Here is a 144179-nt window from a genome sequence, read left to right as displayed (position 1 = left end):
AAAAAAAAACTATCCCTCTCTCAAATCCTTATTTTCATCGATTATGAGTTGGATGGTGAAGTGCTGTGAGTTCTCCCTTGTTCTGCTGTGCATGTGGAAGCTGCAAGAAGGAGCACAAGCCTGCACCTGTCTTCATTTGCATCCGCAGACACTGATTTGTCAATCATATGTCAGTAAGTTAAACCTGTCTTAGATGTATGTGATATTTATTATGAGTAATTCCTCCCTCAGAAAGCAACTGATGAAACCGTCATGTCGCGATGTATCTTTTTGTATAGTGCGCTGAAACAGCATTTATCTGTTTTTTAAAAACAATATTTTCTGTCTTTCTAGTTATCAAGGCAAAGGTGGTTGCAGAGAAATATGAGGGGGAATATAACAACACCATCAAGTATGACATCGACCAGACCATGGTTGGTTATAAAAAGGCATTTATAGGATTAATTTCATATGTCTCTATGTATTTATGCACATTTTTATTTTGAGCATTTGATTCCCCAGACATTTAAGGGCCCTGAGAGGATCTTTCATACCGTCTACACGCAATCTTCCTCTGCAAGATGTGGAAGGACTCTGACCATAGGAACAGAATATTTTATCGCAGGTAAAATAAATACACACACGACCTGCCAAGACAGATCTGACTTTATATATTATTTCCCAGTGTTTTGTGTTTAGTAAATGTCAGCGCTGCTTCCTCCCTGTTTTTCCACTTCACTTCCTGTGCTGTTGACGCATCTGCCTTCGTATGGTGATTTGGACACAAACCTGTTCAAAATTAGCTTCAGAGTGCTTTAAATGCCAGTGCCGTGTCCTAGATGGGAGTGGTGCATTGTTGTGTGCACACCTTGGTGGGGTGCTATTCATTATCTGTGCAAAAATATGTGCATCTTTTTGTGTTGTCTGCTTTTGTTGTTTTTTTCCGTACTCCGCCTCCTTTCTCTGCATCCCGCGGTGACAACAACTGCAACTATGTGCGCTTGTGACAGAATGCACCAGCCAATAAGCGACCTCGCAGGGAGCACCATCTGCCAGACCAGGCACTTCTTGGAGGAATTGAATGCCAGATTTGTGCAGCTCCAGCCCAAGGCAAACTCACTCCCTTTAAGCCAAGCGCCAGCACCGTCACCCTGACTTCTCAAAGCCCTACTCCTGCTACTACCGGTGCTTCGGCTGCTCAAGAATCAGCCCCCTCCAAGCCCTGTTCCATCCATGTAACCCTGAGGCTTCGACTCCACCCATCCCTGCCCTGCGCAAACTCAAGATTTTGATGGCATCCGCCACAGTACCCTGGATTCAGTTGCTGTTGGAGGACTATGGGGTAACAGTACGGGAGGTGTCAGGCACCCTCCTCTTATCCTCCCTCCGTCCGTCCCTGGCTTCTGTTCCAGCTTCTCTTGCAGACGTTGCCGGTCAACGGCTCTTTTCTCTGGCCAGGAAAGACGTCTAGAATGTCTTTCTATTTCTCGTCTGCGGCTGCAATGGCCATTCTATAAACACTCTTTGCGTCAACAGCAGTACCGTCTGGGACCTGAACGTGGACCTCAATCATTGCTGGAGCAACCATCCAAAACACACGTCTGCCTCCTCTTCGGCCACGGTTGTTGCCATTCCATCGACGCCCTCCACGCAGTTTGACCCTCTACACTCCCTTTTTGAATGTTATTTTGCATCTGGAATTCAGTTCCCGGATGTGGGCAACTGTCATGACCCGCCATGACAGGTCTGGCTTTATATTTCTTCCTAGTCTGTGTTGTTTAGTTAGGTCAGCACTCATTCATCCCTGTTTTTACACTTCCTGTCTGCTTCCCCTGCCTCGTCACAGGGGAGCACTGATTGACACACCTGCCTCCGTTTGAGGATTAAGACATGCACCTGAAGTGCTTTATATGCCAGCAACAGGCACCCATATTTCCCACTAGCCAGGACCCAGCCTGGAGCTGCAACACTTCCAGTCTGCTTAAGAAGGCACATCAGCACCTCTACTTCCTCAGGGGGTTTCAGCATGCTGGATTAGGGAATTCCATCCTTTAGAATTCTACAGATGTGTGGTGGAGAGCACCCCTCAGCGCCAGCGTTATCAGTGTGGCACAGCAGCTGCACAGCTGAAGAGAAGAAGCCATTGCGGAGGATAGTACCAACAATCCTCATGCACACCATCGTTTAATCCCCCCGTCTCAGGAAAGAGGGCTCAAAGCATCCAGAGTAAGACCACCACACCGAGGGACAACTTCTTTCTGGAAGCTCTTAGTTTGGTGCTCTGTAGCAATGAATACCATCCCCCAGACAGTGACATTTTTACTTAATGTTCCAATATTTTATCATCGTTTAACCATTTTAGATAAGTATGTGATCTCATAATTATGTTGCCCCAAATTTAGCATTGATACTGATATTGACACCTAGTCTTTTAGTAAGCCCTACTAAGAACACACTGTTTTGTGCATGTAAATGGTAAATGGGTTATACTTGAATAGCGCTTTTCTACTTTCAAGGTACTCAAAGCGCTTTGACACTAATTCCACATTCACCCATTCACACACACTTTCACACACTGATGGCAGGAGCTGCTATGCAAGGCCCTAACAACGACCCATCAGGAGCAAGGGTGAAGAAAATAAATGACCAAACTTATATAATAGTCCCAGGTTATAAGATGTGTAGCGAAGCCTGCCTATTCACAAAGCTATCCTCTCTGCAGTGAGTGATGTACTCAAGGTGGTGTGTTCCTCAAGCTCGGAATGGGTAACTGTATCTGTATCTCATTTTGTCTCCCGTTGTCTTTCTCCATTGCAGGCCTACTAAACTCTGAGGGCTTGCTGCGCATCTCACTGTGCGACTACGTTGGGCCCTGGGAGGTGGTGAGGGCCGGCCAACTGAGCTTGGTACAGCGCTATATGAGGAACTGTGATTGCGACGTAAGCAAACCTAAAATGGATGAAAAATGTCAATTAATTACATTTTGTTAATTACAGTAAATCCTAAAATTTGCTTTGTTATTCTGCAGATCTCTTACTGCGCTGCCTTCTCGTGCGATATGAGCAACCCAACTGGGTGCTTGTTTGCAGACTGGCTCCCCTTTGATTTAATTTGTACCAAAAGACGTGATGGCTCTTGTGCTTGGTACAAAGCGCCCGTCTTAGCCAAATAGGCTTTCATGGATATTGAATACACCTCAAATATTACAATGCAGAAATGTCAAAATTGCAAGTAAATCATCAATTCAAAGAAAAGTGTTTTTCTTTGTTTAAGTAGTTTTTTTTTAATGATAATCACGGATTTGCACTTTCCAACTCCAAATCACTTCTCTATCAACAGAAATACATAGAATCCTAAAGGGACAGTATTGAGCTCTGCTGCATTTTATTGTGGCAGTCGCATTAATCTATTTGGGGGTGGTGGGTTGATTCCTCTTTTGTATGTACATATTACAGTTTTATTCTGAGAGATACTGTATACAATTAGGGATGGGTGCGCAGTACCTGGTACTCAGTGGTACCAATTTTTGATATACTTCTGTGTGTGTTCATGTGGTAATAAATGTTAATTTGTTAAGTAATTATATCAGTTATACCAGTTATTATATCCAGATTTCTTACACTTCTGATTCTCATTTGTAAGTATAGACTTTGCATGCAGTTATAATTCCAAGAGTAGTAGTGTTGGCAGTAGTGTTAAGACTACGGCGTGTTGCCTAGTCAGGGAGTAGCCTTTGCCATTAATCTGAATCTAGTCTTTTGTGGAGTCCTACAAATCGTTTGTTCTTTAAGTGTTGTATTTATCACACACCAGCTGTTTGATTGACCTTAGTTGTACTTTTCATTATTAAATTTGGAGGTATTGAAATTGCCATGTAAATCGCCAATGCCAATCAGTAGCATGTCTATGGCAAATCCAATGTAAATTAGCATTGACATAGCATATTTTGAAAAGTGGAGCCTATTTGAAATGTTTGGGAGAGAGAGAGAGAGCAACAAATAACTGTTCCAGAACTTTATAGCTTTTGGGAATGAGAGGGGGAGGGACAGGAGAGGTTTGGGTGAAGTGCCTCATCCTGGGAGGGGAGGAAGATGAGCAAAACACATTTTATCTGATTATATGAGTCAAATATTTTGATTACACATTTTAAAAGCAGTTGCTATCACAAAAGAAACCCATTTGAAGAGTAACCTTTGACAAAGGACAAATACAGCATTAACTGTTGATCTTCCAACATTACAGCAAACGTCCTATTCATGGACGAGACATCCCCAGCAAGCCCCAAGAATGTGTAAAAAGTCATAAAACTGTCTCTTTGACTCAAATTGTGGTTTTAGACAAAAGATTACTAAAATATACATTTTGCCATTACAAGCCTTACTGTATACGTTCAAGTGTTTTCTATCATGCATTCTTGCTTTGTATTTGTTTGGCATGGAAATTAGCAACATTAGCAAGAGGCAGTCCAGCTGAGTCTGCTCAGGGTGCTGCTTGAATACTGGTTTGCCCGCCAAGTGTTTGAATCTGCAACTGGAAGTGACGTCCGTTTGATTTTATGTGAAATGATACTTGATAGTACCGACGGAATTTGTCGGTGTCTATAAAACAGAATTTGGTAGCCATCCCTTGGTCTGAATTTCCGGCGCCTGGGAAACAATCCCAAGACGAAATGGTACCAATTTTGTTTTTTTCTTTCAGTGTGTTTTGTGCGTAAAATGTATCATCCATCAATCCATGTATTTTTTTACCGCTAATCCCTCTTGGGGTTGCGGGGGCTGATGGAACCTATCCCAGCTGCATTCGGGCAGAAGGCAAGGTACACCCTGGTAAATTCGCCACCTTATTGCAGGGCCAACACAGATAAATAGACAACATGCACACTCACATTCACACACTAGGGCCACTTTAGTGTTGCCAATCAATCTATTCCCAGGTGCATGTTTTTGGAGATGAGAGGAAGCCGGAGGCCCGCAGGGAACCCACGCAAAACGTGTCAATATATGTTAATTGCTTGATAATATCATGTATTTTTTATTCGATATTTAACAATAAGCTCATGATTATAACTATGCTGTACAGGTGTTTATTTTGTTTTCTTACACTTCTGGGTCTCATTTGCAAGTATAGTGCAGTATTACAGTATTTACAGGCACATGCCCACACATTTTGGAAATGGCACTCATTGCAAAAAATATTCATTAAATTATTATTATTATGACAAAAATCTCAGCAGGATATTTTCAACTTATAAAAATGCAAACTCAAACCATTAAATTGAATAAAAAAATAGATGTGTGCATTTCACACTTGTATTTATTTTTTATTTTACTATTTCTGATAGAGGTAAAGTACAAACCCTGTTTCCATATGAGTTGGGAAATTGTGTTAGATGTAAATATAAACGGAATACAATGATTTGCAAATCATTTTCAACCCATATTCAGTTGAATATGCTACAAAGACAACATATTTGATGTTCAAACTGATAAACTTTTTTTTTTTTTTGCAAATAATCATTAACTTTAGAATTTGATGCCAGCAACACATGAAAAGAAGTTGGGAAAGGTGGCAATAAATACTGATAAAGTTGAGGAATGCTCATAAAACACTTTTTGGAACATCCCACAGGTGAACAGGCAAATAGGGAACAGGTGGGTGCCATGATTGGGTATAAAAGTAGATTCCATGAAATGCTCAGTCATTCACAAACAAGGATGGGGCGAGGGTCACCACTTTGTCAACAAATGCGTGAGCAAATTGTTGAACAGTTTAAAAAAACCTTTCTCAACCAGCTATTGCAAGGAATTTAGGGATTTCACCATCTACGGTCCGTAATATCATCAAAGGGTTCAGAGAATCTGGAGAAATCACTGCACGTAAGCAGCTAAGCCCGTGACCTTCGATACCTCAGGCTGTACTGCATCAACAAGCGACATCAGTGTGTAAAGGATATCACCACACAGGCTTAGGAACACTGCAATAAGTGCAAGTTAAAACTCTCCTATGCAAGGCGAAAACCGTTTATCAACAACACCCAGAAAGGCCGTCGGCTTTGCTGGGCCTGAGCTCATCTAAGATGGACTGATACAAAGTGGAAAAGTGTTCTGTGGTCTGACGAGTCCACATTTCAAATTGTTTTTGGAAACTGTGGACGTCGTGTCCTCCGGACCAAAGAGTAAAAGAACCATCCGGATTGTTATAGGCGCAAAGTTGAAAAGCCAGCATCTGTGATGGTATGGGGGTGTATTAGTGCCCAAGACATGGGTAACTTACACATCTGTGAAGGCACCATTAATGCTGAAAAGTACATACAGGTTTTGGAGCAACATATGTTGCCATCCAAGCAACGTTACCATGGACGCCCCTGCTTATTTCAGCTAGACAATGGGAAGCCACGTGTTACATCAACGTGGCTTCATAGTAATAGAGTGCGGGTACTAGACTGGCCTGCCTGTAGTCCAGACCTGTCTCCCATTAAAAATGTGTGGCGCATTATGAAGCCTAAAATACCACAACGGAGACCCCCGGACTGTTGAACAACTTAAGCTGTACATCAAGCAAGAATGGGAAAGAATTCCACCTGAGAAGCTTAAAAAATGTGTCTCCTCAGTTCCCAAATGTTTACTGAGTGTTGTTAAAAGGAAAGGCCATGTAACACAGTGGTGAACATGCCCTTTCCCAACTACTTTGGCACGTGTTGCAGCCATGAAATTCTAACTTAATTATTATTTGCAAAAAAAAAATAAAGTTTATGAGTTTGAACATCAAATATCTTGTCTTTGTAGTGCATTCAATGGAATATGGGTTGAAAAGGATTTGCAAATCATTGTATTCCGTTTATATTTACATCTAACACAATTTCCCAACTCATATGGAAACGGGGTTTGTATAAGCAGCATCACACACAGCTCAACTTTGGATAAAAACAAATGGATCCTCATTTTATCGAAACATGAACAAAACTATATTTGAAATTTGCTTTAAAATGGTGGCCTTGTGTTTTGTCACGTGAGATCAGCTTTCGTACATGTATTTTGGGCTGGTGCCACATGTACAGTCATGGTCAAAAGTTTACATACACTTGTAAAGAACATAATGTAATGGCTGTGTTGAGTTTCCAATAATTTCTACAACTGTTATTTTTTTGTGACATTTTATGAATTTATTATGAGTCTACTGAAAATGTGACAATATCTGCTGGGTCAAAAGTATACATACAGCAATGTTAATATTTGCTTACATGTCCCTTGTGTTAGGAAGCGGTGAGGTAGATCCCAAGGATGCAGAGACGAATTTGTGTTTATAATTGTTCTTCCTTTTATTGGGCGGAAGCACAAGGTAGCAAAACAAAGGCGATGGTGGAAAACACAAAACACACCATGTAAAAAACTACTAAGAGAAAAAAAACACACAAAACTAAAAGCGCTAGACAAGGCTAGGAAAAATATACTTCATGAAAGAAGTAAATAGGCTAGGTACAAAATAAAACGCTAGACAAGGCTAGGAATAATACGGGCCAACCTGAGATGAAAGGTACGCGATGAACTAGTGAGTTCTCTTGGCACGACCAACAGGTTGCAAGCAATGGCAAAGTTCCGGCGCTCACCGGTTGTCAGCAGCCTGGTTAAATAAGCTGTTTCTAATTACTGTCAGGTGTGTGCTGCTGCCTTGCGTCAGCTGCACTCCATACTGTGAACGAGAGAGAGAGTGAACATGGAGTGCAGACAACAGAAATGAGCAAGGACATTACAGATTACCACAGTACCCCCCCCTCAACGGACGCCTCCTGGCGGCCTACCTGGCTTGTCTGGGAATCGAACGTAAAATTCCTTGATCAAGTCCTTGTCAATTATAAGCGATCTAGAAATCCATGACCGTTCCTCCGGGCCGTACCCCTCCCAGTCCACCAGGTATTGGAAACCCCTGCCCCTTCTTCTCACATCCAAGATGGTGTTTACTGTATATGCTGGGTGACCCTCAACCAGCCTGGGTGGAGGAGGCGGTACCTCAGGAGGACTGAGCGGGCTGGATGAGACAGGCTTGATGCGGGACACGTGAAAAACAGGATGGCACTTGAGAGATCTAGGGAGATGGAGCTTGACTGCAACACGATTGATGATCTTGGCAATGGGGAATGGTCCAATGAACCTGGGAGCCAGTTTCCTAGATTCGGTGGCCAATGGTAGGTCCCGAGACGATAACCAGACCTTCTGTCCCAACCGGTAGTGTGGGGCTGGTGTGCGATGGCGGTTGGCTAAGAGTTGATTCCTGGCCGATGTTCTTCTTAACGCCGCCCTGGTGTTGCGCCAAGCCTGGTGAGCCCGATGCAGGTGTGCAGTAACTGATGGAACGTCGGCACTGGGTAGGGTAGAAGGAAAAACTGGTGGTTGGAACCCATAGGCGACGTGAAATGGAGACAGGCCGGTGGCGGAGCTAATGAGGGAATTGTGAGCGTATTCGATCCATGGGAGATTCTCAGACCAGGTCGAAGGTTGCTGATGACAAGTGCACCGGATGGCTGCCTCCAGGTCTTGGTTGGTCCGCTCGATGTCCCACTGGAGTCCCCCAATGACGTGGGTATGGGGAACAATTGGTTCATGTGAAGAATTCTCAAAGGACGAAGAGTAGACACGGGACAGGGCATCGGGCTTCCCATTCTGAGAACCAGGTCGGAAAGTGATGATAAAGTTAAAACGGGTCAGAAATAGTTGCCACCTGGCCTGGCGGGGGTTCAGTCTCTGTGCGGTCCTTAAGTAGGACAGGTTCTTGTGGTCTGTGTAGATGATGAATGGTTGCTCCGCCCCTTCCAGCCAATGTCTCCACTCCTGAAGGGCCAAAATGACCGCCAGAAGCTCCCTGTTGCCAATGTCATAATTTCTCTCAGCAGGGGATAGGCGACGAGAGAAGAAAGCACAGGGGTGCAACTTCTGGTCGGTGGTAGATTGCTGGGAGAGTACGGCCCCTACACCTGAATCAGAAGCGTCCACCTCAACAAAAAATTGGAGAGAACGGTCAGGGTAACACAGAACAGGAGCCGAAGTAAACAATGTTTTCAGCCTCAAGAACGCGGAATTGGCTTCGGGTGTCCATTCAAACGGAACCTTAGTAGAGGTTAGCCTCGTAAGTGGCTCAGCGACACGACTAAAATTACGAATAAATCGCCTATAAAAATTAGAGAAGCCCAAGAATCTCTGAAGGTGCTTCTTGGAAACCGGAGTGGGCCAATCTACTACTGCTTTTACCTTAGCGGGATCCGGTCTGAGTCTACCCTCCTCTATGATAAAACCTAAGAATGGAATGGAGGATGAGTGAAACTCGCATTTTTCCGCCTTGACGAACAGTTTGTTCTCGAGCAATCGTTGAAGGACTAACCGAACCTGCTGCACATGTTCGTCAAATGTTGATGAATAAATTAATATATCGTCCAAGTAAACAAAGAGAAAACGACCTGTCATGTCCCGAAAAATGTCATTAATGAAGGCCTGAAAAACGCCAGGTGCATTAGTAAGTCCAAAAGGCATGACAAGATACTCAAAATGTCCGAGAGGAGTGTTGAATGCGGTCTTCCATTCATCCCCCTCTCGGATGCGAACTAGATGGTAAGCGTTACATAGATCGAGTTTAGTAAAAAACCTAGCTGATTGTAATGGAGTAAAAGCAGAATCAAGGAGTGGTAGAGGATACTTATTCTTGATAGTAATCTGATTAAGAGTGCGGTAGTCTATACAAGGCCGACAGCTATAGATGTGTTTATGTATTCTTCTAGTGCTTTGAGTTCGGTGTTAGACACCTTGTACAAACGGGTCGATGGTAACGCCGCCCCGGCTAGCAAATCAATGCCACAATCGTAGGGTCGGTGGGGGGGAAGTGAGAGTGCTCTATCCTTGCTAAACACCGCCCTTAAGTCATGGTAGTGCTTGGGCACGTTTGTCAAGTCTATGTTCTCTATAACAGCGGTAGGTGGCGGTGTATGAGATCCTGCAGCGGAACGAAGACAATGTGTGTGGCAGGTTACACTCCAATTAATAATGGCCGAACGAGGCCAGTCTATGTGCGGGTTATGCTTATGTAACCAGGTTAACCCTAGAATGACGGGCGCGGACCGTGATGGCACAACAAGAAAAATTATTTTCTCACAATGATTACCAGACAAGCGCAGGTTGAGTGGGAGTGTCTGGTGGGTTATGCTGGCTAATAGGCGCCCATCAAGAGAATACACCCTCTTGGGCACATACAGTTTGACAACAGGAATCTTATGGAGTCTCATGAACTCAAAATCCAAAAAGTTATCATCTGCTCCTGAGTCAATGAGAGCGCAAATGTCTATTTGTTGGTTAGACCAAGAAAGAGTACCTTTTAGCTGCATTCTGCCTGCGGCCAACGAAGGAGAACGGCGACCTCTGGTGGACGTGTCCTCTGGCGAGTGAGGGCGCACTCGTGGCCGTGCGGCGGGGCGCGGCAGTTCTTTGCAGCGGGAGATGAGATGATCAGCGGCCCCACAGTATAGGCAGAGTTGGAGGCGAACGCGACGTTCCCTCTCGGCGGTGGTGAGTCGGCGGCCTCCCAGTTGCATCGGCTCATCTATCTGCCATGAAGGGGAGGTGTCTTCGAGTTGCTCCGTCTTGCAGATGGCAGGTCTAGCTGGCGCTGATTGGCTGCTAGGTGGGGCTTGTCTCCCTCGTCGATCCCTCCTCTCCTCCAATAGGCGGAAGTCGATTTGCACCGCCAGCTCGATGAGATCATCCAGATTCGTCGGGAGTGACAGCGGGATCATCATGTGACGAATCTCGTCCGCGAGACCCAGGAAGAAAGCGTCCAACAGCGCTGAGGGACCCCAGTCACAATCGGCCGCCATGGTGCGGAACTCGATCGCGTAATCCGCGACCCGTCGTGAACCCTGTTGCAGCCGGAAAAGGGATCTCGCTGCCTCTCTACCTGGGAGTCGTTGTTGGAAGATTTGCTTCAAGGATTTGGAAAAGTTCGCGTATGTGGAGCTGGAGGTGGTCTGGCGGTTCCATTCGGCAGTCGCCCAGGTGCCAGCACGGCCAGACAGGTGAGAGATAACAAACGCTACCTTAGCCCGCTCAGAGGTGAATGCGGAAGCGTTTAGCTCGAAATGAAGTTCACACTGCGTCAGGAATTGTCTTACGTCTTCCCTTTCCCCGGAAAAACGTTCGGGTCGGGATAGCCGTATGTTGCTGGTACTTGCGGGTTGTGTAGGTTGGGTGGATGCCTGGTCAGGCACAGTGGTCGAGGTGGGTACGACGGTGGCTAGCAGCATGTTGACTCGCTCCAACATGGCGTCTTGACGCTCCGACATCCCCTGTAGACCTCGGCTCAGGTGGTCAAGCTGGTCCCCCTGCTGGTTGATCCGTTGAGCATGGCCTTGAAATGCTCTTTTCCAGGAGTCTGTCTCTGCGGGTTCCATGGTATGGCCGGAACTTTCTGTTAGGAAGCGGTGAGGTGGATCCCAAGGATGCAGAGACGAATTTGTGTTTATAATTGTTCTTCCTTTTATTGGGCGGAAGCACAAGGTAGCAAAACAAAGGCGATGGTGGAAAACACAAAACACACCATGTAAAAAACTACTAAGAGAAAAAAAACACACAAAACTAAAAGCGCTAGACAAGGCTAGGAAAAATATACTTCATGAAAGAAGTAAATAGGCTAGGTACAAAATAAAACGCTAGACAAGGCTAGGAATAATACGGGCCAACCTGAGATGAAAGGTACGCGATGAACTAGTGAGTTCTCTTGGCACGACCAACAGGTTGCAAGCAATGGCAAAGTTCCGGCGCTCACCGGTTGTCAGCAGCCTGGTTAAATAAGCTGTTTCTAATTACTGTCAGGTGTGTGCTGCTGCCTTGCGTCAGCTGCACTCCATACTGTGAACGAGAGAGAGAGTGAACATGGAGTGCAGACAACAGAAATGAGCAAGGACATTACAGATTACCACACCTTGGCAAGTTTCGCTGCAATAAGGCGCTTTTGGTAGCCATCCACAAGCTTCTGGCAAGCTTCTGTTACCAAATAGCATTATTTTAGTTTTACTGAGATTCAAAGATAGTCTGTTTTTGTAAAACCATCTTTTTGATATGTTCATTTCTTCTGTTATTATTTGTATTAGCTTCTGTGTGTTTTCTCCTGAACAAAACGCTGTTGTATCATCCGCAAATAATACTAACTTTAAATCTTTTGTAACTTTACAATTGTCATTTATATAGAGATTGAACAATTTTGGTCCTAGTATTGATCCCTGAGGTACACCACAGGATATATTTAGGGTTGTAGACGTGTGGCAGACACATTCATTTAATTCAATTTCATTCCAAGAAATAAAACAATATTTTTGCATCTGACAAAAAACACCCCCAACGCTGGCTTACTCTAATAAAAATGCCATGTTTGTTATAAATACAGTTTAAAAAAAAAAAAAAAAAGGCTCAATACACTTTGTGTGTAGCCGTGGAGGCACCACCTGTGTCTGCCTCACTTCTCGTCTGCCTTGTTTTTTTGATCGGGAAACACGGAATTTCCGCGATTTTGACCATGAAAATGTATCAAAATATACAGGAACCACACCAACATTACATAGAAAGCATAGACCAAAAGAGAAATATTCAAACTTATTTTATTTTATTACTTGGTGGCTGGGGAGAGGGAAGGCTGGGCTTCTCTGCTTAGGCTGCTGCCCCCGCCACCCGACCTCGGATAAGTGGAAGAAAATGGATGGCTGGATGGATACCTGTCTATTATATACAGTATATATATATTATATATCTGTCTATTACTTGACACCTTCTATGTTAGCTATTTATCCATCCATCAATCCATCCATCTTCTTCCGCTTATCCGAGGTCGGGTCGCGGGGGCAGCAGCTTAAGCAGGGAAGCCCAGACTTCCCTCTCCCCAGCAACTTCATCCAGCTCCTCCCGGGGGATCCCGAGGCGTTCCCAGGCTAGCCGGGAGACATAGTCTTCCCAACGTGTCCTGGGTCTTCCCCGTGGCCTCCTACCGGTCGAACGTGCCCTAAACACCTCCCTAGGGAGGCGTTCGGGTGGCATCCTGACCAGATGCCCGAACCACCTCATCTGGCTCCTCTCGATGTGGAGGAGCAGCTATTTATCTTATCTTATTATTTATTTAGCTATTTATCTTTGTTTTTAATGTCTATTTTCTATTTTCTGCTGGATTTACTCTCTATTTTATGCTGTAGCTGTCACATATACTGTAATATTGTCGTCATGTGCGTACATGGTCATTGTTATATTTTGTATATATGATATAGACATAATATAATATAATATAATATATCAGTATATATAATATACTGTACATATATTATGTCAATATTATGTATATGTTATATTTATATCGTTATATTTAGTCTATTTATACCTGCATTGTCCTTTCCATCCTTACACTTTCCATCATTGTAACTGAGCTACTGTGTGGAACAATTTCCCTTGTGGATCATTAAAGTTTGTCTAAGTGTAAGTCTAAGTCTAAGTCTAAGATACACACACGCTATGTGTGGCGAAATTATTCTCTGCATTTGACCCATCACCCTTGACGACCACCCTCTGGGAGGTGAGGGGAGCAGTGAGCATGGGTACTTTAACTTTTTAACCTGGTTTTTGAACATCTCATGGTTAAGCCACCTGGTGGCAAGGTGAGGCACATTAAAATGTGCAGTACTGTACTAGAGGGATTTTTAAATGAACTTGTTGGGGGCCCTCTGGTGTTTACAGTCAATCATTACAAGGTAAACAGCACTGGCCGCAGGTCACGTGTAGCCCTTTCTGACAGAGCAGTGACTAGCCACTCTCTGATTTGCTGCATTTTTCAAAAAAGGCGGGGTTTGTTCTCTGATTGGTCTTTGTTAGGTGCCAATCAATCCTGGGACCGCCCTCTCATAATGCAGCATGGGCGAAAATATCAGCCCGAGACGGAACATCTAAGGAGCGGTTCGCGCTATCGTCCAGGCTTTTGAGCGAAACTAAGGTGAGACTATAGAAGCATGTATACTTGTGTTTGGTCGTGTTCACTTCATGATGAAAATAGTGGGTTTAAAGACAAATTGGACATTGCCGGACTCCCTGGGACGCGAACCACATTGCAGCATCGAAGGAGGACTTTCCTCTCGCCACGTTAAAGTTAGCATGCTGGCTAACCGTGTGCTGCTCTCGACGTCTCAAAATCATCACAAAATGCCCAATTTGAAAATAAATAGCAATTCACAAATAGTTTACGATATTGCAGAGGCGAACGTGGCGCTTTGTCACAGTTCCGACGACAGGTAATGTCGACATTTGTTGGGTATTGACTGTTAGCAACCTAGCATGTTAGCCCCCCCAGTGGCCCAAGATGTCGCGTTCGAATGGCGGGCAAAGACTATTAGGCACGTCCGTGGTGTTGAGAAGGCACCTTGTAAACACCATTTTTTGACACCACGTAACTAAATTGACGTATAACGGCGTAATAACGAGGGAATGTTTGTGTTGGTGACAGCTGGAGAGCTGCCATGAAGGCGCGCCCCCTGCTGGTCCTCACTAAGACCTTGAATGGAGTGACGTGTTGGTGACGTCATTGATTTTAATATTCATTATACAGTACATAATACGGATGTGCTATTTGGGTTTACACTGTATGAAGAAAAAAATGAAAATGAATTTTACCTTTGCAACCTCATTATACTATTGGCTAAGTTTTATATTCATAAATGTAAGTTTGTCAATACTAGGGATGATGTTTGATAAGAAATTATCAAGTTCGAGCCTATTATCGATTCTCTTATCGAGTCCAGATAGGTTGTTGTAAATGGAAATAAACACACATTTGGTTTAACAAATCACTTCACATTCTCTACTGCTCGCTACTATAGTATTACCATATCTGAGTTATTGTGCAGAAATGTGGGGAAATAACTACAAATGTGCGTTACATTCGTTAACCGTGTTACAAAAAAGATAACGGATACCTGTTCTCATAAAGGGATTCGAGTCCGAGGACTCGGTTCTTTTCTTATCGAACAACCGGGAAAACCGGGTTCGAGCATCATCCCTACTCAATTCCCGACCTGTTTTTTGTGCCTTTAAAAAAGAATTATAACTCTACTTCAAAACACTTTCTACCTCTAACAACCAAAAAGCTGTGAAAACTATGATGCTGTGTTACAAATTTGGATTATTTATGGAACTTGGCTTTACATTTTGTTACATATATATATTTTGCATTCTATTTTAGTTACTTTATTGAGTTTACAACCCCCTGGCGCTGTTTTGTGCTGTTTTTGTACTGTTTCTGTACTTGCTTTGATTATTATTATTTCTTTGATTATATGTAAATGTTGAATATTATAAATAAAGGTTTTAAAAATCTGAAAAAAAAAAAAAAGTGTTCAACAAACTGTGTACAGTTTGTTGTCATTTTGTTTTGAAAAAAATTAGTAGCTGTTATTGATGCTGACATCACAGTTTTAAAATTGTATTTTTATATTTAAAACCAACTCATTGTTTTGTTGTTCCCGATCTCCACCTTGACTTAAATGTTACCCATAAGAGAGTGTCCTCTTTATGTTCATAATACGTAATTAAATGTTTTTCCACAGCAACAAATGACGACAGAATTCAGCTAGGGAAAGAAACCTTTTGCATTAAACAGGCCAAGGACTGTTTTCACTGCTGGACTCTAGAAAGAGGTTCCGCAGCCTCCGTAGCAGACCTCCAGGTTCTGTAACAGCTTCTAACCTCAGGCCACAAGACTCTTGAACGCATCATAATAATCCTCTCAATTCCCCCCAAAAACGGATAAACTCGCTGGAATAGAAAGACAATATAACATACATCCGTAAACGTGGATGCATATGCAAAAGTGCAATATATTTATCTGTACAGTAATATATCTATTTATATATGCACCTTATTGCTCTTTTATCCTGCAATGCAACGAGCTAATGCAATGCAATTTCGTTCCTATCTGTACTGTAAAGTTCAAATTTGAATGACAATAAAAGGAAGTCTAAGTCTTTATTGTTCAAACCTTAAAATATTTCTAAACAAACTGAATAAGCCTATGTTTTAGTTATATTGTTTGCAGCAATGCCAGTCTTTAATTATGTACTTGAAGCTGTGGGTTTTGACTTGGTGGATACTTTTGTAGTCCTTCTGTGGATTTTTATTATTAAATGTGACAGTTAAACATATTGAATGAGTAGCCATAACAGCATGTGATGGAAAAGCGGAAAGCTAGGGAAGACACTGCCTTGTAAAGACAACACATTAGTATATACTGTATTTACCAGTATCATCTGTATTGTGTGGATATAGAAAATATATATAGTTTGAGGTTTTCCATGCACTTTCTGGTCCTTGATTGTGTGTAATTTTGTGATGTAATACAGAATACATATAATTAAGCAAGCAGGATGTACTCACATTATTAGTTTTAGTGCATTTATGCATGAGTACTGGCTTCCATAGCCTCTGAGAACATTCATATTTTATGTCCTTACGTCCTTTTACTTCCGTCAATTAAACAAAAATGACTCGTTAAATTGCATAACAACAGTGGTGCAACTCTGTTTCCTGAGGTCAGTATCAATCAACCTTGCAATTGATGGAGCGGATGCATCACTGCGCCGTGTGTCATCCTTCATATTAGTAACGGCAGCACGTGAAGGTCAGTGTGTCCTTGTGCTAATAGTGCACCTTCTTTGTCATACCCCGCCTTCATGACGCCAACGTCCTCTGTGATGTCTTCTGAGCCCTTCGCTCTTCCTATAGAGTGCTGTAGAGCATCTGAATAATCCTATGCTTTTATTTACATTTTGCTCGGAGGTTGTACTAATATTACTTGCCATTTATGTGGCTGACTCTGGACTGTTGTGGTTGTGGTTCAGTGTATGTAGCATTCTAGGCTTTTAAAGTCTTCATTTACATTGTATTTAAAGGGACAGTTGCCTTACTTCAACCCTACAAAATAAAATTTGACACATATTGGAACGTAAGACTAAAACTAGCAGCACAGAGGAATAATTTTCACAGTTTATGTACGTCGTTTTGTTTCTGTTTTTTGTTAACAGTGTCCCACAAAGGAGGTTATGGCCCTGATTATTTGTGCAAAGGACACACGTTGCAATTTAGTTTAGATCATGTTAAATTTCTGTTTTTTTCGTGCACGAGATCTCAACACGGGCCTTACTTTAGGTCAGGGTTGTCTAATGTAAGGTTGTTTCAATCAGGGTTTTATGCTTCTGAGTCCAATTCCAGTCATACCTATCACAACTGTAAAATGTTTTAGTGTATTTATGGTGAGTCCTATTGACAGTTTAACAATATCAACACATTATTTAAACTTGATGCTTATTCTCTTTCTCTGTGTGTAATATGTTCAGCCTAGTCCTCCAGTAATAACGCAATTTGATAATGATACTTAAGATACAAAGAAGCACAGTTCATTTGCTGTAATGCAGGTGATTATTATTGGCTTAGAAGAGCGACTCCACACTGTGTATGGAGACACATAATAGTACAAGAGGCGTATCTAATTGATACTACGATTACATCAATATTTTTTTTACCACAAAATATTTTGTATTTCCTTCACTTCCGTTTTATGTGACATCACGTGAGTTCACTTCCTGTTGAAGACACCTTTATCTTTGTCAACTCTACAATGTTGAGTATAGATCGATCACTTAGCGGTAAAACAGCACAGCATTTATGTTCAATGTGAATATCTTAGCTGTTCAGACAGTAATGTGTTTATATAAGTTTCAGGGTTTCCCTTAGATTGCCAAAGTCTGCCGGCTAAACTTTGTCTAAATCAATTCAAATACTTTTTAAAGCAGCATTGATTTGCAATGCAAGGAAGAAAGGCACAATAACAAACGCACGCGCGCACATACACACACCCACACTCACACACATACACACACCCTCTAAACATTAGGCACCAATACGCCTGCATCATAAGATTAAACATAAATAAAAATGTTAAGAAATGATCAATGCATATGCATTGAGTCTACCGTAATTTCCGGACTATAAGCCGCTACTTTTTCCCCTCGTTCTGGTCCCTGCGGCTTATACAACGGTGCGGCTTATTTACGGCCTGTTCTTCTCCGACACCGACGAAGAGGATTTCGGTGGTTTTAGTACGCAGGAGGAAGACGATGACACAATGATTAAAGACTGACTTTTCATATACCGGTAGGCTGGTTATTTTGATAACGTACAGGCGAGCACTTTGTATTACTTTGCACCGTTGTATTATTTGTACTCTGCACGAATGCTGTTCGCCATGTCAAAGATGTGAAAGTTTGATTGAATGATTGAAAGATTTATTGTTAATAAAGGGGACGCTTTGCGTTCCCAAACAGTCATCTCTGTCCCGACAATCCCCTCCGTGGTAGCAGGAACCCCTATATACTACGGTAATTACACATCAAAACCCTGCGGCTTATAGTCGGGTGCGGCTTATATATGGAGCAATCTGTATTTTCCCCTAAATTTAGCTGGTGCGGCTTATAGTCAGGTGCGGCTTATAGTCCAGAAATTACGGTATTAGAATGCTAAAATGCCATGATTTAATAATGTAACAATGTGCAGCTTTTATAAACACATCATCACAAAATGCGTGTTTCTTTTTTGAGCAAGTCAATTTTGTTGTATTATCGTTTGCTGCTATTTTAATGGTCCTTTTTTTTTTTTTACATAAAAAATATACCTGTTTTATTATAATTTTTCTCGTCCCAACTTTTAAATGGACAACAGTTTAATAGTCATTTAAATGTTTGTAACAGCCTAATAGGCAGCATAGTTGTATACATACATATTTATGAACAATTAGTCATCATTGTTGTTAGTAAGCACATGCCTAGAAATATTTCAAGCTGAATTTAAAAGTTGATGGCTAAATTAGAGCCACTAAATATGAATATGCTTTATAATCCGACTAGTCGATTAAAGTCATCTATCTAAATATTTGTTAGTTGCAGCCCTTGCTTAGAGACACTACTTCTGTCCCTCGATGTTCCCGACGAAAAGCCAGCTGCAGCGAGCATGACATCACACTTGGTTCGCACTGCTGTTCCAGTTGGCCTTTCTCTTTTTGAAAGCCACCACTGTCCTCTTAATATTTGCATATTTTGTACATGGCTGTCAGCGGCTATACCTGGGATACATTAAAGTTACGTCCACATTGCAGACATGCTGCTACGCTCCAGACACTCACATGCATTTTTTTAACATCATTTTTGATGCATTAATAGTGTACAAATAATAGGATATATATATATCAATTTATAATGAAACGACCTGCTGGTGGTAATGTTTGATGTTCATGTGGTTTTTGATTTGATGTTCACCTTTCCCATGATACCAAACACACCCTCCATGCCTGAAAGCGGATTGGTGGAGAAGGAGGAAGTGTTGTTGTGCGTCTGGGGAAGCACAGAGATGAAAGTGTTTGCACCAGAGGTAAAACCTTCTAGAAATGGGTTGGTTGTTGTCATAAGATTGGCGATAAAAGTTTAAAATGGCATCAGACTTTGTGTGACTTCTTTTGGAGGCTACATTATTGTATGAATCAATCAAAGTTAATTTATATAGCCATAAATCACGAGTGTCTCAAAGGGATGCACAAGCCACAACGACATCCTCTGCTTATATTACTTATATTACTTCGATTTGGTTTTACGTAAAAAAAAAACTAGTTTTCAAGCTGTGGCGGCTATGATTTTGCTGTGGCGGTGCGCCATGTTTAGTTACAATTAGGGCTGCAACTAACGATTAATTTGATAATCGATTAATCTGTCGATTATTACTTCGATTAATCGATTAATAATCGGATAAAAGAGACAAACTACATTTCTATCCTTCCCAGTATTTTATTGGAAAAAAACAGCATACTGGCACCATACTTATTTTGATTATTGTTTCTCAGCTGTTTGTACATGTTGCAGTTTATAAATAAAGGTTGAAAAAAAAAAAAAAAATTGCCTCTGCGCATGCGCATAGCATAGATCCAATGAATTGATGACTAAATGAATCGCCAACTATTTTTATAATCGATTTTAATCGATTTAATTGATTAGTTGTTGCAGCCCTAGTTACAATACGGGGAAACTTTGAATTTAGATTGGGGTATAATTTTTCTTAATGGAGAAATACATTAATGTCTGTTGTGTTCATGTTAGTATTTAAGATAACTAGCAAGCTAACTGCCGATGTTTTTGCAAGTGACCCACTTCCGGCCGGAAAAACACGAGGGATGATGTCACGATTATTGTTGACAAATATAATTGTCGGCAACAAACATTATTGTCAACGAATCGTTGCAGCTCTAGTTAGAAATGTGCACTACTTTATATTAGAAATGGCAACAGTGGAGGATGCATGCACCACAACAAGAGGATAGAGAAAAAGAAGGAGTTTAGTGACATTGGTGTGCACTACAATGGCGGACGCGTGCAAATTTTAAGGATTTATACAGATCTCAAATACACAACAACAGGTACTTATAGGTACGTAATGTTGGTTTTGCCTAATATTGAGAAACAAAATGGCAGATAATGTCTCCTAATGCCGCATTTTTCGGACCAAATATTTTATTGTACGCCTCCTCCCCCCAAAAAATTTAAATGTTCCCTTTTGGGATCCTTCCATAATAATAACCGGATGTTGAAGCACGCTACGTCTGACTAGGTAGCCGTAATGCTACGACAATCCATCAAGTAGTGCGGCTTCGTGGCTTACCAAAGCCCTACTAAACCTTTTTGACAGATTTTTAAACGGCGTGTGTAATGTTCTTTATTATCAATGAAACATCAACGTTTTAGTCTTGCTTTGCTAGCGCCATTTATTGAACAGGCGTAAACTTGTAATACACACTTATCTCTTAGGTGTGACTGCCATCTACTGGTCACACTTATCCTTACATCTTGGTCGGTAAGCACAACCAAAATTAAGCCGTACATTAGGCGCACCGGGTTAAAAGGCGCACTGTCGATTTTTGGGGAAATTAATTGATTTTAAGGGCGCTTACAGTTCGAAAAATACGGTAGATGCAATATTTTCAGCAAAATAAATGTAATAGTGCAAAGTAACTTAAGATAAACAAAAATTACTTTTGTGTTGTCTCTGATTTAAATCCTTCGGTTTTTGCCTGTAAAGCCATCCTGTGTCTCCATACTTATTTCCTGAGTTTGTAAACTACAAAAAAGATAAAAAAAGGTGTTTTGTGATAATAACAAATATCAATGGAATCACTGTAATATCGACCATATACCGATACTACACTTGGTATCTTTACTGTCAAGTTTTGCATCGATCTTCTCACCTCAGTTAACATTCAAGAGCTCTAGCTCTAACTGTACCCTCTTTCCTACTGCATGTTTAGGTAGTCTTCGTGCTGTAGTCATCCAGTGATGATACGTGAAAGAAATGTACTCCATGTGCTGCCATTGAGGCGAAAGTTACTGACTTAGAAACTAATTTGCACTGTGGAAGGATGCTACATTGTGTTGAGAACGCGGCTGTGTCATAAACACATGATTGTTGGTCAAATTTATATCATTTATCGTCTATATCGCACGACCCTTTTTTATTTGTTTTTCTTATCAGTGATGTTTCAGCAATGCCGATCGTGGACAAACTCAAGGAGGCGTTAAAACCAGGTCGAAAGGAGTCCGGCGATGATGGCGACCTCAACAAACTGCTGGCCTCCTCCGCCAAGAAAGTTCTTCTGCAAAAGATCGAGTTCGAGCCTGCCACTAAAGGTTTCTCATACCAGTTGGACAGCTTGAAGAACAAGTATGTGATCCTTAATCCTCGGAATGAGGGTGCCACTGGGCAGAAGTCTGCAGAGCCCCCGCAAATAAAGAGGCAAGGTAATTGGACCACATGAATCATTAGCCTTTATATCCTTATAATACCTGTGCTTTCTCAAGTGACAAATTTATGATGGCATTAATCTATGGCGTTTAGTTTCAGAGAACTCTTTCGGGGGTCAGGGTGATGGAATCCCCACGCCACAAAAAATGCTCTTTCCGGTGAATAAGCTGACCCTGAAATGGGAGCGAGTGTACCGGGTAGGGGCTGGCCTCCATAACCTGGGCAACACCTGCTTCCTCAACTCCACCGTGCAGTGTCTCACCTACACGCCGCCGCTCGCCAACTACCTGCTCTCCAAGGAGCACAGCCGCGTGTGTAAGTGCTTAAATCGTCTTCTTTTAAGCTACCTGAGTGCGGTATTTAAGTAAACACATCAGAAGAGCGTTGAATGTGGTGGAAATATGGAAATATAGAATATAATGTTCAGACCACCTACAAACTACAGTTTTAAAAGAGACCTATGATCTTTTCTGACTTTTAAATGTTGTTAGAAAGTTGGTTACTCGTGTTAAACAATGCCAAAGCATCAAATCAGAAGGTTCATTCATTTGTGTGTGAGCTTGAGCGCCGTTAGCAGGGTTTCGCAGTCTGGCTACATTGTGATGTGACAGTGATGTGGACAGATATATCCATTAGAGATGTCCGATAATGGCTTTTTTGCCGATATCCCGATATTGTCCAACTTTTAATTACCGATTCCGATATCAACCGATACCGCTATATACAGTCGTGGAATTAACACATTATTATGCCTAATTTTGTTGTGATGCCCCGCTGGATGCATTAAACAATGAATTTGTCGAAAGGACTAGTTGGTACAATCCCTGGGGACTCTGCATGGCAGGGGCGTCCTCCTCCCTGAGCCAGGCTTGCACCTGACCGCATACCTAATGAGGCTGGGTGACAATGGGGGAGGCTTTTCTACCATTGAGACACATCTTCAGTTGTGTGCCCCAGCGTCACGGGGTGTTTCGGCCCGGCTTACCACAAGACACCCTCTGCCGAGGAAGGGCCCACCCCAGGGTGATCAATTCCCTGGGTGTGTGCGTCCCATTAGGTGTTAGCCTTAGCAGCCCAGCTGGTGTCACTCCTCCTCAACCACAACCAATGGCTCATTCTCTCTGCTGTGTTGGCCAGCTCTTTAATGGCCTGTGTGTGAGCCTGCCCCCTGACTCCAACCTCCCTAAGGAGCTTTGCTGTTGTGCTTGCTACAAAGCCCCTACAGCCCACCTCCACTGGGCGCACCCTTACCCTCCAGCCTCTGTCCTCTGCCTCAGCTGCAAGGTTGGAGTACCGCAGCTTCTTGCGTTCATACACTTCTTCAATGGCATCCTCCCACGGAACTGTCAGTTCAATGATATAGACAATATGGCAGGTTTCAGACCATAGGACGAGGTCTGGACGCAGGGTGGTCGTTGCGATCGCCGGGGGGAAAATGAGCCTCTGATCTAAGTCAACTCGCATCTGCCAGTCCCTGGCTGCATTCAGTGGGCTTAGATCAGGATTTGAAGGTCTCGTCTTCAGCTTTTCCCCCTCCTGAACAAACGCTGGTAGGTGTCGGCACACATCTTGGTTGTTGATGGGTTGGGCGTTGATGGATATCCTCCTGCACTCAAGTTTGTCAGCTAGACATCTGAGGACCTGGTTATGTCTCCACGTATATCTGCCTTGAGTGAGGCTGGTTCTACAGCCAACCATTATGTGCTTGAGTGTTGCTGGGGTTGTACACAGGGGACAGGATGGTTCCTTTCCAAACCATTGTTGTAGGTTTATGGTAACTTTACCATGAATTGATTAACGTGGACCTCGACTTAAACAAGTTGAAAAACTTATTCGGGAGTTACCATTTAGTGGTCAGTTGTACGGAATATGTACTGTACTGTGCAATCTACTAATACAAGTTTCAATCAATCAATCAAAAACAAGGTTTTGCAAAATAAGAGAACAACTTACCATCTAAAAAATCGCTGCCGTTGTGTCCTTGGGCAGGACACTTCACCCTTTGCCCCCGGTGCCGCTCACATCGGTGAAATGAATGATGAATGATAAGTGGTGGTCGGAGGGGCCGTAGGCGCAAATTGCAGCCACGCTTCCGTCAGTCTACCCCAGGGCAGCTGTGGCTACGAAAGTAGCTTACCACCACCAGGTGTGAATGAATGATGCGTTCAGAAAAACATGTAAAGCGACTTTGGGTACTTAGAAAAGCGCTATATAAATCCCAGGTATTATTATTATTATTATTATTATAACTTCAACTCCAGTTATGGAAAAAAGTGCCAACATGGCACTGCCATATTTATTATTGAAATCACAAAGTGCATTATTTTTTTTTAACATGCCTCAAAACAGCAGCTTGGAATTTGGGACATGCTCTCTTAATACCCACTACAACTATGGGAAATACTATACTTTGACTTTCACACAGTGCAGTATTTTTTTATTTATTTAAACATGCCTCAAAACAACAGCTACAAAAACAATGAAGGCATACAGCTTCAGTCCAGAGTATACTAGAGCATACTTGCCAACCTTGAGACCTCCAAATTCGATGGGGGGGGGGGGGGGGGGGGGTGTATATTGTAGCGTCCCGGAAGAGTTAGTACTGCAAGGGGTTCTGGGTATTTGTTCTGTTGTGTTTGTTGTGTTACGGTGCGGATGTTCTCCCGAAATGTGTTTGTCATTCTTGTTTGGTGTGGGTTCACAGTGTGGCGCATATTTGTAACAGTGTTAAAGTTGTTTATACGGCTACCCTCAGTGTGACCTGTATGGCTGTTGATCAAGTATGCCTTGCATTCACTCATGTGTGTGTAAAAGCCGCATATATTATGTGACTGGGCCGGCACGCTGTTTGTATGGAGGAAAAGCGGACGTTGACGACAGGTTGTAGAGGACGCTAAAGGCAGTGCCATAAAAGGTACGCCCCCAATATTGTTGTCCGGGTGGAAACCGGGAGAATGGTTGCCCCGTGAGATTTTCGGGAGGGGCACTGAAATTCGGGAGTCTCCCGGGAAAATCGGGAGGTTAAAACCAATACCGATAATTTCCGATATTACATTTTAAAGCATTTATCGGCAGGCCAATATTATCGGACATCTCTAATATCCATCCATCCATTTTCTACCACTTGTCCCGTTCGGGGTCACGGGTGTTGGAGCCTATCTCAGTTGCATTCGGGCGGAATATTTAAACATTAAAGGGGAACTGTATTTTTAGGAATTTTTTCTATCATTCATAATCCTTATGTAAGCAAGCACATGTTTTATTTTTTATACATTCTAACTCGTAAATAAACGCTAGCAATAGTCCGCTAACAATGGAAGTAATGGGATTCGATCTATTTCACCTATAAGACGCTCTAAAAAACATCCAAAAACCTTGATCGTTTTATGTACTCGCTTTAAGTATATTTGTAATGTAGTTACGATCCCATTGATAACATGTAATATTTACGTATTCTGGTCATTTTAAGCATACGGCGTTGCATTAATTTCACAGACACATGACAACGTTTGCTATTTCCATCAACAAAATTACAACTACTACTAATCATGGCAGACTTCATGGGAGCCAAATGATCATCCAATTGTTGAGTATACGATGGATGAGCTCCAAATTTTCGAAGCTGAATGTTAACCAGATCCAGCAAGTGGCAGTATTGCTAAGTGCTAAAAGAAATACGAACATAATAAAACAATCACTTTCTGTACAATGTCTGCTCTCTCACTGGGATGCCGCCTAATGGGATACCTTCTGTACAATGTCTGCTCTGACTGGGGTGCCACCTAATGGGATGTTTATATCGTCCCTTTTAGATGAAAAATAATTATAACCATCACGCATGTAAAAAATAAATCAAAATTTGACCGCAAACAAGCGTATTTTTGTGTCTTTCTCACCATCTCCAGGTCCAAGTTGAATGTCATAATTGATAAAGCTCTCATGATTTATAATCTAGATTTAACTTTCACCAACTCAGAGGCCATGCAGCAGCCTACTTGCTCGATATGTCAATATAGCTACTTAAGCTAGTTCCCTCTCTGTTATCAAGGCGCCACAAAAGTAGTTATTTGGCGTTAGCGCTTATAATAACAACATTGTTAATGTGCAGGTTACTACATTTAAAAGGAATATAATGTTTTAGAGGGCTTTATGGCCGCAACAGGTGACTATTTTCGACTGTTTGGGACGGTGACGACTTAAAGATATATAAAAAATATATATAAATATAAATTATATACTTTTGGAGAGAGTGGGGCGTTGTTTCATTTGCAGTCGGAACGCCTTCAGAACGAACATATTGCAGACACACCTAAAAAAATCCAGGTTATAATACTGACTATGGGGCTAAATCTATGCAATATTTACACCAAAGCATATCCTGTACATATCTGAACCACAAGGAAGTGTTATATATGTATAACAAAATCACCATAAGTCCCCTTTAAAACGTTCATATTATGATATTTTTTCTACGTTTAAAACACTTCCTTGTGGTCTACATAACATGTATTAGTGGTGCTTTGATCAAAATCGTGCATAGATTTTGATTGACAGACCACCTTCCAACCGCTTTCTGACTGTCTCTTTAGAATGCGGTGTTTTTGTGGGCGGTCTTACTTACCTGCCAAAGCCCTCCTCCACGCCAAGCCCCTTTCGACTGTGTCACCACCCCATCTTCAGCCATGTTGTAGTTTTTGGTGCCTGCATAGCCAGTCTACTAACACGGGGACAAGCGGTAGAAAATAGATCAATGGATGGATGGACTACAACTAGATAAAAATGGTGGGCTGAGATGTCCACCGACGTAACTAAGGCAAAATACGTTATGCAAGTCTCAAATTCCAAATGGCTTGTTTGGAGCAAGTTTGGAAAAACGCAAGAATGTTTTATAACATAACCTTTGTAAAATATCTCCGCCACGCCTCCATGGTTTGATTTCAAATTTGGGGATTTATGGGGATCCCAAATGCACAAAAATTGGTACCAACAGTTGAAAAAAGTTGGCTTTGGGTTATAGGACCCCTTTAAATTTGTGATAGTTTCCATTGTTTTTTTCCTTTGTATATCCCCCAAAATTGAGCTGCAACAATGACATTATCTTGACAATATTTTCACAATACTTGCTGTACTTTTTCAGGCCACCAGTCAGGCTTCTGTATGATCTGCGTCATGCAGAACCACATCATCCAGACGTTTGCCAACACTGGCAATGCCATCAAGCCAGTGTCCTTCATCAGAGACCTGAAAAGTAAGAGCACAAGCTTTATTCCTGCGAGAGAGGTTTTTGCTTGCATGTTGTATTGGAGATACAACATGCAACCAGATGGCCGGTTTTGTTTGTCGCACACTGCTTGTGTTCCGATGATGCCACTCTGTGGGCAGTGTGTTATGTGACGTCAGACTGCAGCGCACAGATACTCTAGTGCAAGCTGTGAATGAATGAACGCCGTATGGTGAGAGGAGTGATTAGTTTTTTTCAAAAGGACACATACCCACTCGAAGATCCCCCTCCCGCCCTCGCCAACCCGAACCTACCCTCCCCCCTCCCGTGCTTGCTGCTGCAGTCATGTCTCCACCTCCTCTTACTCCTCCTCCTCTCCCTCATCTTTCCCTCTCTTGCCCTCTCCGTCTCCTTGTGACTGCAGACTTGGACGCTTTAGCGCAAAAATCGCTGGTCCCTGTAGGTTTTTTTTTATGTTTTCTGAATATGTGCGCTGAGCTGGAAGGGAAAACAAAAACACAAGCACGCCTCAGTGTGATCACAAAAAACAAGTAGTTTTGGATTTCAGCCCCGCCAGATGTGACTCATTGCCGTCGGTGTAAAAGAACGCTTTTGCTGGGAATGCTGCGATGACCGCATTAAATATCGACCGGCCCCCCTTGTGCCTCCAGTAAGAGCTTAAAGGCTTCCCAGTCACATTAGCGCTAATGTGATGGGACACTAGTCTGTGAAAACCTCACTAAGTGACTGTAAATGTTTCATAAGGTCGTGTTTTTTAAGAGGCAGGCGGGATACACATCTGTGGTAATTACCCAGGAAAGGCTGCTCTAAACCTTAAATGCATTGCGATATGTTTTTGTGGCCTTACATTATAAATATTAACTGTGCTCTTTGGCGCAGTTAGAGGCCAGCATCTTCTCTAACACTATAACTTTCATTTGATTAGCGGTACTATTTTTGAAAATATGTTGTTGCCAGAATTAGAATAATTAATTGGTACCGTATTTCTCTGAGTATAAGTCGCTCCGGAGTATAAGTCGCACTGGACGAAAATGCATAATAAAGAAGAAAAAAAACATATATAAATCGCACTGGAGTATAAGTCGCATTTTTGGGGGAAATTTATTTTATAAAACCCAACACCAAGAATAGACACTTGAAAGGCAATTTAAAATAAAGAATAGTGAACAACAGGCTGAATAAGTGTACGTTATATGACGCATAAATAACCAACTGAGAACGTGCCTGGTATGTTAACGTAACATATTATGGTAAGAGTCATTTAAATAACTATAACATATAGAACATGCTATACGTTTACCAAACAATCTGTCACTCCTAATCGCTAAATCCCATGAAATCTTATACGTCTAGTCTCTTACGTGAATGAGCTAAAGAATATTATTTGATATTTTACGGTAATGTGTTAATAATTTCACACAGAAGTCGCTCCTGAGTATAAGTCGCACCCCCGGCCAAACTATGAAAAAAACTGCGACTTATAGTCCGAAAAATACGGTACATAGTAATTTCATTTCATTTTAGTCACTGGGAAGATTTATCCAAATTGACTGTTTTTTGTGTGCAGAAATTGCCCGACATTTCCGTTTCGGTAGCCAGGAAGATGCTCATGAGTTCCTGCGGTACACCATTGACGCAATGCAAAAAGCCTGTCTTAATGGCTACCCAAAGTAAGGCCTTTTTTGTCAGTATTTTATTGTATTTTTTACCAATAATTGTTATCTAAAAAGGTTTGGTTTTTTTGTAGGCTTGACAGGCAGACGCAGGCCACAACGCTGGTTCACCAGATTTTTGGAGGTTACTTGCGATCAAGAGGTATGTAATGTCTTTTACGCTGGTTATGTAGTTATTGCTTGTATGCTTAACTTTATCACTCATTTTCTTTGCAGTGAAATGTTCCATTTGCAAAAGTGTGTCTGACACATACGACCCTTACCTGGACATCGCTGTGGAGATACGGGTATGCTTTTGATATCATACAGTATTCACAAAAGTGAGTAGACTGGTTCCCTGCATTTTCGCGAATCAGCGTTTGCGAGTTAGTTTTCTTTTTTAAAAATGTATTACTCTATCTTTGTGGTAAAACCCACCCATGTGTGCTTTTTCTTTCCAAAAATAGGCTGTTTATTTTGCTGAAAACCCATCTCATTCACTGCTAAGTAGGTAATAATGTATAAATATGTGATAACAAAGCATGACATGTCAGCATTTTACATAACCACACAATAGTACAGCAAAATCAGTTGTACACATGAAAAGAGCAAATTAGTCCCTTTGAGGTTCGTTTTAAAGCATCAGCGCTGTGTTGTTCATGTTCATCATTCATTTAGTCATCATTATTCATTATCACTTAATAATAGTGTGTATCTATACATTTTACACTTAAAAAAGTGAGTGAGGTATACTGTATCTCAGGCCTAAGCTTAGATTGTGCGTTAGCCTCCTTTGTTATGAATGAACAACATTTAAAGAGATAAGGAGGGTTATTGTAGATAATTCTAATCTAATCCAATAATCACAAAATTTGCTTTGATTGCATGTGTTGCGACGAAATCAAAGAAATCAACCTCAAGCTAGCAGGAGGGTTTGGAGGGGGAGGAGCGAGCTGATATAGCGTAAGGTGGCGCCTCGATTCATCAGCATAACCCAGGCGGTTGAGTGTCAAAAATTGACATATTTATGGGGGTCTGTATTACTTGCGATTTTTCTATATTTGCTACTATACGTCCCTCACATTTTTACCCTAAGTTGTTACATCCTCATTATATTACATATTACATTCTCAAGGAACAACACAAATAACTTTGATATACTGTACTTCAAAGCAGGGGTGTTCAAAGTGTGCCCCACCGACCAATCTTGGCATTGAGGAGAACCGGGTCTTACATTCCGATTTTCCCACACCCTTCCACATTTTTAAACATTGATTCCAATTAGGGTTGAGCGATATACAATACAAATGATATACAAACCCCAAAACCAGTGAAGTTGGCACGTTGTGTAATTCATAAATAAAAACAGAATACAATGATTTGCAAATCCTTTTCAACTTATATTCAATTGAATAGACTGCAAAGACAAGATATTTAATGTTCGAACTGAGAAACTTGTTGTTTTTTTTGCAAAAAATCATTAACTTAGAATTTAATGGCAGCAACACATTGCAAAAAAGTTGGCACAAGGGCATTTTTACCACTGTGTTACATGGCCTTTCCTTTTAACAACTCTCAGTAAACGTTTGGGAACTGAGGAGACCAATTTTTGAAGCTTTTCAGGTGGAATTCTTTCCCATTCTTGCTTGATGTACAGCTTAAGTTGTTCAACAGTCCGGGGGTCTCCGTTGTGGTATTTTAGGCTTCATATTGCGTGACACATTTTCAATGGGAGACCGGTCTGGACTACAGGCAGGCCAGTCTAGTACCCGCACTCCTTTACTATGAAGCCACGCTGTTGTAACACGTGGCTTGGCATTGTCTTGCTGAAATACGTTGCTCCAAAACCTGTATATACCTTTCAGCATTAATGGTGCCTTCACAGATGTGTAAGTTACCCATGTCTTGGGCACTAATACACCCCCATACCATCACAGATGCTGGCTTTTGAACTTTGCACCTATAACAATCCGGATGGCTCTTTTCCTCTTTGTTCCTGAGTACACGACGTCCAGTTTCCAAAAACTATTTTAAATGTGGACTCGTCAGACCACAGAACACTTTTCCACTTTGCATCAGTCCATTTTAAATGAGCTCGGCCCAGCGAAGCCAGCTGCGTTTCAGGGTGTTGTTGATAAATCGCTTTCGCTTTGCATAGTAGAGTTTGCTGAAAGCTTCATATATGGTTGCTGCCTATGGTAAAATATTTCTTTTATTTATACTCGCCAAGTTGGTGTTTTACAAAACACTTGTAGCAAAAATGTGTTTTAAGCAGGCGCGTCACTAGACCTAATACTGTACTGGGGCACAAAGAATTCATGAGAGCGTGCACAGTGCGCGAGAAAAAAAACATATTCAGCACTTATTTATCATATAAAAAAAAAATAGTTCTTTAAAATATTCAATCATATCAGACTGTTGTTGTCTAGATCTTTGATTGATCACCTGAAATGTACTGCGGTAATGCATTTGGCCTACTCGTGCACTTTACTCGAGACTTCTAAACGATTACTGATAAAAGCAAAAAGGAAGGGCAATGAATCTTTTTGAAATATTTATTTCAGTAAACATCTGCAAATTGAACATTTATAAAAGTAAAAACATAAAATAAAGCACCCCTACATCTCTGGGTTCTTTTATTTCCATCTCTCCCTCACCTCTTCCAGCACTCTGTTGTTCCACTTTGTCAGGACAGACATGGAAATATATTTTAAAAAATCTAATTGGGGCAACAAAACCCGATATTTTTAGCCATCTTTCTGGTGACAGTTACCGTATTTTCCGCACCATAAGCCGCCCCGTGTTATTAGCCGCACTTTCAATGAATGGCATATTTCAAAACTTTGTTTACCTATTAGCCGCCCCGTGTTATTAGCCGCACCTACGCTGCGCTAAAGGGAATGTCAAAAAAACAGTCAGTTAGGTCAGTCAAACTTTAAAGGCCTACTGAAATGAATTTTTTTTATTTAAACGGGGATAGCAGATCTATTCTATGTGTCATACTTGATCATTTCGCGATATTGCCATATTTTTGCTGAAAAGATTTAGTATAGAACAACGACGATAAAGATTGCAACTTTTGGTATCTGATAAAAAAAAGGCTTGCACCTACCGGAAGTAGCGTGACGTAGTCAGTTGAACATATACGCAAAGTTCCCTATTGTTTACAATGATGGCCGCATGAAGTGAGAGAGATTCGGACCGAGAAAGCGACAATTTCCCCATTAATTGAGCGAGGATGAAAGATTTGTGGATGAGTAAAGTGCAAGTGAAGGACTAGTGGGGAGTTGAAGCTATTCAGATAGGGAAGATGCTGTGAGAGCCGGGGGTGACCTGATATTCAGCTGGGAATGACTACAACAGTAAATAAACACAAGATATATATATACTCTATTAGCCACAACACAACCAGGCTTATATTTAATATGCCACAAATTAATCCTGCATAAAAACACCTGCGTGTTTGTTATGCTAGCTCCTAGCTCCTCTGCTAGCTCCTAGCTCCATAGAACACGCCAATACAATTCAAACACCTGATCAACACACACAATCACTCAGCCCAAAAGACCGTTTACCTAACCCAAGGTTCATAAAGCTTATATATTTTTAAAAAGTTACGTACGTGACGCGCACATACGGTCAAGTTATCGAATGTTTAGCAGCCAAGGCTGCATACTCACGGTACCTGATATTCAGCTGGGAATGACTACAACAGTAAATAAACACAAGACATATATATACTCTATTAGCCACAACACAACCAGGCTTATATTTAATATGCCACAAATTAATCCTGCATAATAACACCTGCGTGTTTGTTATGCTAGCTCCTAGCTCCTCTGCTAGCTCCTAGCTCCATAGAACACGCCAATACAATTCAAACACCTGATCAACACACACAATCACTCAGCCCAAAAGACCGTTCACCTAACCCAAGGTTCATAAAGCTTATATATTTTTAAAAAGTTACGTACGTGACGCGCACGTACGGTACGGTACGTGTTATGCTAGCTCCTAGCTCCTCTGCTAGCTCCTAGCTCCATAGAACACGCCAATACAATTCAAACACATGATCAACACACACAATCACTCAGCCCAAAAGACCGTTCACCTAACCCAAGGTTCATAAAGCTTATATATTTTAAAAAAGTTACGTACATACGCAAAAAAAAGCCAAAGCTGCATACTCACAGTAGCACGTCTGCGTCTTTGTCATCCAAATCAAAGTAATCCTGGTAAGAGTCTGTGTTGTCCCAGTTCTCTACAGGCGTCTGTGTATCGAAGTCAAAAGTCCTCCTGGTTAGAGTCTCTGTTATCCGAGTTCTTCCATCTTGACTGCATCTTTCGGGAATGTAAACAAAGAAGCGTCGGCTGTGTACTGTTGTGGCTGACTACGTTCGAAAAATACGTCCATTTCGCACCGACAACTTTCTTCTTTGCTTGCTCGGCTTCCTTCTCCATAATGCAATGAACATGATTGAAACAGATTTACGAACACAGATGTCCAGAATACTGTGGAATTATGAAATGAAAACAGAGCTTTTTCGTATTGGCTTCAATGTGGAAGGCATACCCGTGTTCGCCGGTTTACGTCACGCGCATACGTCATCCTCAGAGGCGTTTCGAACCGGAAGTTTAGCGGCAAATTTAAAATGTCACTTTATAAGTTAACCCGGCCGTATTGGCATGTGTTATAATGTTAAGATTTCATCATTGATATATAAACTATCAGACTGCGTGGTCAGTAGTAGTGGGTTTCAGTAGGCCTTTAATAATATATTACAAACCAGCGTTCTAACAACTCTGTTCACTCCCAAAATGTAATGTGCAAATGTGCAATCACAAAAATAGTAACACTCAAAATAGTGCAGAGCAATAGCAACATCGATAACTCAACGTTGCTCGAACGTTAATGTCACACAACACACAAAATAAACATTTAAAGCTCACGTTCTGAAGTTATTACTCATCCACAAATCCCTCGAATTCTTCTTCTTCTTCTGTGTGCTTCACTTGTTTTTTGACACCATCTGTGATGTGGACGCCCATGCAGTCGTAGATCAACAGGGATGGAGCTGCGTGAAAAAAGTCACCCGGTCTCTTTGCTCATCTTTTCTTCATGCATCCATCCCTTCGAGTTAGCTTTTATGATGACGCCGGCTGGAAAGTTCTCTTTTGGCAAGGTCTTCCTTTTGAATATCACCATGGGTGGAAGTTTCTGGCCGTTAGCATGGCAAGCTAACGGATATTCACCGTACGTGCTCCCGTTGTATCCACAGTGCGGTTCACAGGAATATCAAAAGTCAGTGGAACCTTGTACGCGTGTCTCTTAGTAGGAGCCATTTTGTGGTCTTTACAGAAACACACAAATGAAATGAAATATCCGCGCGCTTCTTCTTCTACGGGGGCGGGTGCTCACCTTGGCGGTTGCTTACAGTAGAAGAAGAAGCGCTTCGTCTTCTATGGGGGCGGTTGCTTACCGTAGAAGAAGAAGCGCTTCCTCTTCTACGGGGAAAAAAGATGGCGGCTGTTTACCGTAGTTGCGAGACCTAAACTTTATGAAAATAAATATTAATATTAATCCATATATAAAGAGCACCGGGTTATAAGCCGCACTGTCAGCTTTTGAGAAAATTTGTGGTTTTTAGGTGCGGCTTATGGTGCGGAAAATACGGTACATAAATGTTACTATGTTTTTTGGCAACAAAACCAGATGCTTTAGCTGTAGCCATTTTTCTGGTCACAAAACAAGATTATTTTAGTCCAAGACAAACCGATTAACAAGACAGGTCTACTGTGCTATTTTTCTGTGAAATAAACTTGAATGATTTAAAAGGTTGGCTCACGACTTGATGATAGGGAAAAAAAGTTTTCTTCCTGAAGATAGACCATTTGAGAACCACTGCACCATCCATAGGCTGCATCTATCAACTCACACAAGCTTACTCAAAATCATCATTAATGCAGAGGTCCTGAGCAGAACCAGCAGACCATAACCAGCATTATGTTTCATGCTCACTGGAAATTCCCCCCACACCTCATACAGCAAATTAATATGGTTGTCTTGATACAAGGAATAACGTTAGCGAACTTAGCATTAACTTAAGACAAGACTTATGTTAGGACTTCACTTACCCCTCTCATTCCTTGCTGCTTTATCCCTGCTGTGGGCGAATAACTTTCTGATATACATCTAGGAGTTACAGTTTGAGTCAAATCAAAATAATATAATTAACAAGTTGTTGTCGGCTAACGTTACCTACCTCACGCAGTGATTCTCATCGCCTGCCTCTCTCTCTCTCGCTTGCTCGCTCTATCGCTCGACTTCAGTTGACACTAAAGTCAGCTGAAGTCGCTACATGTGAATAAATTACCATATTAATTAGCCATGTGCGCATTGTTTATGTGGAATGAATACAGTCGCAATCAATTACCATACTAAGTAGTATGTGCGCTGTAGTCTATGCTATGTAGACTTAAAACTCTGAAGTGATTTTTTTTTTTTTTGTGAAATGTTTACTTGGGCACGTTCCCCAGTATTGATCTGTCTGGCGACGCGGCTGGTTTTAAGAAATTAAAATAATATTAAGATAATACTTCTATGGGAAATACTAAACGTTAAAAGTATGTTAAACAAACCTTAATTGAAGTGATCACTGCAAACTTGTGCATTATCAGGCTCTGTTCCCTTTTCTCATAGTTTTTCGTGAAATATTGCACTTTTCTGCCCTTCTTGGTAACGTTGCGAGGAACTTCCGAAGAAATGTTTATCCTTTCCACGATTTGAACGGTTCATACAGCCGAAAACAACACAAGCATATGGCATTTCTCTTCGATAAAGGCTAAATGGCGCCTAGTACCCATTGGGAACAGACGCTGGCTTGACCACCACACATAATAAATGAGCCGGACATGACGTTATGTAAATCCAAGCAATTGACATTGAACATTACACTACAATTGCTGGGTTGCAATCACGTGACTTCGAGGCACTTCCAGATTTCAGGCAATGGTCTAGAGCAGGGGTGGGCAATTAGTTTTTACCGGGAGCCGCATGAGCAACCTGAGCACTGCTGGAGGGCCACACCGACAATATTTCAATTAAATTTTGCTTGAATTATTTTTGATATAGCGTAAGATAAAAAATAATAATATTTTCATTTAACCTAACTTATCTTTATACAAAAGCAGATGGCTTTTGATGGTTTTATTTTTAACACTTTCTTACACAACACTTCCTGATGTATAATACCATGCAAAAATTTCAATTTCTGTCACTTTATCCTGCATCCTCTTTGTTGTGAACGTAGCACGCTTGTAGGGTGATTGGCGAAGAAGGAGGAAGCGTTGCTGTTGCGGAAATGAGGAGTGAGGATAGCTGTGCGTGTGGAAAGAACGAGATAAGTTGAGCTGTGTTAGTATAGCTTGCTCAATAAAAGTTTAAAAAGAGCGTCAGACTTGGTGTGTACTTCTTCTGGACTCTACAATTGATGTCAGAAGTGGGATGAAATGCCTCCCAGTTCGCCTTGCCATCAAACCTGGGAGTCTTCATTGAGGGCGGAATTCCCCATGGCAAGCAGCGTGTGCTGCACCTGTACACACTGCCTCTCTCCTTCCCCTCTCTCTCTCTCTCTCTCTCTCTCTCTCTCTCTCTCTCTCTCTCTCTCTCTCTCTCTCTCTCTCTCTCTCTCTCTCTCTCTCTCTCTCTCTCTCTCTCTCTCTCTCTCTCTCTCTCTCTCTCTGTAGACACTGCTCTCTCTCTCTCTCTCTCTCTCTCTCTCTCTCTCTCTCTCTGCGGCGAGCTCCTCACGTGGCACGTACCTCTCGATGACGTAGCAGGCTGCGCACACAATTAAGCAGTGCAGTATGCGCAAAGTTTTACTTCTGCCACAAATTGTAGCGTCCAGAAGAAGTGCACACCAAGTCTGACGCTCTTTTTAACTTTTATTGAGCAAGCTATACTAACACAGCTCAACTTATCTCGTTCCTTCCACACGCACATATCCTCACTCCTCATTTACGCAACTCAAGAAGACAACAACTTCAGCAGGTCGTTACACTATATTCTTTAAACACAGCAACATCCATCCATCCACACGGCTTTACTTTTACTTGGCAGTCCATGTCTTGTTGAAAACACGCCATTCGTCATCACCTTTTCTTTTTTTAGCGTCTCGGGGATAACCGGGCGGACCGCCCATAAATAACACTTTTCAAAATAAAAGCAGCACAGTTGTATTGCACGCACGACATAGATGTTTTTTTAAATTTATTTTGTAATTTGTGATTGCCGCTGCGCGCACGAGCATACGTCCACACGGAAGTCATACAAATAACGCTTTTCAAAACAAAAGCAGCACCGTTGTATTGCACACTCGAGATAGATACTTTTTTAAATTTTTTTTGTAATTTATGATTGGCCGGACAGGGACGTACAAAGGGCCGGATGCGGCCCGCGGGCCGCAGAATGCCCCTTTCACAGAAAGTTTCTCAAACAAATCAAATGTTTAAACATTTTACAAAGTGATCCCTGCAGACATGAGCATGGTCCGATTGTAATACACAAGATGATGAAAGTAATATTTTTGAGGACCATTTCCTTCGAAGCACTTTTGTTTTTCCCCTGACTTTAGTACTTTTATGAACCACTTCTTTCAGGACTTAATGAAAGCTCTTTCCTATCTCTCTATTTGAACAATTGGAACACCCAAGAACAGAACAGCAATACAGTATTTTCTGTTTAAACTCTACACTCACCCCCACTTGTTCTAATGCTCTGCTCAAACTGCTTGACTATCGTGTTAATTAAGCCGCAAGAAGGAAAACTGATGTGACATCATATGCAACCCAGCAATTTAAAGCAGCCCTTTTTGCTGAAGACCAATTTGCTTTTATAATTCATATAGAATAAAAATGACTCTTTTAATATGTTGCAATATGTGACAGGGCATTTATTTGAGTTCTTGTGAGAATGTATTCCCAGTCTGCTGAGCTGCTTTCGCCACATGGCCATTTTCCCCTTTCCCATTCTTGCGGGTAAATCCAGTTGTTGTGTTTCCATCCCAGCATCCTACCGGTCCCGTTTTGTTTTTTTGCTACAGTAGAGATGGAGTCTGCTTGACAAGCTTCAAAAGCACTCGGCGCGTGGGCCTATTAAAGGATCTTGATTAATAGGAGACTTATTATATTAAAGTAATGAAAAGTAGGCAGCAGCTCACACATCCTCATACTGTCTATAACATGGGTGTCAAACTCTGGCCCGTGGGCCTAATTTGGCCCTCCGTGTAATTTCACTTGGCCCTTGAGGTGATATCAAATTAACACAGGAACTGGCCCGCCGATTACATACAGCGGCGGTGCCGCGGTAACACCTCATTCACCGCTAATTCTCATACTGGCCAACCCTCCTGGGAGACTCCCAATTTCACTACCCTTCCCAATATAGTCACGTCTGCTTTTCATCCAGTCCAACGAGTGCTGGCCCAGTCACATGATATGTGGGCTTCTGCACACACACACACAAGTGAATGCAATGCATACTTAATCAACAGCGATACAGGTTACACTGAGGGTGCCCGTATAAACAACTTTTACACTGTTAGAAATATACGCCACACTGTTAACCCACACCAAACAAGAATGACAAACACATTGTGGGAGAACATCCGCACCGTAACACAACATAAACACAACAGAACAAATACCCAGAACCCTTTGCAGCACTAACTCTTCCGGGACGCTACAAGGTGTGTGTGTGTGTGGGGGGGGGGGGGGAGTCCCGGAAGAGTTAGTGCTGCAAAGGGTTCTGGATATTTGTTCTGTTGTGTTACGGTGCGGTTGTTCTCCCAAAATTTGTTTGTCATTCTTGTTTGGTGTGGGTTCACACAGTGTGGCGTATATTTCTAACAGTGTAAAAGTTGTTTATACTGGCACCCTCAGTGTAACCTGTATCGCTGTTGATTAAGTATGCTTTGAATCAACATGTTTGTGCATACAGGCGCCGCACATATTTTGTGATCGGACCGGCACGTTGTTAGAATGGATGAAAGGCAGACGTGACGACAGCTCGTAGTCGACATTAAAGGCAGTGCCTTTAAGGTACGCCCCCAAGACTGTGGTCCCGGCGGACTACGAGATGAACATCTTCGTTCGATAATGAAGGTTGCCTCAGCTCAAAGCCTGAGCCCCGACATTAATGAACTAGCATCCAAGAAAAGATGGCAGGTATCTGGCTTGGGCACATCAGATTAGATCAGTGTGTTGCAAACTGAGCAGTTTAAAGTCCTGAATGGTTGGTTTATTCATTGTGATTTTATTTTCAAATTTATTAGCCTGTGGAAAAAGTTAATGTTGATATTTACCTCAGAAGGCTGCAAATAGAAAAGAGGCCTTCAATTTTTATTTAAATTGTATTTGATATGCCATTGATATTTTTTAATTATTATTATTATTTGAAACTCGATTTTGCATGTCACTATAAAGTTATATAAGCCTTGCTTGTTCAATATTCAATGCAAAACTTGTTTGGGTCCCTATTAAAAGGTCAATTTGTTCAACCTTGGCCCAAGGCTTTGTTCAGTTTTAAATTTTGGCCCACTCTGTATTTGAGTTTGACACCCCTGGTCTATAACATCCAGGAAGAAGTGACAGCCATCTTGAAAAAACTATCAGCTACATGAAGGAGCCAGAATTGTTTTTATTTACATTTTTGCAATATTTTAGGGTTCCTTATGAGGAAAGCTTACACTGTATTAAAATCCATAAACTGCTCTGAAATTGTGGATGGCGAGTTCTTGTGATCTAGTGAACCTTTGTTCAAGTCCAGGCCATTAAATATATTTTTTTTTATTGATTTGAAAAAAACAAACACATTTTTGCTAATTTTCTCCAGAGATTTCCCATATTTTGAAATGCGAATACTGATGCTCCTCTGACCGGCAGCATTCGACACATGTAATAAAGGTGTTTCTGAAATACCCTGATGTTTTTTAGTGCATAAAACATTATGTCGCTACTGGTCCGACGTTTCCTAAAAATGATGTAAAAAAATCCAAATATCCGTTATTGGCCTCCTTGACTACTAATAATCAGTATTGGTATCGGCTCTGAAAAACACATCGGTCGATCTCTTATTTATCTACTAGCAGAAAATGGCCCTGAGGGAAATTGGTAGTACATTTTTTTGCTCTGCCTCTTAAGAAAATCTGAAACAAGAATTGTTGGGAACTGGAATCGAATCAAGAATCGTTGGGAACTGGAATCAAAACAAGGAATCAGAATCATCCAAATACAATGTCAAACCTTACCCACCTAGTCGTTAAGTTTAACCCACAAAAGGGTGGCTTCCCAAATGTAATACATATTCGTAAATGGGTTATACTTGTATAGCGCTTTTCTACCTTCAAGGCACTCAAAGCGCTTTGACACTATTTCCACATTCACCCATTCACACACACACATTCACATACTGACCTTATTTGTTGCCACCTGTCTCATGATACTATCTCCACTAGCTTTATGTATGGTGCTCAACTCCTCCTCACACGTGGTGTGTTATACGCCTAAAATCGCTGTGTTTGGCCCGTGGCCCATTGTCCCACTTTCACTTTGGCCCTTGAAGGCATCACGTTTGGCCACCTCTGCTTGGGAATAGTCAGTGTGCAGCTTGTATAGCCGCACTGAAAATGACTCAACACCATTATTGTCCGGATGTCTTAAAGCATCACTGAAGTGTTCTTCTCATGTACTGCAGCAAGCGGTAAACATTGTGCGCGCCTTGGAGCTGTTTGTGAAACCTGATGTTTTAAGTGGAGAGAATGCCTATATGTGTGCAAAGTAAGTACACAACAACCAGCACATTCTTGCATTTTTTGTAAATCTATTTAAAAGATGAGTGAGGATTTTTTTTATAAATAATTTTTTAAAATTTAGGTGCAAAAAGAAAGTGCCGGCAACCAAGCGCTTCACTGTCCATCGTACATCGAATGTACTGACAGTTTCACTGAAGAGGTTTGCCAACTTCAGCGGAGGGAAAATAACAAAGGTTGGCAAATTCTTTAACTTTTGACACCTTTTTTCGCCTGTTTAACATTTTCCATTTTTTCTGCTTTTTTAGGATGTTGGCTATCCAGAATTCCTCAACATCCGTCCCTACATGTCTCAGAGCTCAGGTGATCCTGTCATGTACGGCCTCTACGCTGTTCTGGTTCACTCCGGCTACAGCTGTCATGCTGGCCATTACTACTGCTATGTCAAGGTGAGATTGTTACGCCAGACCTTGATCATTTTTAGAGATGGGCACTGAAACGCAGTTCCATAAAGACACCACTTAAAACATGAGTGGCGTTAGTAACCACACCTAAAAAGAAAGCTTTCGGTGCTAAATGAATGCAGACTTATCCACCTGCAACAAATGCTTGGGGGTGATATTGTACAAGTTACATCCTGTAAGTTCGAAAGCGTGTGTGCTTCTGTCAGGGCGCTACATAAACTTATTACTGCCCTTAACACGCCTTAAGCACCCCTCTTGACACTTCTAGCACCGTAATGGTAAGCTAGCAAGTAGCCACGACAACAACAGCGCCCTTCCTCATTATGTGCCAATGACCTTTACAGCGTGCAAAGTTGCATTCATGTACCCCCGGAATTATGAGTATCAATATTACAAAATGCACTTCTTGCACGTTCTCTATAATCCCGACAATTTGTTGTGGATTTTATTACTTATTTTCGAATGTATTACTTGTCATCTAATTTATATAATTGAAGTATTTCAGTTACTAATCTGCTAAATTTGAATGTCACAAAATTCCATAAAAACAAAAAGTTTATTGTGTTTTTTTCATGTACAAAAAAATTGCATGATTTAAGTACATCTTTTAAGTACCGATTCAGGCACCGTTTTAGCACCGGCATTATTTTTTAAGTACTGATTTGGTTCTACAAGAGCTGGGTAAAATTATTGATTTGAGTGATTATGGATCAATACCTTTAACATTTTGCTAATCAATCACCTTTGTAAATCAGCCTTGATATCTGATTATTTAAATTTATTTAAAAAGTTGCATCTTGAAGATTTGCGATAATCTTATCACACATAGCGGGGTCGATAACGATAAAAAACTAAGCACATTTGTATTTTGTAAATCCCCAATCATTATAATAACATATACTTTCACTTACTGACTTAATAAGCTTAAATACTTGGTTATGATTATTATGAAATCAGATTATGAAATCAGATTTTTCTTCAGGGGGCACACTGATAGTGTTAAATAGCATGCACAGGGCTGCATGCCTTAGCTATAGGAAGCTGTAGTATACACTGACCTCTAGTGTCATGCACAGTGCACTACAACAAAGAAAGTGTTGGAAACCACTGATCTGATAAAATCTCAAATCAATACAAAGATTTGTTTGCATTTGTATTATATACCAGCCATTGGAATATTCGACATTAATGATTGATTTTATACATTAAAACGGTATTAGAGTTTTCAAAAATGTTTTTTGCCTTAAGTTTGACAAAGTTATGACAATTTAGTTGACATTGTAGACTTGACATTTACCCAAGGTACTGTATAATAAAATGACTGGTTGACAAACACTAAAGATATATTTTGACTATGTTTACACTGCACGCCAAAGTGGCCCAAATCTATTTTATATCAGATTTTTTCCAGCTGACTGTTTACATTGCAAGTAAAATGTGATTTTTTTTTATCAGACTCCAATGTAAACGCGCACAGGCCCCAATGTGGCCCCAATGTGGCCTCAACGTCACTTGCATGCGCACTTTGATAAAGTGAAAACAAAGGAAGTCGCTACTACTACAAAATAAAATAAAGGTCACAACTTTAAAAAAAAGAGTGTTTTTCAACGTTGAATGTAAATTAAAGTAAAATAATGTATTTGAGAGGGTTCAAATCTTTTAATGGCTGTTAAGTAGAGGAGACACGGACATCAGCGTGGATCTATGTGAGCTTTATTTTTTATCTCACATGTAAGCAAATGCGCCACAGCGTCAAGTTCGGTCTTTCAACAATTGATATTTCTTCGGAATGAAAATAATATTCATATATTACTTTTAGCCTATTATTTGCGCACTATTGACAAGTGATGCACCGAAAATTAGGTTGTTTTAAATTATAAACAAAACCGGATGTTGTGATGAAATATTCATTTCCGCTGGAGACTTCGTCTTTCCGGCACACACGAGTGACGTAGCCCAAAGCTAACAAAAAAATCACATTCAGGCCCCACTGCGTTTAGACTGCAGTCACATTTGACAAGATCCAATTCCAGTTGGATTCAAGACTACCTCCTGATGTTCAGGACTACCTCCTGATGTTCAGGACTACCTCCTGATGTGGCCTGACTCTGATGCCAAAAGATCAAATTTTAAGCACTTTGGAATGTTTAGACAGGCAAAAAAATCAGATCTGTCACTTGAGGGCAAAAAAAATCATATTTGGTGTGCTGTGTAAAAGGGGCCTCAGTTTCACCTCTAAACTCAGTGATAACATTTATGTTTGGTGTGTCATGTTTTTATTTGAGGGTTTTTGCTTTCAATAGTTTCTGTCTTGTGTTCTTGTAGGCTAGCAATGGACAATGGTACCAAATGAATGACTCCATGGTACACTCTAGTAACATTAAAGTGGTCTTGAACCAGCAAGCTTATGTACTTTTCTATCTGAGGTGAGTTCCGGCGTATGCCATCAATTGTTTTTCTCTTAATCTTTACCAAAAACTCTATAGTTTTTTTGCATTGGTAATTAAAGGATCCCTGAAACTAAGAAGAATGCAGATGGGCAAACCTGCAAGCAGGGGATGTTGCATTCTGGGAAGAACAGCGCTTCATCAGAGCAAATAAAGCGGGTGAATCTGAACGGACCTCTCTCCTCCCCGCAGGTCACAAAGGTACATATCTACACTCTGTATGTAAAATGACAAATATAGGTTTTACATAGGGCAGCACGGTGGTACAGGGGTTAGTGCGTGTGCCTCACAATATGAAGGTCCCCGGGCTCTGGGTCTTTCTGTGTGGAGTCTGCATGTTCTCCCCGTGACTGCATGGGTTCCCTCTGGGTACTTCTTCCCACCTCCAAAGACATGCACCTGGGGATAGGTTGATTGGCAACACTAAATTGGCCCTAGTGTGTGAATGGTTGTTTGTCCATCTGTGTTGGGCCTGCGACTTGTCCACGGTGTACCCCTTCTTCCGCCCGAATTTAGCTGGGATGGGCTCCAGCCACCCCCGTGAGCCCAAGAGGGACGAGCGGTATAAAATGGATGGATGGTAGTTTTACATAGCTCACATTGCATTCAACAGAAACTGGAGCCAGCACAACTGCGTAAGATCCAGTCCATGGATGGCGGTTTGGGCCTGCCCGTTGCCAGAAACGGCCTGAGCGCTCCAGCGCTGCACCAGCAGCCCCGTCTCTCCAGTTGGGCGTCGTCCTCCAATGGCACCAAACAGCTAGGCGGGCCCACAGTTATTGAAGAACCTGTCAAGAAGCTGAAGAAACCCTCTCCCCAGAGCCAAGCGCAGTCGCGCTGCAGCACGCCGACACCGTCCAACACCAGTATGGGTAGGACAGACGGAGACAAAAAGCAGGGTGGCGACAGCAGAGGCCTCATAGCGTCTACCTCAATTAAATCTCTGTCAGACTCGTCCTCTGCGGACACCACAGAGTCAAAGGTAATGTTTGCAGCTAACACCTACAATCTACTGCACATACAGCGCATCCCGAAAGTATTCACAGGGCTTCACTTTTTCCACATTTTGTTATGTTACAGCATTATTCCAAAGTATTATGAATACATTTTTGTCCTCAACATTTTACATACCACACCCTATAATGACAATGTAAAAGTTTTTTTAGATCTGTTTGAAATGTGTTAAAAGAAACTAAAAAAATCACTTGTACATAAGTATTCAAAGACTTTGCGCAACACTTTGTTGTTGCGCCTTTGGCAGCAATTACAGCCTCAAGTCTTTTTTAACATGATGCCACAAGCTTGGCAGTCTTATCTTTGGGCAGTTTCGACCATTCTTCTCTGCAGCACCTCTCAAGCTCCAACAGGTTGGATGGGAAGCGTTGGTGCACAGCCAATTGAAGATCTGTCCGGACATGTTCAAAGAGATGAATGTCTGGGCTGTGGCTGGGCCACTCAAGGACATTTACATAGTTGTCCTTTGATATCTTGGCTGTGTGCTTAGGGTCATTGTCCTGCTAAAAGATGAACCGTCCGTCACCACAGTCTGTGTTCAAGCGCGCTCTGGAGCAGATTTTCATCCGAAATGTCTCTGTATATTGCCGAATTCATCTTTCCTTTTAACCTGACTAGTCTCCCAGTTCTTGTCGCTGAAAACATCCTCACAGCATGGTGCTGCCACCACCATGCTTCACTGTAGCCACCATGCTTCACTGTAGGGATGGTATTGGCCTGGTGATGAACAGTGCATGGTTTCCTCCAAACATGATGCCTGGCATTCACACCAAAGAGTTCAATCTTTGTCTCATCAGACCAGATAATTTTGTTTCTCATGGTCTGAGACTTCCCCAGTTGCATTTTTACAAAGGAATTACTTCTGTCTGGCCACTCTACCATACAGACCTGATTGGTGGATTGCTGCAGAAATGGTTGTCCTTCTGGAAGGTTCTCCTCTCTCCACAAAGGAATGTTGTAGCTCTGACAGAGTGACCATCTTGGTCACCTCCCTGATTCGGGCCCTTCTCCCTCGATCGCTCAGTTTAGACGGCCGAGCCCTGGTGGTTCGAAACTTCTTCCATTTACGGTTGATGGAGGCCACTGTGCTCATTGGGACCCTAAAGGCAGCAGATATTCTGTCTCGCATGAGTGTTAAAGTTAAAGTACCACTCATAGCCACACACACACTAGATGTGGTGAAATTACCCTCTGCATTTGACCCATCCCCTTGTTCCACCCCCTGTGAGGTGAGGGGAGGAGTGAGCAGCAGCGGTGGCTGCGCTCGGGAATCATTTTTGTGATTTTACCCCCAATTCCAACCTTTGATGCTGAGTGCCAAGCAGGGAGGTAATGGTAGTTATAAATGATAAATGGGTTATACTTGTATAGCGCTTTTCTACCTTCAAGGTACTCAAAGCGCTTTGACAGTATTTCCACATTCACCCATTCACACACACATTCACACACTGATGGAGGGAGCTGCCATGCAAGGCGCTACCAGCACCCATCAGGAGCAAGGGTGAAGTGTCTTACCCAAGGACACAACGGACGTGACTAGGATGGTAGAAGGTGGGGATTGAACCCCAGTAACCAGCAACCCTCCGATTGCTGGCACGGCCACTCTACCAACTTCGCCACGCCGTCCCGTAGTTATAGAAAATTCCTTTGACTTCATTCTTGGTTTGTGCTGTCAAGTGTGGGATCGTGTATATAAACAGCTGTGTGCCTTTCCAGATCATGTCCACCCAACAGAATTTACCACAGATGGACTTCAATTAAGCTTTAGGAGCATCTCAAGCATGATCAATTGAAACAAGATGCATCTGTGCTGACTTTTGAGCTTCATGGCAAAGGCTGTGAATACTTATGAGCATGTGATCTTAGTTTTTTATTTCTAGATAATTTGCAAATTGTCTTTATGGTGTATTGTCTGTAGAATTTTGAGGACAGAAATTAATATAAAGCTGTAACATAACAAAATGTAGAACAAGTAAAGCGCTGTAAATATTCTCCAAATGCACAGTAATTAGCTACTGAATAGTGAAAAAATATTAAGTGATTTTAGGTGCCATGCTAGTTTGCACCTTTTGCTCACTGCCGTATGGTCATTCTACTAACCAGGACATTGCGGGTCCTAAGAGTGCGCCAGCGGGAGAGGCTCCCTCCACTCCTCGGAAGGGTTCTGGTAGTGTAGCGTCTCCCGCCAAGAGCATGGCGCGCTCGCATAGCGCGGAGGAGCAGAGGACAGTGAAAATGAAACCCCCCGCTCTCAACAACATCTCCACCGAGGCCACCAGCAGCCCCATGTCGCCACCACCTGCCAAAAAACTGGCGCTGTCGGCTAAGAAGGTAAACTAAATTTCCGTCCTGCTGTAACTGCCTATTTGGATAAAGAAAAAGACATTTGTGACTATGAAAATGCATATTTTGTCCAAAATGTAGCACATAGCTTTGTTCTATTGGCCCTGGAGGTTTTGTAAAAAAGGTGTCATTATTAATAAATATATTATGTTAGATTACAGTAATTTGCAATGTTTGCTACAACACAAGGCTAAAATGTTGATGTTTTGTTCATATAACTTGACATACTGTATATTGACCCGCATTTGTTTGGTTGTAGCCGCTTCAATGCTCCAAATATATCCAAGTAACCACCTTCACCCCTAAATTTTTAACTGTATGTGGCCAACCATGGAAAAAGTTGAAATAACACGGCTCTAGACCATTGATTCTCAACTGGTGGTTTGGGTTGTGGACCTATAGTCAGTGGGTTGCCAGTCTTTGCCGGATAGAAATGTGATGTTTGCAAACAAGTCAATTCTTTTGAAGTGAATGATAAGAATGCATTTTTAGTCATTCGTTTGTGAGCCGTTCTTACTCGCACAACTCAATTAATTACAATATGGTGCCGATTTGGATTTGCAAGTTTTTAAAGTTGATTTTAGGATAATTTTAAATTTTTCCCAAGTTCAAGAAGTACTGAGGTTTTTTTTTAACTAACTGTGAACATTTAGAAATACATTCTTAAAATGTTGTACTGTGTGAAGTGATGACCAATGTTGTCATTAGAGGTGATTGTGGGTCCTGCAGTCAAACCAGTTGAGAATTACTGCTCTAGACCCTTTTAGATGAAAATCAAAATTATATTTTAGACATATATACATGAGCATCTCAATGTATAAGAATATCTTTGAAAAGTTAGTTTATTTCAGTAGTTCAATTCAAAAAGTGAAACTCTGATATTATTATAAAGATATTCTAATTTATTGAGATGTGCTTGTATGAAATAATTGGGCCTATGTATTTGAAACTACATTTGTAATAATTGTAAAACAAATGGTAAGTTTTGCTAAATAACCTTAAAAGCTGATTTTTCTGTTTTCATTCTGGCCACAATGTTTTCCAAACATTTAAAAAAGTTACCTTAAATTGGAATGGAGGGCCAAAATATTCTAAAAAAATATATTGTTATAGTACTTGCATAAATGCAATGATGTTCTTCCCTCTCAATGTAACCTATTTGCACCAGTCTAATCAACCACAAAGTCTACTTTGTCTTCTTTTCCTTTTTACCTCCTTTTTTTCTAACCATTTCTAATTGTTCTCTGCCATGCCCCTTTCTCTTTGCTTCTCCCCGCCTCCATCTTTTCCTATCATTCCCTTCTCCTTATTTAATTCTCTCCTTTTTTTTGTCACGTTCATGACTATTTTTTTTAGACCACCAAGTTTTTATTTTTGTCGATAACTGCAGGCGCTCACCCGGAGTCCGATCAGCATTGATGCGCCACCCCCGTTGCCACGACAACCGTCCGGAGACCCAATTCATCCAAATCACACTAACCACTTCGCCACTGCTTCGCCCACTCACACTCACAGGTATGCATCATTAAACGTCACACATGGGAAGACATGTGCATTGAAATGATGACCCGCATGCTCTTTTCACAGAGCTGCTTCATCTCATTCCCCAAAAGTCCACTCCTTACATTTGACCCACTTAAGTGGATCCTTCAAACAGCAAATCCCACGTCTCCCTACGACGCGAATGCCAAACGCCAGCCTTTCTCTCAATGGCTTTCACAGCCCCGCCCAAAAGAGCCCCAAGTCTTTCCTCAGCCCTGAGCCTCAAGAATCTAACGGCCCCCTGACTCAAAACCAAAAGAAGAAGAAGAAGAAAAAGAAGCGGCGCCACTCTGAGGTGGAAGCTGACACAATTCCCGACACAACCCCAGCTGCAGCGGCTCAATCTAACCCCGCCGATGAAAAGAAAAGAAAGAAGAAAAAGCGAAAGAGAGAGCAAGAAGAGGGCGCAAAGACATCACAGAGAGAATGTGTCACATCTCATTTGGAGTCCACAAAGCAGAAGCAGCAGAAGGACGAAGAGGAGGAGGACTGGTGTCAGGCCGGCATGTGGAGCCTCTCTACCCATCAAGAAACGGAGGGGCCAAAGAAAACGCTGGATTCGGAAGCGGCGTCCAAGATGAATCGACAAGATCAAGCGATCGATTGCGCATCGATAAAAAAGAAAAAGAAGAGGAAAAGGAAAAAAGGGATGCTAAAGGCTTTGCAGGAGACAAACACATGTGAAGCATCGCAAAGGTAGGTCTAAGTTTCTATGTGTCTGTTCTGAACTGCAGAGAGTACTATGCGGCGACACTGGAATTGATTGATTGATTGATTAATTGAAACTTTTATTAGTAGAATGCACAGTTCAGTACATATTCCGTACAATTGACCACTAAATGGTAACACCCGAATACGTTTTTCAACTTGTTTAAGTCGGGGTTCACGTAATAAAACCTGCTTAATGGACCACCCATCTGTGGAAAATTCATTCTTTTTACCAAAATTGCCCACTCAAGTCACCGTCTGCTTTTCTAAACATAAAATGTACAAGCCAATGGGGTAGGATTGCGTGATACAGACGATATGCTGTACAATGTAATTTATATCAATTTAGCGTGCGCTAGAGCTTTAAATGCTATCATTATATCGTGATAATGCATGTTGACACGTTCGAGCTGCGTGCCGCAAGTTTGACCGCTACAAGCGAACAACCGTGCCCTAATCGCATTGTAGTGTCCTTACAAGTGAGTTAGCGACTAATGTCCCTCCGCAGTGCAAAGGCCACTTCCAAGTCAACAGTCTTCGCCTCCATGGCAACTATTATTGCAAGTATTGGCAAGAATTATTGATAAAGAATAGCTAAACATGCTGCACAACACACTGTAGAAGAATATGCTAACCGCAAGCGAGAGGTGGATGGATCGATCCAAATATCGACAGTAGTGGTTAGTTAGATCGATATTTATTATTATGAAAAAATATTTTGTCGTTTTTGTTGTTGTTCACAAAGTCAGGAAATGTGTCCCTGGACACAGGAGGGCATTAGGGCCAAAAACCAAAAGATTTAAATCAGAGTCAATAGGATGGCGGTGTAACATTTAAATTATTCTCTACTGTGTTTTTGTCTGATTCTATAATGTATTAATTCAATGAGCTTGAACATTTTAAGTATGACAAATTGTTATGGCGTATTCTGCTCTTGCAACTACTTGATATTTGATCGATAGCTACATTTTTAGTAATGCCCAAAACTCATGTCAAGTATCCAAACAACAAAAGAATAAACACAGAAGTGTAGGCAGAACATAACCAGATATTAACAGTTAATTAGTGAGTAGATTAATAATAGCTTTCACAAAATAATTCAACTGTAAATGATGCAATATGTTAACGTATACGTCAGTCGCTAAATTAGGAGCCTTTGTAAACCCTTTTAAAATTATTCCATTATCCTTTATATGCCAAATAATAGACAGATATATACCGTATTTTCCGGACCATAGGGCGCACCGGATTATTAAGTGGACTGCTGAGGAGCGGGTCTATTTAGGTCTATTTTCATACAAAAGGCGCATTTAAAATGTTCATATTATGATTTTTTTTTTCTAAATTGAAAACAATTCCTTGTGGTCTACATAACATGTAATGGTGGTTCTTTGGTCAAAATGTTGCATAGATTATGTTTTACAGACCATCTTCAAGTCGTATTCTGACCGTTTCTTCAGGATGAGCTGTTTTGTTGGGCGGTCTTATTTACGTGGCTCACCTTCGGCAGCGTCTTCTCCCCGTCATCTTTGTTGTAGCGTGCAAAGATGGGAGTGGAAGAAGTGTCAAAAGATGGATTTAACTGTTTTAATGACATTCAGACTACTTAATTTAATAACGTATCTACTCATCCATGGCTCACTAGTGCAACAACAACGCCGGAAATGTGTCCTGTGAAAAACCGTCCGACCGGAACTCTCTAATAACTAAAGTTCCGTGGGTGAATTGTCTAAACCCACTACACTGGTAGTTTTTAGTGCTTCCATAGCGAGATATGTCTCAGGCAAAAGTCACAAGTAAATGTGTGGATAAACTCTTTGTTGACATCAGTCAGCCATGTTAAAGGGGTGTCAACATAAACGGGTTCCACTGTATTAGAAGTACGGCACTTATTTGTGAAAATTGCTTTTTAAGTTAAAAAACATGTATCTGCATTTATGGTTTTCTTTTCAAACAAAACATTTTAAAAAACATATTCATAATGACTAAATACAATTATTTATTTTTTATCTTGTTTTACATTGTATCTCTGACCAGCCCAACGTATGAAGAAATACTGTATTTGTTCCATTAATTAATTTTTTAAACTATGATTTGCTGAATGAAGATGGTGGACTGCTCAATCACTTTGTAATATGCCCTTTCACCACCTGCAGGGCAGGATTGGAATATCATCTAAGGCAGCAAAGAGCTGACTCCAATTTACATACTGTACAGGCTCAGCATTGTTTATTTTATTTACAGTGTTGCACTTGGAATCTACCTCAATCTATACTGTATATCTAGTCTAAAATTATTGTTTTACTTTGGGTATTACTCTAACCTCTTATTACTTCGTGCATTAATCAATCTTTATAACTCCGTTTTAAATCTTTCCCTGCAGCCGTTCTGAGTCCAAGGCCGCAATCGATCCAAAAGATACAGGGGAGTTGATCATGCAAAAAAAGAAAGTCAAAATGAAGAAGAAGATGAGGCTAAAGGAAGAAGTGAGACAAGACCAAGAGAGTTGGCCCACCTCCGAGGGGCAGAACGGTGATTTTGACGCAGCCGAGCCACCCCTTAAAAAGAATCCAACAGAGAGTGAAAAGCCACACAAGCAAAGCAGTGGTATGCTTAAACATGCACACTGGAAATAAAGAGCACTTCCCAAACTAAGTTTACTTATGTATAATTCACAGCAAAAGTGGTAGTTTGGGACAGTCAGGTGAAGGACGGATACAAGCGCTCTCTGGCGCCAGCAGCCGACGCCAACACATCAGGAAGCGCCTCTGCATGTGCTTCTTGGGACGGCAAAAAGACGAGCGACGTAGTAGTGGAGCTGCTCAGAAACGCCTCAAACCATGCCTATGGTGCTAGCGGTGAGAAGAAAAGCAAAACAACAGTAAGTTTAGTGTTTTGATATGATTTATTTTTGTCTGCTACAGTCCTCAGCTGGGATGGAGAGGTGTCTGCTGTCAGCCAAGATGCCATTGAAGATGTGCGTCATGCCAAGTGTAACGCTGTGATCGATGAGTGGGATGAAGAATTTGACAGGGGGAAGGTGAGATCACATACTTGAATTTCAATAGCCATGTGCACATGGACAATATTTATTTAATCTGATCATCATTCGGATTACAATGTTACTGTGTACACGGACCCTGGAAAAAATGATCTGATTATGACGTGCATTTTCACGCATCACACCTTAAATCCCAATACTTTACTTTGACATGCGCAGAACATAACACAAACGGAAAGGTCTGTTATTGTCTGTGTTATGGCGCCATCTTTTGGACGAGTTCGATCACTGCAGGTGACTTCTGCTGTAAACAAACGTGGATTTGTGCATTTCTCGTTGTCCGACGGTATCACGGTATTTACTTATCATGTGTTCCTTATTTTCACTACTTTTGTTTTACCTCTCTTTTTTTAAATGTAGCTGTTCTGTGACATTTATGTTGCGATATGCATAAGTTGCCGCACGTCTTCATGTTACGACGTTCTGTGTACCGTATTTTTCGGACTAAAAGGCGCACTTAAAATCCTTTCATTTTCTCAAAACTCGACAGTGCGTCTTATAACCCGGTGAGCATAATGTACGGAATAATTTTGGTTGTGCTTACCGACCTCGAAGCTATTTTATTGGGTACATGGTGAAATGATAAGTGTGACCAGTAGATGGCAGTCACACATAAGAGATACGTATAGACTGCAATATGACTCGAGTAAACAACACCAAAGTTTTATATGTTCCATTAAAAATATAGAACATTACACACAGCTTTCAAAAATCTATCAAATGTTTTAGTACGACTTTAAGATGTATTTTTTTGGCAAAAGTCCTTTAAAAATTGCTTTAAAAATGTTAACTACAGTATTTATTTATAATATATCACCAATACAGTGGTACTTCAGCTTGTACCTTGAAAAAACGTGCATTGCGTTGCCCGTTGAAATAAATGAAAATCAATCAAAACACGTTGGCCTGATTGATTTGGCCTCCCCAAAACACCACAATTTCAACATGCCACATGCCTTTCAATAGAAAAACTTTTAGATAAAAGATATTGTATAAAAACAATAGAATATAATGTAGTGCTAACAACTACACACAGTTTTATGAAGTAATGTAATAATAATATACAGTAGTGGTTCTAAAACGTTTTTTTTACCAAGTACCACCTTAGAAAAAGTGTGGCTCTCCAAGTACCACAACAATGACAACATTAAAATACAGTAGCATAATACGCCTAAGCATTCATTAAAAACAAGGCAGAGGTTTTATCTAACAAGTATATTCAATATGTTTGGCCACTGTAACATTGCACACATTTGAGTAGTAACATTGTGTTCGAATATAGGAAAATAAAACACTGTACTTTAATCAAGTGATTATTTGGCATACCACTAGATGGAATCTGCGTACCACAGTTTGAGAATCACTGATGTACAGTATTTAACTTGCAGAGTGGATTTTTACGGCATCTCATTCCTGCTGCTTCTCTATCAAACTCACCATCAGCAGCTTCTGCATATTTCATGAATAAATATCCACCGTTTGGATATTATTTGAAAATTCCTGGCTGGCCTGACTCATTTTGCTTCAGTATGATGCAGGTTATCACAAAGTTGGCTACACGCTCAGTCATGTTTTTGATGATTTCTTTCTTTCGTTCATTACCATCCATTTTCTACCACTTGTCCCTTTCGAGGTCGCGGGGGGTTGCTGGAGCCTATTTCAGCTGCATTCGGGCGGAAGGCGGGGTACACCCTGAACAAGTCGCCACCTCGTTCATTACCATCCATTCAATTCCTCCATTCCAATGGTTGGAAAAACAGTTATGTCAATCTCTAGCTATAAGTTAATGCTAGAGTGTAAGTGCAAATGTTTTGGTTGGATCTTACAGTGTTCACTGTAATCCTCATTTTGGCTCGCAACCTGAAGCATAGCAATCAGCTGAGAGACAGCTCAAGGTGGGGCCCTCGAATCCCGGGTAGCCACTGTAGTTGATTTACCCGTCTGCAGAAAGTGACTTTTAGAAGGAAGGCTTTTTGTTATTTGCCTCTGACTTTGAATATATATGGATCTACTGTATATTTTGTAAATCGTTTGTTGGATTCGGTGAAAGTGTGAAAACAAAATGAGGATTATTGAAGGTGATGCGTTTATTGCTATTAATTGGGGCATGATTTCTAATAGCGTGCAGGCTACTATGGTGGTAACGATCTCACGGTATGTCCGTGTAAAAAAAAAAGTGACAGGAATGTTTAGGACAATCACACTTAATTGTAATTAAACACGAACATAATGCTCAAATATTTGTGTTACTACAAAAAGGTATTTTAAGTGCAAAAATGGTGCAGGAACTTAAAGTGTTTCAAGTAACACGCAAATATTAACAAATAATTAACTGTCAATGTAAACATCAAGTGTAAAACAAACAAAACCAGTGCCCTCTGTAAAGGACATTTTTGTATCAGTTTGGAGAATGCTGATTCTCAGGAAGTTAACGATAAAAATGTAACTTTGAATTATATAAATACATCAGAAATTAATGTTTGGTCTCGCTGTGTTCTGGGTTTCATGTCAAAGATATTTTCCAAGTGATGGTTCATCAAGTGGCTTTTAATATTACTCATATTTCCAGACAGGTAGTAGACGGCGCAGTGTGGGTAAACTTTTTGTTTTTTTGCATATCCGCTCTCCCACATGAGAAGTTCCGCCAAAATAAAATAACTGCTTGTCTGTTTATTCAAGAACCAACAAGAGACTCCAACAACGTGTTTTCCCCTCGATGGTTATTGTGCTCATTGTAAAACACAAATGCGTCCATACTTCTGATTTAAGCTTTGCAGAATGCAGAATGTACTTCTGTGACCGTCACACTCAGTAGCTCCCAAAAAAATTTGAGATGGGAGTACTTCATTTGATGCTAGCATTTTGAAATAAAAATACTGAGATATTTACAATACCTTTAGATCCCCAGAGGCTACGATTTGATTAATATTGTATTTCTTTTTCAATCTAAATTAGACCTAATAGACTCACAACATGTAATAATCATACAATGGGTTTTATATTAGGGGTTCTTAACCTTTTTGACGTCGGAGCCCACATTTTCCACTAAAGAAGGGCCAGGGTCCCACTCAAACATTGACCCTGAATTAGTTATCTTGTTCTTGATTATTATTGTATTCAAGAACTATAACTGACCTACTTAGTTAAATAGAATAAAACTTGTCAAATGATATGAAACCAAGTGTTAAGAGCAAACATTATTATCAAGGCTTATGTCAAGTTGATTATAAAAATAAATACTACCGGTAATTAAATATATTGCAAAAGAAGGGACTCATAAAACATTATGAAAAATAAATTTACTGTACATACAATTGGACGGCGTGGCGAAGTTGGTAGAGTGGCCGTGCCAGCAATCGGAGGGTTGCTGGTTACTGGGGTTCAATCCCCACCTTCTACCATCCTAGTCATGTCCGTTGTGTCCTTGGGCAAGACACTTCACCCTTGCTCCTGATGGCTGCTGGTTAGCGCCTTGCATGGCAGCTCCCGCCATCAGTGTGGGAATGTGTGTGTGAATGGGTGAATGTGGAAATACTGTCAAAGCGCTTTGAGTACCTTGAAGGTAGAAAAGCGCTATACAAGTATAACCCATTTATCATTTAATTATGCAGTGCTAAGATAAATACATTTGAAATAAATTAATAATTCATATATATGTTTCTCAAACTCAGTACAATTTAAGTGCTAATGAAAATACAGCTTCACCACTTTAGTCATAATTTTTTGCACTAAAAAAACTTTTCTTTGACTTTAGCTCTAGACTTCTGTTTGATATTGTCATTACTGCCACATGTGGTGGAAAAGTGTATTACAACTGAGTACCGTGGCAACCCCTACGAACCACAGCTAAGAAACCGATATTTCTTGGAGGCCCTCTCAGGGGCACTTGCAGCCCAACAATAGGCCCCGGCCCTATGGTTAAACACTATTTTATATAATGTTATGCCGATATGATTGTAGCTATCAGCTACAAGTGCAGAGCATTTAGTTTACGTGCAGTTTTTTTTAATCTTCTACAACAACAGCATCGGTGTGCATAAATCCGCTACTGAATGCTGAAAAAGATTAATCTCAAGAAGTTAAAGTACTCACTCCTCCTCTTTTGTCCCCTGCACAAACAGGTGAAGAAAATAAAAATCTTCAAGAAAGCGAGGCGGAGAGGAGGTAGCAGAATGTTTCAGAAGATCCAGGACCGTCGCAATAAGTGGTCCGTGACTCCCGGGGGGAAGAGAGTTTTTGGAGTGCGTCGGTAAGAGTCCAGTTTGCCCTACATGGTCCTGCTGACTGGAAATGGAGACAACACCAAACCTCTTTTTTTTCTTGTTTTCACTTTCCTGAATAATGAGCCAATAACAAACAATTGTATTTCATATTTCCAGAGTGATTGGCACTCCTCCCCTTTTAACACCTCTATGCCATTAAATTCCTCTGAGTCATGAAATCCTAAAGTAAAATATCACATTTTATGTAAGCATCAGTTAGTGGCCTTGGCTTGGATTTCAACATTTAACTTTCTTCATTGTTCTACCTTTTATCTGTTGGTATTTTATGTTGCAGTGCCAAGTGGCTATTTTTTAAGGACCAATTTTCCTTCTTTTAATCCAGGTCCACATTTTCCAGCATTTAATGTTGCATGAGTTGTTGTTTTTTGGTTAATAATAGTAAACCTAAAATCAAACGGAATGATACAATCCACTGTTCTGCTTGGTCCACAATTACTGGTTCAGTTGGTTAAAGGTAACATTTCACTGTATTTATGCAGCATTTTTAGGGAGGAAGAGGTAACACCTCTTTGAATTTGGACCTTTCTTATTCTTAACGTCACTACTCACGGTTCAACATTGTGAGATTAAAGGGTTCAGTTGTTTCCAGTGGCTTATCCACATGTTAATTTCTGTCCCCTCCTTGTTATACCTCTATGCAAGTTTTTCTGCTGGTCCCCTCCAAAACTGGGCTGAGACTCAGGAAGTCCCCAACGCCATTTTCACTCGACCCCTTATCGATCCTTGCAACACATTGTTGCATTCTGTACAAACTGGTTTATACTTGCATAAACTGCGTGGCATCATCTTGCATCAATCCGGGCACAGACGTGACAACAACAGTGCTTTTCCAAAGTGTACAGTCCATCCTATGCTGTAAAGATTTGCCCGTGCACTTCTTTCCATTCTAGAGGCCTTAAATTGGCTATAAAAAGAAGTAGTGTTCTGTAAATGTATCCTAAAAAAAGATAGATCTTCAATGTGCTACTACAACTTTGATCAATTGATTGATGTTACCTGCAAGTGTGTTTTTGTCTGTGTTATTGTGCACTACAACATGCACAGTGCAGAGGACGCACCATTCAATCTCAAAAATGGACACAGAGGAGGAACAATTATCAGGGTGAATGGATGCTTCACACATGTTTGCACCACCTTTTCTCACCAGGGTAGGACACCTTTCATAATGAAAGTGGTTCCTTCCAGCGCTGTAGTTGAATAGAAAGGTGCAATAAAATTGTGACTTTTGTGAGATGCTCCTGTTTTGAATTTGTGCTGTTCCCACTGTGTGTTGTATACTTCTAGTATGTCAACAGCAAGCCAGACTCGGGTTTCACGAGCCAAGATCAGAGCGTCTTGCTCCTTTTATTGTTGACAGATGCAACACTTTTATGAGACAGAAATCATGATTTTAATTGCTATTACAAGCAGAAAAACAAATAATATATATGATTAACATCATGCATTACTTAGTATTCAGTTACAAATACTGTCACATTATAATTTGCATAAACAACTGTAGAATCTTGTAAGGGCGTTACAAATAAATATGCGACTAACATGCAGATTGCTGTAGACGAAATAACCACAATAGGATGAATGCTTACTGCACATACAAATAGCTGCAGCCAAGTAGCTACAAAAATGATCTCTAATAATGCATATCAGACACTTAAAGAAGCCATATGTAGTATTGTGGCCAGAAATGGTACTGCAATCACGGTCAAAATTATGTAGTCCCCTCCCACTCTCCATGACTGAGGTTGCCAGATACACAGCCAAATCCTACTCCAAGGAACTTCAAATGGCAATCGACGAGTCCTACGCTGGAGGTTTCTCTTGTTTATGCTTCTTGCAAGATGGCTTACTAATTAGTTATGCCATATTTTACTTGGCCAAATGTATTTGTAAAGTTACGCAGCAATATTTCCGTCTGGAGTCGGGACAGATTGTTGGCATTACCCTGCTAAAATGTCTAGTTTGACAGCACAGACCACCATCGAAATAATTATATATAATATATTATATATCGTATAGGCCTACTTTGATGGCAAGCTAAGACCAACAGTAAAATGACCACCACATTTCGTTCAGCATAACCCCATGATGCATCCAACCTGACACTCTGCATTCTCTTCCATGTACGCACATCACCATCTTTCAGTGCAGTGTAATTCTAAGAGCCACCCCACTTTACGCAGAAACCACGTTACGCATAGGGATGATGTTTGATAAGGAATTATCGAGTTCGAGCCTATTATCGAATCCTCTTATCGAACCGATTCCTTATCGATTCTCTTATCGAGTCCAGATACGTTGTTGTATATGGAAAAAAACACACGATTGATTGATTGACAATATTTGGTTTAACAAAAGCTCACTTTTATTATATAATAAAAAAATAAAATCAAATAAATAAATATTGACTGTTACCCACCTAAAAAAAATTAATAAAATAAATAAATATTGACTGTTGTTACCCAAAGAATTTTAAGTGGGATTTTTCAGAGAAACAAATATATACAGTAACACAAAAACAACCTGTCTCTGTGATCACTATAGGTGTATAAATAATAATATAGTGTTAAATAAAATCAGTCCCTTAGGCACAAAACTGAAAATAATACAGCTCTCCAAAAAGTGCACTTCTGCTGCTATTTGACATAACTGTTTGTTATGATGCTTTGACATTTTTGCACTTTATTTCTTTATTGAAAGAAAATTCTATGAAGAGAAAAGTTGTTTGCAAATGTGGTTACAGTGCTAAAAAATGAAAAGTTAAAGCTAAAAAAAAGAAATACACTTTATTGAGTTAACATTATTTCTTTATGGGGGAAATATGTTATGAGCTAGAGCAGTGGTTCTCAATCTTTTTTCAGTGATGTACCCCCTGTGAACATTTTTTTTAATTCAAGTACCCCCTAATCAGAGCAAAGCATTTTTGGTTGAAAAAAAGAGATAAAGAAGTAAAATACAGCACTATGTCATCAGTTTCTGATTTATTAAATTGTATAACAGAGCAAAATATTGCTCATTTGTAGTGGTCTTTCTTGAACTATTTGGAAAAAAAAAGATAAAAGATAACTGAAAACGTGTTGAAAAATAAACAAGTGATTCAATTATAAATAAAGATTTCTACACATAGAAGTAATCATCAACTTTAAGTGCCCTCTTTGGGGATTGTAATAGAGATCCATCTGGATTCATGAACTTAATTCTTAACATTTATTTTGTTGAAGTATTATTCAATAAATATATTTGTAAAGGATTTTTGAATTGTTGCTATTTTTTTAGAATATTTTTTAAAAATCTCACGTACCCCTTTGCATACCTTCAAGTACCCCCAGGGGTACGCGTACCCCCATTTGAGAACCACTGAGCTAGAGAATATAACAACTACACTACCCAGCATGCAACATGAGTTACGAGCATGCGCGGACACCCCGAAAAGTGTTGCATGTTGCCACGCTGTGAAAGTAAACGTCAAGAACTCAGCCAACACGCCTCGTCTGCATTATTTATAATTAGACAGACAACACATCTACAGTGTGATTTTGTTTTGTTTACAAGGAAAGAAAAACAAAAGTTAAAAAAGGGAGATATGTTGTATATATATGTATGTGCTGCGGTTGCATTAAGAACGTTGCGACAGCTGCCGTAAAGGAGGTGCGTTGCTAGCCTGGTTGCTATGTTTCCGTTTGGTCGTAAAAGTGTTCGTCATGTGTTTTTACCCTGCTAAAATCTCTCAGTAAAGTTATTCGTTGGATTATACCTTTTTGTTTCGAACTTTATTACACCTTGGAGCGTTTTTCCCGTCCATTGTTTTCCTGCTTTCGCTATCTGCGCCTAATGACTGAGCTACATGACGTCATTTCTTGTGATGTCCCACGGAGCATTTCTGGTCGGGACGAGATTCCACTCTTTTTCTTTACTATAGTGGTCTCGATAACGGGTACCGGTTCTCAAAAAGGTATTCGAGTCCGAGGATTCGGTTCTTTTCTTATCAAACAACCGGGAAAACCGGTTTCGAGTATCATCCCTAGTTACGCATACATCATATAACCTACTAACATGTCAATACACAAAGTAGAAAACCATTACATGCAATGCATTATATTGTGCCAAGCAAATACCGCCCCATATGTGTCTGATGCACATACAGTACCAGAAACGTCAATTAGCCCTGCTAATGTTGGAACACATTTCCTCAGTGTATCTGCATATTGAGAAATAAATAGGCACTGACACGACCCATATCCACATAGGCTTTATTTGTCGAAAATATATTTTGCCCTGTCAGTTGGATGACACATCGACATACTAACGGGCATATATTTCCCTCGTTCGCCTATATGTCGATGTGTCATTGACCGGGCTAGCATGCTAAGCATTACACTAGGAGCTAAGCATCAAACTAAGCATTCGTTGCACGAACATACAAGCTTTGTTAGACACGATCATAGACTGTATTGGACAATATAGTTTACATACAAAATGTCCATTTATTACAAGTAATAAGAAAACGGGAATTCCTGACTTACCTATCAAGGAGGAAATTAACAAGTTTGGCGTCAGATAAAAAAATCTTCTCCATCTTTCAAAGGCATCCCTGATACAAATCCTCGTTTTGTTCCTGGCGTTGTCATGAATAAGTTGAGAATCGTAACGACGCCTTTTAGATTTACTAAGCTCTGACATGTTTAGTAACTTTACCAGTAGCAGTAGCTCGACGGAGAGGGCCGCACGTAACTGGCAACCTGGAATATTCTTATATGCTATAAGAGACCAGACGTCCGAGATCAAAACTGGGAATATAATCCCAGAGAAGGGGGGAAAAACGGTCAACTATTTTTAAGTTCAAGAAACAATTTGATTAGGTTATATATACATGCGTATATCTTACATAAACAATGTATGAATACATTAGATATCTATATACCTTAGGGACCTATAGACTGTATCTCTGTTGCTGCAGCAGCAGAGAGTTTATTCTGTCTTGACACTTTGTATTGATATTTTGTATTACATTCTTCCCTTAAATGATCATGTTTACAGTGATTGTTTTATATGTATTTTTTATGTATGTCGCTTTGGATAAAAGCGTCTGCCAAATACTTAAACATAAACATATATAAACACCTGAAAGTCTTTATATCAGCTAAAACCACCAATCTGTTTCACTGGATTCAGAATAAAAAACATGTTTTACCCAACTATGTTAGTATTTGAATATTGTTACTTGAAGCTAGACTAAATTTAGACTTTTATAATACTGTATAGCCACTGTCCATCTGATTGTCTAGTTAGCTAACATATATTACCTCCCCCCGGCCTCCCCCCTACACAATCTGGACTGTGGTCCTAACTTTTACCCCTGTTGGCTTTTACAATCTTTATCTTCATCATCTATTTCAACTTTATGTTATTCAAGTATGACATTTTTAAATGTAATCAATTTCATTGACAAGCAATTGTATTATGGTCATACTCTTGTTTCAGTACTATTGAACATCTTTGCTCCCTCTCAACTCTGTGGTAATATTCTTTTCACAAAATACAACCAATAGTACGTTAATGTTAAATCTTACTTGTGAAAAGTAATCCCCCGGTTTCTATTTTCAACAGTCCGCTCATTTGAGCAGGAAAACGCTGAACACCATCTTTGTTTCCTACCTGTCAACTGTCAGTTAAGGCTGCTCGCCGGCTCCTCATCACCACTTCAAGATGGCGGCCGAATTTCTCGCATCACAGCAGCCAATGCTGCGTCTACTTATAAGATGTCTATGGGTAATACAATTGTCCACTTCCTGTTGAAAAAAAACATGCAGGGCAGAACATTATGTCTCTCAACAGTATGAACAATCTAATAATCTGCAATCTAATTATTTTGATGCATTACTTTTGCAGTACTGCCTAACATTGGTTTAGTTGTTCCCAGTGGATTAATTATGGTAGATGTTTCTGTTTGTGTACTACCTCAGATTTCAACTGTAATGACCACCTTCCCCATAGTTGAACAATTACATTTCTAATTGTGCATTTATCTATTTAGGGCAGACCTGGGCTGATTTTTTTTCTATCAATGTGGCCGCCAAGTCAAAATAATTGCCCAGGTCTGATTTAGGGTGTGCTGTTGTAGTGTTTACACTTGTAAAATAATCAGACCCTCCCATTAGGATTGCTACATGTACATTATTACAATGTAACATCTGTCATTAGAAGAACATTTCACACTGCTGCAATCTACAACCACACTAAATTAATGTCTGTATGATACACATTGTTTGTGATTTACAGTTGTTTTCCTTTGAATTGATCAAGAATGTATTTTGAATGTAATCTAGTTTGAATCATTTTAGATTTGTTCACCAATGATGACAATCACCGTAATAAATACACTATATTGCCAAAGGTATTGGGCCACTCATCCAAATGATCAGAATAAGATGTCCTAATCACTTGGCCCAGAAACTTCATGTGACCTTCCAATTAGCCCACGTACAGTACGCAGAGAGCTTCATTGAATGGGTTTCCATGGCCGGGCAGCTGCATCTAAGCCATACATCACCAAGTCCAATGCAAAGCATTGGATGCAGTGGTGTAAAGCACGTTGCCACTGGACTCTAGAGCAGTGGAGGCGCGTTCTCTGGAGTGATGAATCACGCTTTTCCATCTGGCAATCTGATGGACGAGTCCGGGTTTGGAGGTTGCCAGGAGAATGGTACATTTCGGACTGCATTGTGCCGAGTATGAAATTTAGTGGAGGAGGAATTATGGTGTGGGGTTGTTTTTCAGGAGTTGGGCTTGGCCCCTAAGTTCCAGTGAAAGGAACTTTGAATGCTCCAGGATACCAAAACATTTTGGACAATTCCATGCTCACAGTCCCAACTTTGCGGGAACAATTTGGAGCGGGCACCTTCCTCTTCCAAAATGACTGTGCACCAGTGCACAAAGCAAGGTCCATAAAGACATGGATGACAGAGTCTGGTGTGGATGAACCTGACTGGCCTGCACAGAGTCCTGACCTGCACCCGATAGAACACCTTTGGGATGAATTAGAACGGAGACTGAGAGCCAGGCCTTCTCGACCAACATCAGTGCGTGACCTCACCAATGCGCTTTTGGAAGAATGGTCGGAAATTCCTATAAACACACTCCGCAACCTTGTGGACAGCCTTCCCAGAAGAGTTGAAGCTGTAATAGCTGCAAAAGGTGGACCGACATCATATTGAACTCTATGGGTTAGGAATGGGACGGCAGTGTGAGTCAAGGCAGGTGGCCAAATACTTTTAGCAATATAGTGCATATTGTTAAATGAATAGGTCAGTGTTAATCAACACTGAACATGATTGCAGTTCAATGGCTAATCAATAAGTTTGATGATTAAAGCTAATTCTTGTTTTCAAGAAGACAAGCACTATTTTGTGCCAAAGTTGTATAGATTAAAAAAAAAGCCAAATCAATACAAAAATAATCTGTCGATTAGTACAAATTTGTAATACAATCAATGTTGAAACTATTGTTTAGTTAAATGTATTGACCTATAAACCTTTTTAAAACAGGATGATACTTTATTTGGTGATATTTTTTATTTAAATGGAATTTAAAAATGTTTAATGATAACTTATGCAATTATTTGTTTTATAATTTGATGGCAGTTTTGATTATGTTAAGACGTATTTATTGAACAGCCTTTGATTTGACAATGCTGCAGAGCATTTGAAAGCTTCATAGAATTCAACTTGAATTAAACAAAAGTAATAAGTCTCATTTATAGCTCCATTTTAGTATCCTGTCCGATACATTTACATATAAACATTTGATTTTTTTTTTTTTCTATAAACAAAATGTAGATATACATAATTGCATGAATAATTGACACAATATCTAAAAACAATCTCATATTTTGTATTTTTAAATATACGAACACCCTTTGCCGCTTATAAACACATCTGTCACGTGACTGTTGGCCGCCTTCTATCGCGTGACTCAGGGCAACTTTTGTGAAGCCGGGAAAGTTGCTTGGTGACGTCACGTATGGTGGGCGGGGCTTGCCATGTAGGTGTGCCACAAAAAAAACAGATCTGACTTCCGACCGGCGAGCATTTCGAAGCAGCTGTGTGTTGACAACAACACAAACACACCACAACGCTCGGTGTGTGTAGTTGAAACAAAGTCCACCATCTTTTAAAGTGCGGCTGCGTCATGTAAATTTTAAAGTGGCGGCGAGGCTAATAAGCACGGTGAGGTGGACGCTTAAGAAGATACTAGGAGCTTCCGGGTTGCTTTGGGCGGTTCGGCGCCTTGAGACAGCATCAAGCCGCCTGAGAGCACCAGGATGGAGGGAGACACTCAAGGTTTGTCCTTATAACTCTTTTATTATTCTCACATTCATCATTCTATCTATCTCCATGACTATGCTCTAAGTCATCATTTCCAACGATAATCCTCATTTTTGTTCAAATGTTAGCTTTTAACCGCCACTCCCTGATTAAACATATCTAATTATTTCAGCTATGACAACATTCTGCCACTGTTCACATGTATGTCAACACTACATGCGAAAGTTTGTGAATATATATATATATATAGCAACAAATATTCCTAAACATAGTCTGATGTCAGCTCGCAATGAGCTCTTGCGATTTTGTTTTAATTATTTATCATTTGAAGTTTCTGTCTTCTTGCAGTGCATCTCAAAATAGAACCGCAATGGCCTCATTCCAACACAGGGCTGGTTTTTGCTAAAAAGTTGGTGCTTAAAATTCACTCACACGTTCAACAACAATTGTAAAAAAGAAAAAAAATGTTGTGTAAATATTTGGCTGCATCCATTTTCACCTTTTTTCCCCCAGTGTGAGATTTACAGTAGGCCCATTTCTGGGTGGATTTTGTGAGAGGAAGAAGGGGGCGGGGGGGCTAATCATTTTGCAATGCAGTCTGCTGAAAATGATGAAAAGTGCCACTGCATAGCAACTGAGCACCGTGCATGCCCCAAAACACATTTTAAGAGGTTCAAAAGACTACTGTCCTCAGGCGGCTAAAGTGGACAGTGCACCACCTGAAATCATCAGCCCGGAGGTTGGGTCTTGGGCGCATTTGGGTGTTCCAACAGCTAGGACAATGACCCCAAACACATGTCAAAAGTGGTAAAGGAATGGCTAAATCATGCTAGAATTAAGGTTTTAGAATGGCCTTCCCAAAGTCCTGACTTAAACGTGTGGACAATGCTGAAGAAACAAGTCCATGTCAGAAAACCAACACATTTAGCTGAACTGCACCAATTTTGTCAAGAGGAGTGGTCAAAAATTCAAGCAGAAGCTTGTGGATGGCTACCAAAAGCGCCGTATTGCAGTGAAACTTGTCAAGGGACATGTAACCAAATATTAACATCGCTGTTTTGACCCAGCAGATTTGGTCACATTTTCAGTAAACCCATAATAAATTCATAAAAGAACCAAATTTTGCACGCACTGAGAAATGAGAACCCATCATTCATTCACGCCACATTCATACAGTGATGGTGGTAAGCTACATTTGTAGCCACAGTGGCCTGATGGTAGACTGACAGAAACGTGGCTGCCAGTTTGCCCCTGCCACCACCACCAGACATCCATACACCAGTGTGTACGGCACTGGGAGCAAGGGTGAAGTGTCTTGCCCAAGAACACAAAGGCAGTGACTTGGATAGCAGAGGCGGGGTTTGAACCTGGAACCCTCAAGTTGCTGGCACGGCCACTCTACCCAACGTGCCACCTATATAAACCTCCTTAAGGTTTTTTAATCAATCAGAAATATCAAGAAATATATTTTTCCCATAATCCCACGTAATGGATTTAAATGGTTATTTGGATTTTTTATGTTAATTGGACTTTTTTTTATTAATATCCACAAAGTTTAATGAGCAGGTGGTGTTATGTGTGACCATGTTTGTTGAATTTTTGTACTGGTTGATTTTTTTTTCTGCACCGTGACTAGGAAAGGTTGTTTGGATTGGGTAATATAAGTGACTGCTGTACTCGAATGATTCGAAACTATAGTTAAAAGCAGTGTTACTTTTGTTGGCCACCAGATGGTGACAAAATGGCAGCTCTCAAACCCCTGGGTATTTATATATGATATGGATACACCACTTCTGGGCATATTGTTTATTTTTCAACTTGACTTTGATTGAGCTTGTGCTGTCTCGCGGGCCAAAATGAAGACGCCGGCGGGTTGCATTTAGTTTGGACACCCCTGGACTACTGCAATGCCCTGCGTTCTGGTCTTCCTAAAAACAAAACCCTTTCAGTTACTCCAAAACTCAGCCACTCATGTGCTGACGAGGACCATAAGGCGGGCCCATATTACACCGGTTTTAAAATCACTTCATCTGCTCCCTGTGTGTTCCAGAATCGATTTTAAGATTATTTTACTGGTGTTTACATGATTTAATGGTCTTGGGCCTTCTTATTTTTCCGAGTTTGTTTTTTCATATGATCCCTCACAGTCCCTGAGGTCTTCCGGTTCAGGCCTCCGAGTCCTGATTATTCCAAAAGCCCGGACCCATACCCACGGGGAGGTGTCAATCCATTATTACGCACCTCATTTGTGGAACAGTCTGCCAGAGGCCGTCAGGGCTACAGAGAAAGTTATGATTTTTAAAAACAAGCTCAAGACCCACCTTTTTAACTTAGCGTTTAATTAATACTCTTATTCATCTAATAATTTGTATCATCTTTTTTACTCTGTGATCCCGGGCTCTGAGTCTTTCTGTGTGGAGTTTGCATGTTCTACCCGTGACTGCGTGGGTTCCCTCCAGGTACTCCGACTTCTTCCCACCTTCAAAGACATGCACCTGGGGATAAGCTGATTGGCAACACTAAAGTGGCCCTATAATGTGTTGTTGTGGCTTGTGCAGCCCTTTGAGACACTTGTGATTAGGGGCTATATAAATAAACTTTAACTGATTGATTGATTGATTGATTGATTGATTGATACAGTGTAGATGTGAGTGTGAATGTTGTCTGTCTATCTGGTGGCGAGGTGTCCAGGATGGACTCCGGAGTGCCGTCCGCGGGGTACACCATGACCTTCGAGAGGGACAAGCGGTAGAAAAATGGATGGATGGATGGGTTTATCTAATATTCATTAGCTTTTATTTATCACATACCAATTTAATTAATCTTATTAAGTTTTTAACTACATATGTATGTAATATTTATGCATTTTATATTGTATCTTAATATACTATATTCATTTTTTTATCCTCTTAATATATTTTAGATTTATAGAGTTATTTCCAGCGTTTCCTCAGCGGGAGCCCTCTGCACTGGGGGCTCTGAGGTGTCGCGGCTACTGTGGATCTGGCTCATGGGTTCCTCAACAAGAGGACTCCTTGGTCCCTCGCTTTGCTCGATAGTGTTGTTACAGTATCACCTGGTTATTCTGTGCTCGGCCACATATGTTTTAACATGATTTTTATTATGCGTGCATATGTGTGTGGTAGAGGGGGTTAGGGATGGGGGTGACTGTTTTAACTTGCGATTGTGTAATTATGGTTTTATAAATGTAAAGCACTTTGTGCTACATTTTATATTTATGAAAAGTGCCATACAAATAAAGTTTAATTGATTGATTGATATGAATCCCCTTCCCACTGTAGCACAAAAACTAAGTGTGAAACCATTCCTTTTAACAACGATTCGATTCAGAATTTGTGGTTGCCAATCCTATTTATCTGTAATATAAACTGCATTTCAGATGGTTGTTTGTGTGCCATGCTGTTCCAGACCACAGCAAACATTACCTAGCTTGCCAAAGATTGTAATAAGTCTATTAAAAGAAGACAGCCTGCCGTTTCCTTTAACTTGGACATTTGGCCATTAAAAGCCAGTCATGTCCAGGAGTTATGTCATCTTCCGAGTAGCCTCTGATTTACTAATGGTTTCTATCCATCCATCCATCCATTTTCTACCGCTTATTCCCTTCGGGGTTGCGGGGGGCACTGGAGCCTATCTTAGCTACAATCGGGCGGAAGGCGGGGTACACCCTGGACAAGTCGCCACCTCATCACAGGGCCAACACAGATAAACAGACAACATTCACACACTAGGGCCAATTTAGTGTTGCCAATCAACCTATCCCCAGGTGCATGTCTTTGGAGGAAACCCATGCAGTCACGAGGAGAACATGCAAACTCCACACAGAAAGATCCCGAGCGCAGCATCAAACCCAGGACCTTCGTATTGTGAGGCAGACACACTAACCCCTCTTCCACCGTGCTGCCCTTATGGTTTCTAATGTTGTAAAAATTTGTAAAATAAATATTACATTTCAACGTTTCTGTCAACGAAGATTTGCTTCAGCCTGCGACACATAGTCATTTTGATAGTAGGCTAATATAGCTAATATTACTTACATCATGTGTTGCCTTCATTATAAGACTTGTAGACGGCTTTTAATTTTTTGCGGCTCCAGACAGATTAGTTTTTTGTATTTTTAGTCCAATTTGGCTCTTTTAACATTTTGGGTTGCCGACCCCTGTACTACGCACGTGAACGGGAAATCTGAAGAAACACACATTAATGCAAAACATTTTTACCATGAAGGGTGCAAAATTTAGAAACGCCTCTCAGTGTGATGCAGTGTAATTTTTCCACAATAATACACATACAGTTTGATTGCATTATTACTTTGTTAAAGACATTTATTACATTGTAGAGTTGTGGCGGGCATGTGCATGTGCAGCTCACTTCCTCTGTAGTCTAGATGAGTTCCACCGTGGTGCAGAGGCAGCTTGCTGTGGTTGATGTGGGCATGGGTGTCATCTCTCCTGTGTGTCTGAACCCCCCCCTTCCTCAATCATGTCTGACACACACACATGCACACACACTTGTACACCTGCATGTTTTTTTATATCCTGTCTTCTGTCAACTCTATGCGACGCTCTCACGAACAAAGCTCGTTCCTTCTGTGAAGAGCTGTCAAAAGTCCCAGCAGCAGCATCAGACAAATCTCAGAGGACCTTATCCTCTAGTCTGTCAGGTAAATCAAGAGTTTAAAATAAACATTGATGTGCTCATTAAAATGCACTGATTGTCGATGGCTATGAAAATATCAACCCTACCTCTAGAGATCTGCATGAACACAGTGGCAGCTCAAATGACAGTGTGATGCTTTAATGTACTACCAGCGCATTGTTACGTCTATAGTTAGCATTCAGCGCCATCCTTCCCGGCCCATTGTTAGTCATTGGAGGTGAGGCTAACATTAGTGTTACGTAGGAGGCCCACCAACACGCACCGCTTCGTTTTTTTTACAGAAAATGGGGGGAATGTGTCAACAAACAGGAAGTGTGGAGGCAAACATTGCATGGATCTTAAACTTAAAGTCATATGCAGATATTTTAAGGCTTGTTTTGTGTGTGCGTGTGTGTGTGTGAGTGTGTGTGTGTGTGTGTGTGTGTGTGTGTGTGTGTGTGTGTGTGTGTGTGTGTGTGAGACACACATGCAGGCTTGGTTCGAGATTATAAGAGTTATAGCACAATGTGTCCACCTGGTGGCAGGCTTTGTAATTATAGCCAACCTGGAGCGAAGAAGTCAGATGCACAGTTTGTTTAGGGCCATATTATTCCACTTTTTCAGCAATGTGAAGGTGCCACAATAATGTATTGGATGTGTGTTGGCCAAAGACTATAGCCTTGTTGATGCTGGAATTCAGTTTAAAGATGCTTCTAGTGATCCTTGGTAATGTGCGGATCGATAATGAAGTATCGATACCGCCAAAAGCAGATCTTTCTGGTGGAATACACGTGTCAAACTCAATATCTGGCCCGTCCAATCATTCAACGTGGCCCACCTTGTTATTTAAATTGTTCTGCCATTTAATTTATGTGGTCCGCCACATTATTTATGTGGTCCGCCTAGGGGTGTAACTGTACACAAAAATTCCGGTTCGGTACGTACCTCGGTTTAGAGGTCACGGTTCAGCTCACTTTCGGTACAGTAAGAAAACAAAAAAATATACATTTTTTGGTTATTTATTTACCAAATTTGTAAGCAATGGCTTTATCCTAACATTGGGAACACTATAATAATTCTGCCCACGTTAATCAACATTAAACTGCCTCAAGTTGTTGCTCAGATTAAATAAAATGACACAACTTTTGTTCTACATGTAAAAAGTGCAACATTAAACAATTTCAAGTCAACTCATCATGCTTAATTTATTACAGCATTTGGGAAGCCTGTTGTGGATTTTTATTATGTAAATGTTATATTTTTATCAACAGGGACCCTGCAATTCAAGTTAGGCTGCTCCATTACTAATGATTAATGTAACTATAGCTGAAAAAATTGTACAATAGCAATGAGAGACTATTCATCCCTGAACACCATGGAGTTCATGTAGACTTAATGATGCAGTTACATTATTATATCAACTATCAGATACAGAAACTCTTCATTTAACATCATTTCCTTTTTTGCTGCTTCAACACAGCTCAATCAACACAGAAAAAGGTAAAGTGAAATAACAGACAGACAGGGCTTTGCTGTCTGTAACACGCACACACACACAAACACACCGCAAAATTAGCTAACGTTACGCTAAAAGCTAATTAGCCTTCACCTCAAGCCAGGACTGCGAGCGAGCTGAAGCTGCCGTTTATGTTTCTAGAACGTCAATGGGCTCATAGTGATGTAACTAGTAGTTGACTGGGAGGTGTTTATTATAATTTGGGGAGAGTCAGATGCCTGATGCTTACCTGCTAAACACCTGTCTGCTCATCATGACGCTGGAGCAGACTACATGCGCTCTGAATATGCACTGCTGATTGGCTGTTACCGCTCTGCGTGTAACCAATCAGATGGTTGTGTGGGTGGGACAATGCTGGGTGCTGTGTAGAGTACTGACAGAGACAGAGGCAATGAAGCGGAAAAATACATCGGAAAGTTGTGTAAATGTTCCTAACAGCCCCAATAATATGTGGAGCAGTACGTTTACAGATTGGAGCAGATAGCTGTAGAAAAAGATAGATTAAATAGGCAGGGTTGTGGTTTGCCTGAATGCAAACTAAATTAATTCAAAATAATCACGCTTAATACATCACAGCATATTACCAGGATACAATGTAATCATTACCCTCGTGGCTATGAGCTGTAAAGATGATACATCAGCACCAATTGGCACGCCATCATTGCTTGTGTTTTGATGATCTTGGTTGTTTTGTCTAGTGGTAAAAGAACACAAATATTTCCCGACCAATTAATGTTTGAGCTAAGAAAAGTAATTGCAACCCCTTCCTGAACCAGCAGGTTTTTTTGTCAGAGTCGGTAGAGTGAGACTAGGCCACACCAAGTATTCATTTCACAATCATGTTTTGACCATGTGACTAAATACGACTTCAAGCAGCTGTGGTGACCCTGAGGTATGGTGGGCCTTAAGTTATTTTATTGTAAAATTGAATGTCAAAATGTTATATTACCGTATATTATATATGAATTTCTCAAGGAGATGGTCAGAGGCACTTCCGCTTGCTAACAGGAAGTTGCTCATTGTGTTGCCAAATGTATCTTTTGTGTCTGCACCATTATTTTAGTTATTGTTAGTTCTAGTAGGATACAAGGTATGTGCATATATATATATATATATATATATATATATATATATATATATATATATATATATATATATATATATATATATATATATATATATACATATGATATTATATATGTCATTATTAGCAGCCCAGGGTGGGTGTGTCGCATTTACGCTGAACTATGAAAGGCCTACTGAAACCCACTACTACGGACCACGCAGTCTGATAGTTTATATATGAATGATGAAATCTTAACATTGCAACACATGCCAATACGGCCAGGTTAACTTATAAAGTGACATTTAAAATTTCCCGGGAAATATCCGGCTGAAACGTCGCGGTATGATGACGTATGCGCGTGACGAAGTCAGTTTAACGGAAGTTATGGTACCCCGTAGAATCCTATACAAAAAGCTCTGTTTTCATTTCATAATTCCACAGTATTCTGGACATCTTTTGCAATTTGTTTAATGAACAATGAAGGCTGCAAAGAAGACAGTTGTAGGTGGGATCGGTGTATTAGCAGCGGACTACAGCAACACAACCAGGAGGACTTTGTTGGAGAGCAGACGCGCTAGCCGCCGACCTCACCTTGACTTCCTACGTCTCCGGGCCGCCAAACGCATCGGGTGAAGTCCTTCGTCCTTCCGCCGATCGCTGGAACGCAGGTGAGCACGGGTGTTGATGAGCAGATGAGGGCTGGCTGGCGTAGGTGGAGAGCTAATGTTTTTAGCATAGCTCTGTGCGGTCCGGTTGCTAAGTTAGCTTCGATGGCGTCGTTAGCACAGCATTGTTAACCTTCGCCAGCCTGGAAAGCATTAACCGTGTATTTACATGTCCACGGTTTAATAGTATTGTTGATTTTCTATCTATCCTTCCAGTCAGGGGTTTATTTTTTTTGTTTCTATATGCAGTTAAAGCACGATGCTATCACGTTAGCTCGTAGCTAAAGCATTTCGCCGATGTATTGTCGTGGAGATAAAAGGCACTGAATGTCCATTTCGTGTTCTCGACTGTCATTTTCAAGAGGATATAGTATCCGAGGTGGTTTAAAATACAAATCCGTGATCCACAATAGAAAAAGGAGAAAGTGTGGAATCCAATGAGTCAGCTTGTACCTAAGTTACGGTCAGAGCGAAAAAAAAAATGTATTTTACTGCATTCTAGTCCGTCACTCTAACGTTCCTCGTCCACGAATCTTTCATCCTCGCTCAAATTAATGGGGTAATCGTCCGAATCGCTCTAGCTGCGTTGAAAACAATAGGAAAATATGAGGGAGTGAACAACTGACAATGTCACGCTACTTCCGGTAGGGGCAAGTTTTTTTTTTATCAGGGACCAAAAGTTGCGAACTTTATCGACGTTGTTCTATACTAAATCCTTTCAGCAAAAATATGGCAATATCGCAAAATGATCAAGTATGACACATAGAATGGATCTGCTATTCCCGTTTAAATAAAAAAAAAATCATTTCAGTAGGCCTTTAAGTTATGTAAAGCCACAAAATGTTTCTCTGTGTTTGTCAGTAGGGATGATACTCGAAACCGGTTTTCCCGGTTGTTTGATAAGAAAAGAACCGAGTCCTCGGACTCGAATCCCTTTTTGAGAACCGGTACCCGTTATCGAGACCACTATAGTAAAAGAAAAGAGTTGATTCTTTATTCGAATCCCTTGAATCCCGTCCCGACCAGAAATGCTCCGTGGGACATCACAAGAATTGACGTCATGTAGCTCAGTCATTAGGCGCAGATAGCGAAAGCAGGAAAACAATGGACGGGAAAAAGCACTCCAAGGTGTAATAAAGTTCAAAACCAAAGCTATAATCCATCGAATAACTTTACTGAGAGATTTTAGCAGGGTAAAACACATGACGAACACTTTTACGACCAACCGGAAACATAGCAACCAGGCTAGCAACGCACCTCCTTTACGGCAGCTGTCGCAACGTTCTTAAAACAACCGCAGCACATACATATATATACAACATATCTCCCTTTTTTAACTTTTGTTTTTCTTTCCTTGTAAACAAAACAAAATCACACTGTAGATGTGTTGCCTGTCTAATTATAAATAATGCAGACGAGGCGTGTTGGCTGAGTTCTTGACGTTTACTTTCACAGCGTGGCAACATGCAACATTTTTCGGGGCTACCGCGCATGCTCGTAACTCCCGTTGCATGATGGGTAGTGTAGTTATATTCTCTAGCTCATAACATTTTTCCCCCTATAAAGAAATAATGTTAACTCAATAAAGTGTATTTCTTTTTTTAGCTTTAACTTTTCATTTTTTAGCATTGTAACCACATTTGCAAAGAACTTTTCTCTTCATAGAATTTTCTTTCAATAAAGAAATAAAGTGCAAAAATGTCAAAGCATCATAACAAACAGTTATGTCAAATAGCAGCAGAAGTGCACTTTTTGGAGAGCTGTATTATTTTCAGTTTAGTGCCCAAGGGACTGATTTTATTTACCACTATATTATTATTTATACACCTATAGTGATCACAGAGACAGGTTGTTTTTGTGTTACTGTATATATTTGTTTCTCTGAAAAATCCCACTTAATATTCTTTGGGTAACAACAGTCAATATTTATTTATTTTATTTTTTTAGGTGGGTAACAGTCAATATTTATTTATTTATTAGATTTTATTTTTTTATTATATAATAAAAGTGAGCTTTTGTTAAACCAAATATTGTGTGTTTTTTTCCATATACAACAACCTATCTGGACTCGATAAGAGAATCGATAAGGAATCGGTTCGATAAGAGGATTCGATAATAGGATTCGATAATAGGCTCGAACTCGATAATTCCTAATCAAACATCATCCCTATTTGTCAGTATGCAAATTGTCGTGTCCAAGGAAAGGCATTGAGTTCCGAACTTTGTGAGGGTGTTATTGGATGGTTGTCTGTACTTCCTGGGGAGGTAGCCACCGTCTGCAGACTGTCATCAGCGCAGAGAAGCTTTTTACGGTACATTAAACATAAAAATCTTTACGGTACGTTAAATATATGTTTCTTATTGCATTCGAATAACTATTTTTGCCTTAAATAAAATAGTGAACATACAAGACAACTTGTCTTTTAGTAATAAGTAAGCAAACAAAGGCTCCTAATTTAGCTGCTGACATATGCAGTAAAATATTGTGTCATTTCTTATTCTATTATTTTGTCAACATTATGGGGGACAACCGGTACAAAATGTTGTATTAATCTATTTATTATTTTACTGTTAATATCTGGTTATTTTCCATTTCAACATGGTCTATCTACACTTCTGTTAAAATGTAATAAACACTTATTCTTCTGTTGTTTGGATACTTTACATTTACTTTGGATGATACCACAAATGTAGGTATCGATCCGATGCCAAGTCGTTACAGGATCATACATTGGTCATATTCAAAGTCCTGATGTGTCCAGGGACATATTTCCTAAGTTTATAAACTTAATATAAATTTAAAAAAATGAAAATAGATTTTATGAAGATAAAAAATATTGATGTAATCATAGTAGTATCGATTAGATACGCTCTTGTACTTGATATCATTACAGTGGATGTCAGATGTAGATCCACCGATGGCATTTGTTTACATTCAGGAACGGCGTCTTTAATGTGTGTGTGTATATATATGTACATATGTATGTATATATATGATAACATATTATTATTATAATATAATGGCTATATGATTAATGATTATTATACATTGTTTTTAAGAATATGTGACTATTCGACCCCTACCTTGTTTACTTCCGTGACAACCTCCCTCAAGTTTTATAATCAATCAGATACATCAAGCAACTAAAATGCCCCAAACATGGATACGTGTGGAGAGACTGTTTTCCTTTTTACCTCATCATCCCTAGTAATGCATTTAAATAGGTGTAGTTTTTTATTTTTTTTTTTTAATGCTGATTTGATATTTGTTTTATAATATGCACTAAGTTCAATGAGCAGGATGCGTTATGTGTGACCGTGTTTGTTGAATTTTTTGGCTGGTAAAAATTTTTTGTCTGCACCATGACTAGTGAAGGATTGTTTGGATTGGGTCATATAAGTTAATGCTGTGCACTCATCAACATTGAGGTACAATTAATGGCCACTGACTTGAGTTATTTTCTTTGGACCCTAGATGGGGACAAAATGGCAGCTATCAGACCGCTGACTATGTGTATATCATATAACAACACTAAATTGGCCCTAGTGCGTGATGGTGGCTGTAGGCAGCCTTCCGCCTGAATGCAGCTGGGATAGGCTCGAGCCACACCCGTGAATCCGAGAGGGATATGCGGTAGGATGGATGAATACACTGCACCCGCCAAATTGCTTATTGTGCTTGTGCCGTGTTGCGGGTCAAATTGAAGACGCAGACGGGTGGCATTTGTCCCGCGGGCTGTAGTTTGGACACCCCTGCTGTAGATAAAGAGAAGATGGGGAGAATCACACGGACATTGTGCAATAACTGCCTTACATATACATACGTTTTGTGTTTATATTGTATTATTCTTTTTTATCTATTGTCTGCTTACTCTGTGTGCTGTGCTGCTATTGCCACTGTCCTGCATGCTGCATATGCTGTTGCTGTTAATAGAACCTCAGGGGGTCGAACTAATCTGATGTCAGTTATAAAAAAAAAAAAGTATTTTTTTTTAACGAACATATTTAAATACAACGTTTACCACTTGTGTGTGCACACACGTGTACATTCGCAGATGGTAAAGAGAAGCGAGGAGGAGAAAAGGGGCATGGCGAAAGGCTGAGACACCAACAAAAAAAGAGGAACCGGCTGAAAGCAGAAGTGGTGTCCGCCTCAGGACAAGCCACACCTACTACTGAATTGACAGGACAGGAAAGTACATGAGTGTAGTATGTAAGGGATCAGACACGTTCATCTGACGCTCTTGGATTAAGTAAAGAAGAGCCGAAAATACAGATTACCTGGCAGGGACATCTACAACTTCCTGTTTACTTCCGTCACTCACCTTTTAGACTGTGGAGTTTGGAGACATGGGGACAGTGAGTGAGCTGTGTGTGTCCAGCCTTCACTCCTTCTTGTGTCCAGCTGTGGAAGCCGTCCAGCAAGATGCAGGTAACCTCTGAAGTTACACTCGTACGCATAGTAGTCAAATTACCAGGCTTCGCTACACATCTTTAAATAAAGGCTGGATCCTTGCCAACGAGCCGCAACAGACAACATGGAAACTGTAGGTTTGACCATTTTGATTTCTTTAACACATTAGCTAACTCGCATGATGTTGCTGGTAAAATGTGATTGTAATGTTAGCACTGTAGTTATGCTATGCTAATGTTGCTAATGTTCCGTGTCCTCCTGTCCCACCCCTCAATGTTACCTTGTTCTCATATGACAGGGGGTCCAGCTTTAAGGACCGCATACAAATTGAAGGATGCGTGAAGCCACTTTGATGCGTTAAACAAATCCAATGAAGGTTAAAACAAAAATAAACAAAGCATATTAGGGTAATATCTCATAATATATCTTATTGATAATACAGTGGAACCTCGATTTACAAACTTCTTGATAGAGATGTCCAATAATGGCTTTTTTGCCGATATCCGATATTCCGATATTATCCAACTCTCAATTACCGATACCGATATATACAGTCGTGGAATTAACACATTATTATGCCTAATTTTGTTGTGATGCCCCGCTTGATGCATTAAACAATGTAACAAGGTTTTCCAAAATAAATAAACTCAAGTTATGGAAAAAAATGCCAACATGGCAATGCCATATTTATTATTGAAGTCACAAAGTGCATTTATTTTTAACATGCCTCAAAACAGCAGCTTGGAATTTGGGACACGCTCTCCCTGAGAGAGCATGAGGAGGTTGAGGTGGGCGGGTTTGGGGGGGGGCGGGTTGAGGTGGAGGGGGCTAGGGAGTGGCGGGGGGTGTATATTGTAGCGTCCCGGAAGAGTTAGTGCTGCAAGCGGTTCTGGGTATTTGTTCTGTTGTGTTTATGTTGTGTTACGTTGCGGAGGTTCTCCCGAAATGTGTTTGTCATTCTTGGTTGGTGTGGGTTCACAGTGTGGCACATATTTGTAACAGCGTTAAAGTTGTTTATACGGCCACCCTCAGTGTGACCTGTATGGCTGTTGACCAAGTATGCCTTGCATTCACTTGTGTGTGTGATAAGCCGTAGATATTATGTGATTGAGCCGGCACGCAAAGGCAGTGCCTTTAAGGTTTATTGGCGCTCTGTACTTCTCACTATGTCCGTGTATCACTACAACAGCGGCGTTTTAAAAAGTCATCCATTTTACTTTTTGAAACCGAAACCGATAATTTCCGATGTTACATTTTAAAGCATTTATCGGCCGATAATATCGGCAGCCCGATATTATTGGACATCTCCAGTTCTTGAACATGGTTCGCAAACCGAGCCACCCTTTGCTCTGTCTACTGCTTTGCACACTCTTGGCATTCTCTCGATGAGCTTCAAGCACACCTGTGAAGTGAAAACCATTTCAGGTTTTGAAGCTCATCGAGAGAATGCCACGAGTGTGCAAAGCAGTAATCTGAGCAAAGGGTGGCTATTTTTGAAGAAACTAGAATATAAAACACGTTTTCAGTTGTTTCACCTTTTTTTTGTTAAGTACATAACTCCATATGTGTTCATTCATAGTTGTGATGCCTTCAGTGACAATCTACAATGTAAATAGTCATGAAAATAAAGAAAAAGCATTGAATGAGAAGGTGTGTCCAAACTTTTAGCCTGTACTGTATTCCATGCATCTATTGACAAGTTGGACAAGTGCAGAGTTAAAGGCCTACTGAAACCCACTACTACCGACCACGCAGTCTGATAGTTTATATATCAATGATGAAATCTTAACGTTGCAACACATGCCAATACGGCCGGGTTAACTTATAAAGTGCAATTTTAAATTTCCCGCCACACTTCCGGTTGAAAACGTCTAGGTATGATGACGTATGCGCGTGACGTAAACGGTTGATGGAAGTATTGGTACCCCATTGAATACAATACAAAAAAGCTCTGTTTTCATTTGAAAATTCCACAGTATTCTGGACATCTGTGTTGGTGAATCTTTTGCAATTTGTTTAATGAACAATGGAGACTGCAAAGAAGAAAGTTGTAGGTGGGATCGGTGTATTAGCGGCGGACTACAGCAACACAGCCAGGAGGACAGAGATGGATAGCAGACGCGCTAGCAGCCGAATTCACCTTAACTTCCTCAGTCTCGCCGACCGCATCTGTGATCGGGTGAAGTCCTTCGTCGCACCGTCGATCGCTGGAACGCAGGTGAGCACGGGTGTTGATGAGCAGGTGAGGGCTGGCTGGCGTAGGTGGATAGCTAATGTCTTTAGCATAGCTCTGTTAGGTCCGGTTACTAAGTTAGCTTCAATGGCGTCGTTAGCAACAGCATTGTTAACCTTCGCCAGGCTGGAAAGCATTAACCGTGTAGTTACATGTCCATGGTTTAATAGTATTGTTGATCTTCTGTCTATCCTTCCAGTCAGGGATTTATTTCTTTTGTTTCTATATGCAGTTAAGCACGATGCTATCACGTTAGCTCCGTAGCTAAAGTGTTTCGTCGATGTATTGTCATGGAGATAAAAGTCACTGTGAATGTCCATTTCGCGTTCTCGACTCTCATTTTCAAGAGGATATAGTATCCGAGGTGGTTTAAAATACAAATCCGTGATCCACAATAGAAAAAGGAGAGAGTGTGGAATCCAATGAGCCAGCTTGTACCTAAGTTACGGTCAGAGCGAAAAAAGATATGTCTTGCACTGCATTCTAGTCCTTCACTCTAATGTTCCTCATTCACGAATCTTTCATCCTCGCTCAAATTAATGGGGTAATCGTCGCTTTCTCGGTCCGGATCGCTCTAGCTGCATTGAAAACAATAGGAAAATGTTAGGAGCCTTTCAACTGACTACGTCACGCTACTTCCGGTAGGGGCAAGGCTTTTTTTTATCAGATACCAAAGGTTGGGATCTTTATCGTCGTTGTTCTCTACTAAATCCTTTCAGCAAAAATATGGCAATATCGCGAAATGATCAAGTATGACACAGAATGGATCTGCTATCCCCGTTTGAATAAAACAATTTCATTTCAGTAGGCCTTTAAAGTGTGTATGTAAAAAGTGGTGAACATGCACAATTGCGCTGCTTGGAGCCACACACGGTGTGGGAGACGGGACAAACACAGCTCATTACCATTAAAGCGACAGACTCACAACACAACGTGTGTTCCCAATAGGGATTACTAAAAGCACAACATTCAGCATCAAGGCCAGATTTCTGTTGTTGTTCATTTTATTATTTAAATACACTCTTGTGGGACATCTTAGACTTCTTTACATTTGAAAAATTTGTACGTGGATGTTTGTCCAGCATGCAAACATCCAGTTCTATAGTAAAGCTGCCGTATTTGCACCTGATTAGTCAGATCTGGGCTGTATGCCGTGTTGACTGTGCAGGTTCCCACTGTGAGCGCTCTGAGGGGTCAGTCTGTCAGAGAGTGCTGTTGACATGACTCGACAGGTTGCGGTGAATCAGCTGACGGAGTGTGACGCATGAGGGAAGTGTCGCTGTCGCAGTGATTTTCGAAACATCAGAATCAGCAGTGAAGTTAGTGTGTCCGTCTGTGTGTGTGTAAAGAGATGGCTTAGATGTGCAATGCGGAGAAGTTCATTGGCGTGCTGTGGTGTGGTCATGCGGTGACAGAACAATTTCACTGATGTTTGTCACGCAAACTAAAATGACCCATGCAAGCCTTGAGGATAGTTGGTGTCTGGTTTAGACATAGTTTTAATATGTTGATTTTCAGATTTAAAAAAGTATACAAAACCCAAAACCAGTGAAGTTGGCACATTGTGTAATTCGTCAATAAAATGTACAGCTTAAGTTGTTCAACAGTCCGGGGTCTGCGTTATCTTATTTTACGCTTCATAATGCACCACACATTTTCAATGGGAGACAGATATGGACTACAGAGAGGTCAGTCTAGTACCCACACTCTTTTACTACGAAGCCACGCTGTTTTAACACGTGCAGAATGTGGCTTGTTATTGTCTTGCTGAAATAAGCAGGGGCGTCCATGAAAAAGACGTTGCTTGGATGGCAACATATGTTGCTCCAAAACCTGTATGTACCTTTTGGCATTAATGGTGCCTTCACAGATGTGTAAGTTACCCATACCTTGGGCACTAATACACCCCCATACCATCACAGATGCTGGCTTTTGAACTTTGTGCCTATAACAGTCCGGATGGTTATTCACAACATCCACAGTTTCCAAAAACTATTTGAAATGTGGAATCGTCAGACAACAGAACACTTTTACACTTTGCGTCAGTCCATCTTAGATGACCGACTGCGGCGTTTCTGGGTGTTGTTGATAAATAGCTTTCGCTTTGTATAGTATAGTTTTAACTTGCACTTACAGGTGTAGCGACAAACTGTAGTTACTGACACTGGTTTTCGGAAGTGTTCCTGAGCCCATGTGGTGATATCCTTTACACCCTGATGTCAGTTTTTGATGCAGTACCGCCTGAGGGATCCAAAGTCACGGGCCTTGCTACTTAAGTGCAGTGATTTCTCCAACTTCTCTGAAACTTTTGATTATATTACGGACCATAATTGATGAAATCCCTAAATTACTTGCAATAGCTCGTTGAGAAATGTTGTTCTTTTATACTGTTGGGCAATTTGCTCACGCATTTGTTGACAAAGTGGTGACCCTCGCCTCATCCTTGTTTGCGAATGACTGAGCATTTCATGGAAGCTGCTTTTATACCCAATCATGGCACCCACTTGTCCCAAATAAGTGTTTGATGAGCATTCCTCAACTTTCTCAGTCTTTTTTGCCACTTGTGCTAGCTTTTTTGAAACATGTTGCAGGCATCAAATTCCAAATGAGCTAATATTTGCAAAAAACAACAACGTTTACCAGTTCAAACGTTAAAAATATATTGTCTTTGCAGTCTATTCAATTGAATATAGGTTGATAAGGATTTGCAAAGCATTGTATTCTGTTTTTATTTATGATTTACACAACATGCCAACTTCACTGGTTTTGTGTTTTGTATTATAATGTTTGGAGTTTGTGTACAACTGCGCTGTATCAAACTGTTTACAATAATTCTCCCCTTAATTCATCCATATAAGGCAACTCACTTTACTTTCATGCAGCTGTTGAATCTTATGATGTCCTGTTATTGCACAATATGGCTAATACTAGGCACACAAAACCTTGCATGCATCCGTTTCCTAAGTGGCAGAGTATCCTGATATAGACCACGCCCACTGAAATGTTATTTGCTCCTTATGTCAGGTCCTCTTTCCACCCCCACATAGCACAGTCATGTAACTCTTGTCAGTAATCAATCACTCAGCCCTGTTTCGGTCTCGCGGACAGAAAAGGGGGCTATGGGGATGACAGCGAGTTCCAAAATCGGATCTTGTAATGGTTCCACAGAATGTCGACGAAATACAAAGAGTTCTGCCAACTGTCCACCAGTCAGTTACAGGTTTAGAGCTTAAAGGTTGAGCATGTTGTTTTTCATCAGTGAGCAAGTTAACCTAGCATGACGCTGCTGTTATTACGCGACTACATAATGTTAGCATGATGGTGTTGCCATGTTTTGTGTTCTCCTGTCCTACTGTGGATTGTTTGTTGTATGTGATACAGACCCTTTCATAGTTTATGTCACCAAACGGGTCCCAGAAGTGAAACTACTCAAGCACCAATACCATTTATTCACTCGGATTCAGACTGCAGGTGACATAATTACCCTATTTTCAGACTATAAATCGCACCGGAATGTACAACATCTTAGAAGAAAAAATATGTTTCCATATATTAGCCGCACCGGACTATAAGCCGCAGACATATACTTTTGTAAAATGAGTTATATGCACATAAATATTATGTACATTTTTATTTACATACCTTAATTGTTTCCAAACAGTGCCTGTAGCACGGCAGTAAAAAGGCTGATCAGATAAAACAGAAGTCATCGTCATGGACCCACAGCTAAACAGACTCAATAACTCCCCGGTAACGTTTTGGTGAATTTACTGACACATTTGTGAAACTGGAACAATACAAAAACAATGCCGTTGTAAGTTAATGATACAGACACTCATAAAAGTGTTAGCATGTTAGCTCATGCTAACGGCGCTAGCGTCATTACAGCACGCACAGATATGCATGAAAACACTCCTACAGACATCACACATCAGACGGCTTGGTAAGTATAAACAGTTTTAGTATATACAACTTACAAATGTTGCTGGGATTTATAAATGAAGAATCCATACGAGTAGAAACGCAATGGACCGTTAAAAGACTGAACGGCACTTCTACTTCTGGTTTGAAAGCAATGAGGGACACTGCAGCACCTGCAGTGAGCTAACTCATCCAAAAGATGGCGCCATAGCACAAACAATAAAACTCCTCGGTGTATTTGCATGGTTTTTTTTGGTTTGTTTTTTTACTATTTTTACTATGGCCTAGGGCTGCAACAACTAATCGATTAAATCGATTAAAATTATAAATAATTTATAAAAATAGTTGGTGATTAATTTAGTAATCGATTCGTTGGATCTATGTATGCGCATGCGCAGAGGCTTTTTTATAAAAAATTTTATAAACCTTTATTTATAAACTGCAACATGTACAAACAGCTGAGAAACAATAATCAAAATAAGTATGGTGCCAGTATGCTGGGTTTTTTTTTCAATAAAATACTGGTAAGGATAGAAATGTAGTTTGTCGCTTATCCGATTATTAATCGAAATAATAATCGACAGATTAATCGATTATCAAATGAATCGTTAGTTGCAGCCCTACTATGGCCGTAAGCAAACAAAAATCCATAAATTAGCCGCACCGTTTTATAAGCTGCAGGGTTCAAAGTGTACTAAAAAAGTAGCAGTTTATCGTCTGGAATTTACGGTGTACGCATGTGGTTTATATGCCCACAACTTATATTGCGTGTATGCAATCAAAGTTGTTTATTTTATGCCTTCCTTATAGACGCCACTAGTCGGTGCCTTGTAGCCACTCACACTGTTGAAGCCAAGAACAAGGATTTTTCATTACTTGCTGTCAGTAAAAGCTAATGTTTTAGCAACAACTCAGTGGTCAGAAGTATTTTGTATTTAAATAAGTGATCATGTAATGACATAGTGGCTGAAATGATCATGTTTACTCCACCAGTGGGCAGTGTTCTCCCCATATACTGTGTGAGTGAAGATTAGTCACATTCAAGTTAACATATGGCGGAGTAAAGACTATCATTTCAGTCTCTTTGTCATTACATGATCACTGAATACAAAATACTTCTGACCAGTAAGTCAGTGTTAAAACATGAGATTTAATTTACAGCATGTGACAAAACATCCATTGTTCTTGGCTTCAACTGCAACACAAGTGTGAGCAGCTGCAAGGCGCCGACTAGTGGTGAGTACAAGGAAAGGCATGGGGGAGTTTCAGTTACCATATTTTCCGGACCATAAGGTGCACCGGATTATAAGTAGCACTGCTGATGAGCGGGTCTATTCAGGTCTATTTTCATACAAAAGGCGCATCGGATTATAGGTCGCACTAAAGGGGTTATTATTATTATTTTTTATTTTTTTCTGAAAACACTTCCCTGTGGTCTACATAACATTTAATGGTGGTTCTTTGATCAAAATGTTGCATAGATTATGTTTTACAGACCAACTTCAAGTCGCTTTCTGACAGTCGCTTCAGCAAGCACAGTTTTGTGGGCGCTCTTATTTACATGGCTCACCTTTGGCAGCGTCTTCTCCCCGTCATCCTTGTTTTAGCGGTGTAGCGTGCAAAGGCGGGAGAGGAAGAAGTGTCAAAAGATGGCGCTAACTGTTTTAATGACATTCAGACTTTACTTAAATCAATAATGGAGCAGCATCTCCTCACCCGCGGCTCACTAGCGCAATAACAAATGTGTCCCGTGAAAAACCGTCCGACCGGAACTCTCTAATAACTAAAGTTCCTTGGGTGAATAATGTAAACTCACTACACCGGTATGTTTTAGCGCTTTCATGGCGAGTTAACTGACAGATATAAGTAAGAAATTTGCACTTCTTTATATTAGAAATGGCAACAGCGGAGGATGAATGTCCCATAACAAGAAGATAAGAGAAAAAGAAGAGGCTTATCGATAATGCAGATCCCAAATACACATCAGCATGTACTAAAAGGTAAGAAAAGTTGCTTTTGCATAATATTGCGAAACAAAACGTCATATAATATGTCTTATCTTATACACACTATATAATACTACTCGTATGTTGAAGCACAGTACATACAATCCATCAAGTGGTGTGGCTTCATAGCTTACCAAAGTCGTATTAAAACATGTTGATAGATTTTTGGGCACCGTGTGTAATGTTCTATATTTTCAATGGATCATATAAAATGTTGGTATTGTTTACTTGAGTCATATTGCAGTCTACATGTATCTCTTATGTGTGACCGCCATCATATTGCAGTCCACACGTATCTCTTGTGTAATTGCCATCTACTGGTCACACTTATCATTTCACCATGTACCAAATAAAATAGCTTCAAGGTCGGTAAGCACAACCAAAATGATTCCGTACATTAGGCACACTGGGTTATAAGGCGCACTGTTGAGTTTTGAGAAAATGAAAGGATTTTAATTGCGCCTTATAGTCCGGAAAATACGGTACACGTTCACATTGATGTACAGAGGACAGATCGTACGCGGCATAAGTGTTACAAGAGTCACGTGTTAAAAGACAGCCAATAGAGAGTTCCTGCTAACCAAATGTTTAAATACACCATTTTTTTTACACATACACACCGATCAAAATACGGACAGGAAAAATTTTTTTACACACAGACAAATCATAATACGGAAAGACAACTTAAAACACATACGTGGGAACGTGGCTCTGACTACACACACAGATTGATATACAGACACACTGATTGGATTACACACCCAAAAATTGAGATCCACGTTTACAAATCATTTTTCTACAATAATACCTCCATTACACTGTGTTCAGTTATTTCTACTGTTAAATAAACGTGCTGAGAGCGATGCACAGAGGGAGACGTCTTTCTCCCTGTTTTGAGCGACAGACGCTGAAACGTGAAGCTCAACAATTCTGAGTGGTGGACATGTCTGTCACTCAGAACATGTCTGTCACTTAAAACAAAACCTCAGCTTCTTGCGGTTACATATTCGCTCTAACTAAAACCTCAATGTCGATTCGCTGTGGATTAATGGTGCAGCAGTTTGTGGGATGTTTTTTTTCTTTCTTTCTTTCCTTTCTTTCTTTCTTTCTTTAGTTTATTTCGAACATGAACACACTTACAGCATAATACAACACACAATTTCATATCATTCACTTTACATCATGTCCGAAAAAGAGTAAGAAGAAGCAAAGCTTATTTAATCCTACCCCTTTCCCACTTCAGAGCGTTTACAAATATATACACTACCGTTCAAAAGTTTGGGGTCACCCAAACAATTTGGTGGAATAGTCTTCATTTCTAAGAACACAAATAGACTGTTGAGTTTCAGATGAAAGTTCTCTTTTTCTGGCCATTTTGAGCGTTTAATTGACCCCACAAATGTGATGCTCCAGAAACTCAATCTGCTCAAAGGAAGGTCAGTTTTGTAGCTTCTGTAACGAGCTAAACTGTTTTCAGATGTGTGAACATGATTGCACAAGGGTTTTCTAATCATCAATTAGCTTTCTGAGCCAATGAGCAAACACATTGTACCATTATAACACTGGAGTGATAGTTGCTGGAAATGGGCCTCTATACACCTATGTAGATATTGCACCAAAAACCAGACATTTGCAGCTAGAATAGTCATTTACCACATTAGCAATGTATAGAGTGTATTTCTTTAAAGTTAAGACTAGTTTAAAGTTATCTTTATTGAAAAGTACAGTGCTTTTCCTTCAAAAATAAGGACATTTCAATGTGACCCCAAACTTTTGAACGGTAGTGTACATCATTTACTGACCTTTTTATAATAGAATGACATCTGTGAATAAGTATATACAACAGTTTTGTAATATGTAATTCATCATTTCAGTCATTATTAACATACTGAGATGAAGAATATCTTATTTTCAATAAGATTGAAAGTAATTCTCATAATTCTTCTTCTTTGTACTTTGTAAGCACTATTAATTTGAACAACCTCTTAAACTGGATCATATCAGTACAATGTTTAACTTCATTACTTAATCCATTCCATAATTTAATTCCACATACTGATATGCTAAAAGTTCTAAGTGTTGTACGTGCATACACATGTTTTAAATTAGATTTTCCTCTAAGGTTATATTTCTCCTCTTTAGTTGAGAAGAATTGTTGTACATTCTTTGGTAGCAGGTTATAGTTTGCTTTGTACATCATTTTAGCTGTTTGCAATTTTACCAAATCATCGAACTTTAATATTTTTGACTCAATAAATAAAGTGTTTGTATGTTCTCTATATCCAACATTATGTATCAGTCCAATTGTAACATGGTTAACGAATGTAGCGCACATTTGTAGTTAGTTCCCCATATTTCTGCACAATAACTCAGATATGGTAACACTAGCGAGCAGTAGAGAATGTGAAGTGATTTTTGGCCCAGGACGTATTTTGCTTTATTCATTATTGAAATGTTTTTGTCACCTTCTGTTGTATAGGTTGTATATGAGATTTCCAGTTCATTTTATCATCTATTAATACTCCCAAAAGGAGAACTCTGTATCTTTCATCTGTTTTATACAGGGTGTGTTTTTTGATTAAGATGCTTGGAAAAGAGCAAACAATCCGGTCGGTTTACGTGTGCACGTCACAATGTCAACAAAAGGTCACGCAGCCTCGTTGGCAACGTTTCCAATCTAGCATTTCACTTCCTGGACACTGGCTGCATTGTCAGCCAGACAAGTGAAGCATTCACAAAGCATAAAGTTAAACCCTTCAAGATGAAGTCTTCTCAGTGTCTCTATCAGTGCAACAATGGAGTGTTTGATACAATCGATCACCCGATGCAATTCTGTGGACGCGTAGTGCATGAAAGCAGGAAGTGTTTAGGCTGTCAGTGCAGCATTCCTGCCTGCTGTCTTTCACGAGCAGGCTGGAACAAGCTCAGCTCTTTCTGGTTCTTCCATGTTCTTAATAAGCGACTGTATTTTTCGACCAAAATAAAAACATGCATGTTTAGTATGAGCTCTCCTGCACAGGAACACACATTTGCTGCTCACAACACGGATGTGGTGAATCAAAAAGAGCCAAAAGAGAAAGAAAAAAAGTGCTGGCAGAAGTGATCTGCTGCATGTGTCAATCACTCTCCCTGCCCCCACCCAGCTGTCCCTCCCCTTTGTGTGAGAGAAGAGACAAGACTTAAAAAAAAAAAAAGAAAAAAAATAAGCAAGGTGGAGAGGCAGTGAAGAAGAGTCACCAGGAAAGGTGGTGTCTTTTTCTCAAAATAAGAGCAGCAATAATTTTCAAAGTTGTTTATTTTAATATTGCTGTGTAATAGGGCTGATATGGACGAAAAAGTATATCTCGATATATTTTTATTTAAACTTGATATTCGATATATATCTCGATATATTTTCCGGTGAAAATATTTATATAAAGATATTCATTTTTGAATGATATTCAGTGAAATTGAAGTGAATGACAACTAGAGATGTCTGATAATATCGGACTGCCGATATTATCGGCGGATAAATGGTTTAAAATGTAATATCGGAAATTATCGGTATCGGTTTCAAAAAGTCCAATTTATGACTTTTTAAAACGCCACTTTACAGAGTGGTACACGGACGTAGGGAGAAGTACAGAGCAGTTGCGTCACCTAGATTTTCCCGGGAGACTCCCGAATTTCAGTGCCCCTCCCGAAATTCTCCTGATTTCCACCCAGACAACAATATTGGGGGTGTGCCTTAAAGGCACTGCCTTTGCGTGCCGGCCCAATCACATAATATCTACGGCTTTTCACACACACAAGTGAATGCAATGCATACTTGGTCAACAGCCATACAGGTCACACTGAGGGTAGCCGTATAAACAACTGTAACACTGTTACAAATATGCGCCACACTGTGAACCCACACAAACAAGAATGACAAACACATTTCGGGAGAACATCCGCACCGCAACACAACATAAGCACAACAGAACAAATACCCAGAACCCCTTGCAGCACTAACTCTTCCGGGACCCTACAATATACACCCCCCGCTACTCCCTACACCCCCCCCCCCCCCCCACACCTCATCCCCGCCCACCTCAACCTCCTCATGCTCTCTCAGGGAGAGCATGTCCCAAATTCCAAGCTGCTGTTTTGAGGCATGTTAAAAAAAATAATGCACTTTGTGACTTCAATAATAAATATGGCAGTGCCATGTTGGCATTTTTTTCCATAACTTGAGTTGATTTATTTTGGAAAACCTTGTTACATTGTTTATTGCATCCAGCGGGGCATCACAACAAAATTAGGCATAATAATGTGTTAATTCCACGACTGTATATATCGTATCGGTTGATATCGGAATCGGTAATTAAGAGTTGGTCAATATCGGAATATCGGATATCGGCAAAAAAGCCATTATCGGACATCTCTAATGACAACTGTACTGTAAACAGTCAGTGGCACTTTTATTAACCCAGTTAGTCAAGATGGGTATTAACAGCACAGAAAATAACATGTTTTAGTAGCACATAATTACATAACATTAATAAAATAGAAAAACAAAGAATGTATAAATAAAATAGAAACATATTATTTCTACATATAATAAATAACATAGCTGTGCAAATAATACAAAATGTATCAAACTCAGATAAAAAATAACTTTGCAGGCAGGCACTTTTTAATTCCCAGTCGACGATGTAATGGATTGTCACACACGTACGGTTCTGTGGTCCTACTAGATCACATGTCTGTGGTCAGTGCCAAGTAAGTGACTTGACTTAATTGTGCGACTATGGCACATATGTCAGAGTCAAGGCCCGCGGGCCATATCCGGCCCGCGAGAAGGTTTTTTACGGCCCTTGGGATGATCTTGATTTATTATTAGAACCGGCCCGCAGACCGCAGATCTTTTTTTTTTTTTTTTTTTTTTTTTAGACCGCAGATCTTTTACACGCACCAAGCGGATGCCGGTCCAAGGTTCCGAAAGGGGGCGAGCGGCCCGCCGGGACGCGCCTGCCGGCCGAAGGGCTGCAGCCCGGCCGTCAGTCGCGGAGCCCGCCGTGCCACGCGCGCCAAGGGGGCGGGCCGAAACCCGGCCCCGAGGCCCTGAGACTTCTGCTTTGTTTCCCCAAACCGCGCGTCACCGCCGGGCCCGCACCACCGTCGGGCTGCAGCCCGAGCGTCGGTGGCGGAACCCGTCATGTGCCGCGCGCGCCAAGCGGAGCGGGGGGGTCAAGCGGGCCGAAACCCGCAGGCCACCCCCTCACCACGAGGCCCTGAGACTTCTGCGTTTGACCCCTACGCGCGGCCCGTCGGGACGCGCCCGCCGTCAAGCCACGAGGGCCAGCCGTCGGGTCGCGGAGCCCGCCGTGCCACGCGCGCCAAGGGGCGGGCCGAAACCAGCGGGGGGTTTCGGGCACCCAACTCGCCTCCCTCCCACGGAGGGAGGAGGGGGGTTTAATGTGAACATTACTGTGCAATCACATATTTAGAGTTTTTACTCAATTCAAGTTTAAAAGTTAAAGTTTAATATTTGTTTTCACTGCATGTTACTTCTCCTTAAACAAAGTGTTGTTTTTGATTTATAGATTTTTGCACTTTATTTTATTGTATTTCAATTTAATTATATTTTAAAAATATTTCAGTTGAGTGGATGATAGAAAATTGCTATTATTGTTTTTTTCTTTGAAGTAAATTTAGCCCACTTTTGCTAAAATAGAAAATATAGGCTACTGATGGTGCCTTGAATACCGGTTTCTTTCATTTAATGTTCATGTTATGGGGATTTTTATATAAAGGAAATTTGTCTTTTGTGTCTGTTGAAAATTAAAGATTACTGACAGAGCCATAAGAAAATATTGCTTTATTTATCTGATCATATTGGAATATATTTGTTAGGTTTTCAGTAGGTTCAATTAGGTTCACTAGACTATATGCGTCATTTAAAAATTTTTCAATGAACATTCGAACAGTCCGGCCCTCGGCTTGTAGCTAAATTTTTTATTTGGCCCTCCGTCCATTTGACTTTGACACCCCTGGACTATGGTCTTGTTGTTTAGAAATCCCTCTTCTCTTCTACAACTCTCTTGTCGTCATTTAGGATGTCTGTTGTGATATCCTTTCCTGGTCCCATGACCCGCCCTACGTTGCCTCTGTTTGGCCTAATGTCAACCAATCGTGACTCATCATAGTAAACAACCAACCAATCATGGATTGGTGGTAGCGGGGGTGTATATTGTAGCGTATTGTAGAGTTAGTGCTGCAAGGGATTCTGGGTATTTGTTCTGTTGTTTTTATGTTGTGTTACGGTGCGGATGTTCTCCTGAAATGTGTTTGTCATTCTTGTTTGGTGTGGGTTCACGATGTGGCGCATATTTGTAACAGTGTTAAAGTTGTTTATACGGACACCCCCAGTGTGACCTGTATGGCTGTTGATCAAGTATGCCTTGCAATCACTTAAGTGTGTATATAAGCCGCATATATTATATGACTGGGTCGGCACACTGTTTGTATGGAGGAAAAGCGAACGCTATAGTCAGTGCCTTTAACGCACGCCCCGTATATTGTTGTACGGGTGGAAATCGGGAGAAATTCGGGAGAATGGTTGCCCCGGGAGATTTTGGGAGGGGGCACTAAAATTTGGGAGTCTCCCGGGAAAATCGGGAGGGTTGGCAAGTATGCTTGTGGCAGTAATGACAGTATCAAACAAACAGAAGAAGTCTTAAGTCTTGTTTAAACCGCACACCAAATTAGATTTTTTTGCCCTCAAGTGACACAGATCTGATTATTTTTTGCCAGTTTAAACACTCCAAAGTGATCAAATCGGATCTTTTGGCATCAGATTCAGTCCACATCAGGAGGTAGTCCTGAATCCGATTGGAATCTGATCTTCAGTCTAAACGCAATGCGACCTGAATGTGACTTTTTTGTCAGCTTTGGGCGAGCTACGTCACGGGAAAGACGCAGTTGCCAGCGGAAGTGGATAGTTTATCACAACATCTGGTTTCGGTGAGCAAACTCTATTTAAGACGACCAAATTTTCGGTGCATCCCTTGTCAATAGTGCGGTAATTATAGGCTATATGTTATATATTAATATATATTAATATATCCAGGTTGGGGAGGAGTGAGGGAAGAGTGGATCGTGAGATCGACAGGCGGATCGGTGCGGCGTCTTCAGTGATGTGGACGCTGTATTGATCCAGTGTGGTGAAGAAGGAGCTGAGCCGGAAGGCAAAGCTCTCAATTTACCGGTCGATCTACGTTCCCATCCTCACCTATGGTCATGAGCTTTGGGTTATGACCAAAGGGACAAGATCACGGGTACAAGCAGCCGAAATGAGTCTCCTCCGCCGGGTGGCAGGGCCCTCCCTTAGAGATAGGGTGAGAAGCTCTGTCATCCGGGAGGAACTCAAGAGTAAAGCCGCTGCTCCTCCACATTGAGAGGAGCCAGATGAGGTGGTTCGGGCATCTGCTCAGGATGCCACCCGAACGCCTCCCTAGGGAGGTGTTAAGGTCACGTCCGACCGGCAGGAGGCCACGGGGAAGACCCAGGACACGTTGGGAAGACTATGTCTCCCGGCTGGCCTGGGAACGCCTCGGGATCCCCCGGGAAGAGCTGGACGAAGTAGCTGGGGAGAGGGAAGTCTGGGCTTCCCTGCTTAGGCTGCTGCCCCCGTGACCCATCCTCGGGTAAGCGGAAGAAAATGGATGGATGTAATATATGAATATTATTTTGATTCTGAAGAAAGAGCGATTGTTTAAAGACCGGAATTGACACTGCTTACATGTGAGTTGAAAAATAAAGCGCACGTAGATAGAATAGAATAGAAATAGAATAGAAAGTACTTTATTGATCCCTGGGGGAAATTCAGCACCACAGTTCGCTCACAATAGACAAGAATAATAATAAATAATATATTATATATATTATATATATAATATATAAATAATATGAATATATTCTACATATACTACATATACTCTACATTTAAGTGCAGTCAAGAAGGAACATATGCATTATACAGATCCACGCTGATGTCCGTGTTTACCTCTAATTAACAGCCATTAAAAAAATAGAACCCTCCCAAATATATTACACTATATACATCCATTCATACATTATTTTACTTTCATTTATTTTGATGTGAAAAAACCCCACTAATTTTTAAGGTGGGGCTACTTACATTTTAATTTGTAGTAGTAGTGACTTCCTCCCGGTCAACTTCCTTTGTTTTCACTTTATCGAACTGCGCATGCAAGTGACGTTGAGGCCACATGGGTGTTTACATTAGTAAAAATCACATTTTACTTGCAGTGTAAACAGTTAGCTGGAAAAAATCTGATATGGCCCACTTTGGCCTGCAGCGTAAACGTACTCACAGAGAACTTTCTTTTAGCGCAATTATGACAAAAGTGGTAAAAGCTGTATTTTCATTTGCACTTAAATGTTACTTTAGTTTATGTAATTAATATTAATAATAATATAATTAATATTTATTATTATATTAAGTTAGAATATGAGATAGGCTCCAGCACCCCCCGCGACCCTGAAAGGGATAAGCGGTAGAAAATGGATGGATGGAGGGATATATATTTTAGCCCTGCGTAATTGTATGTACATTTATTTTTGTGTTAGTTCTTATGAGTTTTTTCTTTTGCAGAGTAATTATTTTTCTAATCAGCCAGAGGCACATTATGCGTGAAGAAGCACATGTCAAATGGAAATTATTGAATGACAAGGCACTTCATATAAAATTTTACCCCAAGCGTATTCCTGGCCACATCCTGCTCTGTCACTGATAAGAATATGGGGAACAGTTTACGCCAGGGGTGCCCACACTTTTTCTGCAGGCGAGCTACTTTTCAATTGACCAAGTCGAGGGGATCTACCTCATTCATATATATAATTTATATGTATTTATTTATGAAAGATACATTTTTGTTAACAAGTTAAAGGTGTTTAATGATAATACAAGCATGTTTAACACAAATAGATTCATTTATTTCATGAAGACAAGAATATAAGTTGGTGTATTACCTGATTCTGATGACTTGCATTGATTGGAATCAGACAGTAGTGCTGATAACGTCCGCATTTTCAAATGGAGGAGAAAACAAGTCCTCCTTTCTGTCCAATACCACATGAAATTAGTTTTTGGCATCTTATTTGTCCAGCTTCCATACTCCTTTTTCTAAACTTTACACTAAATACATTGGCGGCAAACTCCGTAGCTTGCTAGCTTGTGCACGCCAGCTTTCTGAGACTCTTATTTTGTTAGCGCAGGCAGGATGAAGCAGCGCTTTTATTGTGAAGATAGGAACTGTGCAGTCGGCCTTTAGAGTTTTGACGGCAGGTATGGCGCGAGAGTGTTGAAATAAGAGGTGTTTCTCGCCTTCCTGTCGGTCATTTTTTCTTAATAATGAGCTTGTCATCTCAGAAGACCCTCGGGTGCCATGGATGTCAATGAAGTGACGGAAGTGACGTCTTGGTGAAGATTGATTAATGCTAATTTTTAGATCTATTTTTTAATGCCTGGCTGGCGATCGACTTACTTACCCTCTGCGATCGACATAAAGGGCATCCCTGGTTTTCGCCTTAGACTCCCAGTGGCTCTCGTGGTGCGCGTCATTCTTACTTGTCTTGCAGAAAATCTTGTGTTCAAATACCTGTTGTAATTGAAATTGTATTAAGGTTTTTAGATTTATGCTTTAATGGTGTTAAAATTGTTTAATACAATAATCTTCAGTATATTGATAAAACAAGTGGACTGTTACAAAATCATGCTGATTGTCAAATATGTTAAATAATATAACAAATATGGGAAACAATTGATTTCAGCCGTTCAAAGCTTCTCTTGGACCGCCAATGTTTAACTTGGGTATTTGTCAATTCCTATACTTGCTCCTGTGTAGGTGAAGTTGAGTTTATTGGGAACATGCATGCATACAACATGATACATCACAATTTCCAGTTTCTCTATTGAACATGTTCAAAAAGGAGTTAATCCTACCCCTTTTCTTTTACATAGCAGTTGATAAAACTTTTGTTCACTTCCTGTTCTAAATGTATTCGCAATATACTCCGTAAGTAATAATAATAAAAATGTATAAATAAATAAATAATAATTGATGAAGTAAGTTATATTTCATATGGTGAGATAACATGGTCACTACTGCCTAGTTTCTCTTGTTATATTCTTATTTTACTGTTATATTTTTATTCTCATTGTTACTTTTTATTTTTATTCTTATTGTAATATTTTTTCTGTTTTGTTTCCATTTATACCCCCATTATTTACTTTTTATTTTTTAAATTTGATCTCAATTCTGTACACTGCTGATGGAATTTTAATTTTCCTGAGGGAACTCTCCTGAAGGAATCAATAAAGTACTATCTATCTATCTATCTATCTATCTATCTATCTATCTATCTATCTATCTATCTATCTATCTATCTATCTATCTATCTATCTATCTATCTATCTATCTATCTATCTATCTATCTATCTATCTATCTATCTATCTACGAGTAAGATTATCTTGAAAAGGAATGGATGGATGAGATAAATTCAGAATTTTCATCATTGTTCTTCTTCTTTGTACTTTGTAAACACTTTAAGTTTGAAGAGTTTCTTGAAGTGGATCCTATTAGTACATTGTTTGATTTTTTTGCTAAATCCATTCCATAATTTAATTCCACATACTGATATACTGAAGGTCTTAAGTGTTGTACGTGCGTACAAATGTTTTAAACTACATTTTTCTCTAAGATTATACATCTCCTCTTTTGTTGAGAAGAATTGTTGTACATTCTTGGGTAGCAGATTATGGTTTGCTTTGTGTATAATTTTAGCTGTTTGCAAATTCAATATGTCGTGGAATTTCAGTATTTTTGATTCAATAAATAAAGGGTTGACTGGTCGATTTCTCTTTAAAATAAAGGGTTGACTGGTCGATTTGTCTTTAAAAATATTTATATAACATTACATTAAATGCTGCTGGCGTGTTTTTTTTTGTGTGAATATCAAAGACAGTTTTTTTACACGCTTGTCCTTCAAGTTTGTGCGAACTTTTAATGTGAAAGGAAAGAGCGGAAACGTCGTTGTGTTATTCCGTCTGTTTGACAGAGACCAGCGCGCAGTCAGGACTGACGTCTCGCTGGCGAAGCTTCTCTACGAAACCTCTCCCTTGAGCTGACGCCTACCGTGCCTATTTGTACCGAGAAAACAACAACCACCCCCTAATTAAACCCTCAAAAAGGTCGAGCTATTATAACCGGGCTTTTTGGTCAAACCTCGGACACTTGGAAAGGCTTCTTAAACTTTGTCGGACTCCAACGGACAGCATGGTGTTAAAGTCTGAAGATGGCGTAGGTGAGTGAAACTCAGGAAATCATGTTGGAACGCGTCGCATTTACCTGAATGTTGCCCACATTGTTACCACTCTCCTGTTAATAACGAGTTAAAATTGTGTAATAACTGTTTTTGTAGTTATTGTTAGTCTTTATGACGACTTTTTCAGCGTTAGAACAAAAGGTCAACAAACTAACATAACCTGCCCAGTTATGTTATTTAAGTCAACGCGTTGACCATATTTGGGAGAAGAAAGCCTGATTTTTGTCTTGCAGGATGTGCGCTTGTACATCTCCTCTTGTTTAGTGCACACTCAGCAGCAACAGGTGTGAAGAGCAGCCATTTAATGCTCCTTTGTCAGCATTCTACACATTTGTTGACCAGGATTTTGTCTTGCAGGCGAGTTGTAGCACCCCGTGTTTTTACGAGGATGAATATGAGCTGTTTTCAAAGCGTAGTACATTAAACCTCATCAGACAATAAGATACACAGATGGATTTTGTGGAGCATATTTTTGGAGTTCACTCCCTAAATGTAGGAACTAAAAATCTATTAATTTAAAATAAGGAAACATTTTCTCAACCCTCTTGCAATGTAGAGCAGTGTTTTTCAACAACTGTGCCACTACTGTGCCGTGAGATACAGTCTGGTGTGCCATGGGAGATTATCTAATTTCACCTATTTGGGTTCAAAATATTTTTTGCAAACCAGTAATTATAATCCGCTAATAATGCATTGTTGTTGAGTGTCTCTTTTCTTTGGAGATCAGCAGACTTACAACGTTATACTCTTCCATATCAGTAGGTGGCAGCAGGTAGCTAATTGCTTTGTAGATGTCGGAAACAGCGGGAGGCAGCGTGCAGGTAAAAAGGTGTCTAATGCTTAAACCAAAAATAAACAAAAGGTGAGTGTCCCTAAGAAAAGGCATTGAAGCTTAGGGAAGGCTATGCAGAACGAAACTAAAACCGAACTGGCTACAAAGTAAACAAAAACAAAATGCTGGACGACAGCAAAGACTTACTGTGGAGCAGAGACGGCGTCCACAAAGTACATCCCAACATGACATGACAATCGACAATGTCCCCACAAAGAAGGATAAAAACAACTGAAATATTCTTGATTGCTAAAACAAAGCAGGTGTGGGGAATGGTGGTCAAGGAAGACATGAAACTGCTACAGGAAAATACCAAATAAAGAGAAAAAGCCACCAAAATAGGAGGGCAAGACAAGAACTAAAACACTACACACAGGAAAACAGCAAAAAAGTCCAAATAAGTCAGGGCGTGATGTGACAGGTGGTGATAGTACACCGACTTTGAGACAAGAGCTATATTGATGCATGCTTGGTTATGGTTTAAAGTCATATCCAACAATTGCGACAACGACTTTTTATTGTCAATATCGACTGCTGAGTATAATTTTTTAATGATTTCTGCTGGTGGTGTGCCTCCGCGTTTTTTCAATGAAAAAAATGTGCCTTGGCTCAAAAAAGGTTGAAAAACACTGATGTAGAGTGTGTGAATGATTGTTTGTGTATATGTGCCTAAGGATGGGTGGTATGGCCTAATGACAGTATGTTATTTGGTATGTAAATAATAGAACCATTTCAAAATTGTTTACAAAGGCCCTAATTATAGTGCTGATGTATGGTGTAACACAGGGGTGTCAAACAGGATCAGGCCCGCAAACAAGTTTTATCCGGCCCGCGGGATGAGTTTGCAAAGTATAAAAATGAGCCAAAATGTTTGAATGAAAGAAACTGCTGTTCTAAATGTGTCCACTAGATGTCTCAAGAGCAATTCTTTGTATCTTCGTAGATTATGCTACATACAGTCATGGTCAAAAGTTTACATACACTTGAAAAGAACATAATGTCATGGCTGTCTTGAGTTTCCAATAGATTCCACAATTCTTATTTTTTTGTGATAGAGTGATGGGAGCGCATACTTGTTGGTCACAAAAAACATTCATGAAGTTTGGTTATTTTATGAATTTATTACGGGTCTACTGTAGGGATGTCCGATAAAATCGGACCACCGATATTATCGGCCGCGAAATGCTTTAAAATGTAATATCGGAAATTATCGGTATTGGTTTCAAAATTATCGGTATCTGTTTCAAAGAGTAAAATGTATGACTGTTTAAAACGCAGCTGTGTACACGGACGTAGGGAGAAGTACAGAGCGCCAATAAACCTTAAAGGCACTGTCTTTGCGTGCCGGCCCAATCACATAATATCTACGGCTTTTCACACACAAGTGAAGGCAAAGCATACTTGGTCAACAGCCATACAGGTCACACTGAGGGTGACCGTATAAACAACTTTAACACTGTTACAAATATGCGCCACACTGTGAACCCACACCAAACAAGAATGACAAACACATTTCGGGAGAACATCCGCACCGTAACACAACATAAACACAACAGAACAAATACCCAGAACCCCTTGCAGCACTAACTCCTCCGGGACGCTACAAGATACACCCCCCACTACCCTCTAACCCCCCCACCTCAACCTCCTCATAGTCTCTCTCAGGGAGAGCATGTCCCAAATTCCAAGCTGCTGTTTTGAGGCATGTTAAAAAAAATAATGCACTTTGTGACTTCAATAATAAATATGGCAGTGCCATGTTGGCATTTTTTTTCCATAACTTGACTTGATTTATTTTGGAAAACCTTGTTACATTGTTTAATGCATCCAGCGTGGCATCACAACAAAATTAGGCATAATAATGTGTTAATTCCACGACTGTATATATCGGTATCGGTTGATATCGGAATCGGTAATTAAGAGTTGGACAATATCGGAATATCAGATATCGGCAAAAAAGCCATTATCGGACATCTCTAGTCTACTGAAAATGCGACCAAATATGCTGGGTCAAATGTATACATACAGCAATGTTAATATTTGGTTACATGTCCCTTGGCAAGTTTCACTGCAATAAGGCGCTTTTGGTAGCCATCCACACAAGCTTCTGGTGGAGGTTTTGACCACTCCTCTTGACAAAATTGGTGCAGTTCAGCTAAATCTGTTGGTTTTCTGACATGGACTTGTTTCTTCAGCATTGGTCACAACATTGGACAAAAAAATAAACCATATGATGTTAGTGCACCAGTCGAGGAAAATGAGTAAACTACATAAATAACATCCTGTAATTTGATTTTGATATACTTTTTTAAAATCTTGATAGACTGAAAATTAACACAGATGAGTTGACTGATGAACATTATCATATCATTTATTCAGAAAGTATAAATAATGACAAATAAAGATAGAATACTATTAACCGCAACATGTAAGTGTAAAAAAACCCTACAACATTATAATTTGTAAATTTTCAGAATGTGCTTGTTCTATTTTTAAACAAAGGAGACTTTCGCTGATGTGTTGGACTTTCACAATATTATGTCAGACCCACTCGACATCCATTGCTTTCGGTCTCCCCTAGAGGAGGTGGGGGGGTTACCCACATATGCGGTCCTCTCCAAGGTTTCTCATAGTTATTCACATCGACGTCCCACTGGGGTGAGTTTTCCTTGCCCGTATGTGGGCTCTGTACCGAGGATGTCGTTGTGGCTTGTACAGCCCTTTGAGACACTTGTGATTTAGGGCTATATAAATAAACATTGATTGATTGATTGAAACAATCTGAAGTTGTCTTTATTTTTAAGTTATCATGCAGTGATTTTACCAGTCACCACTTGAGAGTAGATTTTTCTTCATGTGGCCCCCGATCTAAAATGAGTTTGACACCCCTGCTGTAACATATTGCGTCATTTGTGGTTGTATTATTTTCTCAAAACTATTTTATTAATCTAATTGCTAATATACTGTTAATAACTGGTTATTTTCTGCTGCAACATGGTTCTACTATATCACAATATGTATTGCAGCCTCCTGCGATGACGATCAAATATTTAGCTAATGATAATAGATCCATTTTAAAACGGGTTACAAACGGGTTTTAATTTGGCTGTTGACGTATGCTGTAACATACTGCGTCATTTGCGGTTTTATTAATTTCTCAGAAATATTATTAATCTACTACTAATTTACTGTAAATAACTGGTTATTTTCTGTTGTAACAATGGTTATATTCGTACTTCTGTAATAAACAGTTTTTCTTCTGTTGTTTTGATACTTTACACGGGCAATACTACAAATCTGGGTACTGATCCAATACCAAGTATGTATAGGGGCAGTCAGTATCTGCCATACCAGTGCAAAACTAATACTTAAAAAATTCAAGATTATCGAATGATTACATTTTTGATCACAACTATTATCAGACAAAAACACAGGATGGCAGTGTAACAATATTAATTTACTATTTAAATTATTTTTTTTACTGGTGGCTCTGATTTAAATTATTTGGGTTTTGCCCTTAAAGCCCGCCTGTGACAAGGGACATATTTTTTGACTTTGTATACAATATCAAATATGACTAAAGATTTTTTGATAATAAAAATATTGATTGTACTATGGACTGTATACTCACAGTCAGACACTATACTTGGTATCCTTACTGTCTAAATTTGTATCGATCCACCCACCTCTGTTTACAGTATGTAATGTAGCATGTACAGCTACAGTATTCCTCGTCTTTCAGTGATTAGGATACTTGTGTTGAGGACACGTTTGTTTCTTTGTTCCTGTTAGATTTCTGGGAGACGGCTAGAATGTGTCATTAACATGCATTATCACAATGCAACAATCAAAATTGTTACCTTTATAGTCGGCTGAATGTATATCATATATCGTCTAAATTGCGCAACTCTAATGTGGCCTGTGACTGACTGTACGCTTAGCTTTTTCACTTGTAGCGCCGGTGCTGCTAAATAAAAAAAGTTAGTAGCACATAAACAAATTAGGAGCAATATGAAATGTCTTGAATATCCCAATTGTATTATTGACACTCAAACAAGGTACACAATGTAATCATAAGGCCTACTGCAACACTCAAACACAGAACATTCCTAAACTGTGCAAGCACTGTCGCTAACACAAGTGTGAGGCTGGGCGATATGGATCAAAACTCATATCCCGATAGAGTTTGGTCCATAAACTAACCCATAAATGGAAATAGCCGTTGACTAGAAGTGGGAGAAACAATCGATTTTTAGATGCATCGCAATTCGGACATGGACGATTATAAAATCGATTAGTAAACGTCAATAATCGATGTATTTATTGTAAATAAAGTAATACAGACAGTTCTACAATTCTAAAATATCTCCACCATGCCTTGATATTAAGGCTGAAACGACGCGTCGACGTAGTCGACGTCATCGGTTACGTAAATACGTCGACGCCGTTTTTGTGCGTCGACGCGTCGCATATTTACGTCACACTACCGTCATGGCGGACCGCAAAGCAGACGATCAAAGCAGACGATGCGAGCGGTGCGAGCGAGGGGGGAAAAGCATGCCAAAAGTGGTCAAAAGTGTGGGAGTATTTCAATAAACGGCCTAATAATGTTGTTGTATGCACACTGTGTCGAGCGGAAATGGCCTATCATAGCAGCACAACGGCTATGAACGAACATTTGAAAAGAAAACCATCAACTAGTCAATCGTCCGCGCGAGCATACGTTGTCATCATTACACAAAAACATGAATGTGTCATTTGTATCTGCTAGGGGTGTAACGGTACGTGTTTTGTATTGAACCGTTTCGGTACGGGGCTTTCGGTTCGGCACGGGGGTGTACCGAACGAGTTTCTAAGCTAAAGCTAACTTTAGCTGCTAAAGTCTTAACAAGCTGCTTCGCTCCTCTGCGTCTGTCTCAGCACGCAGCATTGTCCCACCCACACAACCATCTGATTGGTACACACGCAGCATTGTCCCACCCACACAACCATCTGATTGGTACACACGAAGCATTATCAGCCAATCAGCAGTGTGTATTCAGAGCGCATGTAGTCAGCGCTTCAGCGTGGAGCAGATAGGTGTTTAGCAGGTGAGCATCAGGCAGCGGACTCTCCCCAAATGATAATAAACACCTCCCAGTCAACTACTAGTAACATCACTATGAGCCCGTTGACCTTCTAGAAATATAAACTGCAGCTCAGCTCACTCGCAGTCCTGGCTTGAGGTGAAGGCTAATTACCTCTCGTTCCAGCCACATCGACCCCTTCTGAGCGCCTATTTTCAGCTGCTGGGAATATTGTAAACAAGAAAAGAACCAAACATGTACACATGCTAACCTTTCTTCATTACAACTGTTAGACACTCACTGGAATGAGTAGAATTGGTTATTGTGTACTGTGTTGGACTGGATGTTTATTTTGCACACTTTAAAAGCAATACTTAATGTTTACAGTGCTCCAGAATATTTACATTGGCACTTTTTTGTATTGGATGTTTATCTTTATTTTTGCACATTTTAGCAAATAAGCAATACTTTCACTTTTGTTGAAATGTTTACACTGTTGTTACAGAATATTTCGTTTTGCACTTTTTTGTATTGGATGTTTATCTTTATTTTTGCACATTTTAAAGCAAAATAAGTAATACTTTTACTTTTGAAATGCTTATACTATTGCAGAATATTAAGATTTGCACTGGATGTTGACTTTTATATTTGCACATTAAAAAGCAAATAAGCTACTTTTAATTTTGTTAAATGTTAAAAGTTTTAAATGTTTACATTGTTACAGAATATTTAGTCATGTTGTTGTCAATGTTGACTGAGTGGCCATACTTCTTTTTTTTTTTGTAAATAAAAGCCATGCCTTTTGAAAAAACGGGCCTACATTTATTTTTTCATCTTCATTTTGAATAAAAAAAATAATCGGTAAAAGGAAAAATAATCTATAGATTAATCGAAAAAATAATCTATAGATTAACCGATTAATCGAAAAAAACAATCTATAGATTAATCGATAGAAAAATAATCGTTAGCTGCAGCCTTACTTGATATAACATTTTCTGTACTAATAGGGATCCCAAATACACAAAAACAGGTACCAGCAAGTAAGAAAATTAGGTTTTGCCTAATAGAATCCCAACTTAAAGTACCAGTAGAGTGGAAAAACAAGTTGACTTTATATGCTTATTTATGTTTCATTGTATCCATTAAACCAAATACAATTGTATTTACGATCTGTGAAGTATGTGAAAATACCATCTAAAATGTCACAAAATGCCACAAATTCAGTAAGCCATTTTGAATAGTCCGCTCTGTACTTTCCGTAGATTCTACGTCACTGGAGTAACACTTCTGCACTCTGACCATGTTATTGGATCAGTCATACTGGAAATACGCAAACATTTGAAAATAGATGTGCTGTTTATCATTCACAATCCTTATGTAAGACAAGAACACACATGCTTGGCTTTTTTTTGCATTCAAAATCGTAAATAAATAACTAACAGTAGTCAACTGATCGAGGTTCCGCTGTCTAAAAACATGCAGGAAGTGCCATCTATACTCCATTTACATGTCGTGACCTGAAAATGAACCAAACCAACCGACAGGCTCATCGACTTTCACATCCGTAAGGTGGCGAAAAAGATACTTGTTGCAGCCACTTTTTGTGAGAATTGTGATTGAATCTTCATCCAAACGAAATTATGTGAGCATCCCATTGGTCGACATCCCAGTGAGAGTGGAAATATTAGTTAGTGTTTGTTTTATTATGGTTTAATATGGTTTGTTTGTTGCACTTAGCAATGCTGCTACTGCTGATGCTAATGTTACAATAAAGCTGCATCCGGGTAGATGTCAGCTTTCTAAAACTTATTGCTCATCCTCTTTGTGTTCGGGCTCCAAACTATAAGATCCTGGATCATAATTTTTTCCCAAAGTAATTGTTGTTGGCACTCACAAAGTCTGCTTGATTAGCATTGTTGTTGGGGTGGTATAGCTCGGTTGGTAGAGTGGCCGTGCCAGCAACTTGAGGGTTGCAGGTTCGATCCCCGCCATCCTAGTCACTGCCGTTGTGTCCTTGGGCAAGGCACTTTACCCACCTGCTCCCAGTGCCACCCACACTGGTTTAAATGTAACTTAGATGTTGGGTTTCACTATGTAAAGTGCTTTGAGTCACTAGAGAAAAAGCGCTATATAAATATAATTCACTTCACTTTGATGGGGAAGGGATCTTTGGTTCCTAGCGCGACGTCACGTGATCACATGACTGGTTTCCTTAATAACTCTCAAAATGGCTCAGGAATCTCTGTGAGATTGATACTATTTTGATCATATCTATTTATTTGCAAACTTTAGTAGTCTTTTGGTGTCATAAATTAGTTATATATGATAATAGCTTAAATATAGAGACAACTTGTTTTTCCACTCTACTGGTACATTAAGAGGTGTTTTGAAATAATAATTTTTAAAAAGTATTAAATAATAGAAGGAAAGTCAAATATAATCTCCAATCTTCTTTAAAAACACAAAATAAGAATGTTGTTTTTATAGGTAAACATTATTATAAGATATTCACATAAAGATTTTAGTCAGGAACACTCTTCTGCCAACTGCTTCATGATGCTGTCTGACAGGCTGTGTTCTGAAAATTACTTTAAAAAAGTAATACATTAGTTAAACCTTACTTGATCAAAGAGTAATTGAATTACTAACGGAATTACTCTTTAATACATGTAATTAATTACCAGTGAAAGTAATTAAAGCATTACTTAAAAAAAAAAACTTTAAACATCTGGCATTATGCAGTTGAATCAAATTTCATATAAAGTATATATATGAGAGCAGTGTGTGTGTGTGTGTGTGTGTGTGTGTGTGTGTGTGTGTGTGTGTGTGTGTGTGTGTGTGTGTGTGTGTGTGTGTGTGTGTGTGTGTGTGTGTGTGTGTGTGTGTGTGTGTGTGTGTGTGTGTGTGTGTTGCAAGTAATGTGTGATGTCAGCTAGGGGGGCTTAAATATACACAACCATAACAATACATGAAATAGCTAAAGTTTTGACAAAGTTGCACTTTAATATTGAACATGTAGGCACAGGTCGAGTTGTACAATACTTAACTGTCAAACAAGTTAGGACCTTCTTAAACAAAAGTGTAAAGCAACAATGTAAACACTACAGTTTAAAGATATGTATTAACAGGTCTTATGCAGAACAAAATTAAGCTTGCAAGTGAGGAACACCGACATGACATGAAACACATGTCATGTGTTTCATGTCATGAAAGCACTTTCAAAAAATTCTAGTTTTATAACCGTATTAAATGGCAGTATGTCTTTGGGGATGTATTTAACTACACTTTCTGTGAGTGCACACCAGTTTACACTGACCTTGCTTGTTTGCCAAACGTGAAGTGTTTGCACATTCGGCAAACTGGCTTTTCAGAGTTGATGGCTCATCTAGTTCCAAAGGTTTAAACTGAAATATTCCCACATCGACATTTAGCTTTGTGATTATTTTGTTCATGTTAGCTGCTACATGCTAACTAGTTGCACTGTGTGATGCTAGCGGGCAAGCTACCCCGCTTCGTACTAAGAATCAAAGACATTTGATATGGACAAGATAACCCCCCTTCTTTTCATTCCGCCATGGTACAAACGTGGATAGCCGCTAAAAGCGACGAAAAGCGTGAATGCTCTTGAAACATGTACATGGCGATTTATCGACGCTGGAAAACTTACCAATTTTCATTTTCATTTATCGTCGATTGACTTTTCGAATATCGGCCCAGGCCTACTGTCAGCAGGTCCATGCTCAGTCAGAGTCTCACAGGCACTTTAGCTTGAGCTGTTTTTGTTAGCTTAACAGGCTAGCAGCAGCAGTTTTATGGCTCGGACGGCAGCTTTTTAAATTTTTCACTGGTTTGTGTTGCCACTGCTTAATAAATAGATTGAATGTGCTTCCATGGCTATATGTTCTTGTCAACAAAAGGAGTATTGCTTGTGTGGCAGGTTTGTTATTTCAATCATTGATTTGTTGTTCAATATTCCCTCTAACTCTAGTAGTTACTAGCGCACAGTGCAGTTTGTGTCAAGTTTTACGGTGATAAAAAAATATATATTTTACTGACCAGTCCCTCCAACTAAGACCTTGTTTCTTCCGTGTTGGAAGACTGAGTGTGTGAGCTAGGGGTTCCAGCCCCACTGTGCATAGCGGAGGAGGTAGGGACACACACAGCTCTCAGCACGCGCACACAGAGTAATCAGTGACACTTGCTCGTCAATCACTTGTCCATTTGGTTATGTTTATGGTTTAAGTTTATTTCAAACATGTTATACAGATGAGTAAAAATTGTAGTCTAGTTTTATCAAATTTGGGGTAGATATATTTTACACCAGTGCTACTTTTTTTTCAATACTCGCACAACCTATTTTTAGTCGCTAATGCTACTAATGTGCTCGCACTGTACAGCTCTAAGTACAGGTAACTTATACTCCACCTTATACCCTAAAAGTCAGTTGGGATCGGGTCCAGCTCACGTGCGTCTAATAAGCACAAGAGGTACAAAATGGATGGGACTACTGTCAACAATATGCCTTTGTTGCAGAGCTCTCAACTCTGCACAGGCAGCATTAATTAGCCCCCTCTGCTTGCGTCACAGCTAATCGCATTATTGAACAGTGAAGCCCTCACTGACTGGTCCTGTTTTGTTCTGCTGCTCCTGCGTGGAGATGGAGAACCTACACACTGACCCACACAGCTGCTTTGTTATTGCAGTACCAGTCGATTCACTGTCCATTTGTCTCTGCCGCTTTAAGGTGGGTGGGCTACGCCGTTAAAGTAGTTGTGACTAATGGCTCCCTAATGAGCGGCAAAGCAGGCGGCGCTGAGAGGCCCTAATGGGCCCTGCTGAAAAGTCATGGGCCACAAGGCCTGGCTCTAATGCCCCAGTGGTTTGATCATTGCCGTTGCCTCACCATAATCATATTTTTGTCGACTTTGTGCATGGGTTGCCGCCCTTCTTTCCACTCAAGTCAGCGTTTTTTCCGACCATTTATACTACATCTATATAGTTGTGTTTTTACAGTGGTCTCATGTTCCAAAATTATAAAACCTTGGATTTAACCGACAATGTGTCAGAAAACATATTTTTCAGCTCAGTTTTAACATCTATTTATTCTCAAATACTATGGAACCTTAAACATTAAACATAATCTATTGTAGGACACTGTTCGATCTTTCATTTTCTACACATTATTTCCCATCGGGAATAATAAAGATAATGATAGATATGTGTGATATGATGTCAAAACAAAGAAACAGCCTTAAATCTGCTTGCTGTAATGTTTAGAGGGCACTCATGTTTGATATTTGTGACCTGCCCTCTTCCTCGTTCTAATGACGTTAGGGGCAGTGAAACATGCAAGAATATGAATATCTGAGCCTCATATGCAACATGCCTGCAGTCTATTTGATCTTAAGACAAAATAGATCAGATTTATAGGCAAAAAGCAGGTTTATAAAGAAGAAAAAATGCACCACAAAGCGGTCATAACTGTTTAAAATGAAGTAAGGATTTACATGCTTTGTGAAAAGTTTGAAAATGTATCATTTTGTTTGGGAACATTCTCATGGCGTGCGTCAACAAGAGACCTTCCACAATAGAAATCTTGGAGACACATTCCAGCCCGCATGCTGGGTTGTGTAGAAGCATTGTTGGGAGTCGCGACCCTTGGTCTCACTTCATGCAGCTTCCACTTCACCCACAGTGCACTCGCAAGAGTGCCTAGATGGAGCTGAGCGAGTCAACTGAGAGAGAAGTAGGCTTTCCCACAGGATGGGCGTGTTGTCACTCCCTCTGCAAAGTGTGAGGAATACTAACAAACAAGAAGTTTGACAGTATGCTGCACGGGCAGTGGCATCCTGCTGTTTGTGTGTGTGGGCTAAATACTCTCTTTGATTATCTAAAAACATACAAATATAAAGACATCAAGAATGTGAAGTCACAGGTCGATATCGACACAAAAAAAGTCCGGATGTGTTTTTGTGGCAAGAGGATGTTAATAATTGGATAGCTATGATAAGAATCAAGGCCACTGCCATCGGAGGACAAAAGCATGCATTGTAGGTAGAAATAGAACTTCCGCTCATGAGGAAAAACCCAAAGCGAGCTCCATATTGATGTGTAAAAACAAGTAGATTATCGAAAGAAAGGAGGAGATCTCTGTGTCCATAAAGATGGATTATGTACTGTATGTGTGTGTCCATGCGTGTTTAGTGGCAGGATGTTTATGCATTTGACTCATTCACGTGTTTGTTTTTTAGCTAAGCTATGTAGACTTTGCTCTGCATTTTGTCACTAGCTCACAATGACCGCTCACAGGATTCCTCTTGGCTGTCTCACACCGAATGGAGGTCAACATGCTGGTATTCCGGCTTCAGTGTTAGTACTATCAAAGTTGTGACAGAAGTGCAACCATACCAAAGCCGTTACAAACAGCTAAACACTGGCAGACTTTGAAATTAAAATAGCACTAATTTTAGTTAACCGCAGGGAACTATTACGTTTTGCTACAACTTGTAAGCCATGTTTTATTCTGAAGCTTTGGCTAAATACCTCATTGACCTGGATTTGCCGTGTGAGGCACAGCATCGGCCTCCAGGTTGACTCATGCTGCTCAGTGCAGACATGAGGCAAACTCTCGCATCTCCTTAGCCCTGCGAACCCAACCTAAGATACGCACACACTATGCACACCACATCACATGGGACGCAGCAAGCAATGGTATTGCACAATGTCCTGGCATGCGTCACTTAGATAATACAGCTGCTATATCCTGGGAAAATAAACGATTGTCCCGAGCATAGACGCCCCGGTTATAGTGGAGCTGGTAGGCATTAATCAGAGTGTGACTGGTGGTATGACTTGTCAGGAGAGAGAGTGCATGGTGTGAAGCACTGAGTCATGCCAGCTCCCGTTAGCGCTTATGGCTGCTTTACTGCCTCCACCCATGAGAGATGACTGGATACTCACAAATGCCACATCAGGTTGAATATCTATATATTTTTTTCACTTTAAGACCAGTACCGGTCTAGTCCAGTATGACCAGTCACAGAGTCTGGGTTGGAGGTTTCTTCCCTTGAGGGAGTTTTTCCCTGTCTCTGTTGTCAAGTAAGTTTTTAGTTTGAATGTATGTCTTAGAGCTGGGCGTTATGGCTGAAGGACCAGGAGAAAAACATATTAAAGGTGAACATTTTGTATTTAAAATGTAACCTTCCTCTGATTAAAATCCCCTCAGCTGTCAAAGCAGAAAGGAAAGGAAATGTCAACACAACCATGGCATTTAAACAATCAATGTAATCAAAATTCTAAAATCCTGTTGAACACTTAATAACCTCTTAAAATTAGCTTAATATAAGGACTATTTAAGAAATGCTTAATAAAGTGTAACACAATAGTGTAAAAATGTAATATAGAGAACCCTGAAAATATTTTTTTTTACAGGTTTAGTGCCAGGAAGCTAGATTTGCTCAAGTGAGCGCAGTTAAGGTAGGCCACATTGATCAGACTAAGGCCCGCTTTAAAAAATCCTTAAAACTGCCATACTGTCGAGGTAACTTTTCTTGTTTATCAACAATTTGTTTGCTCTCTGCAGCACTCATTTTTAGTTTCTCTTCTCACTCCATGCAAAGAAGGCGAGTTGATACTTCTACTTAGACAAACTTTAATGATCCACAAGGGAAATTGTGTAGCTCAGTTACAAAGTATGGAAAGGATAAGGATGGCAAGGATAATGCACACAAGGGCACAAAAAGAGGGTGAAAACAAAAGGTATAGAGTAGAAAAAAAAGCAAGAAAAGTTGAACAATACCAAAAATGAAGGGAGTCAAAGGAGCTACTGTGATGTGCTGCCACTCTTTCAAGCGCATCAATGTTACCCGATTGGCTGTTAGGGTGTCACTCCCACTCATCAGTGATCACTTCCTGCGTTGCTCGGTTACTAGAAAGTGAGTGCCTTGCTTAGCAATTTACGGTTTCTTCTTACATAGAAGAAAAAAAATGATCGAAGGTTTTATCAAACACATTTTTTATCGATAACAATTATGTGTCTATCGCGATATAAATTGATAGCGTTTTATCGCCAAGCCAGGGTATTTCTAATGAATGCCTCTGACTTAGCACTATATAAATACAATTGGCTTGACTAAGATTTTGTATCATTTCATAATTTACCAAAACTTGCAGACAAAGGTGTTTTCAATTTGCTGACTGTTGTTATTCCTAAATTGTGAGGTGTAGCACAAAAGATCAGTTTCACTCTATGCTGGTAGTCAAGTGGGTTTTAGCTTTATATATCACATTGCATACTCAGTTTTTATTGTCACAGACAAGGCGTGGTATGCGGTCTGCAATGCTTCACTAAAAACAAAAACAGCTGACCTAATATGTGTGTAACTCATTGGACAAATTCCACTTACTATTGGTTCTTCTTGCTTTGTCCCTGTCATATAGACTGTAATTGGAAATTACGTCAGATATTCAGTCTGTTTCAGCTGAAACTATTTCACCTTCCAAGTTTGTGTGAGAGAAGAGGAGGCAGATGAAAGAATGACCACTGGGTGGAGCCTCCATGTTGGTGCGAGTAAAGGCAAAATAGAGGCAGGGATGGAGGAGGGAGGTGGTGAGCAAGGCTCATTCCTTCCCAAATGGACTGTGTCTGTGCTGTAAACTGTCAGGGAGCTGCTTACTAGCATCTCGCGCTGCCTCATATGGATGCATGATTTTGCTTGCCGGACGTCGTATGAACTCTGATAGAAAGTCTGTTTTTAAATTCTTGTATGAATGAGGGATTCAGAACGAGGAGTGGATGTAAGAGAGGACAACTGGACTATTTCTCATTCAGGTGAGTGGGAACTTGTTAAGCAATCTGTTTTGCTTTCTATAGCTGTTGGACTTTGGTCCTCTCTACTCCCATCCCTCTGTATTAGAAACCCAGGTCATCCAAACGATCCAGCTTTGACATATTGTCTAATAAAGTTGAGGTGCTCCGTCAGCCCACTTTTTGCTCTGTGAGGTCAGGTCCAATGACATCTGAGAAGCCTGAACTCTGATGCAAACTATGTTGCTTGTCAGAATGGTTGGGGTGAGGTGTGGTATAAAGATGTATTTATTTGACTGACCAGGATCATATATCGGACCAGCAAAGGTGCAGAAGTTCATCCAGGGGTAAATGCCTTAAAGGGGAACTGCACTTTTTTTGGAATTTTGCCTATCGTTCCCAATCCTTATGAGAGACGAGGACAAAAGTTTTTTTTCTTTTCTAACCTAAAAATCGTCTTGTTCTAGGTGGCTAGCAATGCAGCTAATGGGAGCAATACATTCTACCTCTAAATCACTTTAAAAATGCATTCAAAAACCATCACCAATAAAGTTAAAGTACCAATGATTGTCACACACACACTAGGTGTGGCGAAATTATTCTCTGCATTTGACCCATCACCCTTGATCACCCCCTGGGTACCTAATTTACATTCAGTAACCCGTGTAATAACCAAGCTGTAGCAACATTGTTATTGTAAAAGCAAACACAGAGGAACTCTTTTTCTGGCGTAGTAACATGTCGCCATGCTACGGTCTTAGCAGTAAAAGCTAGCTACGGCAAGAGATAAGCTAGCTTCGACATCCAAACGAAAGGCGTTTGAATTTGTAAAGCACAACACTGCGAGAGGACACCAATCTGTACTGAATGAAAAACATGAACAATCATATTAAAGTATCTGTAAAGTATTAGCCCACATTTCATGTTCTGTTTGTACACAGCTGAGCTAGCCTGACAGCATTTGTACTGTAGTTGTACTAATAACACGGATGGCGTGCTGCGTGTATCATGGTCGATATTAAAGTGACTCACTCGATGCACGGTTGTTCGTCAGGTCCAACTGGCCGGGGATGTTTCCTGTTGATTTTGGGTAAGCTATCCATTTATGTTGAAATAGCTTGGCTCCAAGTTCCACATTTATAGCATCGTCACTTTCACCTCACTCTCCCGGCTTCCGTCTGCTCCAATGTCTCACTCTTCCTTCCTGTGAATCCTCATTTGTTCAAAAATAGTCATCTTCGTTGTCTGTTACTAAATCTGCTATGATTAGAAAGCACACTCGTGTTTGATTCCGGAACTGGAACACAAGTTGTTGCCAGAAGTCAGACGTGCGCTGCTATGGAAAAAGAAATAAATGTGCGAAAGAAATCAGTTCCGGAAATGATTAATATGATCAAAATATGGTAAATATTGAACACATTACATACTATATGTGTATAGAACGTTGCTGTAGGGTTTTGAAGTTGTTTTAGATGGCTTTGAAGGCTACAACGATGACTCCCATCAGCTGCATCTTTCAAGCGTTTTTTTTTCGTCTTTAAAATCTTTTAAAAAAAAGACGTGTGTTCTTGTCTCTCATAATGATTGTAAACGATAGGCAAAATTCCAAAAAAAGTGCAGTTCCCCTTTAAAAGCCACAAATTCACTGTGTAACTCGATAGCACATAAATTATGATTTTAATGGTTTCTCAAAACTGGAGTTTCAACAGAAGACTTAACTGTACCTTAACTTTCACCTTGTCGAGGAATTCTCCTGAACCCTCTTTCAGTCACCCATGGATCATTCCACCAACGGTTTCCATCCCACACATCCTCAGCTGAACACAACGTTCCTTCTCAGGAGACATGGCCCCTCTTGGTCTCCCTTTCAACTCCTGCCACTAGTCCAGGTCGGATGCTTGAGGGGATTTGTGATTCATAACCGGTGGTCCACCAAGTCCTGCTTCACGTCTGTCCGTGTGTGGCAATAAAAACTCTGGAGGTCACAGTTGAACAGTTTATTTGGGTTGGTGCCCATTTTCCTGACTAGTATTCCTTTTCTGGCCCTTTGTTACAGGCTTTTTGGGGTCCAAAGGTTTGCGTGTGTGTGGTCTCACAAAGATATGAACAATTGTCCCAGTGGGATTTGTGTCGTAATGAGATTAATTCTCCTCATGAGTGTGACGTCACCTGTTGTTGCAGGAACAAAATGTGCATGAACTACATTTTATTGTGTGTCCTCCTAACTCAAGTGATCAATTATCCCAGTGGCTCTGACCTATGCTGAATGCATTAAAGCTCATCATAAAGTAAATTGCTTCCTGTTACATTTGGTATCCTTATTGGCACATACTTGGGGTCCTTTAAGATAGATAGATACATAGATAGATAGATAGAGAGAGAGATCTTTACTGTCATTGCACAGTACAACAAAATGTAGTTTTCATCTGTTCAAGGTTAGACAAACAGTGTAGGCTATACAATTGTCCCTATAACCCTCATGAAAAGGATAGAAGCAAAACTTGACCTTTGGCTTCAGGTATGAGTTTCGTTGCACATAACATCACAAATGATGCCAGGTGAACTAGAACCAAATGTCCGGTTAAAGTATCATTTGCATTTCAAATTACAAGCTTTGTGTACGGTAAATTGATGCCATATCAATATCATGCGCTTAGGCGATGAGCGTAAAATTATTTTTTTATGTGGTCCTCATGTGTTCAGAGGCACTTCCTAAATTGGGTCACATCCACACGGAGCCGAACTGAGTGATCCTACAAGCACTCAGAATTCTAATTTCCTTATTTTCCAAGGAGAGTTCTCCAACAATCCAGGTGGTGCAAATGAGGCATCTCCATTTCTATGCCAGTGTGGCATTCAGCTTGCATATTAGTGGGCTCTGGTGCTGCGGGAGAGGAGAACTGTAATTGGTATCTCCTTTGATGTCACCTCTTGCCCTTGCCGCTGACCCAGCCCTAGCTAAGAACTGCTTCATTGAGGAACTCCGCCCTTAAAAACTGTAGTAGTGTGCTTTGGCAAAGTATACATAGTTTCGGGTACAGTCCAAAGACATTAAGCTGCAGCAGTTTGCACTCTGAAAAAACATTTCCAAAAGTCTGGATTTAACAACGAGGATAAGTATCATATCATATAGCCGGAGATTTGTAACTTGTTAGCCAGCCAGACAATTTGGCTCACAAACATGCGAGTGGTTCCCCCAAATTATCTTTGTTTATCTTTGTTGCAGCGTGAATCCCCGGAGAAGAGAAGACATGTGGGCGACTTTGTTCCAGGATGACCAAATTCCATCATGCTAGTCCCCCTTTTGTCATGTTGCTATACAAGTCTTCTAACATCAGATAGAAAGATGAGAGGAAAACAACATGTCCAACCTGGTTGACTGTTTAAATGAGTTCTCTTCTTTCTTGTTGCAGTAAGACTTGCTAACTGTGCATAATGGGTTCCACTCACCTCTCGCTTCTTGCCCCTTTTCCGATGACTGCCTCTTTTTTATGAGGCCACGCTCGGGCAGAGGTTTGCTGACTAACAGTCGAGCGGTGACTCTCAGACAAGGGAAACAAGCAGCTCTCAGCATTTAGTTTAAGTGGATGGTTTCCTGCCCCTGGTTCTGCTTGTGTTTTGGGAAATGACACAAGCTGGGTACCAACCTCTGACCACAAGTATTAAGTTATTTGTATACTTTTCTATGCATCTTTCTTTGCGCCACAGCGCCGTGTGTGCTACCGGTACATTGTGCACAACATAATGTGGTTTCTGTAAACAAGTAGAACATTCCGAGTGCTACACTTTGTTTACCCTGTGCTACTGGAGGTAGGCTGTGCGGTGTATTGTGGGAACCTCACTTTTAAGAACTGTGCTCCCCCCTGCCCAGTCTGAAAACACAACATGGCTTTGTTTTGGAACCTTCCATCTCTTTAACAACCCGCCTTAAGGCTGTTGTTTTCTATTATTTTGGTGTGAAATTAAGAGACATTACAGTGCAGGTAATGGGAATTGGCCTATCTTGTATAGTACTATTGAGGACCACATTTTGTAGCTTGTGTAATAGGGATTTTAAACATTGGAAGTTGTGAATCACTGTATTTACAGGAATGTAAGACCACTATGAATTTTAGACCACCCCTCTTTTTCAAGGTCTCGTTTTGGAAAATCTTTTTTAAAACAAAATTCTTCTTATTTTGAATCATGTTTTTTTACTTCCAGTTTAATCCGATCAAATCAACCAATCACATTTTAGCTACTCAACTGACACTGTTCCACTGATTACCAGTATCTTAAAATTAGCATTATAACTTGAGTGCACTGATAGGCGTCCTGTGGCAACAGCTTGTTAGCCTGCACGTACAAACCTTTGAACTAACTTCTAGATGTGTAGACCCGTCTTTTTCAGACTGTTTTCCTGGGGAAAATGACTGTCATATTTTGGTTAATGTAGGGGTACTTTTAGGCTACTATATGCACTATGTATGTCAAATAGGCATGTTTTACTTGCCTATTTACTAGGGGTGTGGGAAAAAATCGATTCTCATTTTTAAAAAATCGATTTATTTTTATTTTTTTATTTTTATTTTTTTTTAAAATTTGTATTTATTAATCAATCCAACAAAACAATACACAGCAATACGACACAGAACAAACCAAAAGTAGCGCAACACAAATGAATATTATCAACAACAGTATCAATATCAGTTACAATTTCAACATAGCAGTGATTAAAAATCCCTCATTGACATTATCATTAGACATTTATAAAAAAAAATTAACAATAGTGTCACAGTGGCTTACTCTTGCATCACATCTCATAAGCTTGACAACACACTGTGTCCAATATTTTCACAAAGATAAAATAAGTCATATTTTTGGTTCATTTAATAATTAAAACAAATTTACATTATTGCAATCAGTTGATAAAACATTGTCCTTTACAATTATAAAAGCTTTTTACAAAAATCTACTACTCTGCTTGCATGTCAGCAGACTGGGGTAGATCCTGCTGAAATCCTATGTATTGATTGAATAAAGAATCGTTTAGAATCGGGAAAAAAATCGTTTTTGAATCGAGAATCGTGTTGAATTGAAAAAAAAAATTGATTTTGAATCGAATCGTGACCCCAAGAATCAATATTGAATCGAATCGTGGGACACCCAAAGATTCACAGCCCTACTATTTACTGAGCTTCTGTCTCTTCATGAGCAGTATTATGTTGCTCGGTCTTGGCAGCGATCAACACAGTCAAGCCAGGCCATAACCCCTTTAACCTTTGAACCCTGCCGCTGATGTAATGAGGTCACAGGAGGGTGCTTAGTGTTTGCCACGGGCTATCTAAAACGTAGTCACTGAGTGACATGATTATTTTCTTACATTTTACATTTGCAGCTTAATTAGATTTAGAGTTTTAATGTGTCTCACCAGTTAATGAAACAGGTACCTCTTAATGCATGAACAATCTTTTAGGATTGTGTACTAATCTTCATCTATTCGGACATTTTGAACACGAGAAGAACAGGCTGAGGTGTAAAGTAACAGCAGGACTTGCACAAACTTTTACGTCTACTGGCAAATGGTTATCCTCTAACCTTAGCGCATAATGTTGGGAAAAAAGGTTTTCTGTGCTCTTTCTGTGGTGCTTGTCACCTGGTGAATTGAAGGGAAAAAAATTCTGATATGCTATTTTTGTGGTCAGACTTACTTTCAAGGATATGCCTCAAGGGGAATAGTTTGACAGAGAGAAGAGATAGACGTTTTATTTTTGGTGCCTCCTAACTCATCCCTCTTATTCCTCTCTAGTGCCGGACGACCTTACTCCAGAGGAGCAGCAGGAGCTGGAGAACATCCGCCGGCGCAAGCAGGAGCTGCTGGAGGACATTCAGGTAGTGGCAAGTTAGAAAAGCAGTGGGCATTCTAACATCAACTGCCCATGTGGATTTCAACCAAATGTTGATGGAAAAAGCTAGATTTAAAGTTAAACAAAACTGAAGCCGTAAATTAAGAAAATTTAAACATACCTCCTAAAAACCAATGTGGTGAATTTTGCACTTTGCACACACATACATAGCATGCTTTTTATTCTACAGCATGTAATTTCCACATTTACGATACTGTTGCTTAGTTATGTACCCTGTATAAATTATGGTATTAATTGTATATTTTACTGTTAATATAATCTTTAACTTTTTAAGAAAAACTTGATTTAAAAGACAATAATGTAAAAATGAAAAGACTACTTCTACTTTCTGAATTCAAATGCCATTTACTAACCGCAAGTTTTTTCTGCTTTACTTTTTCTTCTTTTACAAATTCCCCCTTCACACATTTCACCCCAAGTGGAATGTCGGGAATTTCCTACCAAGAGCTTATTTCCTCAGCAAAACATTTGTGCATGTGGTTCAGCCATCCAAACAGAAGGCCTCCCTCTATATGTTACAAGTATATGATTTAATGTAGGGCTTTAAAAGTATGACTAAACAAGCCAAGAATTTCAAACAACTATGCTCTTGAGCCAAATGAGCCCGCAGTTTTAAAGGCAAACTACACACAGGGGTGACATATTGTAATGCCCTACCTCCTGATGTCCCTGTGGGGGGAATCAACTTCCGACTGCCCTCACAGACAAACTGTGCAGGCTGACACCCGTGCTTTAATGAGCCTTGACTGGCATGAGCCCCCCCCAAATACCAAATACTTTGTGGTGAGCACGCGGGACCACTCCCTGCTCCTTCCTTGTTGCCTTGTTGACTCCCACGCCACTCCTCCGCTAGCCCTTCAGGTCAACGCCTCCTGCTTGAGCCCAGCCATTGTTTTCAAACACAAGCATCCGAGGAATGTGTCGGGATTGCGCAGCTCTTGAAAACACAAAACACAGTGTTCCACCAGTAGTAAACAATACTGCTTGGGGAATCATGTGCTCATCATGTGACTGAATATAAATGGAAAATATTTGTATTGTTATATTGTTATTTAAAGCCATTTATCTTGGATTTTATGAAGTATTTACATGATTTTCCCTTTCCATTAAGCTAATATGTGGTAGGGATGTAACGATATGAAAATTCCATATCACGGTTATTGTGACCAAAATTATCTCGGTTATCATTATTATTGCGGAGTTGTTGAACGTGCTCAAAAAGTACTTCTACACACACGGAAATGTTCTGACCAAGTTTTTTTAATAACTAAAATAAATTGTGGTGTCAGCGGTTCTTGTGTAACCCAGCAAATTCAACCCCGTGCCTTTTTACTGCATTCCGCACGGGGACGCGATCCCTGGCAGTCGTATGAGAGGCGAGTGTGCTGACCAAGCCCAAAGAAACCCAAGCTGGTAGCCCAGCAGCCAGCACTACTCTTGAAGTTGTCAGGTAGTGAGGTTTACCAACATACACTTGGCACAGCCACACTGGCTGGCCCCCGTTATGCCTGAACGTACTGTAAAAACACCTTGGTCTCATATTCTTCTGAGTGTATATATATCGATCACTCTGTCGAAGAGAGCATAGCCCAATTGAATAGCTTAGTTACTGAGACAGTAATGGGTTTGTAGAAGTTTAGATTGGGGTATGCTGTTTTTTTAATGATGAAAGACGTTAATGTCCCTCTTATTTATGTTTTTTTATATACAGAGACTCCAGTCGCTACATTTTGCGGTCACAGGACATTCTTGATGTGTTGATCCTTAGAGCCAACACAAGTCTTGGTAAAAAAAAAAAAAAAAAAGCCTTCAGATTTGCTGCTCCATGGTCATGGCATGAATTACAAAAGGATCTGAGGCTACCTGAACTCATCACTTTTGGGGAATTTCAGGCCATTTTAAAAGATAGAGAAGCTGTTTCTATTGGACACTGTACATGTTTTGAAATTGTTTTTATTGAATAATTTTAATTTGTATCTATTGTGTGTTTTATGTTTTTGTTGTAAGTAATTTGCGCTTTTAACTATAGTGTGTGACTGTTACTGTTTGTTGTAGTTCTATGTATTGATGATACCAACTGCTCTTTGTTGTTCTATGTATTGATGATGCCTTCTTTTGCTGCCCTCTTAGCCAGGTCACTCTTGTAAAATAGATTTTAATCTCAATGGGTTTTTACCTGGTTGAACAAAGAACAATGAAAATGTATTTATGTTAGCATTCAAGCTAGCTGCATTTAGTGTGTAAGTTTATTAAAGTGCAGTTGTCAATCACAATTTTTGGATAATTTTACTTTTAAATGGTAATACTAACTGTCAAGAGTTTTACCACGGTTATCAATAATAACATTTATCGTTGCATCCCTTGTATGTAGCCACAACCAACAACACCCAACAAGTGCCGAAAAGAGGCATGTCTATAAAGAGCATTGCTATGTAGTATATAGTTTAGTTTCAGACTACACCTTTTGCATTTACTTTTTACTTTTTTGAAAGGAGACTCACATTGTCATTAATAAAACAAAGGCTCCAACCTTGGAAAATTAAGGAGCATATAGAAAACGTCTTGAGCATATGAGACATTCTTGAGGTTTGAGTCAAAATATGTACAATATCAAAACGCATAGTTCCAACATAAATTATGGTATTATATACATTTTTGTCAGCGACATTAGTCATATTGCATATTCTATTACCCTAACCAATTTTCGACTTCTCATAGTAATTACATTTGCCTCCCAGGTTTGTGAGTTCCCGAATCCTATCTACATTTTAATCCTTTTTCAAACTTTACTACACTATTAAGGTTTAAGACAGAATGTTCTCAGACTAATTCAGTTTGGAATAAAACTGCAGCCAAACTCTTTCAGTATTTTCTGGTATATGAGATCAATTGTTACTGTGCATTTTCGTCTTTTCAGCGCAGTTGTTTAATGAAGCTTTACGGTAGTTTCAGTTAAGACTAAACCTGCTTTATTTCTACAGCGGCTAAAGGATGAGATAGCAGAAGTCACCTGTGAGATTGAGAACCTGGGTTCCACTGAGGAGAGGTAAGACCATCAACCCCAACACCACCTTTAGGCAAATACTCCATGCCCAAACTGACTCGTTTGCCTTTTATTTACTTACCAAATGAAGCTGTCAATTATTAATAGTCGATGGTCAAGGCAGCCCTTACCCCAATCGTCGTCCTACATAGGCTGTGCTTTTAAGGCACTTTAAATGTTTCATCAGGGCGTACCCTCCCCCCCACCTTCCCATGATGGGATGCCTCATTGAATAATGTAGTGGGTGTACGGGTGGAGGCAGACAATGCACAGTCCCTGGGGAGGGAGCGCTTGAGTCGGCTACTTTGGTCAGCGATCCCATCAACGGCAAATAAATCATGCCACACTTTCACTTTCTTTCCACCTAAATCCATTAAGTGTTGCATCTCCTTGTTGTAATCCAGGCGTCGTAGCATGCATTTATCGGTGCTTTTATCACGGCGACAGTACATATTAGTTTGTTTGTGCTGTGTTTTTTTTTACTTTAAGTAGTCTGCAGACAAAAGCCTAAGGAATCCATGCTGTTGACCTCTCACCGGCTGAAGATTGGGGGACGTAACCGTGGTGACGGCATCCCATAGAAACACTTTTTGACCCCGTAGCATCTACAGGCATGAGAAACGTCTCATTCCCATAAGCACAATGTTAAACGCTTGATCACGGCACTAAGGGTTAAGATGAATAAATAGTTGCCAGTAATTGTAATTTTTTTAACAGACATTTAGTGAATTGGTTTGAGCAATGTTGGGAAAAGGGTGAGCCATCAAGTTTATTGGCTTTAATGAGTCATAGATAAGAGGTACATTTAACAGTAGATTTGACTTGACAAAATTAATAGGGCAAAGAGTTTCATGTAGTGTTTTTTGTCTATCTTATGTTGCTTTATAAGTAATAGCTGTTGAATTTGATCTTCCAGGAAAAACATGCAGAGGAACAAACAGGTGGCAATGGGTCGTAAGAAATTCAACATGGACCCTAAAAAGGTTGGAGACGAATACATGATGAAGTTGCAGTATTTCAAAACTTGTGACTTGTTCCTTTTGGATGAAACTTAACCTCTATTGACACTTTCAGGGAATTCAATTCCTCATTGAGAACGACTTGCTGAAAAATACCAGTGATGACATTGCTCAGTTCCTCTACAAGGGGGAGGGTCTGAACAAAACCGCCATAGGAGATTACCTCGGGGAAAGGTAAGTCACCATGAGTCCTATATGAATACAGGTGAAACTTAAAAAATCGTGCATAGTTTGTTTATTCCGGCAATTAGATGTACAATGTGAAACTAACATGTGACATGTGTTTCCTATGCTTCACTGTGTTTTAGTCTTAGTACTTTATCTGTTTTAATGGTTAAGATAATAATCTACTATTATTATTTCTGGCGGGCGTTGTGGTGACCTACTCTGTTCTGTGGTCCTTGAATGCACCGTGAAAACCCTCCGTCTCGTAGAACGATCACTCTAACCTAAGAGAACACACTTTATAGGTTCAGTGTGCACAATTGAATAGCTGAGTTGGTCAGATAGTAATGTCTTCATATGTTGAGATTGAGGGACGCCGGCGTGGCGGGGTTGGGAGAGTGGCCGTGCCAGCAACCTGAGGGTTCCTGGTTCACTCCCCGCCCTCTACCAACCTTGTCACATCCGTTGTGTCCTTGCGCAAAACACTTCACCCTTGCACCTGATGGGTCGTGGTTAGGGCCTTGCATGGCAGCTCCCGCCATCAGTGTGTGAATGTGTGTGTGAATGGGTGAATGTGGAAATAGTGTCAAAGCCCTTTGAGTACCTTGGAGGTAGAAAAGCGCTATACAAATGTAACCCATTTACCATTTAATGGGGAAAGACGTTAATGTCTATTTTTTTCATGTTAGCTTTTAAGATAGTGAGCTGGCAACAGTTGGTCCGCAAATTTATCAAAGTGCAGTTATCAATCACTGTTTGTTGGTAATTTTCATTTAAAAACGGTAATACTGACCGTCAAACGGTTTTCCCATTGTTATCATTAATACTGTTTAACGTTACATCCCAAATGTCATGCACTGTAGTCTCTCTGTTCTTCACACATACTTCAAGGGTCTCTTCAAGAGTGCATATTTTCCATATTGCTCCGTTTCCTCGAGGTGAGGGCACGCCCATCCTTCCCCAAACAGCCTTTATTGGTCCCACATTTAGACAATGTCTCCCACTCAATGCTCTCCATCTGCTTTCAATTGTTTACTCATCCTTAAGTAACGCGCTCAAGACGCTGTCTGCATCATTTCAGGGAAATTAAACAAAATTCCCCTTCGTAGTGACCACATTTACCGGAAATGGTGTCAAGCCCTTCTTGGTATGCAGGGATTATAGGTCAGTCAGTCGCACAGTCGGGGTGGAGTCCGGAAGGTCAGGGACATAATTTGGTGCATGGGCCGATGATGGATGCTCTCGCTCGGTCGGATTGTTAACAAACTGCACGTCTCTGAACTCCAAAGTAGGTGATTGAATTAGGCACTTGTCCGCTGGGAATAACAGGCCATGAGCTCAAAAGAGTAGATCATTTACTCTGAAGGGCATTAGGGTCTAGGGACGATGTCATCATCCAGATGAGATGATAAATTAATTATATAGGGGCGAACCTATGTCACTCTGGCCTGATGGGAGCATGTATCTTATCACAATCCTTTTGTGTACCAGGTCATGCTTTCACACAAAGTCTGGCTCAATAATCTCACATCCCTATTACTGCAATTTTTTTTTAAGTATTGGGATGTAATGATAAACAGTATTAACAATAACCGCGGTAAGATTTCTGATAGTTAGTAATACCCTTTTAAATAAAAAATTTCGAAAAAGTAGCTCTAGCTTATTAGTTAGCTTAAATGCTGAAATGAATGCAGGACACATGTACTTCCACATTAAGAAACTACATACCACAAGCTAAACTTGTATAAACACATTACAGTCTGAGTAACTAAGATATTAAATTGTACACATTGAACCTACAGTTCGTGCTTTCTTGGCAAATAGTGTTTGATCTTTAACAGGAGTAAAATGACACAAATAGGGATTTTCTTTTTACAACTTTATTAACTAAGACAAAGTGGTCTACAATAAAAAGTGAACTTGTGTGACGTCAAATGAACCCGATGTGAAGCAAAATGAAGACTTAATTTGCCATAATAAATTAAAAAAGGCAAAAACTTTTTATTAATTAAAATGGAAAAAAATAAACATTTAAACGTGCAAATAACATTATAATGCTGAAGAATTCAGAACAATATTTATTATTATTTCTGCCAATAAATAATATTGTGTGTAAATGTATTAGTTATTCTTTTTTAATTAAAATTGGTTAAAATATTTCAGTGTGTGTATTAGGGTTGTACAGTATACCCGTGCTAATAAAGTACCACGGTACTAATCAATTGAAAACGGTACTACACTTATCCCTGCAAACAATGGCAGGTTAATATACTACATTTGAAAAATACCGGTACTGTTTATGCTGCTGGCGGAGATTACAGAGCCGAGGCGCATGATGTTGAGTGTGTCAAAACGCTCACACAAATGGCATACAAGCAATAACATTATGGAGAGGAAGAATGGCAAAAAAATGAAATTCTACTGGTTAATAAAGAGGGTGCATGAAGCCCAATTTGGGGGTATTTGGGCTTCAAAACTAACGATAAAGGTGATGCTTTACACAGGGAGGCGCCGCGCTGCAAGTGGTGCTTTAAAACACTCCTCGCCAAAAGTGGCGGTTAGAATTACCACCTTTGCTTTAAACTTAGGTAAACATTTAAATTATATCAATTCATATCTGCACAAGGAGCTATAAAGAGTGTCAAGTAATAATGTAGTTGTTACATCTGTCCTGCTGTTCGGCTCCCATGCAGACTATAGTCGACGAGCCCAGGGCAGACGTTCCCTCCAGGGCCGATGTTTTCGTCAGGGGTAGCACTCTTCATTTTACTGGGTTGATTATGGCAGACTATATGTAATATGAAACATTTTAAATTGCTTTCTGAGTGCAGCAAGAAAAGCCCAATTTGTATAATGCCTTTTAATTTATATTTTAACCTTGTAAAATTGTGTTTGATGTTAAAATATAGCCTATATTGACATTTTTTGTAGTTCCCTTTATTTTGAAAAGTATCGATATACATTTTGGTACTGGTACCAAATTATTGGTTTTGGGACAACCCTGGTGTGTATTAATACATTATGAGCACATTTAACAGTAGTGTGATAATAATAATAACTGATAATACATTTTCAAATCATTACATCCCTAGTGTAGTTTGATATTCTTCTTTTGTGTCTTATAGAGATGATTTCAACATAAAGGTCCTGCATGCATTTGTTGAGCTTCATGAGTTCACAGACCTCAACCTGGTTCAGGCCCTAAGGTAAGAGTCTATTTCAGACTTCATCACAGTATTATGATCGAGACGTTTCCCCTCAAAGACAGTTCCTGTGGAGTTTTCGGCTACCGGGAGAAGCTCAGAAGATTGACCGCATGATGGAGGCCTTTGCTCAGCGCTACTGCCAGTGCAACCCTGGCGTTTTCCAGTCAACAGGTGTTGCTTTTATACTCAACAGTTAGGCTATCCATTCTAAAAAGCTTTTGAATTTAGATCTCTTAATACCATTGATTGATTGTATAAGCGTTTTTTCATTATTCATATTTGCTATTAGTGCACTAAGGGCTAATGGGATGCCAAGATAAACTTGGATTATTCACTTTCTATAGTAGACACAAAGTCTGCAGATGTTTACTTTTAAGTGTTGTCTGTCTTTTGGGAATATTGCGTGTAGATTAGAGAAAGCGCCAATATCATGGACACAGATGGATGTACTGTACATAATGCATGGTGCTTCCTAACAGCTCAGCATGACAGATAAAGTGCTGCCACGTCAGCCGCACGGCGCCCTTGCTGCCTATTAGCACAGATTTCAATAGAGCACGCAGAAACACACTTAGCTGACTGTATTGCACGCCAACCTGTCCTCACTAATGCAACTCTGTGTGGCTGTGTGCTAAGCTGACCTTTTTTTATATATTCAGACCCCTCTGTAAGCATAAGCAACATTTCTAACAAGCTAATACAGGTTATCTGTCTATCAAAGTTGAACATGTTTTGGTTTCTGTTACGTAGGTAAGGGTAATGTCACTGTAAAGGCTGGTTTCCAAGAAACGAGGGCAATGTAAGCCAGTTATATTTGACATGGTGACTGTGTTGTCTATCTCAGACACCTGCTACATCCTGTCATTCGCCATCATCATGCTCAACACAAGCCTCCACAACCCCAATGTCAAGGACAAACCCACCGTGGAACGCTTCATCTCCATGAACCGAGGGATCAATGATGGAGGAGACCTACCTGAGGACCTGCTCAGGGTGAGTAGGTTGCACGGTTCTCAGCCTCTCTCCAGTTTGAGCCTGCTCTGTATTGACTGTCACACCCTCTCCGTTGCAGAATTTGTACGACAGTATCAAAAATGAGCCATTCAAGATCCCAGAGGATGATGGCAACGACCTCACCCATACTTTCTTCAATCCCGACAGAGAAGGCTGGCTGCTAAAACTGGGTGAGTGACGCAGAAAACTAGTGATGCACACGATGTGGAATTGAAGTGTGTAACTGATTGATGACGAGTCATGCCTTGTAATTGCAATCAAGGCAACATGGAATGCAATACTTGGCTGCCACCAGCGAATGCACTTTTGATTCCCTTTCAACTAGTTTTTGATCCAACAAAAAATCCACATATCGGCTTCGACAGGGCAACAGTATTCTTATCAGAACACTGGTTGAAACAGGAGTTCAGAACATTTAGAGACAGATTCCAACATCTGATTAACAGTAGTTAAAAACTAACTTAGTTGTTCTATTTCCCATAGTGACTGAATAACATTGTTCCACTGAAAACATATTTAAAGGGGACATATGATAATCTTTTATGACTGTTGTTACAATGTTGGATGCTAGGGATGTAACGGTATCAACGGCACAATGGATAAACACACTTACTGTAATTGAACACAAACATAATGCTCAAATGTTCTAATCATATTTATTACAATAAACAAATACATATATATATATATATATATATATATATATATATATATATATATATATATATATATATATATATATATATATATATATATATACACACACACACACACACACATATGTATGTGTGTGTGTTTGTTACATTTAGTTAAGCAACTTTTAACTTCAGAGAAACTGTCCTCTAGAGGGACAGCTTATATCACTTTGGAAAATTCTAATTCTCAGAAAAGTTAACTGACAATTTAATGTTTATAATGTAAATACCTCACAAATTGAAGCTTGGCCTCGCTGGGATTAATATATTTTCCAGGTGGTTTGTCAAGTGGCTTCTCATTTTACTTATGTTCCCTGCAGTGCAGTTTTACAAAAATTTTGTAATTTTCTGCGCTGCAGCCCAGTGCATTTATTACTTAAAACATGGATGAGAAATCTATTCAAACCACGAGTTGATTCAATGTTATTGAATAAAAATGTGGGTCAACACATCACAACTTTTGACGTGCTTTATGTCGTCTTAGAAATGCTTCAGACGAAGCGGCAGCTTTGCCTTGCAGTAAGCAGAACAAAGAGGTTGTGTTTTCTCCTAGGGTTTGTCTGTTAGCAACATAACTTAAAAATATTATACGTATATTTTGATGAAAACTTCAGGAAATGTCCAAAAAACCAATCCCCTTATGAAGTCCCAAACACAGATCTTGCACGCTTGCGCTACACAAATATATTTTAAATAGATGTAGTTTACTTCCAGACCGGCCAATTTAAAAGTGCCAAAGAAAAAACTACACTGACTTAAGTTTTCATTTGGTACTGTCATCCCACGTCATTAAGGCATTATTGTAATGATTTTAATACCGAATTACCACTGTATTTATAATATAGTTACACCCCTATTCGATACTCACTTTGAACAACACCAAAGCATCACATCGTATGCCATGCATTTTGGCGTTAGCTTGTGGGGTTTTGTAGTCGGGCTACATTGTGAAAGCACAGTGAGGTGGACGTATCTATTTGGACATTAAGTAAAGCTATTAGCCTGGGATGGGGTCTCTGTATGAGACCAGCTGAGTTTTAAAATATTATATTTATCAAATCTTGTCATGCGCATAATAACACTGATGTGCGACATGCAGTGACATAGATGCTGATAAAATAAGTTTTTATTTATGCAACGCTGTATCGATCGGAGAGTAGGCTAGTGTACTAATGTTGAAACCGGGTGAATGTATATAATGTCATGAAGTTTGTTTTGGACCGTGTCTGTAAAAAATAGTGGTGACGTTTGTTTTCAAGATATGTAACCGTGTACATTTTAGAACGATACATTGTGATACTTTTGAGGAGGGTGTGGTTTCTTTCATTATCAATCTGGGAACGCTTCCACGAACAAACATCTTGCAGACGGACTCAAAAAACGGGTTGTAAATGTGACTGTAGAGAAAAATGTACACCAAAGCATATCCAATACATATTATCTAGACCAGTGGTTCTTAACCTGGGTTCGATCGAACCCTAGGGGTTCGGTGAGTCGGCCTCAGGGGTTCGGCGGAGGTCAAGACACACCCGACTCATCGTGTAAATAAAAACTTCTCCCTATCGGCGTATTATGGATACCACTGAACAATGTTCCCTCTAATTTTCCATCTGATTTGCAGGTGTGTAATTTGTTATGGTTCATTTTGTGCACCAGTAAAAAAAACATATAACTTTGTCTTGAATTTGAAAAAAAACAACTTTTATTTTTCACTAAAGAAGGGTTCGGTGAATGCGCATATGAAACTGCTGGGGTTCGGTACCTCCAACAAGATTAAGAACCACTGATCTAGACCACAAGGAAGTGTTAGAAATGTAGATTATAATCAGGTTAGGTCCCCTTTAATGAACAGTATAGTTTTCACCAATATGGTTTTCCAGTGGTGTTGTCAGGCAAGTAGCTGCAATTATGTCAAGTAGCTATCTCTCTTTTGAGGTCAACCACCTGTAAGTGTTTGTGTATATGCGTGTATACACTTGATGCTGAGACTGAAGACACCTCTTTGAATGAATTATGAATGTGGCCCAAGATCAGGCTTTTAAATTATTGAGGATGTCTGCATTCATTGACACTAAAGTCAATCAAGTGTGTGTATAAATATGAGCATGCTCTGCATATTTAAGATATGTTACAGTACAGTTGAATATGTTCCACAGGAGCTCAGATGCACAATGATGGATTCCTCAACACTACCAACTTCTGTTTTCTCTGACATCTCCCTCTCGTTGTACTGATTCACACTAAATGTGCCAAGAACAAAAGACATGAGGTTGAATCTGTAAATCACTGTGAATCTTTACAACTGGTTTCAGGGATCTAGCATCAAGTGGCTTCTTCTAATGACCTTAAAAAATCAAGGTGGAGGATAAATGACTGACAATATTTGCCCGAAGAGGCAATATTTAATGCAATGCCTTACAGTGTGTAGAGCTCCCCTGAGTGGTAAACTCAAGTGTTGCACCTCACTGCAAAGCACTGCATAAACACCTCTTCCACTTTAACAGGACTTGTGGTACAATAATTCCTTATCATTTAATTTGATTATTTTTGTTTTCTTTTCCTCTTCGTTTGTTTGTTTGTTCCCATGATTATGGCTGTTGTCTTTCCTCAGGAGGTATGTACACCTGCTCTTCCCCAACAAACAAAACAAATGCTCTTCCATCTCTTCAGCTCTTTGGTGCTTTTGGTGGTCCGCCATTTTGCTTATGTTCTCTTTCAACATTGCAGGGTTTTTTCTTGTCTGGTTATTTTTGTTCTGTTTTGTTTGTCTCTCCATTGACGCATTTCAACTTCAGATGTTTGTCCGTGCAGTCGCTCACCGAGCTGGTAGTTTAATTTTTTTTCCCATCTTTTATCTCTGTGGGTGGTTGCCGGGCAGTTGCCGGGTGCCACCCTTTGGGTTCTTTTCAGGGAGCTGCTGCTTTGAGACCTCTCCTACTGAGGTCTTGTAATGGTCACTGTCTTTTGATGTGGGGTTTCTTCCGCCAAAAGCTGCATTATACCCTTTTTTATACTTGAGTTAGCTTTGGAAAGGGAATAGTGCAGCTTTTAAAAACCATGTGGCTTTTCTATGCTTAACTTGTTCTTTTCAATGGATCACAAGGAGAAATTGTGTGGTGCTTGACTTGAGAGAGTGGTGTGGGCAGTGGAGTGTTTTCAATATGTATTCCAATTGAATACTGTTAAAAAAACTACCTCAAACTAACACTTCGGCCCACCATACCTCCACTCTAGCACCCCACCAAACCCCCTGTCCTTCCTTGCAAACGATCTGCAGGGACGTTGACCCGCCCTTCAGATACTCTTGCACTTCTTTGGAGTGACATGGAACCGAAACATTAATCCAATCTGAGCGTCCAAGCCATTTAGCTCTGTGTCCATCTGTGCTGTCTTGCTTTTTTTGTCGCAACATGTCGATTCTGTAGATGACAATAGGATCAAGAGTTGGGCCTATCATGCCTGTGATATGATGGGGTATCATATACAGCTTCTATGCTGGCATATGATAATGAACGTGTGTGTCTATATGTGCTCAAACACTCTCCTCTGTCATGTTAGACGTTTTAAAGTATCAAGGGATCAAGTAGTCTAGACGAGGCAAAACAGTTAACAAAGCCAGGACAGGAAATTTGAACCTGATTAAGCGCTATCTAGCTGCAGGCTCTCAACGCTCACTGGCATCCCATCCTCCTGCCATCTGCTTACGGTGATCGGGTTACCCCACACAGGAAACATGGGTGTCAAAGGGGGTAGGATGGGTTCAGAGGTCAGGGCGTGATCAGTGAAGGTTAATCAAAGAGCCCCCACAGGGCCGAGTAAAGGTGAGAACTTAATCCAGTGATAAGGAGCGCTGCAAAGTGACTCTGGTTTTCCACACATTTGTATGCAAGTGAAGTATCATCCACACATCCTGAGACATTTAATATGTTGATGCAGGTATTTATTTCTATATGTGGTGATGGTGCATGCATGTGGTGGAGCAGGGAGGAGTCTACAAGAGCTTTTCTGTCTGTCTGCTCATTCATCTGTCCGCCTGCGTGTTGCTAGAGTCGGCGCGTTGTCTTTTTTAATTTATTTATTTATTAAAAAAATTTTTAGCCTTTCTGACTGCATGTGTGAACCCACAGGAGGACGTGTAAAGACCTGGAAGAGAAGATGGTTCATCTTAACTGACAACTGTCTCTACTACTTTGAGTACACGACAGTAAGTACAACGTTATTTCTCATGCATTTGACTTGTTGTGGGTATATATCTATAAGTTCAAATAACACAACTTATATTTTTAATGGGCGATTAACGCACACACGTCCTTTTTCCCCCTCCGTAGCGAGGGGGAACTTGACTGATTTCATTAAATACTGATGAACCGCAAGCGGAAAACAGCGAGCGGAAATGGTAAAAGAAAAGGGTAGACTATGGAAATATCAGGTCCAAAGCCATGGCAAGTTCTCCCGACAAGAAAGGACTTTTATTTGCCGTGTAGCGAGGTCACTGCAGCAAATGCCTGGTGTGCGCGTCAATCAAAGGTAGGGGAAAGCTTCATTTTCGTGTATACAGTTAAGGTGCATTGACAACCAAGTGTAGACTGTTACACTAACTGCTTTAGTAAGATGGCATAAAAGCTCAACAGAAATGAAACACGGTAGGCAGGAAGTTGAAAGGGGACTTCTTTATGTCAAACTGTTGGGTCTGACCTCAAACCAATAAAAGCGATATGCTATGCATCCGATTTAACTACATTAACAAAATAAAAATGTCTTAAACTACAATCATGCTTTGTCAAATATATATTTTTTATGGTATTCTGTGATATTTTTACCTGGAAAAAAAAATTATACTACATCAGTTGAGGAATATTGAGGCGGGGGTTTCTGGCTGGCTGAAATATTGTGTAAATTCTTCTATAACATATGCTGGTTGAGTCCTCAATTACAGAATGTAATTGTTAATGAATTACAGGCTGAATATTACATTTTACTAATAAATAGAAAAGGTTAAGACAGATATATTCATATCTCAGTTAAGACAGATATATTCATATCTCCGTGCAGAGGTATGAATACCATTGACTTGTACAATGTGTAATGTACAGAATATCAGAAGCATTTATTCAGGTAGAAATATCAAATATTACATTTCCAAACATCTTCAGCAATCAAATCATGATCATAACAATCCACATTATGACGTTTGTTGTATTAATGCGTGAAACTGGTATTTAAACATGGAAGTGTAGCTGCTCCTCTGAATGTAAGTGTTCCTATAAGAGGAATGCACACTCTGTGTTTAACAAAATGCAAAACCTGGCAAGACACTAAAACACTGCAAGCAATTTTTTTGTAAATGTCATGAAAACATAGTTATGGCCGGTTTTGTGTTGAGCTGTTTAAAAAGCACAATGTTTAACATTTTGTTAAAGCAAATTAATTGTCCAGCCAGGGTATTAAAACATGAAAATTATCTGTCTAGGGTACACTTATTAATGATGAAAATTATAGCTATCTGTGATTAATGCGATTAATTTTGTATTAACTGTGAACAATGCGAATATTGCGATTAAATGTTTTAATCGTTTGACAGCCCTAGTATATTCACATATATGTGTGTGTGTGTATATATATATATGTATGTATGAGTGTGTGTGTGTGTGTGTGTGTGTGTGTGTGTGTGTGTGTGTGTGTGTGTGTGTGTGTGTGTGTGTGTGTGTGTGTGTGTGTGTGTGTGTGTGTGTGTGTGTGTGTGTGTGTGTGTGTGTGTGTGTGTGTGTGTGTGTGTGTGTGCGCGCGCGCGTGCGTGCGTGCGTATATAAGTGTATACGTGTAAATGTGTCTATAAACGTGTGTGCATGTGTGTGTGTGTGCGCGCGCGCGCGTATGTATGAAACAATGAATGAATGAATGAAACAGCCCAGGTTTAACTTAATTTTTGCTTTTGCATGATTGCAGGACAAAGAGCCACGAGGGATCATTCCACTGGAGAACCTAAGCATCCGAGAGGTGGAAGACAAGAAGCCTGTAAGGACAGTTTCCTCTGCTGGTTCATTTCTTGATTACAAAGATGTTCAATTAACGCCCCTTTGCGTGGTACCTGCTAGGCCTGGGATGGAAACAAAAGCTTGTACTATCGGTAGTAGTTTGTCATAGTCGTTTTTGAAGATATTTTGCTCAAAAAGAGAAACACAACACACAAACTAATGTTAGCTTAGTTTGTTATTGTGCCTGTTTTCCTGCTGCCGTCAGTGTCCAATAGAATGTCTTCTTTCCTTAAAAAACAACCAGATGCTAAATATAAGTACAGAAGACCTTTTTTCCTCTTTGATTGTATTTTAGTCTTGGTTGGACTCATGCCTTAAGTGTTGCAAAGTTTTTGCAGTTTCTTGCACTCAGGAACTAAGTATACAGTGTACACAGTATACTGTCATGTTCACGTGTGAGGGAAGAGTGAATTGTGAGATACACACGGTGCGGCATCTGCAGTGATGCGGACCCTATCGTCGTATGAAGAAGGAACTGGGTTGGAAGGCAAAGCTCTCAATTTACCGGTCGATCTACGGTCCTATCCTCATCTATGGTCATTAGCTCTGGGTTATGACCAAAAGGACAAGATCACGGGTACAAGCGGCCAAAATGAACTTCCTATGTCAGGTGGCGTGGATCGCCCTTAGAGAGAAGCTCTGTCATTTGGGAGGAGCTCAGAGTAAACCCGCTGCTCCTACACATTGAGAGGAGCCAGATGAGGTGGTTCGGGCATAGGAGAGGTTTAGTGCACATATGACTGGTAGGAGGCCATGAGGAAGACCCAGGACACGTTGAGCAGACTGTCTCCCGGCTGGCCTAAGAACGCCTCGGATCCTCTGGGAGGAGCTGTACAAAGTAGTCCTGACTCTAGACACCAGAAGGAGACCACTGGCTAAGCACGGCTTAGCTTTCTGCTTTACGGAATCCAAAACTTTTAGGATCTAAAAGGGACATGCTCATAAAAGTCTCATAAGTCAGCAATATTTTTTTAAACTTTCCATCCATCCATTTTCTTCACGTCAAATCTTTTAACAACGTCCGATCTATCAATTGATTTTTTTTTTTTTATTCTTTGATTTTTTTCTGTTTAATGGCCTTTTTGTCAAAAATAGCAACGGTTTCTTATAATGGGAAAATGCATAATATACAGTATTTCTAAAAATAAGTTGTAGAGTGAAATATTTCAGGTTGGGTAATTACAGCCTTGAATAGGGAAACAATTCATGAGATTGATTTTGATACAGTGTACAAAAATATTATATTTAAAGTTCCTACGGAGCTAGAATGATAGAGAAAGCAGGCATGGAGTTTGTTTTTGATAACATTAGGTGCCAGTTCTATGATCAATGACATTCCTCCATAAAAGAGACTAACAGCGCTGATAAGTTTTTATAAAAAGAGACTAACAGCGCTGATAAGTTTTTATGAGGTAAAGGAAAACCGGTTTTGTTCAATAAAATGCTTCCTAAACATTTAATGAAGTCAAATACAAATAAAGCAACCAAATACAAATAAAGCAACAAGAGAAAGACCCAACATTTCTCTTTTCTAAAGTAATGGTGAATGGGTTATACTTGTATAGCGTGTATATGTGTATATATATATATATATATATATATACCGTATTTTTCGGATATATATATATATACCGTATTTTTCGGATTATAGGTCGCTCCGGAGTATACGTCGCACCGGCCGAAAATGCATAATAAAGAAGGAAAAAAACATACGTCGCACTGTCGCATTTTTGGGGGAAATGTATTTGATAAAATCCAACACCAAGAATAGACATTTGAAAGGCAATTTAAAATAAATAAAGAATAGTGAACAACAGGCTGAATAAGTGTACGTTATATGACGCAAAAATAACCAACTGAGAACGTGCCTGCTATGTTAACGTAACATTATGGTAAGAGTCATTCAAATAACTGTAACATATCGAACATGCTATACGTTTACCAAACAATCTGTCACTCCTGATCGCTAAATCCGATGAAATCTTCTTCCTCGTTGTCGCTTCTGGTATCCTTTCTTTCTGCTGCTCGATTCCCGTTATCTGCTGCATATTTCACTACGTCCAGCTTGTAATCTGCAGTATATGATTTCCTTTTCGGTGCCATTTTTGTTCAGCCCTTCTCAGTTTTTATAAGTTACCGCCAATGTTGAAATGATCCATTTTCCTAGGTACGGACGTAGTAGCACGTAGCATCTTTTTTTTCACAATACACCGCCACAATGACCCACAATGCACTTGTGCCATGACCTGCCCCCACATAATTTCTATTGGCTGACGTGTGGGTGACGATTGCTGACATTCGCCTCGTCTCTTACGGGAATGAGATAAATAATATCATTTGATATTTTACGGTAATGTGTTAATAATTTCACACATACATCGCCCCGGAGTATAAATCGCACCCCCGGCCAAAATATTGAAAAAACTGTGATTTATAATCCGAAAAATACGGTATATATGTATATATATATATATATACGCCGTCCCCTGAAGTAAAGTTAATCAGTACAGCAGATATGGGCTTCTACGACAAAATAGATAAAAAATACAAAAAATATATATACATTAAAAAAACAAATCCTTTAAGATTTTTAAGCGTTACAAATAAGAACCGTGATTCAATCGAACATCGATTTTTTTTTTCAATAAAAAAAATAAAAACATTTGAGAAAATCTGCGAACAGACAAAGATGGATAGTTTGCCATTGTATACAAAGTGCAATGGTGGACAATGTTGCCACAACCATAATGCATCATGGTTTTCTGGCACCAGCTAGTGATTAAGAGGCACGATTACAGCAAAATATTTTGTTTTTGTTTTTCAATTGGCAAGAATAAGAGTTATTCTGTTATAATTGAAAAAGCATAGTACTATTCCAGGATTCCAGTCTGTTAAAATGGCAGTTATATTGGGAGTCAATGGGCCTGAAAGAGTTCTTAAGAGAAAGTGTGTGTACTTTATTTGCATACCTTGTTCTACAAGGGTTGCAATCAAAACACAATGCAATTTTTAAAATCAAACAAAAAAAAACCTCCCTCTCAAAATTTCGGCCCGCTAACCTTCAAACTGAATAATCATATCACATGAGGAACACACGCAATGCCCGTTTGGGCCCTATGGGTAAACAAGGTTTAATAACGATTAAATCTTCATTCTTTTTACAGAACGCTTTTGAGCTTTACATTCCTGACAACAAGGACCAGGTGATAAAGGCGTGCAAGACGGAGGCTGACGGGCGCGTTGTGGAGGGAAATCACACCTTCTACCGTATATCTGCACCCTCCACTGAGGAAAAGGATGAATGGATGAACAGCATTAAGTAAGTGCCGAGCTGCCACATTGGATTTAGTTTGAAATACTGTTCAGTTGTCATCAAAACATCCTTGGGACATTCATTCATTATTTGGTTATTTTCAAGCTTTTTTTGCTGTGCTGAATGAGGTCAAATTTGCCAGAGTAAATTAGAATCAGATTATTTCTACACATGTTCCTAACAACAAACTAATGTTAAAGTAAACATGTCATTTTTACTTTATTTATATGTGAACTAATGAAATTGTTTACTAAGATTTCAATTTGTACTCATGGCTTTCAGAATGTGTCTTACCACATTGCGCTACTTTGTTCCATTCCAAAGCATGCAACAGATTGTACATTTATTTTTTCTGCCAAGGTGTATTGTCTTGTGTATGTTATTGGTGTATGCACAAAATGTGCATTATTATGATAATTGTATAGTTATATATATTTAGTAGAGGTAGTGTAGTTAACATGTATATGTACCGTATTTTCCGGACTATAAAAGGCGCACTTAAAATTCTTTCTTTTTCTCAAAACTCGACAGTGCGCCTTATAACCCGGTGCGCCTAATGTACAGAATAATTCTGGTTTTGCTCACCAACCTCGCAGCAATTTTATTTGGTACATGGTGTAATGATTAGTGTGACCAGTAGATGCCAGTCAAACATAAGAGATATGTGGTAAGAGGTATGATGGCAATATCACTCAAGTAAACAACACCAACATGTTATGTTCCATTGAAAATATAGATTACACACGGCGCTCAAAAATCTATCAAAATGTTTTAGTATGACTTTAGTAAGCTATGAAGCTGCTCCGCTTGGTGGATTGTCGGCGCATTAAACATACAAGTATTATTATGGTGTGTGTATAAGGTAAGACATTATCTGGCGTTTTGTTATTATGCAAAAGCAACTTTTCTTATCTTCTGGTACCTGCTGATCTGTATGGGACATTCATCCTCCGCTGTTGCCATTTCTAATATAAAGTAGTGTAAAGTTATTACTTATATCTGTCAGTAAACTCGCCATGAAAGCGCTAAAACATGCCGGTGTAGTGAGTTACATTATTCACCCAAGAAACTTTAGTTATTATAGAGAGTTCCGGTCGGACGGGTTTTTCACGGGACACATTTCCAGACTTGTTGTTTCCGGATGAGGAGATGCTGCTCCGTTATTGATTTAAGTAAAGTCTGAATGTCATTAAAACAGTTAGCTCCATCTTTTGACACTTCTTCCACCCCCGTCCTTGCACGCTACACCGCTACAACAAAGATGACGGGGAGAAGACGCTGCCGAAGGTGAGCCACGTGAATAAGACCGCCCACAAAACGGCGCATCCGGAAGCGACTGTCAGAAATCGGCTTGAAGATGATCTGTAAAACATAATCTATGCAACATTTTCACCAAAGAACCACTATTACATGTTATGTAGACCACAGGGAAGTGTTTTCCATTTCGAAAAAAAAAAAACAATATGACTCCTTAATGTGCCCTATAATCACAGCCTTTTATATGAAAAAAATATTGAAAATAGAGCATTCATCGGCAGTGCGCCTTATAATCCGGTGCGCCCGGAAAATACGGTATTTCACGCTGAAATAGTAATGTCAAGTGAAAAATATATATTAGTAACATGTTTACCACAAGTTTTGACATTTTTTTTGTCATTGGGAACAAATAAGGGGGGATTTCTAATTAAGTTGATTGTTGTTTGTGCCCACAGAGCTGCCATCAGCAGGGACCCCTTTTATGAGATGTTAGCCGCCAGGAAGAAAAAGGTGTCGTCCATGAAGAGGCATTAAGAGCTGCTCGCCGCCACCCTGAATGTTGCACTTGAAAAGAGCAGGTGGGGGCTTTGCAGACTTGCCACGTTTGGACCCGGATCAGCCTTAGATATCTTTCAGGGGATTTGCTCACATAGCAGATTGGCTTTTTTGGACTCTGCTGGCCAGGAAACCAAGAGGCATATGTTGGCTCTCCTAGGTGAGAGTCGAGGGGGGCCGAAGCGACCTCTGACCCCCTGGCTCAATCCAATCAGCCCCAGCGAGGTGTGTGTCACTCAGCATCAAAACCCCTGTCAGATTTCTAAAACGGTACACAGCAAACGCAGGCCCTGCACCACCCAGCACATTGAACTCAGCAGGTCTGAAAGTGTGTGGCAACAAAATACTCTCATAAAGAAAAGGAATAACTTTTCCATAAGGCTTTACTAGATACATTTTTCATGCTTCAATGTCTTTTTCTCCCATTTGCTTTTGTAAAAACAAAGTTCCTGGATGTCAGGGAGAAAGCAAGTGACGAGGAGTTACTATTGAGTTATTTTGTAAGAGACCAATACAAGATGTATTAAGTTTTCTCGCTCCTTGCATGACTGAAATATGTTTTTGAGGAAGACGTCTGGGCTGGTTCTTGATGATCATTTCCTGGGCTTCCTCAAAAGGGAAAAGTGTCAAAACTCCACTCAGTCTAGCCGGTTTTGCATCAGTTTCTCCCTAGTTTATACTGCCTGGTGCTCTATAATATCAACATGAAAAGAAATGCTGCTGGTTAGCGACAGCACTTCACTTTGTAGACGGTTACCTTTTTTAATGGTAAAAAAGTCCCATATCATAATTCCGGGATGTTCTTTGGCTGTCTCAGTGCATCTGTGCTACAGGTTATTAATGCTCAAGCTTTAAAAACGCCACCAGTAGATGTTACTGTAAGGTTGTCCTTGTCTCAGGATCCAAAGTGTTGATGTGAAATGTTCTTTTCTTCTCAATGTGCAAGCCAAAACACTGAGAAATGGTATCTCAAAATAAATGCATCAAGGTGCAGTTTAATCTCGTTACTAGTGCCTGATATTTGCTCTCTTGTCTCTTCCACTCCGCTCCTGCCAGTGCACTAACGCCTAGAGAATGAAAACTCATATTGCTAGACAGTATTGGTTTATTTATCAAAAGTTGTACATACTTAAAATGTATAGTGACTGTTTATCTTTAGCTGTGCCGTTTAGGTTTGGTTTTTTTTCGAAATGTTTATTCTATTTCTATTGTTTACATTTATTCATGACATAATAAAACGAATCGGCCTTAAACGCTGCTTGGACATGTTTAGTGATTGTGTCACTCGTTTCTTTTTCAAGCCAGGAGAGGGCAGTATAGGACAATTTTGATTGATTGAGACTTTTATTAGTAGATTGCACAGTACGGTACATATTCCGTACAATTGACCACTAAATGGTAACACCCGAATAAGCTTTTCAACTTGTTTAAGTCAGGGTCCACGTTAATCAATTCATGGTAAGGACTAAATAAATTATTTGTATCTTTCAACAGCTGTGAAGCACAATATTTCCGAATTTAATTCAGAATTTAATACACTGAAGCATTATTTTGTTTTTTGTCCCTCTATATCAGAAAACCACCTGAATTTGAAACTGACATGAAACGATAGCCAATCAGGATGCGAGCTGCTTGAAGAAGCCGGAAGCACAACACTGAAGCATAATTGTTTTCGTCTTCATCACGTGGTATAGAATGCTAGCCAATCAGGAAGCGAGATGGCTGACGGAGCCGGAAGCAAAACCGCGCGAAGATCAAAATGAGACGAACTTTAAAAAAAATGAAGGACCATCTCGTCGAATTGTAGCAAACAAGCGTGTTCTACACTTTTTAATGTTAGGAATGGTAACGAAGTTGACTTGGGGAAAGAATGACCGGATAAGCAGCCCAATTGCTGCGGCAGGACCAAATATGACACAGGTAAGAATGATAAAGCACAAGGGGCAGAATTCAACACCCAAGGTAAGACTAATGTGTTATCTATGGCTGCTGACTGTTAAGCTCTTGCCTTTTCCATGAGCACGGTTTTTTTTATCCTGCTTATTAGTCTGATTATTGTGAACATAAAAATCTGTCATGCGGCCTGGCTACGGGCCAAACTGCCACGTAAATCCTTTTTTTTTTTTTTAAAGAAGCCGAAAGCACAACACGGAAGCGTAATTGTTTTAATTTTCATCACGTGGTATGAAATGATAGCCAATCAGGAAGCGAGATGGCTGACGGCGCCGGAAGCAAAACCGCGCGAAGCTCAAAATGACACAAACTTTAAAAAATGAAGGACCATCTCGTCGAATTGCAGCAAAGTAGTGTGTTCTACACTAGGCTGGCCATATTCTGAAATCCGAAAAATAGGACACGTATATGCGTGCCAAGGCGGGCAGCACGCCAAGTCCGGGAAGAGGTGAAAATTTGCCAATGATACTCGAACTTGCTTTATCAATAATATATTTATTTAATTAGAGCATTTTTTTATAAACGTATGCGTTATCCTGTTAAATCTCACATTCTATATTGTGTTATGGAAAAAGGTTGTCATAAACGTTACTTAATTCATTAACAAAAATAATTTTAAAAAAACAAATTTGTATGCATATGTTAATGTATTCAGTTATAAACATTCATTCACTTTTTTCTTTCCTTCATGGATCTGAACTTTACCGCTGCTGGTAGTTTTTCTATGTTTTTATTTAATAAGTTGTAGGTGTATTTCAGTATAAAAGTGTAAAAAGTGTTTTGCTTCAGTCATGAAATGATGATAATGGTGTGCCAGGGCATACATACATTTTATATTTAACACTTAAATATCTGGAGTCTACATCAACTTCAGATCCATCCCTCATTTCAAAATGTTTTCGTTTTTTTTATGTTTAAAAGATTAAGATTAAAGTACCAATGATTGTCACACACACGTTTGTTTTCCGCCCTTTTTTGTCAAACAAAACTATGTTTTTAATGGCCAACACACAAAATATGCAAAATCTTCCACCAAAAATATTTTTCAAAGTGGAATATTTGATGTGAAGTAATCGGAACCTTGGATAGGTCAATAATTCATAATAACATTGATTTTGATTCAATATTATCTTTTGAGCAATGACAGTTTGAAAGAAAAAAAACAGCTTTTTTTTATTAGTCAACATTGCAACTTTTTCTAAATTACATTTCACCTTTAAGCTTTTTCATTTCACTTGTCATGTTTTTGTTTATTTTAATAGTATTTTTAGAATGTGCCGTGGGCCTTTAAAACATTAGCTGTGGGCTGCATATGGCCTCCGGGGCACACTTTTGACACCTCTGCTATAGATAATAAAAAATTAAATCTGATAAATCTATCGATAAAAAGCAGAGCCTGGCGACGCATGCGCGTTTATCGTAACACAGAGTCAGCATCTCTGCTTCAGTAAACAATGACGGTGATGACGTCACTGTCAGCGATGCTAACTTGTCAGCCACTTCTTCAAGAGACTCCTTTTGAACACTCCTCGCACATTAACACTTCAAAAGGCAAACAATTGCCCCGTTTTTTGACCTGCAAAGTATGTTTTTGGGGTGGAGGAGTCTGCTCGGGTGCTGGTTAGCTTGAAGCTAACAGCTAACCTGTCTCCATCCTCGAACCATGTGGTTCCAGCGGGAGATAAAAGTGAAGTTTCCCTGGACTCACAAAGACTAAAATAACTCATTTACTGGAGTTAAAAATGTTGACTTTACACTCACTTTAGTGTTTACCATGAAGTCTTTATTTTGACAGCCCCTAGCGGTAAACTTGCCCGAGTGCAAACTGAGGAAGTAGTTGTCATGGATAAAACTTTTGGCGAATCAAAATCAAAACGCAATAAACGGGGACGGAAATTTGACACGGCAAATATAAACAAAACACTGGCGGAAAGCGGTAATCGATACGATAAAAAAAAACAAGCAAATCGGGTGTCTTGTCTGTCTCTCCACTCCCTCACTCTCTCTGTCTCTGCCCCTCCCTCACCTGGAGACTGCTATCCACGCCTTCATCACACACCGGCTAGACAACAACAACACTGTACGCTGGCATTGATCAGGCATCACTCCGCCGTTTGCAGCTTGTGCAAAACGCGGCTGCCCGTCTCCTAACCAGCACCAAAAAACGTGAGCACATCACCCCAGTCCTGGCCTCACTCCACTGGCTCCCTGTCCGTCACAGCATTGATTTTGAATTACTTTTAATTGTTTTTAAATCCCTAAATGGTCTGACCCCACAATACCTGACCGAGCTGCTGCATCATCATACCTTGTCTAGAGCCCTAAGGTCAGCTGACCAAATGCTGTTGGTGGTCCCCAGATCCAGGCTAAAGACCAGAGGGGACAGAGCCTTTTCCGTTGCCGCCCCTAAGCTCTGGAACAGCCTTCCCCTCCACATTAGGTCAGCCCAGAGCCTGGGGGTCTTCAAAACCCTTCTTAAGACCTACCTCTTCTCGCTGGCCTTTGACCTGAGCTGAGTCCGCCCACTAGGCCACCATTTCTAGTCCCCCCCCCCCCACCCCTTCGCTTTATTTTTATTTTTCAATTTGTCGCCCTTTTATTATTATTATTTTTATCCTGCAAATTTTTACTTTTTATTCGACCCCTTTTACCGTATTGCTTTTGCACTATCTTGTTCAGCACATTCATTGTTTATGTTCTTTGTTTTTGTTTTGTTTTTTGCTCTATGCTTTTTTTTAACCTGTAAAGCACTTTGGTTCAATTTAAAAGTGGTTGAAAACGTGCTATATAAATAAAGTTGACTTGACTTGACTTGACTCACGAATGTTGTTGCATGCGCACACCCTCACAATTTGTTTTGTTTTTAACCCCTTCTTAACCCTGAACGTACATTGAAAATACACGCAACCCTAACTCAAAATGCCGGACATTTGAGGCATTTAAGAAACTCCGCCTGGACAGCCCCGCAAAAGAGGACATGTCCGGGGAAAAGAGGACGTATGGTCAGTCTATTCTACACACTTTAATGTTAGGAATGGCAACAAAGTTGATTTGGGGAAAAAATTACCGGATAAGCAGCCTAATTGCTGCGGCAGGACCAAACGGAATCAGAAATACTTTATTAAAATTAAGATTTTCAGCACAATTCCATTCAAGAGCAGACAAACATTACAGGGAGACAGAACAGGATCGCTGACGGGTCTGCCAACTTCCGGCGCACCTTACAAAAAAGAGTTGAGTTGAGTTTGAGTTTATTTGGAACATGCAAGCATACAACATGATACATCACAATTTCCAGTTTCTCTTTTCAACATGTTCGAAAAGGAGTAGGAAGAAACAGAGCTTATTTAATCCTACCCTTTTTCTTTTACATAACAGTTGCTAAAACTTTTGTTCACTTCCTGTTCTCAATTTATTCACAATATACTCCATAAGTAATCACAATAAAAATAAATAAATAAATAATAATTGGTGAATTAAGTTACATTTCATATGATGAGATATGTAAGATTATTTTGAGAGTGAAAGAATGGATGAATTAAATAAATTCAGAATGTTTATCATGGTTCTTCTTCTTTGTACTTTGTAAACACTTTAAGTTTAAAGAGTTTCTTGAGGTGGATCATATTAGTACATTGTTTGATTGCTTTGCTTAATCCATTCCATAATTTAATTCCACATACTGATATACTGAAGGTCTTAAGTGTTGTACGTGCGTACAAATGTTTTAAATTACATTTCTCTCTAAGATTATATTTCTCTTTTTTTGAGAAGAATTGTTGTATATTCTTGGGTAGCAGGTTATAGTTTGCTTTGTGTATAATTTTAGCTGTTTGCAAATTCACTATGTCGTGGAATTTCAGTATCTTTGATTCAATAAATAAAGGATTTGTATGTTCTCTATATCCAACATTATGTATTATTCTAACTGAGCTTTTTTGTAACACCGTTAATGAATGAAGTGTACTTTTGTAATTATTTCCCCATATTTCTACACAGTAGCTCAGATATGGTAACACTAGTGAGCAGTAGAGAATATGAAGAGATTTTTGGTCTAGAACATGTTTTGCTTTATTCATTATTGACGTGTTTCTTGCTACTTTATGTTGTATATTTTTTACGTGAGATTTCCAGTTCAATTTATCATCAATCATTATACCTAGAAATTTGGTTTCATTTACTCTTTCAATTTATATTCCGTCTATTTGTATTTGTGTTTGACTTTCTCTTCTACTGTTACCAAATAGCATTATTTTAGTTTTACTGAGATTCAACGGTAGTCTGTTTTTGTCAAACCATCTTTTTAATTTGTTAATTTCTTCTGTTATTATTTGTATTATCTTCTGTGTGTTCTCTCCTGAACAAAACGCTGTTGTATCATCCGCAAAAATACTAACTTTAAAAATGTTGTAACTTTACAAATGTCATTTATATAGAGATTGAACAATTTAGGTCCTAGTATTGATCCCTGAGGTACACCACAGGATATATTTAGCGTTGTAGACGTGTGTTCGCCTAGCTTCACGTATTGTTTCCTGTTCGTTAGATAACTTCTTATCCAGTTTAAGACTAACCCTCTGATGCCATATCGTTCTAGTTTTTTGATTAAAATGTTGTGATTAATTGTGTCAAATGCTTTAGTTAGATCCATAAAACTGCTGCCCCACATTTTTTACTATCTATTGCATTGGTAATTTCTTC

At 40.0% G+C, this 144179-nt stretch overlaps 3 protein-coding genes across 7 annotated transcripts in view; all 3 read left to right on the top strand.

Annotated features, from left to right (window-relative positions):
• Positions 1-3987, top strand: part of LOC133642304 (metalloproteinase inhibitor 2-like) — a 7074-nt gene extending 3087 nt beyond the window's left edge. Inside the window, exons 1-5 of one of the 2 annotated variants that reach the window (XM_062036423.1) lie at positions 54-173; positions 334-413; positions 502-604; positions 2797-2918; positions 3008-3987. In XM_062036423.1, the coding sequence (XP_061892407.1) occupies positions 92-173; positions 334-413; positions 502-604; positions 2797-2918; positions 3008-3151 (531 nt within the window). In that variant the 5' untranslated portion in view covers positions 54-91 and the 3' untranslated portion in view covers positions 3152-3987. Of the gene's footprint in view, positions 1-53; positions 174-333; positions 414-501; positions 605-2796; positions 2919-3007 lie in introns of those variants that run through there. The other variant, XM_062036422.1, reaches the window with a different exon arrangement.
• Positions 3988-13867: 9880 nt separating this feature from the next.
• Positions 13868-57673, top strand: usp36 (ubiquitin specific peptidase 36). The gene is made up of 20 exons (XM_062036625.1): positions 13868-13983; positions 21606-21871; positions 21969-22190; positions 27013-27123; positions 28685-28787; positions 28865-28932; positions 29007-29077; positions 40522-40604; positions 40701-40812; positions 40885-41025; positions 43366-43466; positions 43550-43688; positions 44101-44469; positions 46605-46832; positions 48235-48359; positions 48432-49082; positions 51478-51701; positions 51773-51952; positions 52019-52134; positions 56277-57673. The coding sequence occupies exons 2-20, from the start codon at positions 21619-21621 to the stop codon at positions 56406-56408; spliced, it is 3429 nt and encodes a 1142-aa protein (XP_061892609.1). The 5' UTR covers positions 13868-13983; positions 21606-21618; the 3' UTR covers positions 56409-57673.
• Positions 57674-64495: 6822 nt separating this feature from the next.
• cyth1a (cytohesin 1a) lies at positions 64496-138798 on the top strand. 4 transcript variants are annotated; one of them, XM_062036629.1, is made up of 13 exons: positions 64496-64774; positions 117106-117188; positions 120205-120269; positions 121183-121249; positions 121341-121459; positions 124576-124656; positions 124715-124827; positions 125501-125649; positions 125729-125841; positions 130491-130569; positions 132312-132380; positions 135565-135719; positions 137426-138798. In XM_062036629.1, exons 1-13 carry the CDS (start codon positions 64756-64758, stop codon positions 137502-137504), a joined length of 1191 nt encoding a protein of 396 aa, XP_061892613.1. In that variant the 5' UTR covers positions 64496-64755; the 3' UTR covers positions 137505-138798. The 4 variants fall into 4 exon arrangements, with proteins under 4 accessions (XP_061892613.1, XP_061892610.1, XP_061892612.1 ...); XM_062036626.1 differs by lacking the exon at positions 64496-64774 and adding an exon at positions 76916-77097 and having other exon boundaries at positions 125729-125840; positions 130493-130569; XM_062036628.1 differs by lacking the exon at positions 64496-64774 and adding an exon at positions 96324-96592.
• Positions 138799-144179: the final 5381 nt, after the last annotated feature.

This window comes from Entelurus aequoreus, linkage group LG25 (assembly GCF_033978785.1).
Source record: "Entelurus aequoreus isolate RoL-2023_Sb linkage group LG25, RoL_Eaeq_v1.1, whole genome shotgun sequence".
Lineage (NCBI taxonomy): Eukaryota > Metazoa > Chordata > Actinopteri > Syngnathiformes > Syngnathidae > Entelurus > Entelurus aequoreus.
The sequence above is the reverse complement of the archived record's forward strand: the minus strand, read 5'-3'. Positions and strand labels throughout refer to the sequence as shown.

What these genes read in the sequence shown, in the direction of transcription:
- usp36 (XM_062036625.1), top strand. Translation starts at nt 21,619, where the DNA reads ATGCCGATCGTGGACAAACTCAAGGAGGCGTTAAAACCAGGTCGAAAG. An exon ending in GCGGAGGGAAAATAACAAAG is followed by an intron (nt 40,813 to 40,884) that starts GTTGGCAAATTC and finishes CTGCTTTTTTAG; the next exon opens with GATGTTGGCTATCCAGAATT. An exon ending in CCATGCCTATGGTGCTAGCG is followed by an intron (nt 51,953 to 52,018) that starts GTGAGAAGAAAA and finishes TGTCTGCTACAG; the next exon opens with TCCTCAGCTGGGATGGAGAG.
- cyth1a (XM_062036626.1), top strand. Translation starts at nt 77,016, where the DNA reads ATGGGGACAGTGAGTGAGCTGTGTGTGTCCAGCCTTCACTCCTTCTTG. An exon ending in AGCCGTCCAGCAAGATGCAG is followed by an intron (nt 77,098 to 117,105) that starts GTAACCTCTGAA and finishes ATTCCTCTCTAG; the next exon opens with TGCCGGACGACCTTACTCCA. An exon ending in AACCTGGTTCAGGCCCTAAG is followed by an intron (nt 124,657 to 124,714) that starts GTAAGAGTCTAT and finishes TTCCCCTCAAAG; the next exon opens with ACAGTTCCTGTGGAGTTTTC.